We start from the raw sequence: 123,704 nt of genomic DNA on the forward strand, positions 1-123,704 counted from the left end.
GAGCCAATTCTGAATTTTGTGCACCCTGGTTACTGGAGCTCAAAAAGTATCAAGCTCATCAGTTTGAGTGACAGGAAAACTAACCAGGCACAAATGAATGAGATAAAAGAAACAAGTGATGCATGTCCATGTTAATCTGATAAATAGAATATTTTCAGTTGCTTGGTTTTGAATTTCTGTGGAGTCGCGTATTGGCACCCACAGTGGCTGTTTGTATCTTGATGTGCTGAATTTCTGGTTTTCTGTGGACCGACAAATTAATTCCCCTTGGAAACGTTCTGGTTAGGATGTGGTATTAGGGACATATAAAAAGCAGATAGATTTTCTTTTGAGCCAATGCAAATTACCCAACAAGAGGTGTGTGACTGGTGCGGGTCTCCCATTGTTGTCATCACAACCACAAAGCACGAATCTCCTCATTTTCTGTCAGCATTGCCTCCCTGTTCATGGCCAAAATTAATTCACGTGAGAGACTGGTTGATAAATTGCACTGGCATTGCCATGGGCGCATACGATCTCTCCCACTCCCTCGCTTAAATTGATTCTTCCTTCAGTGCACAATCCGTGACAGGGAATAGACTCGGTAGGATTAAAAATGGACATCCGTTCAGAGCCCCCCCATCAGGCATTTGGCAGTGTTTTGTGTTAGTGCGGCGTGGGAGGCCAAAAGTGCGTGGGTGCGCAGCAGAACGTGCGCGAACGGAGTCTCTGGATTCATCAGATATTAGCCGGCGTGCGTTTTGCCATGCTGTCGGGCTGCATTTCTGTATACAATAATCTCCTTATTAAATGAGCACTTAAATAGTCCCATTCCCATCCAATTACACTGTCATCCCCTCCATGCACTCGTTCTCTTACAAGCAAGTCGCAGCAAGAGAATGGAGAAGGAGTGGGTGGATTTTAGTGAACGGTGCTTGAATGGTTAACTCCACCCCTCCTCCCCCTCCTCCTTCCTGTTTGCTCTCCGCTGCCCAGTCTCATACTATGGCATTTTACATCAGAGTGCAGCTGCAGCCAATCAGATTCTCCGGGCTGCCGCTTGACTCCGCCCCTCCTTCTGGCCTCATATATAGCACTGCTCATTCTGTCTGCGCGTGTGTTCAACGTGCTGCTGCGGGGCTCGAGAGGCAGAGCACAGTGCCACTGACAAACACACACAGACGTTGTGAGAGGATCTTCACATCCAATAAATTGCGTTTCCTCTCTTGAGCGCATCCTTGTTGTTGTGTTTCCTGCATCCTGGCTTTAAGATGGGATGCACCCCTGGACACTTCACCTGCCAGCCGCAGACAACAACAGCCCCAACCCTGGAGGGACAGTCACAAGAAGGAGGACCCAAAGTCCCAGAGGTCCTTTCATCCCTAGAGAGGCTCTCGCAAGCCACTGGAGGGATGGAGAAGTCCTGGTACCGTTGCATCTTTCCCTTCGGGATCATCTCGTTGGTGATTGGAGTTGCCGGGACCGGGGTGACGTACACGTATAACGATCTCCCGCAGACCAAGGTGGTGTCCGTGTTCCTGCTGATCGCGGGGCTGATCCTGGTGCTGATGGCGACCGCTTGCTGGACGGCCCATAAGAAGAAGCGTAGGAAAAAGAAGGAAGGGGGTTCTTTCAGCTCTGAACAGTGTCCCCTGTGAGAGCATCCGAAAACACTGACGGGGAAAATAGACCTTTATTTTTATTTTTAACAAGATTCTTGTCCGCTCAGGTGGCCGAGGACAGGCCCTCTCAGAGTATCCCATGGAAAAGGCCGGAGGCATGAAGGTTCACCGGAGGCACGCACGCAGTTTACCGTCGCTCAGCAGGTGTCTGGTATCAAAACAACCCTGGAAGAGGACGCACATCCCCGCATGCACACACACACACACAGGACACTTAACACTAACTGCGAGCCATTCCTGGAGCCACTGCTGCCGTCAACGCCGCTGTCAGTCTCTCGCATTCCTGTGACGAGCGGAGAAGTGGGCCAGCGGTGGCAACCGGACACCGCGTCGAAAGAGGAGTTCACCTCCGTCACCGTCGCACGTCATTCGCCCGTCCAGTGACACCGTAGCAATGTGTAAGCTTTTTCACGGGGTGGAACTTGAACCTGCGTCTGCTGGCTAGAACGGGCAGCTGCGGATCAGGATAGGAAGAGAACGCGGACCGGAGAGGTCGAGAATGCGTCCGTCCGTCTGCATGTGTGTGTGTGTGTGTGTGTGTGTGGAATATGTGTGCAGGATGGACTACTAGAGGGACCAGACACCTGCTCGGCCTCTTTCGCTGTCAGCCCTCTGTCAATCGTAGCCGCTAATGATTTAGGACAAGGGTGCAGCGATTGATATTAAGGACACAAAGATCCGAGATTGATTTATTGGGATTTTTACAATGTGTTTGCATTGGATTGTGTATGTGTGTGTGTGTGATTCTATCTGGCAAATTCAGGACTCTTCATGGACCTCATATAGTCGGTATTCGGAAAAACAACCGCAGAGGAATTTTATAACGACACGGTTCAGAGAAAGGCAAGCAAGCCTAAGGCCCTTTTGTTCTGAGATAGCCTGAATATAAAATTCATTTCCTGTCAGACAGATGAGCAGGATTACTAGGGGAAAAAAAAAGATGCCACAAGGGTACACGAAAAGTGTGTGTAAAGTTTTTGTTCTTGTTCCAGTGCCTTGAGCAAGCGTTAGGACTAGCATGGTACAGTACCTTAGCTCTGTTTCACCCCTCGGTCTCTATTTTCCTCTTCCAGTGCCAGCTTTAAAACTCAGACTCAGCTGTTTTATCATGTTCTCCTCACTCCCAAAAACAACACGCATAAATATGTCGTCACCTTGACCTGGTCAGAGCCCACAAAGGCTGGAGCTTACATCCGTTTTCACAATGGGAATACCGCTTATTTACACTGCCTTGATCATTTGACACATTGTGGGTAACAGATAATGAATCAAAAATGAATATTCTTTCATCATTTACTCACCCTCATGTCCTTCCAAACCTGTATGACATCCTTTTTTTTTCTGTGGAAGACAAAAGAAGATATTTTGAAACTCAGTGGGGTCCAAAACAACAAATTTTTTTGTAAGAACAAATCAAAAAACTGACACATTTCTCAAAATATCTTCTTTTATGGTCCACAGCAGATGGAAAGTGATACCGATTTGGAACCACATGAGGGTGAGTAAATGATGACAGAATGTTCCTTTTTGGAAAGAGTTTACCCTTCAAAAGTCCTATAAATCATGGGGAAACTCTGTGTGAAGAATAACATTTGGAGACGGACAGAAATCCATACCAATTCAGAGGTTAATACCCCTTTCCTTTCACGGAAAGCGCATCGATTGAGATGTTTTGACCATGTCGAGGAGTTGATTTGAGAATCCTTGTGCGTAAGAGAAAGAAAAATAATTCGAGAAAGAGAGAGGATTAACAACCTTGAGTGCTTGGAAAAAGGCAGTTTTTGAAGCATTTGGCTGTTAGCACAAGTTCAGACTTGTTTGAGCCCAGAGGAAGATTTGATCACTCTTTCATAGCTCAGGGAGATTTAATGAATTCCTCGGTCGTGTTTAAGTATCAACCTTGGAGAAATAAAAGCTTTAGAGAAATAAAAATAGACACAAATTGAGACAATTGTTCACATACAGTAGGAGTTTAGAGCTATAAAATTAAACTGGATATCTGAACTAACTTGTTCTTGCATGAAAATGATTTGTGTTCATATTGTGAGCTCTGACTTTTAATGGCAAATCTGAGCACAGTTTTTTGAGACATTGTTGAGAAAACACGTGAGATTACTGTTTTTTTTCTTTCTCCATTTGCCCTCCGTTTAATCTCATCGCTAAAGACATTTTGAGATACGAACGAGATCTCGTTTGTGATTTAAATAGACATGTAAGTTTGAGGCTAAGCTTATTGTAACTAGAAACATACGTTTTTGGACTGAATGCGTGCGCATGGCATGCAACTCAGCGGTTGCACTTGGGGCACGTCCAGATGGGATTGATTTTTAACAGTGACGTCTGACCACATGGCTAGGGATAAACGCAGTGCCTTTTTGTTGACCGATGTACGTGCTTTAAAGCTGCCTTTGCCTCCTTTAGCTTTTTTACTAGCTTCACACCAGAATGTGGTTTTTGTCCCTTTACAAAAATATATTGCCGCCTTGTGTTTTTCTACAGCGTGCTAAAAGCAGCGAATGGAGTTTCCGACCGCATTTTAAACACTGTTCACAATGCTCTTAACTGCAGCACGGGAAAAAGCTGACTAGAATCAGGCTAAATCAGGGATGAAGTTGGTGTTTAAGTGGGAAAAGGACCAGATGAGATCTCTTGGGATATCTGTGACTGACCCTAATGGAGCGTCTGATTGTATCATGGAAAGCCAGTAATCCAAGATAGCTGTTTACATGATCAAATCAAGATCACCCCCCCCCCCCCCCCCCCCAACCCCACCCCACCCCTAGCCCTAAAAAAGGAATTCAATATCTTTTTTTGCTTTGTTTTTCTAGAAAATAATCTGATCATCCTTAAAACATCATTTTGCAAAAGCGCTGAAACAAGTGCGGAGCAGGTTGTGTTTTGATATCTGAAAATATACTCAAACGTAAAATGTTCTTTTTTTATATAATACAGATTTTTGGCCTGCCTATGTGATCATTTCCATGCATATCTGGAAGTAGTTGTTCGCTATGATTTCCTCCCGTTTTCAGATTTTCCTCAGCCCTTTACAAGAGCTGGAAAGGAGGGAGGTTTATAGAGGGTGAACACATTTACAGAGTTGTGCAATTCCATGGAAGAGACGTGAGCAGAATGTCACGGCTATCTGTGGAATGCACAATCAAACATATTGGGACCATATAGTAAGTATGTATACTTAGCTTCGTTATCGCCTTACAGTCTTCTGTTGTACTTAAATCCACAATCTGTACCCCCAATGTACTGACCTAGGCTGCGTTTCTCAAAAGCATTGTGAGTTAAGTTGATCGTAGAGACCATTGGTGGCAATTGTTCTACGATCTACTAAGGCTTACTAGAAACACAACCCTGTCCATGCGGTTTTGTTCTTGAAACTTGCTCTTGTTTCATGTTGAAAGTGGCAAAGTTGTTGTGAATGAGTGAGTCGTGAATGAAATAACTGTTCTAATGTTTCATATTTTTTGGAATGAGAAAGAGTAAATCTACCTCTCTTGTTCGAGAGCGTGTTTTCACCACCCTTGCATTCTCCAGAATGCTTTTTCTCTTAAGCTGGAGGCAACAAATGCCAAAATCTGTATTCTGTGTCAAACTATGTGATGTAAATATTAGTTATTTATATTTTTACATTTATATTCATATTAAAAAGACTTTTGAAAAATTCTATTAAAGAACTGTTATGTGAAATAGTTTATCACCGTGTCATTTACTTTGTCGTTACCTGTGGTGTCATGTAACTAAAAGTAAAAGTAGCACACTCTTAAAACCTTAAAAAATGAAGAACCTTAAATATCCGTGGAATCTTTCTATCCCACAAAAGGTTCTTTAGATTATTACAATGTTCTATCTATCATCTATCTATCTATCTATCTATCTATCTATCTATCCTATCTATCTATCTATCTATCTATCTATCTATCTATCTATCTATCTATTCTATCTATCTATCTATCTATCTATCTATCTATCTATCTATCTATCTATCTATCGTCTGTCTAATCTAGTAGTGTAACTAATTTTAGCTATACTTTAAATAATTTTGCCTGCATGTCATATGTATTTAGCTTCAATGTAGCTTTTTTAATACTTTGAGTAGCGGCTTAAGTTACAGATTTAAAGTATTTGAAGAAGAAAAATGAAATTCCTAGACATACAGAACATGCCTGGATGTTCAACCCTGAGGGATGTTTTTGTGAAAAGAAAATGTATAGCTCACCCTCTGGCTTTTGATTCTAGTAAATCTATATGGAACCATGGTCCCTGCGAGCAGATCTATAAATATCTTCAGAGAGACAGACAGAAAGTGTGTGAGTCACAAGGATTTTCTCTTTAAAGGCTGGCCTGCTCTCATCTCTCTCTCTCTCTCTCGCTCTCATCTCTCTCTCTCTCTCTCTTCTCATCTCTCTCTCTCTCTCTCTCTCTCTCTCTCTCTTCTCTCTCTCTCTCTCTCTCTCTCTCTTTCTCTCTGTCTGTCTCTCTCTCTCTCTCTCTCTCTCTCCAATGAATGGACGACCGTAGCACACGTGTGGTTTTATGTTTACAAATTTTGGTTCACTTGCAAAAAGAGCAGTGTGAAAGCCAACCGTACGAAAAATAAATAAATTTGAAAAAAAAAATACACCCTAAAGCACTATTACAGCATTTTTTTGGTGTTTAAAATGATGGTCAGGTTGGCTACAGTGTGTTTATCTCTCTCTCTCTCTCTCTCTCTCTCTCTCTCTCTCTCTCTCTCTCTCTCTCTCCTCTCTCTCTCTCTCTCTCTCTCTCTCTCTCCTACTCTCTCTCTCTCTCTCTCTCTCTCTCTGCATGTGTGCTCAAGTATTTGAAAAATCTTAATGAAATTTGAGCTTTGAAATTGGTTTTTGTTAGGCTATGGGTGTCCGCTTTTCATGAGGAAATAATACTGACGCTTTTGATGCTTTTACAAACTTACATTATTGTAGCCGACATCTTTTTTCCATATAATAATGTTTGACCAACCTAAACGCATGCACTGCTGTCGAGTTTAGCACTAATCAGCAGACAGAAATCTTGCTGGGTTTCTGCAGGCATCCCAGTCAAGAAGTGTTAAATCAGAGATAATTGATTTGGACGTCACAGCCATGGCCAATGGAAAAACAATCTCAATTTGTAAATCCGAAAGCATGTACTGAATAATCCCTCAAGTCAGCTGAAGGGCTTCAGTCAAGAGACTCCACCTACTGGAAGCATAATGCGGTGAATGTGTTGCATGTGTATTGAGATGGAAAATCTCATATAGGAACTTTCCAGAAACTTTGTTACAGTATATATATTATATTATATGTTTTTTTTTTTAATTATGAACTTTTTTTAAATTATGAACTATAAAAATGAACTTGATGAAATGACTGGCTGTATGGGCGCTATGTTCTCTAGTACATTTAGAAATTGTAGCCTTCAGATTAAAAAAAGATTAGAGAGACAAGTACTGCTCCATGGTTCAACAGTATTACTCATGCTCTCAAGAGAGAACTTGAAATCTAGAGCGCAAATGGAAACAAACTCATTTAGAGGTCTTTAGAATCACGTGGAAAGACAGTTTGTCCTGCTAAAAAGGCTTTAAAAGCAGCCAGGACCAAGCATCTCTGCAAACCCATAGAAAATAAGCAAAACAATCCAATGTTTTTATTTAGTACAGTGGCTAGATTAAAGGTAGGGTAGGCAGTTGCGGAGTGGCTAGCAATAGAAAGTTAGCTTTGAAAGCATGAGATCCCACCCTCCCTTCAGAGCACTCTTTAAAGCCACACCTCCTTCAAAACACAAATGCACAGAGCAGACAGAGTCTGCTAATTTTCACAAGAAGCTAGATTAATTTTAAATTACCTCATGTCTCAAAGCATAACTTAAACAACTTGCAGAGTTATTACTTGTACCGCCTGACTGTTGCAGATTAACTTCAGCGATGATAGTGTTGACATTACGCATAAATCCCAGTCTAAATCTGGGAACAGCTCCGGGTAGAAGGTCACAGGTTGCCATCTGGTAATTACGATATAACAAAAAGTGTTTATAAAACAAATTGCCTACCCTACCTTTAACATATAAACATTCATCACCTGCACTGAATATTCCATCACAGTTTAGTAGTAATGACTTTACGAATTTCTACTCTGAGAAAATTGAAAGCATCAGAAATACAATTGTAAATGTACAGCCTTTGATAGGATTTTATGATTTCGCCTCAATTATCATCCCTCAAGAACAATTGCTGTGCTTTACAGCTATGTTAAATAAACTCATCATTACAGCTAAACCAACAACATGGTTATTAGATCCAATACCCACTAAATTACTGAAAGAGTTGTTACCTGTAGGCTGTAGCAGAAGATTATGAACTCATCTTTATCTCGAGGTGATGTTCCAAGACCGTTCAAGCTGGCAGTTATTAAGCCTCTCATTAAGAAACCACAATTAGATCCGAATGAATTAGCAAATTAAAGACCCATTTCAAATATTCTATTTATGTCTAAAATAGAACAAATTGTGTCCGCTCAATCTTCCTGCAATAAAATGTTATCTACATTTTAGTCTGGATTCAGGTCCCATCATAGCACGGAAACTGTTAAAATTACAAATGACTTACTTCTAGCTTCTGACCAAGGCTGTATCTAAATTCTGTTTCACTTGATTTTAGTGCTGCGTTCGACACTACAGATCAAAGATACTCATAGATCGACTACAAAATTAGACTGGTATGCAGGCATTAAGGTGGTTTAGATCATACGTATCAGACTGTTGCCATTTTGTCTATTTAAACGGGGCAGTAGCCAAGTTAACGTCAGTAAATTATGGAGTGCCTCAAGGATCTGTGTTAGGCCCTCTGCTATTTTCCAAAATATACGCTGCCACTTGGTAATATTATAAGAAAACACTGAATAAGTTTCCACTGTTATGCTGATGACACTCAATTATATATTTAATCATGAGTTGACAGAGTGCACTCTAAACAATGTTGGGTTGTTTTTACCCAAATTTGGGTCAAATATGGACAAACCCAAATATTGGGTTAAAAATTTAATTAAAAATTTTAACCCAACTTCAACTTTCACTTTCAACTGTAAAAATTTTTATTACATTTTTAAGCCAACATTTGGGTTTGTCCATATTTGACCCAAATTTGGGTTGAAACAACCCAGCATTTTTTAGAGTGTGTGTTAAAGATATAAAATATTGGATGACCCGTCATTTTCTTTCCATTTTATTCAGATAAGATTGAGGTGGACCAAAACTGTACTGTTACTTCATCTTACAGTAAAAGACCAGGGCCCGTATTCCTAAAGAATCTAAGAATCCTTTTAGAAAACTCTTAATTTAGCTTAAAAACTTTTACGTAGGAGTCTTAGCTTAAGAGTGATTCGGGACCGATCTGAGAGCAACTCTGAGTAAGGAAAAGACAAAAACTCTCATCTTAGTGAGGAGGCGGGGCTGACCCTGTTGCTATATATGACACAATCTTTTGAAGACTGTGATTGGTTGGTTGTCCAAGAAGGAAAAAAAAGAGCCATTTTAAGTATAGAGTTTACTCACACACACACACACACATTATATTTATGTATATAAATCCTTTTTTTTTACCTTGCTGTTAATTTGATTGGCTTAGAATGATAAAAATTGTTCCACTCTTTCCAATTACACTGATTGCTGTCTATTTAAGTGGTGGTTTGAATGTTTGTTTTGAAAACATGGATTAAAAAACAAGAAAGACGAGAAAGCCTGACTGGTCAGAAGAACCGTGTTTACTGTTAGCCGAGTTAGTGGATGAACACTAGGCCGTCCTTAAAGGAAAATTCGGGCAGGGTGTCACAGCATGGAGCGAGAAGCGGACGTGGGCGCTTATAGCGCACATTATTAACGGTTCATTCCCCTGCTTGTGCGCACCAGGGAAGCCTGCTATATTCATAAATACAGTTTTTTGAGCCTGCAAGGTGGGAATGTCCAGTGGAAACTAAATGAACTGCGACACAATAAGAGGTTCTGAAAGTGCTGTAATGTTTGTGTGATCACTGCTTACAGAAGGTTGTCACAGACCCAAATCACTATTGCTTTATTGTATTTTCCCATTTGCCAAATATCTTAATGTAGTGATTACTTTCATTTCTGGCGTTATGGCATTCCTGCGCTGTGTCGGAGATATTAGCGTGTCTCTAATAAGATCAGTCACAAACATGATCACTGCACAATCTCATCTATAGCGTCTTATTAACTCACTGTCGTCATCTATTGTCTGCATCACATTTCTTCTCCCTCTTCATCGTTCTGTCATTTTCTCCTCTGCTAAAGAAACTCTTAAGCCTCTTAAAAGTCCTCATCCATACTCCTAACAATTTTGACCTTAAGACCTCTTTTAAGGGTTAAGATGCTTTCTGAATTACTTTTTTCTTTACTAGGATTTTTTCTTTAATTTTAAGAGTAAACGCCCACATTTCTAAGAATTTTCTTAGAATTTTGTCACTAGGAGCTACTTTTTACATTAAGATTCTTTAGGAATACGGGCCCTGGAAGTTATATTAGACAGCAACTTGTCGAAAATCACATTTCATATGTTCACATTTACAAAAACAGCCTTCTTCCACATCAAAAACATTGCTAAGCTACTCAACATGCTCTCTGTTTCTGATGTAGGAAAGCTAGTTCATGCATTCATGACCTCTAGACTAGATTACTGTAATGCATTACTAGCCGGTTGTTGTCCTGCATCCTCAATAAATAAGCTACAATTAGTCTTTCTAGAGTTCTTTCTACTGTAGGTCAAGAAAATATGATCACATAACACCAATTTTATCATCTCTACAGGCTACCTATTAAGTTCTGTATTAATTACAAAGTATTGCTACTGACCTATAAGGCCTTAAATGGTTTAGCTAATTGTATTTAACTGATCATCTATCGCCTTACAATCCATCACGGTCTTTACGATCACAAAACTCTGGGCTTCTGGTAGTATCCACTAAAGGAGGGAGAGTGTTTTCTCATTTGGCTCCTAAACTCTGGAATAGCCTTCCTGATAATGACGGCATCAGATGATGCCAACTCTGAATCAACATACACAACTGCCAAATTTTCTATATATTGTAATCATTATGATCACAACTTTAATGAGAATACATGAATACATGATGTTAGCTAACAGCATGATTTGTATCATCTTAGAACTGTACATTTCTGGACATATGGACATAACTTGTACACAGTCACATCTTGCTCTAAACTGAAATGTAGAAGCATGCCTTTTCTGTAAAGCTGCTTTGAAACGATTGTGTATCGTGAAAAGTGCTATACAAATAAATGTGAATTGAACTAAATGATGAAATCCAATCCTTTTGGGCCATGCATTTGAGCGATTCCTCATCACATATTTTGTACACCACAATGTGCAATTGCTGGTTATTATGCTCAACTTGCTGATTTTTGCTCCCACTTCTCCAATCTCAGCCTCTTTTTTCTTTTGGGGAAATTCCAAAAGTGCGATTAGCGTGAAATAAGCGTATAGGATAGTCAGCGAGACAAACAGCTTTAGTTCAGGATCAATATAGTGCTGTTCTTACTCTGCACTTCTTCCGTATGAGAAATCCATTAACAACCCGAGCACTTTCTTTCCATATCCTCGCTTTCCACTTCTCAAATGTGCTCAGGCACTACCTAACCACAGGTAATTTCCCACAAACCGAGCGTGCCGTGTGATACGTCCGTGCCCTTCCACCAGAGACTCTAAACTCTAGTTAGCGTGTGAATGTTTGAGCAGGAAACAGGTTGATTTAGGGAAAAGGGGAAAAGGCCACAGGAGGCGACTCTGGGCGTGTGATGGTCAGGGTAGATTACAGGAATCCTGGCACTGAAGCTTTTCCTCCCCGTTCCACCCAGTCTTGACTTTAGAGCCGGCCGGCGCTGACCTCTCCCGCTCCACTGAACTCTCCGATCAATTACACCAGCTCCCTTTCCTGCCTTCTCACATGCACACGGATTCAGCGCAACTTCAGCACGCCTGCTTCCTCTCTGAGCGCTGAGAAAAGTGAGCGGCTTTAAAAATAGGTCACGTTTCGTTGAACTTTAAGTTGTTAATTGAGTAGTGATAAAAGGCATAGCTTTTTGCTTTCCGTTTCTTTTTCTAAAAAATTTTTTTTAGAGTATTCCCTCAAGCTTCTTTTTCTCTAAGTGGCAGTAAAATACAAGGATGAAAAAAACTGGCATTTTATTTTATTGGCCAATATACAGTTTTTATTGGTCAAAGAATGTAAAAAACTTATTTTTTTAATTTTCTGTAAATGGAAATGTGAGCAGCTACCATGATAGTTTGTTATGGGTGGTTACCAGGGTGATGATATGCAGTATCTAGGGTGTTACTATGTGGTTGCTATAATGTTAGGATATTTTGTTTAGTTGCTTGCCATGGTTTTCTGGGTGGCTTCCAGGGCATTGTTATGTGGTTTCTAGGTTGTTCCTATCCTATTTATATCTGGGTGGTTGCTAGGGCATCACTATGGTGTTTGGCTGCTTGCCAGAGTGTTTCTATGTGGTTACTATGCTGTTAGGATGTTTTTTTGTTTCTAGGGTTTTCTGGGTGGTTGCCAGGAGATTACTATGTGGTTTTGTTGTTTCTATCTTCTGGGTGGTTATAGGGCATCACTAGGGTGATTGGCTGCTTGCCAGGGTGTTTCTAGATGGTTGATATGCTGTAAGGAGGTTTTGTTTGGTTGCTAGGCTTTTCTGGGTTGTTGCCAGCGCAGTGATTGTTTCTATCTTGTGTCTATGCTGTTTCCATATTCTAGGTGGTTGCTAGGGCATCATTAGGGTGTTTAGCAGCTAGCCAGGGTGTTTTTTTGTTGTTGCTATGGTTTTCTGAGTGGTTGCCAGGGCATTGCTATGTGGTTTTGTTTTTTCTACAGTATGCTGTTTCTATATTTTGGGTGGTTGCTAGGACATAACTAGGGTGTTTGGCTGCTTGCCAGGGTGTTGGGTGTTTCCAGATGGTTGTTATGCTGTAAGGAGGTTTTGTTTGGTTGCTTGGGTTTTCTGGGTGGTTTTAAGGGCATTGATATGTGGTTTCTAGGTGGTGTCTAATCTATTCTGTTTCTATATTCTGGGTGGTTGCTAGGGCATCACTAGGGTGTTTTGCTGCTTGTCAATGTGTTGCTAGGGTGTTTCTACATGGTTGCTATATGCTGTTAGGATGTTTTTTTTTTTTTTTTTTTTTTGCAATGGTGTTGGTGTTTTTGGGATGTTTTGGGTAGTTAGGTTGTTGCTCACTGACCCAAGTCAAAAGAGTCTGCATTCGGTTTGCAGTGTATTCTTCTTTAAGTATATACTATTATTAAGTATATACTATTATGCACCTTTTATTTTTATTTAAAATTATTTTTATACATGCGTCACACAAATCTGTAAAAAATGGAAAAGAATACTCTACATATAGCTCTGGTCCCTTCTTAAATGTCAGTCAGTGGGATTTTTTTTTTTTTTCACAAGCACAACTAAAAATACACCATATCCTACTTAATATAGAAATCAGTCCATAATCATCTTTCCAAAGCTGAAGAGGGGATGTGCATGTGATAATTGAATTAATGATCATGCTAAAACTGCAAAAAATGTCTCGCACTTAACATCTCTGTCCCAGAACGCAAAATGATAGCGCACAGAGGCAAACTGCAGTTTGATATAATCTTTCAAGGCAAATTAAATTACAACATCTTTAAGTCCTTGCATGGCTTTTAGACGTCCCATTTTTGTGCCATCAAACAGCCTTTTCCCGAGAGGGGGGTGAATTATCCCTGTGAGGAAAACTTGAGTAGGGTAAATGGAGGTGCTAAATTGACTGTTGCATCAGATGGCAGGGTGAACTCTACCAGATGTTCCACTGCATTTATCCACCAATTAAGCAGTGAGAGTTTCCTGGAAAATCGCCTGCTTGGGGTTCTTCAATTATCCTCAGATTCAGCTCACACAGGGAGAACTGCACGGCAGGAATGTCAAAATAAACAAGGATGATCCGTTTCCTGTTTCACCAGGACAAATATTTGGACTAATACGGTTCAGCGAGTTTAAAATAACAAGTTTTGGATCAATCGATGATTACTGAAATATGTAATTAGAAAGAGAATTTGGTCCTTAATCGAGAGAGCTGATGAGTGAATAAACACAAAGTCTCTCATGAACATGCTGATGGAAATGCAATGGAAATACAGCATTTATATTTTTAAAAGCGTTAGAACTGGTACACAAACTGATGGAAATGCTTGCGAATCGCAATGCAATAGTCGGTATAAAACGGAAGTTGCGATAGCCTTTTCTTCCCTATTGTGACACATAACTTCTCCAACAAGAAAAAATGTAGGGCGAGACTCGATTTTTTTTTCCATTGGGAATTCATTGGATCGTTTGCTATTGCTGCGATATCATGTGAGAGTTTTCAACCTGACTTTAATGTAATCTGTCTTTAACAGTTTTCTTAGGTGGAGCAGGGAAGAGGAGAGGCGAAGATCTAATTGCATTTTATTCAAATACAAACAAAGATAAAACGGGTGAAACTGCAAGGAAATCCAACAAACAGGGGAATTGTGACATTCCTATCGCGGTTGATCCACACTCCGGAACAGATGGTGGCGGTAATGGACCAATAAGATAGATGCCAACCACCGTTAAAAGAAGAAGAAGAAGAATTTTGGAGGGAAACTGACAGTTCAAAGTCCAGTGAGTATCAATAGATTTGATTAATTCTGTTATGTTTTGTGCTGTTAGATTGGGTTTGTCATGTTAAAGTCACCATGAAATCAAAATTGACTAATCTTTTATTTAAATGGAATTTCTATGGAATCACTCATTTATTGCAGTTTAAATGATATTCCCGTGCACGTCTTTTCATGTGCCCTCGTAATCTTGATCAAAATAACTTCCCCTCCCTCTTGCTGCATCTCTTCTCTGATGATGTTTAATGGCGCGAGGGCGGGGCAACCTGTCACTCACATGGGATCCACCAATAGCAAACCACAACCATCCAATCAAATCCACATGGACAAAATCAAGCCCCGCCCTACATTTGTTCGAGAATATTTTACTTAAACATCACAATAGGAAAGCAAAAGACATCTCAACTTCCATCTCACGCTGACTTTAAAACATTCAATCCTGTAGTTTGATTTGTCTTAAATCTGATTATCAATTATTTTCAAGTTGACGTCCTCATGTAAGCAAACCATCAGCCCCTCACTGATTTATTCCCATTCAGTTCATTTTCTCAGAATTGTGTAAATAACCAGAGTTATATTTACTGAAGTTTAAGTGCCTGATCTTGACCTGAACATATTTCTGAAAGTCTGTTTAACACAGAAATACTTAAACACAAGGATACTTGTGTATTTTTCTAATGGTTACAGAGTTCAGTAGGCTTGAACCCTTATTGTAAGCGGTCTGCTATATCTCACACTTATTTTACATGTCTTCCACTGAGCTCACGAGACGAGAGCCGATAAACACTGAAAAATCCTCTGAGAGACACGATCCGCCACACCTGGATTCCCAACTATAATATTGTTTCAGGTTGCCATGGAAACACATCCATGGTCAATTCAGCCCTCATTTGGACCCTTTCATTCTTCAACAGGTGCACACACTCCCATTTAATGCCCGTCATTTGGAAAGCATAATTCTGTTCCTTTGTATACTCTGTCAGTGGAGGCTGTTATCTCTGTGCCAGTTCAAAAACCTTCAGACCTTCATTAAGGTTTAAGTGAAGTCAAAACCTTGAGTATATATATATATATAAAAAAAACATCTTTCAATGTGAGAAAAACAATACAGATGAATATCATATCACATAAAGGTCTAGCATCTAAGCAAGCTTTATGTGTGCCTATAACTCAGTTAAATGCTATTTATATTCATTACTTGTTGCTGCCAATAATCTAATTCTCGATGAATGACTAAAGCACCTCTTGCTCTTCACACTGTCACCTGATTAGATCACTGGCTCAAATGCGTACACGATGCTTTCTTTAACAAGATGCAAAGCTTTAATGACTTGAATAGACACTTCAATCATGCATGCAGTTGATTAGTATCAATAGCTTTTTGCTACACTTTTAAAATCATGCAATATATGCACAAGCCTATTGATAAACAGTTAATATTGAGGAACGCATCATGTATAACCAAACAAAATGACATGAATTATGACTCGAATGAATAGTCATTCCATTATATGTGTGGCGTTTCCCCCTGTTCTCTTATACGCTGAAAGCCACTAATAATCACAGACGTGACAGGCTTGATGAAAGCTAATAGTCAGCACTTCGTGACGGTTTACCATGAGCACACAACCCTCATTCATGGCAAAATCTCAATGCACTCTTAAAAATAAAGCTTCCAAAATAGTTTTTTTTTTTTTTGCTGCAATGCCATGGAAGAACCATTTTAAGTTCCCTAAAGAATCTTTCAGTGAACCGAACATCATTTTAAAAATCTGAAGAACCCCTTTCCACTATTAAGAACCTTTTGTGCAATGCAAAGGAGTCATTAATGCCAATAAAGAACCTTTACTTTTAAGAGTGTGTGGTTGAAACCTCCATTAAGAGCCATCCAGACACTGATGTGAGAATGATTTAACTTTCCTGAACTGAAAGGCATTGTGTCAAAGCCTTATTTGTGAAATCCACAATATTTGATTCTGATTAATAGGTGACAGCATTTTGCTGTCGGTATTTGTAAAATGACTGCTGAACTGTATCGACCATTGACCCAAACAGTCAATAGCGATTCGTTTTATGCCTGTCCTTCTCACATAATAAAACTCTAATCAATATCTCATCACATTTATTTATTTGGCTTGTCTTCATAAAAAGACCCCAGTGAAGAATAAATACCAACATGTATTTGAAAAACATTTGTTTTATGCTAAGTGTAGGCTACAAATACATTTACATATTTATGTACTTAATATAAATATGCAATTGTACTTTTACTAAATTGAGGCTACTTGAAGTCTTTGTATATACTTTAGTTATCTGGAAATTTTGCTGAGGTTCAAGTAAAGATATACTTAAGTATATTTGACTGTGCTAAAGTGGAACTATTGCAAGTATACTTGAGGTAAACTTTAAATATCTTGCATTTACAGTATATTAGTAAGTCTCAAGTGATATGTCATATAGCCTATGTTAATGGATTTATACTTAGTATGAAATAAATGTATTTTAAATATGGTATAGTTTTCTTTTTTTTACTATAGGGATGAATTAAATTCATTAAATAATAGTTGTTTTTGTAATCGGTAAATATGGAACCATATTTTAAAAATCAAGGATCTTTATTTTAAAGGATTTTTAAAATGGTAAATAAGTGGGGTAATTTAAAAAGGTTGAAATGATTAATCAAAATAATTTGAATACGATGCATTATTTAATACATGTAGCCTAGTATATGATTATTTCATAATTGTGACAATATTTTTTTAACAGCATATGAGGTAATTTCTATCTATGCTTTAGCTGAAAGTATGTTTAGTTTATTAGATTACAGGCTCGTTTTGAGGGTTGTTTTGGACGTAAGACTTAAAAATTAATTTTATTTAATATATGAAAAAATACACATTTCTTCTGACTGATTTCGCTAATGTTATACAATGATATACTACATCCCCCAGAATTCCCCGAGCGAAACCCCTTAACCACTCCTGTCCCACAGCACTGGAAGCGCGTAATTCGAAATAGCATCTTTTCAGCCAATACATCGACGCCTTTTATCCGTTTAGGAAAACGGACCAATGGCGCTTCGAGGTTTACGCGAAAGCCAATCAGAACGCAGCAGCGACCGTGATGGGCGTATCCGTCTTCTGGCCAGTGAGCGTCCAGAGTTGATGTTTAAACTGTCCGCGCAGGCGTGGCTAAGCGATCGGGGGGGAGGGGCTTAATGGAAGTTGCATGGTTGGGTCAGAGGAGAGTTGTGTTTTAAACAGTCCAACACTATTAGTTAACAGGAATTTAGTAGGTTAATCAGTAAAACTGATTATATTAATTTAATCTAATACTCAAAGATTTAAGTATTAATTTCGGATCACTGTGAAGCATTATCGCTGCAAACTGACTTATCTAATCCTTCCTTGAAATGAAAGCGGGCGGTAAGTAACGTTAACTACTTTAATCTCATCTAATCATTATTTTTTCTGTTGTAAATTCCTATGTTCATATTTCATCAACATTGATGAACATTTATCTTTCGATTACATCATAATCAGCTGACGTTTTTTTTTTTTTTAAATGCTTACAAAGTTGAGACGTAACGTTACTGACCCGTTAACCTGTAAGTTATATAATTGAAGTAAACTTTCATCACTTCAATATAAATGTTCTTCCCATGTCCATAACTGTGTTATTGAATTGTCCTTAATACATTCTGAGGTAATATCTCCTAAAGATAGGTCAGTTGTCCTCTGTCCTATAACTGGTTTATGAATAAGGAGGGAAAACTTGCTACTGGTTGTGACTGTGAGCATGTCAAAACTGCCATTGCAAACTAACAAAACTAACCGTTATTAGTTAAAATTAGTGTATTATATTTGTGTTAATGTATCTTTAAGCTTTTAAATGAGTTTCGCAATGCAACATCTTTTTAGGATACAAAAATGTTTTAATGGGCTTGTAAGTTAGTGTGGTGAGTTAGTACCGTGATATTGTATTTGATTTGGCAATATTGTATTCACAGTCATGCCAATAAAGCAATTTTGAATGTGATATTCCTTGAAGTACATTGGTGTAACAAGTATACCATGGTATGCGTAGTAATATTGGCACCACACTTTTACTGTCTTTACTATACCATACTAGTAACGTTACCACTAAAGTACTTTTTACAGTGCTAAACCAATAAAGGTTTTTGTTTATTTAAATTGAATGGTCAGTTTCGATATCTAGCTGGCAGAGTGACCAATATAATGCAGATATTCTTTATTAAATACAGTTCAATGCCATAAAATAAGATGTAGCTTCATACAGGTGTATGAATACTTGTATTAGACTCTAAATAAACTAAAACATTTAAGAACAGAATATGTGCACTATTATTTGACCAAACTGTAGGTAGATTTTTGAACTTACAGATAATGAATAATTCTGTTAGTAGTTCAACCAAAATGAAAACTATTCACTCCCATTATAAGCGTGGAAGAGCCAGGATATTTTTTTAAATAGCTCCGATTGTGTTTGTCTGAAAGAAGAATGTCATATACACCTAGGATGGCTTGAGGGTGAGTAAATCATAGGGTAATTTTAATTTTTAGGTGAACCCTACCCTTTAATGGTCCAAACAAACTCCAGTTATTGATATCAATAATCTCAAAATGGCCAGTTAATCGACTAGTATAGGCCAGAATAACAGTGATGAACTGCAATTTCAAGAAGTTCCTGGCCGCACACTGATTGCCTGCAATTATACTCCAAATGTGATTCAGTGTTGTTGTTTAATTGTGATTTTCTTCATTCTCCGTTTCTAGTGCTCCACTGTCGATGTGCCAAATGTTTCTCTCTCCCTGTCCGGAAGCGTGTCCGAAAGCGTGCGTCTGCCGTCACGCTGCTGTCTCTTCCCGAGGAGCTGCTCCTGTGCGTCCTCCAATGCATCTCCGCTGAGGATCTCCTCTCCGTCAGAGCGGTTCGTCAAGATGGACGCCTCACTTACAACATCAGAAATTCTCGGTTAACTAAAAGTGCACTTGTGATGTTGAATGTCATGTGATCCCGCAGGTTCATTCTCATCTCCGTGACATTATTGATAGTAACTCAAGTGTCTGGGCACGAGTGAGCTTCAAAGACCGCTGGCCGGCCCTCAACACCGTTTGGCTCTTTGAGAGGTATGATATACAACAATGTTTTTGAGACTAAGTATCTAACTAAGTAAGAGTTTGAATATTCTCTCATCATTCACTCATTCCTATGTCTGTTCCAACCCCGTAAGACTTTCGTTCATCTTCGAAGCACAAATGAAGATGTTTTCAATGAAATCTGAGAGATTTCTGTCTCTCCATTGAAAGTCTGATGCTTCAAACCATTCGTGAAGAGATCGTATAATAAATCAATGTGAATCGAGCGGTTCATTCCAAGTCGATTGCTTTATATAATGAAGAGATTTAATTTAGGCTTTTATTCACATGATCAGCGAACAACATGCATATAACGCTCAAATATGGTAAACAGAATGACATAAAGGTGAATAATTGGTGACAGGATTTTCATATTTGGGTGAACTAACCCTTTACAAATTGATTCAGACTGATTCTCAAACGATTCTCTATTGATTCAGATCAGTTTGTGAACTATTAACTATATGTTATGGGTAGATGCATTCACTGTAGAAATGATTGAATTGAATAATTTTCATGCCTGAATTTTTTTTTATTTTTTTGAAAATGTCATGATATTTTCCTGGTAATGACTAAATCCCAAAGCATGCTAGTTCCTGTTTCATGTCCAGAATACCACATTTTAAATGAATTTTCTCATTAAATTCCTTCTCATCCTCGACAATATCTAGGGCTGCGGAGAAAGGAAACTTTGAAGCTGCTGTGAAACTAGGAATTGCGTATTTGTACAATGAAGGACGTAAGTTTCTACAGTCTTTTTTTTTTTTTTTGATTAAGTGATGTAATTGTCTGGGTGACTGACCAGAGCTGTAATGACGTGTGAACGTTCCTCAGCGTCGCTCAGCGAGGAGGGTCGTGCCGATCTGTGCGGCCGCATGGCGTCTCGATACTTCAGCCTGGCCGAGAGCCTCAGGTCCCCGCTGGCCGAGCCGTTCATCTGGCTGTTCATCCGCCCGCCCTGGTCCACGTCTGGAGGCTGCTGTAAGGCTGTGGTGTACGACCGGCTCCAAGCCGAGTGTGAGACCAACCTGGTGAGCCATTCCTGGATATCCCAGCATTCACTTCCACTGCAGTTCAACTCCTCAGGGCCCAGTACACAGTTTCTTTTTTTCTTCTTCTTCTTAGATTTTTATACGTTACAGCTCTTAATGCAAGTGTTCAGCTTTCAGAGTGAAACTAGGTATTTAATGAGACCAAATTCGGATTGGGAACTGAAAAGAGGGTTCTGAGTATTTTGTTTTTTTTTGGTAACACTTTACAATAAGGTTTCATTAGTAAACTACATGAGTTAACCTTGAATTTTTAATAACTAGCGTTCACAAATACTGTACAAATGCATTGCTCGTGGTTTAGGTTAGTTCATGTTAGTTAATACATTAATGTTAACAAATTAAACCTTATTGTAAAGTGTTAACAATACATTTTATTTGTATTTTTGTAATAAATGAGCTGGTTAATCTCCAATAATTATTTATCATATTTTCCATAGATTAATAATCAGAAATGTTTCTTGAGCATCAAATTGTCATATTAGAGTGATTTCTGAAGGATCATGTGACACTGAAGACTGGAGTAATGATGCTGAAAATTCAGCTTTGATCACAGGAATAAATTACATTTTACAATATATTCAAAGTGAAAGTTCTTCTAATCGGTAATAACATTATCACAATGTAGTTTTGATCAAATAAACCCAGTCTTAGTGAGCACGAGTGACTTTCAAATACATAAAAAAAACCACTGACCCCAAACATTTAATGGTAGTGTAGATAAATAAAATACACAATTGTTGATAAATATATTTTCCTTCCAAATATTCATTTGGTTTACATTTCTTTTTCTTCCTCAAAATATTGTCAGTATGGGATCGTGTTTTTTCTTTTCTTTATTCCTCTCTCTTGACAACAAAATTGACTGGAATCTATGTAATCATATATTTATCCAATTTATATTTGTCAATCATGACGCAGATGCCTTCGAGTTCTAAACGCATCCTAATGTCTTTCTTTCTTTCTTTCTTTCTTTCTTTCTTTCTTTCTTTCTTTCTTTCTTTCTTTCTTTCTTTCTTTCTTTCCTTCTTTCTTTCTTCTTGTCTTTACAGGAACGGAGAGGGACGTTATTTTACTGCTTGGCTAGAGTCCTCCAGCTGTTTGACGTGAGTTGGTTTTGTTCTGGAAAAGATGGCCTTCTAATCTAAGATTGATTGTGTAAACGGATGTACAATACTAACAGGTTTTAAAGATGGAGTCTCATTTGTAGCATCACAGAATGGTTTAATCTCGAAAACTAGAGCGTGAGATGTTACTAACTTCCGAAATCCACAGGATGTTCATCATTACCATGGTTAAGCTGGGTTTGGGCTGCTTATTTGATGTTTTCTGTGTATGGACGTTATCATTTGTGCTTCTCAGTCAATATGTCCCTGAGAAAGGCTTGTGTTAATGAGTGCAGCTCCGCTCTGGTTCTCCCGTAACCCCCCTCGAGTGGCAGGTGTTAAAACTCAATCTGTGACTCTGTATGTGTGTGTATCAGGATGAGGAGAAGCGTGAGGAGGCTACGTCCATGCTGAAGGAGTCGGCTCGTTGCGGGAGCGTGCAGAGCTCGTATCTGCTGTGGGAAATGAACCGCGGCACGTCGGTAAGAGCTTCTCTAGCTCTCGTGATAACGCCACTCCTGTGTCTCTGCTGACTGCGTGCTGACCGCTGGTTTATTTCCTGTCCTCAGACCGCTGACCCTGGCAGGTATCTGCAGTGCATGCGCACACTCAGGGACTACGCTGCTAAAGGATGCTGGGAAGCTCAGGTGACTGGAGAAATGACGTGTATAGAAAATTAAAGGATGTTCAGCTTTCTTTAGTGTGTAATGTTGCTGTTTGAGCATGAAAAAGGTCTGCAAAGTTACAAAGTCACTCCAGAGGGAGTTATTCTCTATATCAGTAACACTGTTTCTGAACTCCCTGAAACGCCTTCATTATAGTCTTGAGATATAGAGTTTCTTTAGGGAATAAACACGTCACAACATTTCTAATTTACATGATTCCTGGACAAGGCATATTCAAAAATACAGGGACTAAACCAGGGGCCGGTTGCATAAACAGCCATTATGTTAAGACAGTGTCTTAGGGGCTGTTTACACCTGGCCACTTCATGCGTTTCCTGTGATCGGATCGTGAAAAGACCAGGTGTAAATGCCCTCCGAAACGCATTCGAGACGGATTTGAATCCGGTCGTTCAAACCACTTCAGGAGGAGGTCTGGGCCGCATTCCAGAAACTGGACAAGTGTAAATGCATCTGGTTGTTAAAACCACATATGTAAATTTTACTTCTCCCGAAAATGCTAAAAAATAAACGTGTGAGAGCGTGTTATATAGGCTATATGCCATGTTATAGCCAGATATGACGGCGCTACTGCTGAAAGTAAGCCGCAGACGCTTAACACGCAATCATCATCATTGAAAGTAAAGAAACGAAATGATCTTACCAGGGCTGTTGCCGCTCTCTCTTATTGCGGTCTAACCTAACCCTAACCCTGATGATCAATAAAATGCAGCTCATATCTGTTGAGCCCCTTTCACACAGAGATTCCGGAAAATACACGGATAAAGCGACCCGGGATTTGACCCGGGTTCGTTTGATTTTGCTTCATTCACACTGCCAGTGATTTGCCGGAATCAGAGAGCGCGTTCACACACAACCCGTGTATGTTCCGGAAAGACACGTGACATGTAATGTCTCAGCAACGTGTATAGTTTGCTTATGAGCTGCGATTTCTCTCTGGAGAAACCACGCTTGTGCATTTTTTTCTCTGATTCGATCATAAACTAGAGCATTACGTACCGTTTCACTAGCCTGCTTTCACTTTACTTCAGCGTCATCATTACGACACGGCATTGGTTAGGGCTTTTGTTCACACAGCGCGCGTTCCGGGTCTGAACACGGCAATGTTACTAGGTCCCCAACCCGGCATCGATCCCGGCATCAGTCCCGGGTCGTGTTTGCGTTCACACAGAAGGCACTCTGGCAATTTGCCGGGTTCAAAGCGCTGTGTGAAAGGGGCTTTGCTTTCAGTGACGTGAACTCCATTAAATTTGCATATAGCGCGGGAATTGAAGATCAGATTTATATCCGTTTCACGAAAACACATTTATGTGACCAGGTGTAAATGGAATCGGTTTGATAAATTGGATAGCTATCCGATCTGAGAGAACGCATGAAGTGGCCAGGTGTAAACAGCCCCTAAAGTCCTATTATGACCCACTAGCAGTTGGTCAAGGGGCAGTCAGTCTTACTTTACCATATCAAATTAGGCCAATCTATGTTTCGATGTAACTGATTTAAAACCGTTTTAAAGAAAAATGTGATGTCTAGCTTGTAAGACTAGTCTTAGCGGTTTATCCAACCGGCCCCTGGTTGAGTCGAGTTATAGAAGTTCAAATGCTTATGTTGAGGTGGGTTTTTTTTTGTTTTGTTTTTGTCGATTTTTCCTTACCTATTTTTTTCTTAGCTAGCTGTCATATAACATGATAAACTGTAAACCATTTGTGCTTTATATTTGTAGTATTTTTTGTGCATCTTTTATTTACAACAAAAACAATTACTTGAAGAAGAAAAAAAAGAAAGCTGCATATAAAAACACATCTAAAATATGTTTACTTTTGTTCTTTGATAGCTCAGCCTTCAGTTTGTTCATTTTTTTTTTACCTTTGTTGTGTGAAAATGACGTCTGTGATGGGGTGCTTTTGATGAAGTCATTACCAATCATCCGTCTCCATTATTCCTCCATTCTCACAATGTCAGTGCTCTGAGCGCGCTCATAATGGAAGTGCACACCCTGGGAAAGATGCATCATATTTCCTGTTATCTCATCTGGACGTTTTCTCTGCCATTGTTGACATTGACTTGTAATAATCAGCAGCTGTGCCAGATTGAAAGCCACTCTGATGTGTGTAAATGGGTTTGGATGGGCCAGGGGCTTCAAATGAAGAGTGATGCTTTTTTATGTTAAAATCTGTTCATTTGTGATGCCATATTAAACACACACTCACACACACACACAGGGTTTGATGTTTGTCTAACTTGTCTGTTCTGATCTCCCAGCTGGCGTTTGCGAAGTCATGTGGCAGCGCTAACCCTCTGGGTCTGGAGCCGCGGGCCTGCGCTGAACTCGTGGCCCAGTTCTTCCACTCCGGGCCGTCACCCCTGCAGTACCCGCTGAGTCTGCAGGGACAGGACATTACCACTAAGAGGTATGAAATCAACACCCATGTCAAAATATTCTGAAAACCAGGAATATCAGGGAATTGTAAAGTTGTTGTTTCTTGGCTTGAATGTCAGTCACACATGATTTTGTCTAACTTAAAAAAATATATATTTCTATTTATTATCTAATTCAAATTGTTTTACTTTTTATTATTATTGTTGTTGTCATTATTATCATTTAACATGGGTTTCATAAAACGGTTAATAATAATGGTAACACTTTACAATAAGGTCTCATTAATGCATTGACTAATACAATGAGCAATACATTTGTTACAGTATTTATTAATGTTAGTTAACCGTTCATTGTTAACTCAGATCCATTAAATATAATATTAACACATACAATGTTTGATTTTAATAATTTATTATGAAATGTTGAAATTAATGTTTAATAAATGTATTTTTTCGTTGTTAGTGCACGTTTACTAGAGTAGTTAACAAATGAAACCTTATGTTAAAGCGTTACCAAATAATTTTCAGTGATAGAAATAAAGAACATTCAAATATTAGAGGGGGGATTTTTTTAATTTGTTTATTTTTACAAATGTTGCTTTGGTAACTAACTTAGTAATTTTAGTACTTCAAATTAAACTTATTTAAGTCTAAAATGGAAATAAATGATAGCTATAGAGAAATGTGTTTTTGTCATCTTTGTTAGTTTAATTATTAAAACTAAAATAAATAATAAAAATGTAAAAGCAAAGTAGTATTAATACATACTATAATAATATATTAAAATAACACTGAGTGTTGCATGCTTTTATATTTACATCAAATTCCCTGTGGATATATTGTAAATATTTAATACTTATCTCTAATACATAGTGGTGGCTAAGCAAATGCAGACTTTCTGCTGAATCTAATGACTAAGGCTGTATTCACACCTGCCTTGTTTGGTTCGATTGAATCGAACTCTAGTTCGTTTCCCCCCTTGGGGCGGACCTTTTGGGCAGGTGTGAATACAGCAATCGAACTCGGGTGCGGACCAAACAACCGAACCGAGACCCAGCTGAAGAGGTGGTCTCGGTACGGTTCCAAACGAACTCTGGTACGGTTTGTTTACGACCCAATTGCAAGAAAGCACTGCGCCTTTGAGTTAACAGGCTTCCGTAGTCGGAGATTTTGGCATAATGGTTTGTGTTATTGTTGTTCAAGTGCGAAAGAGAATTCCATTCCGGCTCGCTGTCTGGCCACACGATACTGTTGCGCGTCTTTCTGCGCGCCGTGTGTGCGTCATTGGAATGAATGAGTGTGTGCATCAGGACATTCACACACAGAGCGTTCTCTTTAGTGTAATTGCGCATAGATGCAAAAACAGCTTTTGCAGTTCATATAATGTAACGATAGTTACAATACAAGGATGATGCTGCGTTAAACTGGACAAACTTAATCGCAAGCGTTAACATTGACAGCACTTGTTAGCAGTATACAATAAGATTCTCATTATTTGAATGTGTGAGCATAGCCCCTCTCTATGAATGAAAACTTTATACCTTATCCGTCTTCTGCGCAGTTTCTTCATATTGCGTTTGTACAGAATAACACAAAATTAGTAAAATAACAAATATTGCCGTACGAAATATCTCCATGCTGAGCCTTTTTTGCACTTTCTGATTTCCCTACTTGAGAATCCTTGTCCAATGAATAGACGACCCTTAGCACACGTGTGGTTTTGTTTACAAATTTTGGTTCTCTTGCAAAAAGAGCAGTGTGAAAGCCAACCGTACGAAAAATAAATAAATTTGGTCCGGACCAAAGCAAGTGAACTATCGGACTTTCCTGGTGTGAACACACCCTAAAGCACTATTACAGCATTTTTTTGGTGTTAAAATGATGGTCAGGTTGGCTACAGTGTGTTTATTTCTCTCTCTCTCTCTCTCTCTCTCTCTCTCTCTCTCTCTCTCTCTCTCTCTCTCTCTCTCTCTCTCTCTCTCTCTCTCTCTCTCTCTCTCTCTCTCTCTCTCTCTCTCTCTCTCTCTCTCTCTCTCTCTCTCTCTATATATATATATATATATATATATATATATATATATATATATATATATATATTCATTGAATTACTGATTTATTGAACAAATTGTCCTTTACTTTTCAGCTTCATGTTTTACACTCATCATCACCCGTATGTTTTTGCAGGTATATTCTGGTGGACTGGCTGGTGGAGGTGACCACCATGAAAGACTTCTCCAGTCAAGTGCTGCATGTGACCATCGGCTGCGTGGACCGCTATCTGAGCCTGTGTTCAGTGCCCAAGGCCCAGCTGCAGCTCCTGGGCATCGCCTGCATGGTGATCTGCACTCGGTGAGCAACGAGACGCTCTGCTAATCGTGTATTTGTGCCAGACTAGAACTAGATCAGTAATACACTCGATAAGTTTGCCATGTTAATTCAACCACCCCGCGCAATCTGACAACGATTCGGCTATGTCTATTAAACCTTTGACAAGTTCGTTCACAGCGAACGTATTTGCCATTTAAATTATTCATTGAAGAGGTTCGTTCAAAAACGCTGATTCATCCAGTGATGAAACATGAAGTCTTTATGAGTGAGTCTAGATGTGTTTGAAATCACCCCCTATACCCTCGTTTACTGTTCCCTACATTACTCCACTAATATAGTCCACTTGAAGGAGTGAATGAAAACGAGTGAGTGAATTCGGACACCGAGTGCGCCAGAAGGGCTGCCGCTTTAGCGTAGTTTGTGCTGTTTAATAACTAAACAATTTATTAATCAATTAAGGAATGTATACCCGTATAATATTGTGCTGTACCCACATTGGACCAGCGGTTTGGAAAATGGATGGTTGATTCAGCTGCGGGCGCCATCTTCTGGTTCAGTGACTCTCACAGTGCATAATGGGTATTCTCTAGCCATTGAGTCTACATCAGTTGTACACTCATTGCAGTGCATTGTGGGATTGAATGAGTGCACATTACTTGATGAATCAAAGTCTTTGAGTGATTCATTGAATCATTCATTAAAACCGATTTCTCAACAACACAAATCTAATTAAATATTTTTTTAAATGGACTGGAGCAATTGACATTTTGTCAGAATCTCTTGTAAATGACATGTTATTTTGTTTAGTTGTCTATTTCGAATCATGGGAGAATCGTCATCTCGATTCTAAACAAAAAGATTTGATTCTCAGTTTCTCCAGAATCATGCAGCTTTATACTAGACTAAACAACTTTTTTTTTAATCTTCTGACTCAGGTACATCAGTAAAGAGATCCTGACCATCCGTGAGGCGGTGTGGCTCACTGACAACACCTATCAATATGAAGACCTGGTGCGCATGATGGGGGAGGTCATCTCCGTGCTGGACGGGAAGATACGGGTCAGTTCCTGAAGGACATAAGCGCCCTCTTGTCTTCATTCACTCCAGCACACAAAAACCTCATTATAGACTAGCAGCTCAGATTAATGTGTCTGAGGTTTAGAGCTCGACGCCAAAGCTGAGTGAGCTACCAGCCTAGATGGCATTTTAAGACCTCGCCTCTCAATGCAAAGGTTATTCCAGAAGGCATTTAATAAGAAAAAAAAAAAAAATTTGAGCAGAATGTTGACTTTTAAATGCATTTCATGACCAGCAATCTAATTAAAAATGCATTATTATTTTAATTTAGTATTTAAGTGTATTAAGCCATTATTAATAATAATTATTTTGGTCTATTTGTATTGGTTATTTTGCCCAGATCGGAAATAAGTAAAATTCCATAGTTTTCCAAATCTTTTTTGTATATTGATCGTTTGTTCGTATATACAGATGTTTTAGAAATAATGACACACATACATACTGTACATAATGTCTTGGAATTGTCTATGTATAGAAGTATAAGAAACTTAAAAAAAGAAAATCCCAATATTTTATTTTTTGATACTTGGAGTGCCATACAGCTTTCTTTGAAGCATGTGAGCATACAACTCTTTAGTTAATTGAGTCGATAAAGATAGAGATTGACTATATATATATATTTACTTTTTTTTTTTTTTTTTTTTTTACAGCTGATACTTGTTTAGGTTTCCAATAACTGATATGCAGAACCAATGCTTTCAGATTAATATTGCTTTGAATAATAAGTCTTTTTTTGTTATGTATGCAAACAAAACATTAAAATATGTTGCTTTAAATGTGGCTTTCTGTTGAATGCGCTTTAGTGTAATGACGAAGACGTACCAGATGACGAAAGATGGCATTTAATCAGTAAAACTGATATTTCAGAAAGTGTAATAAGTGAAAGTCAAACAATTATCATCTGTATCTTAAGATAGAATAGATAATTAAGATAGTATCACGGATGTTCATGTTTTTGAACCTTAAAAGGGTCCTTTGTTTTCATTTATATTACTTATTTGCTCTCAGCCCTCAATGCTGGGGAGTTTAATTTTAGTTTTTTTTTTTTTTCAGCAGCAGTAAAAAGTTGGGCAAGTAGTTCAAATTGTTACTTGACCTGCCCAAAATATTCACTGGCACTGCCACACAAAATTGGTCATGTTTTTGTGGGTTTTGACCCATGTAACATTTTTTTTTTTTTTTGATTATATTTGTATTCTATTAAATAAGGACAACCAAATTTTAGATATTAGGGAAATTTCACAATTCATTTCTCAAATTATGTTCGGCACAAGAAAGAATGTTATACAGGTTTGAAACAACATGAGGGAGAGCAAATGACAGTATTTACATTTTTGGGTGAACTAATAATTTGTTACATTTATATATAGCGCTTTACCTATGGAAGGGGGAATCTCCTCAACCACCACCACCAATGTGCAGCATCACCTGGACTATCCCTTTAATACCCATTAATCTCATGCCATTATTTACCCAATTGTAACTGCAGTGTAAATGCATTCATGCCACCTCTGAGCTGCGATAAACCGTCTGTAAATATATCTACACGCCAATTCAGATGCAGCTTCTGAAAAGCATCAAACCGACATTACAAAATGTAGCTTTAGGGGAAAAAAACTGTTACAAAGGCCATGATATATATTTTTTTCAGATTTAGCACAATAATGACTTGAAATGACCTTTTTGGGGTCATTTCTCAGCCAAATTTAATGTTTTATTAATTAGTCAGCATATCATGTAATTAATTAGATTAAAATGTTTAATCGCATGACGGCTCTAGTATAAAAATAACTGACTGCATTTACAAGGGTACTCTCCATAATTGTGTGTGTGTTCTTCTCGTGCTCAGTAATTGATTTCTGTGTTAATGTTGTGTTTCAGACCGTCACAGTGCTGGATTATGGGGAAGTGCTGCTGTCTCTGCTCCCCGCGGAGCGACGCAGTTCTCACCTCTTCAAATACATCTGTGAACTCTCTCTTCTCTGCTCGCCTCTCACCGTTCCCGGGCCGGCCCGACTCGCCAGCGCCATCCTGCTGCTCACCAGAGCGCTGCACAACTACGGTACTACCGCCATCCCACCAAAAATATCCATATAAACTGTTTCCAGTTAAATATGCATTTCTTGATTTTAATCGATTCTCGTTTCGATGAACCGATATCGATTTTTAAATCCGATCTTTTAGTTTGTGCAGGTTTCAGTTCATGCATGAACAACTTTTTCCTTAAAGAGTTTACATGTGCTGTACCGGATATATTTACATATGAATTGAAATTGAATCGTAATTGAATTGCAAGCTGATGAATCAAAATTAAATCGAATCATGAAATTCAATGCCCAGCCCTACAGTGATACAGTGATTTAATCTTAAAGACTCCCTGTAGTCAATAATTTTTATCCCTTTAAAACTCATCTTTCATCATTAAAATGACATATTTAAGCACTTTTTCCTTGGAAAAAAAAATGTCTCCATGCCTTAAAATAGCTTGAATGTAACTACAGCCTTTCTACAGTGGTTCTATGAATATGCAAATGAGCCCCGCCTCCACTCACTCACTCCACTCGTTGACGGTCACACGTTGATCTGATTGGTTACAAGGTCGTTTGTGACGTCAGAAACGCAGCGATTTCAAACCGTGTGTTTGAGACTGTCTTTGGTTTACTGCCGTTTTAAGGAGAAAATACTCAGCAATGGTGTCGACTTATGAATTTGCACATGGTTTGTCATAAAAGCATGTTAAAAACACCACATAGACTTATAAACAACATTAAAAAGTTGATTTTCACCACAGGGGGACTTTACAATACCTACTATATATATATATATATATATATTTTATATAAAAAAAAATTGTTATCGTTATCTGCCAGATAAGAAAATTTGGCCGATATATTAAAACCGATAAATAATGGATTATTTTTTTTCAGCTGAGACACTTCAAATGCGCAATGTAAAATTGCATATAATGTGATGTTAAACCAATTCACTATATAACTTAGTTAACCAATTAACAAGTTTTTGTAATTTTTACAGAAAAAAATACTGTTAAAATGCAAAGAAGGGGCCCTGCATCAACTGCAAACAAAAATCAAAAGTTGCTTTGAGAAAAGTTGTGACGCTCACTCTAGACTAGAGGAATAAACTTCAGCCATTCTCAAGGCCTTCGTCAGACATCTAACTGATAAAGCTCAATTTTATTCCTCTAGAGTGAGTGTTGCACCTTTTCTGTAAAAATTACAGTGTAGAACTGGGCTGAACCATTCCACTAACTTATACAAGCGTTATTGAAGTTGTTCCGGTCCGTTTCTCCACAGTTCCTGTGTGGCCCGTCCAGCTGGAGGAAAACACGGGCTTCTCCAAGCAGGATCTGGTCTCCTGTGCTTTATCGCTCTACGTCAAGTGGTGAGTGTCCACGTCAGTTATCCACACACCGCTGTCTAAGCTGCATGCATTTCTTCAAATGAAGTTTAGTGGTTGTTCTGACCCCGAGAGAAGTGTTTCCACGGAGCCGGGGATGTGCAGTCAGACAGGCGTTGTGTTAACACGTTATCTGTGTGTGTCACTCTTGCCCTTTATGAGGCGCATCTCCTCTGGGTTTGAGGAGTTTAGCTGGTGTTAGCATGTTGCTAAGCTAAAAATATTCTCTAATTGGCAAATAAAGAGAATTGGGGGAGATGATGCATTTTGTAAATGCGAAGCTATTTTCTATCAGTATTTTTCAATTCCTAATGGGATATATTTATTTTGACATTTCCTATTTCCTTCTAGCTTCTTTAATAAATGTTTTTATTGAGCTTGTCGCAATGCATTCTGGGTTTGCCTTCTAAATCAAGCACACATTAAAGGCCTTTGACTTTTCCTAAATAAGGTGTAACTCTCCTGCCTACATGTTGGAATAGACTTTGATGCCTTAAAATGCTCACTAGATTTTGGACAATCCGCTGTCTCGTCTTGTGGGCCTTTCGCATTTTCTCTGAGGAAACTGAAGCTTTGCTGTTCGAATAGCACAGAATGAGATGAGTTACAATAATTGTAAATGTAATATTTATTATCTGTGTTTATCTTAGTTACAAAATTTGTTTCCATATTAGTTATACAATTTTATTGTTTTGTATAAGAGTATTTATCTTTATTAATGTTATCATTATTAGTTGCATGTTGTTGCATTATGTTGTTTATATTAGTTATAATATTTCTTATCTATTAATTTAGTTATTGTTTTATAATATGTGAATGCGTCTTATATCAGTCCTTCCAGAAAAAGTTTTTTTGTGATTGTTGCAAGCAAAATCCTTGATTATGCGCCCTGTTTTCTTTAACAATGCGATGGAATATGCGTGATATTTATGCAATTTTATGCGATGACATTGCGGGAACTTGCAAAAAATTGCGGGAACTTGCAAAAACTGCGCTTTGATGAAAAAGAGAATAAAAAGTGATCCCCCCCCCCCAACACCCTGTTCTCACTAGGCTACTACCTTAATGTAAAGAGTAATAATTTCTTATTACTTCCTATGATAAGCAAGCATACTACATGACAGAAAGTGCTGGAATATTGAAGTTCTCATCTTGTGTTATTTCAGACCTTAATAAACACATCAAACTTACAAAACATTGAGTCAAACTAGTTCTGTAGCTTTACAAAAGGAATATGCTACAACTTCTGTAAAAATGAATAAAAAAAATAAAAATAAAGTGTGCTCCTGTTTTACAGCTTTTCGATGATGTTCACATCGCGTAATTACGTCACTTCATAACGTTCCCATGGCAACAGAGTGAAACGGCTGCTCTTGTGTGAAGCAAACGCAACATTTTTCAACTTTCTGCTAAGATATGTGACTTTTTTGCAACGAAAATGCGAGGATTATGAAATAATGCCAGCCCCGCATATTTTGCACGGAAATCGGCAATTTATGCGGCGAAAGTGCGGCGTATTTGGAAAAAAATGCGGCCCCCGCATAAATATGCGGACTTTGGCTGATTATGCACTAAATCATGCGATCGCATTATCACGTTTTTTTTCTGGAGGGACTGACTTATGCTGTTATTGTTATAATATTATTAATTGCTATGAGTTGCAATATATGAATGTGTTATATGCTGTTGTTAGTTTTTAAATTAATTATATGTATAAATTATAATTTTTTATATTATATATTTATATATATAATGTATGATTTAGTTTCAGTATGTATTATTTATTATTATTGCTATAGTTATTCTATAATTAATTGGTAAAATATACTATTTACGGACCAGTCTCTTTCACTCCATTCACAGTTTCGGTCAAGATGTGCCCAAAGATTACAGACACGTGTCTCTGACGGGGGTCAAGCAGAGGTTCGAGGATGATGCGTACCAGCAGATAAGCAGAGACCTGGTGAGTGTCTCAGAGTCTGCTCTCGTTGGGTCGATCATGTGAAGTGTGTCCTCTGAAGGGTGTGTGTATGTGTGTGTCAGGTGATGAGCTTTAAGGAGCTGTGTCAGGTGCTGGAGGTGCCAGAGGTGGAGCCGCAGGTGGAGGAGTCCAGCGCCAGCAGTCAGATCACAGAGATGCACACCTTCCTGTCCTCTCCCGCCAGCAACAGCAAGAGGTGTGTGAGCCAAACACTACATACTGGATGGAGAGGCAGGATGTATCGCCTTGTGTCAGTGTTTTAGCCATGATGTTTGACAGATCTAAAAAAAAACTCTTATTGCGTAGCCCTCTTGTGAGCGCAAATATCTAGGAATCACATGATTAGGACATGGACACCAAGACAGATACTTGTCAAATGTCATTCACTTCTGTTTCTAGGGGGCGCTATAAGTCTAGATAATCCTGTTAACTATGATAAAGAAAACTGACATTTGACAACTGTACACACCACATCTACACAACTCATTGTTCTATATTTGATCTGTTATTCTATTACACTCAAAAATATAAGGACATATCCTGATAATTTAAAAATAAAGTGTGTATAATTTCATATATATTCACTCACACACATATATATAAAAAATATATTTATATAGTTTTTCAATGATCAGTATCTGGCTATATGTCTGATATTTTTTAAAAAGTAATTAGTATATTATTATTCATATTTTATTTTATTATAAAAAGATACTGATCATTGAATATATCTGATATTTAGAGATATCTTTTTAATTAATTAGTATTTTTTTCCAACCGTATTTTTACCATATATATAAAATGTGTTTTATGTCTGATTTCATTTTAGCGTGAATGTCGTTAATAAATAAAACCGAAAAGATCAGCCGTCATACGTTACTATTCATCTAAACATTTTGACATCTGCAAATAGCTAAAAATAGTTATTAATGCATCTGTAATCCTTTTATGATTCTCACTGTTCTGCACCTCGAAGACCATGTTTTGTCAGGTGTGTGTGGAGAACAGACTCTTTAAATGCGTTGTTGTTGTTGTGTGTGTTGAGCAGGAGGCGGGAGGACAGCATGCAGGCGCACAGGGGCAGTTTCCTGGCCACTCCCACAGCCGAGCTGTCCAGTCAGGAGGAGATGCTGCTGGGAGACATGCTGGACTGGAGCCTCGACACCTCCTGCTCGGGGTACGAAGGAGACCGTGAGAGCGAGGGCGAGAAGGACGGAGAGGGTGAGATGCCTCATATGTCAACTACATCATATTCTGAATCATCTTACACTAAAACATTTGACAAAACCAATTGTCATTGATGCGTGACGAGTCACACTAGTGTCACAACATCGTTGTTATATCAGCTAGCATGCTCATTTACATTCAATCGTTTAGCAGACACGTGTGTGTGTGTGTGTGTGTGTGTGTGATTAGTTTTAAAGAACTATTTTACCGAGAAATGACCCTAATGTCATTCCAATCCTGTATTTCTTTAACTCCATAAAAAAATGTTGTTACAAACTTCATTGATTACAATAATACTTAAATAAATTAAAATACAAAAATAATAAATTATAACATAAATAAAATCAATGTCTTTTAAATTAAATTATTAAAACAAGTAAATATTTAATTCAGTTGTTAAATTAATTTAATAATAACAATTAATTAGCATCTCATTAATTGGAAAAAGATTAAAATTGAATTATTTAAATTATTATTTCACTGTTAAATTATTAATTTAATTATTTATAAAATCTATTTTACATATTAATAAAAATAATTTGATAATAACATTTAATTAGCAAAAATATTTAAATTGAATTATTTAAATGATTATTTCACTGTTCATTTATTAATTAAATTATTTATAAGATATGTTTTACATATTTCAATTGAAATTATAAATTGAAATTATTTCAAATTAACTTAAAAAAAAAAATCTAAAAATGCGACCGCATTTGAGAGTTGTGTTCCTCACATAAAGCTTCAGCTGATGTGAGCTGACTTGAAGCGCACAGATTGGGATATTTATGGTGCTGTTTTGGAGCTCGACTGTATTAAATCACCGCTCACTCTCGTTGTATTGAAAACAGGAGCTCAGACTTTCTGCCTGCAATCTCATTTTGTGCATCATGGAAGAAAGAATATAATACAATGGGTCAAAAAATGTCAATTTTCATGGCTATTCCTTTTAAATTTCATTGTTTGAGTCCCGTTCATAAAAGTTTGATGAGTAACTGTCTCTCGCTCTCTCTGCCCCAGTCTCGGTGATGGAGGTGGAGATGGAGCTGCCGGTGGAGAGCGCAGAGGGACATTGTTGCGCTCTCTCCAGTGACGACAGCCTCTGTGAGGAACCCAACGAGGAAGAGGAGGAGACCAGCAGTCGAAGCAGACCCTGGATACGCCACATATCCTCTTCCTCCTCTTCATCGAGCACCTTTTGCACAGACCGCCGCAGCTCGGGCTACTCCTCCATCCAAAGCGTTCCCAGTCCGTCGGTCTCCTCGTCTCTGGTCTCTCCTCAGAATCTCTCCGGTTTCCGTCTCCTGCTGCCGCCCGCGCCGAGGACCCGCCGGCAGGTGAAGAGGAAGAACACCGCGGCTCACAGCGGAGGAGAAGCGGAGCGCGACGAGGACGACAACAACCTGGCCTTCCTCAGCCTGTGATCGGCAGGAAGCTGCTGTCCCTTAACGCATCACTTCCTGGCCGCCCCGCCAGGAGCACTTTCGTTCACGGGTGGTTTTTATCTCAGAGGGACACGGGCGCGAGTTCGCGACCATTTCTGAGCTCTTTTTTTAAGTAAGAACAAAGGTCATGGTTTTTTCTTCCCATAATGCATTTCACCTCAGCTCCTGACTGTTGACAAGCAACGTGATGAGTGCCTCAAGTGTGTTGAAATCACTGGAACCGTCTCTGTTTTTGAAGTCTTGTGTACGTCGTGTTGCGTCCTCGTAAGTATTTAAAACTGGACTGTTTACAGAAACTGACTATTATAGTTGGTCAAATGTGCAAATATGGGCTTTTTTAACGAAGTTACATGCAGCTACAGAGGAAAGCGACTCGATCCATGAAGTTTCATGCCGATTAATGCACTGTCCGAACCGAACTGGTTTGTTTACGCGGATGTTTCTCGCCACGTATCTCGATTATTTATCTCCAACTCCGGTGTTTTTTGTATTCGCGCATCGCTTTGCGTTCGTCACATCTTCTGCCAAAGTTCCTACGTTAACGATTTTCATACCGTTTTCTCTTTCTGCTTGTGATACCACTGATGTTTTGACCTGTGAAACCTGCAAACGTACAGTACATCTGTATCAACTCTCCACGTGTATTTTTTTAACGACAGATCCGATGAATGTGATCGTTTGACATGCTTTTTCGTAATGACCTCGAGAGACGCCGAGCACTTTTTTACGACCAATGCTGGAAAGCAAAATGATGCTTCGTAACGAACGAGTCTCCATTGTTTTATCTTTGATATGCTTGAACAATCAACCATACGTATATATTTGTGAGTGTTCATCTGATTGAGGTTATGACACTAAAAGCATTAAGTTATTATATTTGTGCAGGTCTTGTTGGTACTGTATGTCGAACATCACTAAGGATTGCGACTGTAAATAATTGTTCCTTGTTTATAACTGTAAATAAATAAATGTATGAAGCTGTGAAAGGTCATGTGAACTTGAAAACAGACGTGTGTTTGTTATACTCTGAAAACCACAATAAAACAATGCAGTAGTTACATTTGCATGTCTACAGTGTTTCTTTTTCATACAGATGGGAACTTGTGGTTTGCATGCTTTCGTTGCACTGCCGATTTAACACCATTTTGATTTACTCTATAAACATCTCGCTTCAATTAGCACAGACCTGAAGATTTTTAACACTGGTTTGATGAGGAGCAATTGCTGGTCAAACAGTTGTTAAAAGATTAAAGATGTTATTTAATTATATATATAAAAAGTAAAGTAGTAAAGATACAAAACAAAAAAATTGACTACTTGATTTACATGTTTTTAAAACTGATAAAAATAAAGTTAGAATATGCAAATTGCTTAATGAGATATTGAGGTATTTTTTGTAGTTTTAAAACTTCAACTGAAGTCAATATATAAAATTGTATAATAGTAAGTTTGTTTATATATATAGATGTATACAGACACATACACACAAACATAATGTATATAAATATATATATATACACATATTATGTAAACAATTTTTAATGTTAGATAAGATTAATTGTTATTAATCGATTTGACAGCACCGTATAGATAGCACAGGTACATCTGCTAAAGATCTGTTAATCTGGAAAGCTTTTGCTGTGTAAAAACATCTTAGAAAAGCAGAACATTCTAAATCTTAAACGTCTTAAAGACATCTAACAGGAAACGTCCTAGAGATGTATTGCAGATTAGCAAACACTCTTAAAAAAATACATCTTGCAGATGTAAATGCAAACATTAAATACAGACGTCTCCGAGATGTAAGTTTGTGCTATCATACGTACGCACACACATATACACACAACACGCGCGCGTATTTTTGTGTGTATATAATAGCCATAACAATTAATAAAAACACGACATTGTAATTTTTTTCTGTTAATTTTAATTTCAAGTGTTATGCCCGGTGACGTTTTTGCTTCTGTTACATTGGTCACATGACCGCGTGCATCCGCCCAGCTGGCCGAGGTCACGTGACCGTATTTGTTGTGTCCACACGGCACGGCCGCTACGCTGCAATGTCATCATCTTCATCTTCCTGGTTATTATCGCCCTAATGAGTGATAATTCCTGATGGAATTCGTCCGTGACTGAGCCGAGCTGACTGCGAACATCAATTCAATGCTTTCCGACTGAAAGAGCCGATATATTGAGCCCTGTGCAGGACAAATAGACGAGTGTAAGGTGAGCTGTCCGCGAGCGCGCGCGCGTGCCTGCCTGACTGTTTTCTATTGTGTTTGTTATGCTGTGGGAATTGGGTTGATAAACAAGTTCTTGAATCAATCACAAGATCTTCGCAAGGATCAGACTAAAGAAATCGAATGCATAAAACAGAGAGAGAAACAGCGTGATGCAGGTTTGATGTAAAAACAGACTGCTGTTATTTCAAAGAAAGAAAATAAAAGCATACACTACTATAACTGAATAAACGCACGAGACAGACACCAAAGCTGTGTCATCAATATGATGTCACTGCCGCGTCAGTGATATTAACCCTGCTGTATGTTTAATAACGACAAGCATAAATACTACAAGTGCTAAATAGTCCCATGCATATCAATCAAATACCTGACTGACACATTTAAATACAAAGATGTATTTTATTTAAGGTCAAATTAGGGGATATTTTAATCTGAGTATTGATATGGGAGATGACGTCCCCCTCAGTGTCTATATGGTGGTTAAATGGCCTCCTTAGTTTAAAGTGCTGAACAACATGACATGTCTTCACACTTAAGTTACTTTCAGTAGTCCTTGTTTGATCGGACCACATTGTCTAGTCAAGTCACCTTAATTTATATAGCGCTTTTTACAATACAGATTGTTTTAAAGCAGCTTTACAGTGATAACAGGAAAATAATGCAACAAAGTTTGTTTCTGCTGTACAGCAGATCTAGAAGAAAATAGCCTCACAGTCCAGCCTTAAGTTCAGTGATGGTTCATTTTTATTGCAAAACAAGTTTTTATATATATATATATATATATATATATATATATATATATATATATATATATATATATATATATATATATATATATATATATACACACGCCCTGGAGAAAACTGTGATGTCATCCTTGTGCAATCAGAAATGAAATAGCAGTTAATTGTCTCAACTTCTTGTTTCTTATCTGAAACATGAATATTATAGTTATTCTGTTATCCCAGAATGTAGTTGCGAAACAGTGAAATTCCAGCAATAGCCCTGATATGGTTTTCTTTCCATTTCTTGAGCAGTGACCCTGATGTTCACTTTCTCTTGGTCCAGGTTGTGAAGTTCTGGGAGTCGAAAATGGCCGTGTTGCAGCAGTTTGGATTGCTTCTCTGGAAGAACTACATTCAGCAAGTGAGTGTTTGATTTATAAGTGCAATGTATGTGCTGATGTTCTTCTGTTTTATTGCTGGACACTACTTTTCAAAGGTTTGGCATCAGTAAGATATTTTGAGACTTTTTTTAAATTAGTTATTCTTTAACTTTTTTTATTCAGTTAAATTGCTCAAAAGTGACAGTAAAGACATTTATAATATTACAAATAAATTCTATTTCAAATAAAATGTGTCTTGAGCATCAAATCATCATATCAGAATGATTTCTGAAGGATCATGTGACACTGAAGACTGGAGTAATGATGCTGAAAATTCAGCTTTGATCACAGGAATAAATTATATTTTAATATATATTCGCATAGAAAACAGTTATTTAAAATTGTAATAATATTTCACAATTTTACTGTTTTTACTGTATTTTTTAAGCAAATAAATGCCGTCTTGATGAGCAGAAGAGACTTCTTTTAAAAATATTTGTAAAAATATTACCAACTTCAAACTTTTGAACGTTAGCATATAACATGTAGGGCAATACGGTTAATTTTGGGTTATAAAGCCCACAAATGATGGCGTCAGAGGTGCTCCGTGTGATAAATGCTGTTCTGGACAGTTGTGTAAGTTGTTTAGCACCAGGCAACCAATCATAAACTCCCTCCAAACTTGCCTTTATATTAAATATGAATGTGTTTGGTATATAAACGTTCACGCTGTGTTATGATTCCTAGCATGTTTTAGAAGAGTGTTTTGACAGCTGGTTAAATGGGTTGCATGCTTTTCTTGGCACGTTCTGCTCATCATATTGATGTTAATAAATCGTGCAAATAAGAATGTGAAGCCCTGGATGTACATTGTGAAATATTTCAACTACCTAAAATAAATCCTTCAGGCCAGGGTAAAGTATAACAATGTGAAACATGCAATGAGATCCGCTTGTTTGTAACAATGTTACAATGATTACAATGTTTGTAAAGCGCTTTGGGTGAACAGTAGTACATATGAAAGCACTATATAAATCATCCATCCATCCAACCCAGGATTATTTTAACCCAGGGTTAAAAATTACCCTAGGTTAACTCTTTCCACGCCAGCGTAAAAAAAGAAAGAAAGTTGTCAACCACCGCCAGCATTTTTGATTATTTTGATCAAAGTTTCATGGCCCCCAGAATATTTGTTGTATGAATATCTGAACATGCAATATATCAAAAGAAAAAACAGACCCTCTGCTAAAAATTCTAGCTTCATACATTTTTTTTTAATCAAAAATTGAATGTGGGTAAGTTTCATAAAAACAGCAACATTTTGACATTCGTTCAGTAACATTAGGCGGTTTTGATTTATATGCTGTTGAATGTGTAAGGGTTAATGCCCTCCGAGGTGTCCATTGTATGGTTTTAATGGACGACGGTGAGGTGTGAACCGGCCGACGCGCAGCGGATGCCTCCGCCGAAGTCCATTAAAACCTGACAATGGACACTAATGGCAATGACAATGGAGGGCATTAACCCGCTTATACCATGGTCACTTGCTAAATAAAATATTTTTAAAACTTTAGTTTATATTTTAATTAGGCTAAATCTAGTTTTTACAAATAATAACTTGCCTGACGGTTTATTTAGCAACCGGAGATATTTATAGTCCGCTCAGCTTGTAGAGAACCCTTCAGGTTCAAAAATGCATTTTTTTTTTCATGAAACACAAATGTAGGCATAGTTATTTTTTTATTACACATAAAACAATTAATCAAACAACAATCAAACAAAAAAAAAACAATTAGTTCTGCGCTCCAGCGATTTGCCCTTATAGAGGGCAATAAATTAATCAGATCAAAGAGAGGGTCATTTGCCTACATGCTCCCGGTGTTATCTCTTTGTGTCGTTTCTCCGTTTTCTTTACTTTTTTTCTTTCCTCAGCAGCATCCCAGTCGTCAAAGTGGTCATATTCTCCATAAATGTTAAAAGAAATAACGAAGTCGCTCATTGTTGTATTAGTAGGCTATGTAATATCTAACTAACGTTAGATGTTTGTTTTGATAGAGCAAATTGTTAACGGATACTTTGACTGCCTGTTGCTATGGTTACTCACAGCTGTTGTAGGCAGTGCATTTATTTATTAATTTCGAATGGTAAACAGTCAGTTTCACCAGAACTACTTTACTAGGTGTCCTCTATCACTTTTTAACGGACACCCTGCAGCCAATCAGAATCGAGTATTCACCCAGACTATGGAATAATGATATTCGCGTTATTTTCCATATGATTACATATGAGATTGCTTGTTTCTGCATCTTCTTCGCCTGTGTTTTGATCAGGAGATTCAGTTCTCTTTCAGAAGATGTGTAATAGCGCCCCCCTACCGTATAACACTGAAAACACAAAAAGCCAGAAAAAAAGCCAGAAAATTACATCATTGGCAGGGAAAGAGTTCATTATTAAAAGCCCACTAGAGTGAGTTTGGTCTGAAAATTGTAGAATACATCTATAAAGACTGATTCTTGAAACCTGATATTATAGATCAAATGCTACAGCAAGCAAATCTATTTTTGAAGAAACCAGGAAATGTTTCAACTAGTTTGCGGTGGATAAAAAGACACAAGCACAACCCTTGTGCTCCAATGTAATCATTACCCCCATTCACCTTATTTGCTGTAATGATATAACTCGCCGGCTCTTTTGCCCTGTTGAATAGCTTTTATGTCCCTTCCCGTATTTGGCCTCAGATTAGATTCCAGAGTTTCTTGTTCAGTTGTTTACCGTGGGTGCATGGCTTTGATCGAGTGTTCATGTGTGTATTATTATTTGTCGGACCTTTGCTCTGCACACTTGTGGAGATTTGCTGTCTTGTGTAAGATCATGTGAAGGTGAAGTGTATCAGAAATGAACTTTCCGAACAATCAATTGAGCTCGATGAAAGTGCTGCAAGAAGCGTCCCAATTCCTTGGTGATAGAGGGCTGTTTGCACACAGCGGTTGCTAGGAAACCCCAGTAAACACTGGTCCCTTCATGCCTCATTATAGCAGACATATATAGCAGATTATAGCTTTCCTGACCCAGATCGGAGGTCGAACGCTCTTCACCGACCCAGATCAAGCCTCGGGTGCTGTGTGGGCTCCTGCTTACTTACACATGACGCATTGACATGACACTTGCCCCCGGTTTCACAGACGAGGCTTAAACTAAAATGCATGTTTGAGCTGTTTTAACTGAATGTAACTTGCACTGAGATCTCTTAAAATATGTCAGTGCCATTGTTTCGTCTCAAGATGAAAATACTGTCCATACTGTCAATACAATTGCAACATTTGATTTTATTATTTTTATTTTATTATTTTTATTTATTTTATTGAATTGAATTGAATTGTTTTATTTGATTGAATGGTTTTATTTTATTGGATTTTTTATGTTTAATATTTTTTTAAATTTATTTATTTATTACATTTTATTGAGTTGAATTGAATTGAATTTTTAAATCAGCCTAAAAGTATAGAAGTGTATTCATAAAAATCCAACAAACACGTTTGTGTTCTAGTGGTTAGAGCATCTGCTGAGAAACAAATTTGGCTTGTAACATTGTCCCTTCTCGTTCCAACCTCTGTCAATAAAATGATAGCTATTTTATTTTATTTCATTTAATTTAATTTTATTTAATTTAATTTAATTTAATTTTATTTTATTTTATTTTATTTTATTTTATTTTATTTTATTTTATTTTATTTTATTTTATTTTATTATTTTATTTACAGCCATCCGTTCACCCTTATCTACTGTACATAACCATCCATCCATCCATCCATCCATCCGTGTTGTACTCATTGACCTCCTCTTTCTCTCGGTCTCCAGAAGCGTCAGATCCTGGTTATGCTGGTGGAGGTCGCACTGCCTCTGCTCTTCTCAGCCACCCTGATCATCCTGCGGCAGAACGTGTCCGTCACCACCTACCCGAATGCAACACGCTACGGCAGATTCGCTTTGAGTGACCTGCCGTCTGTCCTGTGCTACGAGCACCTGCAGCTGGCCTACGTGCCCTCCAACGCCAGCGTGGTGCGGGGAATCACAGAGGACGTCCAGCGGAGCCTGGGAAGCTGCATCAGAACCAGTAAGAGCTTCAGCTTCTGCGTATTCATATCAGTGTATTCACAAAAACGCATCATAGCTGTGGACAAGAGCATCTGATCAGACACAAGTTTGGCTTGTATCATTGGCTAATCTTGTTCCCTATACATCAGACTTTTATTATATTATATTTTAAAATATTTTATTTTATTTTATTAATACTGCCAAAAATAATAAAAAGAAAAAAGATTTCCGTACATTATTAATGCAATAAATGGGTCACATTGAAAACCTGCTAAAAGCAGGACTTTTATTTTAATATTTATTTAATGACTTTATTGCAAATGTATGCTACAAATTGACAACATGGAAAACCTGGAATTAACAGAGATTTTTATTATTATTATAATTTTATTAATACTGTTAGAAAATGACAAAAATAATTTTTTTATTTTATTATTATATATATTTTTTAAAATGTTCATGCCCGGGCAACTTTTAAAAAGTTATAGAATTTTTTTGTTTTGTTATGCTCTTTTCTAAAATGTTTAATTGTATAGATATTGCTCCTCTTTAGTGCAAATGTTTTTAAATCAATTTTCTTTGTCATGAAAGCATTAACAGTCAAAACTAATACAAACTTTGAAATAAACAAAAAATCATGGGAATTCCATGTTGTTATCGCCTAGATATTGCATCTCATGACAGCAATATCTTTCAAATATATTTATTGATATTCCAAGTCTATCCGGAAATCATCATCGAGTTTGTTGGTCCAAAAGTGTGTGAGGATCTTTAGTAACTTCAATGTGAGCGAGTTTACAGTTGACATATAAGCATCTCTTGAGTTTTGTGAATGAATAGCATCATGACCTCACCAAAAACCTTAATGGCAGGTTTCCCTGGCGAAATAGCTTCAGTCCGGCCCTTGAAATCTCCTGGTACTCGTGTTTATGAGCCGTCATAAAGTCTTGCAGCTGATGAGTCACATAATAGACGTTTCTCTGGCCTGCGTCCTGATAATGGAGGAGGACGTCCATAATCTGATGCCTCAACTTTGACTGTAAAATGAACTAATGGTGGTAAAGTGCTGTGTAATATTCACAACTGACTGTCTTCAGTTGTGCTCAGGCAATGGAAGTCTGTGATTTTGACATTTTGTGGGATAGCTGAGAAGAGGAAGTTTCAGGCAAATGCATAATTTATATGAAATTGCAGAGCTATGAGTAGAGGTTTATTTATATATATGGACATGACAAAAGTGATGACTTAGGATAAATGAGTGAGTCACAAGTTATTGATTCAGTGGGTCATTTGACCGGATTATTTTGACTGATTTGTGAATCTTTTGGACTGTTTCATTTAAAACAACAGTTCATAAGTTATTTGTTCATGAGCAACATTGCTCACACTGACCGTATGTTTGCTGTTGTGTACAACTATCAAAGACAACACAATAGAAATATATTCTGTCTGTTGTCTTTATATTATTATGCAGACCAGACTGCAAATTAAGGGCACGTTTACACGACAACGATATGCTTAAAGCGGAGAAGTTTTTCCTTTGAGTTTTCTGCGTACATACAACACCATTGTCAAAACGATCCCCATTCACACAGATCCGCTAAAACGACTAAAAACTCTGTATTCTGCTGCCAGGCCATTAGATGGCCATGAAACACTATAGACTGAACATGTAATACGCACATGCATGACGTCATCGCGCTTTTGCTGTTTACACAGAGACCATTTTCAAAACGTGTACTTTGAATCCCGTTTTTTTTTCTGCAAAGTTTGCGTTTTCAGGCACCCAAAACGCCATTTCAACGTAAATGAACGGCCAAAATGCATAAAAAGTTTTACGTTTTTATAATAAGATAAAAATAAGATAATAGATTTTGCCTTGACGGTGTAGATTCAGTAACATTAGTGTCGCAGGATTATTTTAGCACAGAAATAATGCGGAAGCTCCAGAACCACTGACCAGAGTTATTTTAGTATTATTTTTATACTCTTGAAGTATAAAATATAGTATTTAGTAGTATATATTACATACTAATTTAGTATAAAGTTAGAGATGCCACAGATATGAGAATTTTGGCTGATACTGATAATTCTTTTATAATTGAAAGCCGATAACTGATATATTGGTTGATAAACCCAATGATGGTTGACTTGACAAGTCCAAATTTGTATATAATTTTTGAGAGCCTGGTTACAAAATCAAAAGTCTCACTATTAAAAGCCATGTACCAAGCTCACAATTATTATGTTCTCATCCTCATTTTATGTAGCCTGTATGACAGACTTGCTCTGCACATTTAACTGTGTTTTCCTTTTTGAAGCTATTCAAAAGCATCATGGCGAACAGTGCGCGCCATGAATTATTCATCGGCTGTAATATATCGGCCAAATTTTCTTATCAGGCCGATAACGATAACATTAAAAATGAACATATATCGGCCGATACCGATATGGTGGCCGATATATCGTACATCCCTATATAAAATGCTAAATTTAGTATTATTTTTATACTATTAATATTTTGAATATGCTTTTAGTTTTATATTTTTAGTTTGCATTTTTTTTGCAGTGTTTAAAAAAAAATTCTATTTAGCTTTAATTTATTCTTATTTTATTTTGAGTAATTTAGTATTTATTTAATTTCAGTTAGTTGCCAGTCTTTTAAGTAAGTGTAAGTTTTTCATCTAATATTTATATATATATTTTATTTATTTATTTATATACATTTTATTTATATTTTTTTGTGTGTAATTTTAGTTAACAATATCAACACCACCACTTACGAAATCTGTTTTTGGTAGTTTTTAAAAACTGCAAACGGTTCAGAGCTAGAACTGGTTTCCGATGTCCAGCCGTAAATGAATTTGAGCAGGACTTCAAAAATGACTTAATTTCTGGTTCATCTTTATTCATTTTGCTGGTAACTTTACAGTAAGCTTCCATACAGTATGTCAACATTTGTTAAATACACACAAATCAAAAGTAGGATCTGTTGATATTATTTAGCTCACATGAGCCAACATGAACTAACATTGAACAGTTGTATTTGAATAGTTAATGTTAACAAAGATTAAAAATACTGTAACGCGTGAGTTGCTCATTGTTAGTTAATGATGAACTATCATTAGCTAATTAGTTAACGTTTACATTGGCACATGTAGCACAGATGCTTCCCGGTTGTGTCGACTGGATTTGCTTGTTGATCCTGGTTTAACCGGCTCAACCGTCGTCTCTTGTTTATATATAGGCAGACACTGTATCTCACAAAAAAAAGTAATGTGAGAACATGTGTTTACATGTTAGATGAACGTTTGACCTAGAAATGAATGCTATTATGTATTCGCCCTCATGTCTTTCAAACCCATATGTGTTGTTACATGTTTCTCTGCAACAATAAAGGAGTAATAGTGGCATATCTTCATTCAGATCTCTCCATATAGAGACCACGTCTGTCAAGCTCCGGAAAGGACCATTAAAAGTAGGATTTAATAGAGTGGTGCGTGGATGACGTCAAAACTTGGAAGACTAATTCGCCACTGGTTCTCTCTTGGGTGGTGATGGCGCAGTGGATAAGACACATGCCTTTGGTGTGAGAGACCTGGGTTCGAATCCACTGTGAGACACCAATGTGTCCCTGAGCAAGACACTTAACCCCTAGTTGCTCCAGAGGCGTGCGACCTGACATATATAGCAATTGTAAGTCGCTTTGGATAAAAAGCGTCAACCAAGTGAATAAATGTGTTCTCTTGAGATTTTCCTATGGGGGTTTTATGAGGAAAATAAGGTGGTGAACACAACTGACGATTTATGTTTACAATATTCTGCAGTGTAAATTACACACACCCCACACACCACAGACGTTCTTATCTAGTTGCTTAGAAACATACATTTTTAAAAAATAAAAACAGCATTGTGGAGTAAAACATTCAAGCATGGTCAAGACGTGTTTACCACAGACCTTATTTTACTCATAAATTCAAAAATCTCTATGGTTTTAAAACCCCATAGGGAAATCTTGAAGGAACCAGCCGCAAATTAGTCTTCCTGGTTTTGAAGTCATGCCTGCTATATCCAAAGAATAAGACGTTAACGGGAGCTTCTTAAATGTATCTAATTTATTGTTGCACAAAAAACAAACAGACGTTGTATTGGTTTATAACAACATGAAGATGAGTAAATAATGGCACGCTTTGCATTTTTGGTCAAATATTCTTTTAAAGAGCATCACTAACCTGTGTGCGAGTGTGTGTGTGTGTGTATCTCTTTGTGTGTGTGTGTCTTTCTCTCTCTCTCTCTGTGTCTCTCTCTCTCTCTCTCTCTCTCTCTCTCTCTCTCTCCTCTCTCTCTCTCTCTCTCTCTCTCTCTCTCCTCTCTCTCTCTCTCTCTCTCTCTCTCTCTCTCTCTCTCTCTCTCTCTCTCTCTCTCTCTCTCTCTCTCTCTCTCTCTCTCTCTCTCTCTCTCTGTGTGGGTGTGTATGTGAGAGAGAGAGACTGTCTGTGGGTCTGTTTGTGTGTGTGTGTCTTTGTTTCTCTGTGTGTGTGTGTGTGAGAGAGAGAGAGAGAGAGAGAGAGAGAGAGAGAGAGACTGTCTGTGGGTTTGTGTGTGTGTGTCTTTGTTTCTCTATGTGTCATTGAGACAATGCGGTCCGGGTCCGAGCGCACCCAAACCGGTCCTCACAAAGATAGTTGTGCAAGTACACACACACACACTCACACAACTATCTTTGTGAGGACCGGTTTGGGTGCGCTCGGACCCGGACCGCAGCAAACGTACCCAGTGTGAAAACTAAGTTGTGATGGGTTAGGGTAAGGAGCTAGAGATTGCATTGTGTCAATGTATCTCCTCACAAATGTAGGTGTGTGTGTGTGTGTGATGATTGGATTTTCCAATAAATCCCAGTCGTGACCTGGCTGAAATCCCAGTTTTGCCGAGTGTCTCATTAGCTTTTCCTTTTAACAACATTTTCTGTGGAAAAAAATACCTAGGGGTCATGATATCATTAACATGTTTACAGTAGGCTGACAAATCCTAAAATCAATTATTTTAAAGGTCAAACGGTGAGCCAGTGTCCACACAGCTCCTTTAAAGGTCATGATTGCTTAAATGGCAAAATTTCACATCGATTAATCTATTTTTATCAGTTTAACCCTCAAACTTCCTACGCACTGAATTGATCGCATATAACGATATGAACAACTTGCATTTGTTTGAAAAATGTTTTCTTTGCTTAAGTGGGTGGTTGCCTAGGTGTTGCCAAGGTGATTTACTAGATGGTTCTGGCGTGGAAAGAGTCCTCCCTCGAGTCTTCGATGTTTAAGTATGAGCTGTAGTAACAGTAATAGTGATGTATGTGGTACTAATGATGTGTCGTCTTGTTTTCCAGTCCGTGGCTTTGAAACCGAGGAGCAGTTCGAGGAGTTTGTGAAAACTGACCCAGAGTCAGGCAAGATCTTGGCAGCCATTGTGTTTGAGCATCCTTTCAGCCACGACGATGAGCCTCTTCCTCTGCAGGTGAGACTCTCAGACCCGACGGACATTAGCATTCCTCTGACCTGACAATCAATCACAGTCTTCCTGTCAGCCGAGATCAACCGGTACAACTGCATACTGAACGCTTTGAATCACTGTGTGTGGATGAATCTCATGAAGAAATGTTCATGCATTTCACTTCAACATCAGAGGGGAAAAAAAATACATTACAACATTTATTATTATTTAAATACAAATAATTTAATTATAAATTATAATATATAATTATTGTATTGCATAAAAATGAAAATTATATTTTGCATAAAGAAAATGAAGCTAAATTTTTTTGCATTGTAAAAATATTTGCACGAATTTGCATAATTAAACACATTTTTCCCTCAAATTCTCATTAATGCAAAAACATTAATGCCACGGAATGAAAAATAAAAAGGTAATTGTGCCTTTTTATCACACAATTAAGAAATTTGCATAAAATAAAGTCAGAATTGTGAGAAATAGTCAAAATTGCTAGAAATAAAGTCAGAATTGCGAGACAAAGTAAGAATTGCGAGATATATAAAGTCAGAACTTTTTCCCTTAAAATTAGAATATCTCGCAATTCTGACTTTATATTGCAATTCTGACTTAATATCTCGCAATTCTGACTTTTTAACTCGCAATTCTGACTTTATTTCTCACAATTCTGACATATCTCACAATTTTTACTTTATATCGCGTAATTCTGAGAAAAAAGTCAGAATTGTGAGATAAAAAGTCGCAATTATTTTTTCAATTGTTTTATTCTGTGGCGGAAACAAGCTCCCATAATAATACAAACATGTTATATATTTATAATAATTCCAAGTAATGAAATCTATTTAAAAAGTTTTTATTTTTTTAAATTAAAAAACAGCCTTAATTGTATTTACATTTCATTTGCATCATTATTTTTTATATACTTGTGTATTGTATATATTAAATGTATATATAGTATATGTATACTTGATTTTAGTGCTGAAAATTGCGGGAAAATAATTGACAAAATGATAGTGATCCAAAAATGGGATTAGTTTTACATATGCAAAACCATTTTCTTTTGATTTTGGTGTGAGATATAGCGCGTTCTTGTCAGTTTTTGTGAGAGTCTCGCCTTTAACGATGATTGCTGTTACTAAGAAAGGAAATGTTCTTTTCTGAGCATTTGAGGACAAAATAACCGTTTTTTCACAGCAGTGAAAAGTGCAGAGTGCAAATCTAGCTGGAGGAATCAGGCTAAAGTGCTCTAGCCGCAATTGCCCTCAAACCATATTTGTTCATGTCTCGGGCGCCTGCTCGAGTGTTTATGAACCACTGATTCCTCCAGCTGATGCGGTTTCAGCCATTTTGAGATGCACTTCTTGAGTTTCCTCCATGTGTCTAATGTAAAGATGAGGTCTGGTCTCTTCTCATAAGGACATGAGTGAATCATCTCTCATGATGAAAGCTTGCGAGTCCTTCGCTGAGGGTTTAATGAGTTTACCACACATTTGCATTGATGGTGAGGGCGTTTCTGTGTATCATAAAATGTATGTTTTTATAACACTTAACTTAAGAATGGTTTTACGAATGATTTACACAGAAATTTGTTTTCCTCTTGTTAAATGAAACCCAAAATGTCACAGTGTTTACAGATTTACGTATATTTCCAGTAGACTGAAAGGTGCGTTTTTGTCCGTGACTAATTGAATGTTTTGTCAGATGAACTGTTGTCACCCTGGGAGTAGATGCCCAGTTGAATTTTATTCAGATAAAAACGAGGCTGTGTGTACGCTATTGTGTGTCTGTCACTCACATGACGAAACATTGGAGATACAATTTTCAGTGGATAAAAAGACTAGTGAACAATTAGGGCTGCATCTATTCATCAAAATAATAATTTAATAATTAAATACTCAGTATCTTTATTTTACAGTAACATTTTACAACGCTATAATATTTCTTATTTTGTTTAACATTTTTTGTTTAATAATAATAACACAGTTTGTTTTTAATTTTACAGGTAAATTATAACAGGAAGATTTCTTATTGTGATATTTAGTAGTAGTAACAATAATAATACTAATAATAATTAGTATTAAATACTATTTTTCTTTATTTTACAGTGAAATATTACAACAGTCCTATTACAACAATATTTTTATTTAGTAATACTAATAATACTATTATTAATATTGTTATTATTAAATCTATTAAATAATATATATATTAGTCTTTTTTCCAGTTAAATATTATTATAGAAATGTTTCTTTTTAAAATATTTTTTATATAATAATAATAACAATACTTATTGTTGTTGTTCATAAAATAAATACTAAATATCCTTATTTTACAGTGCCAAATTGTTTAGCCCCGCAAACATGTTTTTTTTTTTTAAATATCATATTTAAAATCACAATCTGAATATTTATCACAAAAATCACAATTAGCAGCCCTAAAAATAATTGTCATTGAAGTACAAGACACATTGAACTTCAACCCCTCACAGCTTTGTTAATGTCAAATTAACTGTTACATGTGCTCTGAAGTATATATTGAGCAATATTCAATATTATCTGATGTGGTAACCTTAAGGTTGCAGGTTCAAACCCTGTAAGAGTTGCTTGATGTGCATGTGATCCAGAGGAGTAATAGATGAACTCTTTAGCCACATTGTACAAAACTCGTATGCTAAATAACCCTCGATCTCATGTGTGGCAGGTCAGCTATCATCTGCGCTTCACGTACAGCCCCAGAAACGCTCCGGCCCGAGAGAAGTCCGAGTTCAACCCCAACAATGACCTGGACTGGCACACGCTCAGCCTGTTCCCGCTGTTCCAGCTGCCCGGGCCCAGAGAGCAACACGAGCCGCGCGGCGGCACGCCAGGTCAGTCAGCACTCATGCATTGTGGGAAATGTTGGTGGTAAGGTAACACGAAACCAAGTCAAGTCAAGTCAAGTCAAGTCAAGTCAAGTCAAGTCAAGTCAAGTCAAGTCAAGTCAAGTCAAGTCAAGTCAAGTCAAGTCAAGTCAAGTCAAGTCACCTTCATTTATATAGCGCTTTTAACAATACAGATAGTTTCAAAGCAGCTTTACAGTGATAGGAAATTAAAGTTTTTGGCTTTACAGAAGCTCTAGAAAAAAGTTATTGTCCAGCTAAAGTAAGTTTTTTGATTGATTCACTTCCGTTCCATTAGTTATTAACTTAGGGGGAGCTTACACGACACAGTTTTAACTGAAAACAGACAACTTGTAATGCGTTCTGGCCGTTCATTTGCACGACAATGGTGTTTGACGGCTCGAGAACACAAACTTTGAAATGGGTGAAAGTTTTGAAACATTTTGTAAAACGTTATCATCTCCGTGTAAACTTCAAAACCGTGAATCTGGGAAAACGCTGACGGCGTGCACATGCATATTACGTGTTCAGTCTACAGGTAAGCACGTTTGAATATATATGTGAGCAGGAGCGTAGCCTTTCTTCACAAAGGGACATCGCCAAATTACTTGTCTGGCCTTAATAATACAGAATTTTTCGCCGTTTCTGTGGATAAGCAACTTACAGGTCATCGATTTCATGTTAAACTAAAAATTGCATGCAAAATGAGTCAATACATGCCTTTTCCTGCAAGGGTAAATCTGTAAATGTATGTGCACTTCTGCTAAATGTTTATTTTTTTATGCATTAAAATATGTTTCAAAGCTAACAGCCACACAACTACATTACATTAAAACTACATTAAAAAGCTCTGTAATCAAGAATCGCCCATCAACTTGCACGTTAATTAGACCCGGAAACTTCTTAATGTGTGATTGAATTCTTCCTTGAACAGACTTGATACCATCTTTACTGTCAGTTACCGTTAACAGATGAGATAAAGCGGCCTGTTCTCTCTTCTCTGCTTCTTTAACGATCTCTTCCTGTATCCGAGGCTTCCCGTGATGGCGCTAGCTATTGATTAGGAAGTGATTTGGTTGGTTAGCATTCCCTTTGCCTGACGGCCTACGGTGTTGCCGACAGCTTCAAAACGCCAGCAGCGTGTCTGTTATTAATCATGAGCGCTGCGTTAGCGTCCTGTCTGATCTTTGATGACTGTCAACCTCTCTTTTTGGTACAGTGCCTCCAAATTACAGCTTGATCTCTTCACGCTTCAACGTCGTCCTTTCATCTGCATTTAATTGCGTTGAGTTGCTTTATACTGGAAGTGCAAAAGACCTCAGAGCTGGTGTTTTGATCTTCAAGTATGGCTTGGAAAGCCATTAGGAGCAGCGAGGACTTTTGAATGAATGTCTAAAGCTTTGAGAAATAGGGACTATATGAAGCTCAAAATAAATATTATAGGTGTTTTTTATAAGTTGAATGCCTTCATTGCTATGTTTTTTTTTGGCTGTGTGGCTGATTTGTAGATTGTACCCCAAAAAAATAGGTGTGTCTTTTATATTTCCCATTCATTTCCTATTGCTGGTCCTTTTTGACCGATAAGAACACAAGAGTGGCTATTTCTTTTAAGAGCATTTAGCATTTTTGAATCGTGTCTTTGTGTGTGTGTGTGTGTTTGCATAGCTAGTGTGATAAAAGTCACAAAGTTGTGAAGTAGTAGTAGGGGTGTAACGGTACATGTATTCATCCCGAACCTTCACGGTTGAAGAAGAGACGATCCACGCACCAACCCAAAACAATAGTTCAGATGGCACGCAAGAGCTTGCTAGTGGCTTATACGCTGAGTTTCAATTCATTTTTGTGACGCGCTCCACAAACTTCATGGAAAGAAAACCGGGATGGCAGAAAGCGGCATCCTGTTTGTTTTCTTTATTTTACAAAAGCACAATGTTTTGTTTTTATTGTGCGTTTCGAATGATGCTTATCTATCTATATGACCATAAATGACGAAGTATTTAAGGTTGTTTCTGCTGTTATAATGAGACGAAAGCTTTAGACATTGTGCCGATTTGTGTCGTGGAAGTCCAGGGATGAAATATACGTGTCTAGGAAATGTGACTCAGGTGCCGCTTCACTCGCCGTCACTTTGTGGAAAGGTGAAGTGTAGATGGCACTTTTTGCATTGATCTTTGTGTATCCGCCATTGTCACCGCATGTTAATGAACTCTCACCCGCAAAGAAAATGACAGCTTAGCGCAACACGTAAATCAAACCAATAAGTTTGAAAACAGCCGTTGAATTTTACCGTGCAGCATTGGTCAATCTATCGATTAGAGGAACAAATCAACAATTCCTTTATTTTTTTATTTTAATCAATCAGGAATCTGTCGGGGCCGGACATGTAGGCTAAAAATGTACCAAACTCGTATCGAACCGTGAAAACCAAAACGGAGGTACGTACCAAACTGTGACTTCTGTGCACCGTTACACCCCTAATATATAGCATTTACATTAATCGTTCTGTTAAAACTTCTCTATTTTTCAAGCTGAAAGCTGTTTAAATCATCATGTTTACAGCCATTTTTGAGTTATTGTTTGTGGTGTTGTGTTCTGTAAAATTGGATCAAATTTGTACAAAAAAGAAGGTTAGTGAGAGTACATTTGTTTCACTCTGAAATAGTTTTAACATGCATATTGTTTACGTCGTATGACTTTGCAATAGAAACAGTGGATATTTGGTAACACTTTATAATAACTGCATGCTATTAATCATTTGTTAAGCATGAGTAAACAGTTAATTCATCATTTCTAAAGCATTAATAGACATTAATAAGCAGTTTATAAATACAGCTATAAATGCTTTTTTCTTGATTTATAAGCATATCTATAATGCGTTTAATAATTGTATTTTCATACTTTGTTAATGATCAATTAATAATTTCTAAATGAAGTATAGCATTATTTATAAACCAGTTATTTAAGAGTTGTCAGTCATTCATAAGAGCACTTAGAAAGTGTAAGTAAATGTAGTAAATGCTGGTAGTTATAAAGCATTTAGTAGTGGTCAGTTAACTATTTTGTGAGCTAATCTAAAGTGAGGACTATTCATGCCTTGTAAAGCATTTATAAAGGAGATTTAAAGGCGCATCAATCTTCTAAACAGTAAAATGTAACAAACACAACACAGTGATACAGAACATAGAAATATTTAACAGCCTTTAAATCTCCTTTATAAATGCTTTACAAGGCATGAATAGTCCTCACTTTAGATGAGCTCACAAACATAGTTAACTGACCACTACTAAATGCTTTATAACTACCCGAATTAACCCTGAATTACAGCATAAATACATGTTGATAAAGCATTTATTAACACACTAAGTAACCATCACTATATGTCTGAATAATAAGATGTATGAATGTACATTTAAATAGTTTATTAATCATTTACTTACACGTTCTAAGTAATCTTATGAACCACTGAAAACTCTTAAATAACTGGTTTATAAAAAATGCAATTATTCATTTAGAAATAATAAATTGATCATTGATAAAGGATAAAAATACAATTATTAAATAAATTGTAGATATGCTTGTAAATCAAGAAGAAAGCATTTATAGCTGTATTTATAAACTGCTTATTAATGTCTATCAATGCTTTATGAATGATGAATTAACTGTTTACTCATGCTTAACTAATGATTATTAGTGTGTAGTTATAATAAAGTGTTACCGGATAGGTTAATGTTTACAGATTGGCCACATTGTAAGTGTCTCACTGTAAACCAAATTTTGGCTTTTGTTTGTTGGTAGATTGTACCAAAATATCTTTAAATCAAATCCAATTTGTGTGTGTTCACATAGCAAGTGTGACAAAAGTCACCAAGTTTCATACCCTTCAGATTAATTAAAACATAAAAAATAAAATAAAATGTGGTAATCAACATTATGCTATCAACAAATGCTGTCAATTGAGCTTAACTTTAACAGAGCTCAGAATATCCCGTTAAAAAGAAATCTCCTCCATTCATTTGATTCAATCCTGGACCCTTCTAAGTACCGTATCTTTCTCTTCGACGCCTCTTGACAGGTTATTTCCGCGAGGGTTTCCTGCAGGTGCAGCACGCGGTGGACCGAGCCATCATGAAGGCCTACAACAGCACGACTGCGGCGGCCCTCTTCAAGCAAACGCAAGTGCTGCTTTCCCGTTTCCCTTACCCAGCGTTCATCTACGACGTCTTCATCCTGGCCATCCAGAACCAGCTGCCCCTGCTGCTGGTGCTCAGCTTCACTTACACGTCTCTGAATATCGTCCGCGCGGTGGTCCAGGAGAAGGAGAGGAAACTAAAGGTGAGGAACTTGTTGTGTTGAAAGAAACTATATCGTGTTGTTTTTGATGCAAGAGAACTAACACTATAATCGTCTTGTGTTTATTGCAGGAGTACATGCGCATGATGGGTCTCAGTAACTGGTTGCACTGGGGCGCCTGGTTCCTCATGTTTTTCCTCTTCCTTTCCATCTCCGTCTTCTTTGTCACTGTGCTCATCTGTGTCAAGGTAAACAGAGGCACATTGGTGATACAACCTGTTCTTTGAAAAGTACCTCTTGCTTCTAGAAATATAATGTTTGCATTTCTTTGTTTGTTTTTTAACTCCTTGACAAGTAAACTTTAGGGTTGAGAATTGAGAACCAGTTTATATTCAGAACAAGTTCTACTTGTTCCACAAAAACACTGGAACCACATTCCCTCTACTTAAAGAAGATACAGTACGCATTCAGTTTTGCCCCCAGAATTGTATTTTATTTATTTAAACACACATATATATATATATATATATATATATGTATATATATATATATATATACACTATCCGTGTACACCTGTCCAACTGCTCGTTAACACTTAATTTCTAAGCAGCCAATCACATGGCGGCAACTCAGTGCATTTAGGCATGTAGACATGGTCAAGACAATCTCCTGCAGTTCAAACCGAGCATCAGTATGGGGAAGAAAGTTGATTTGAGTGACTTTGAACGTGGCATGATTGTTGGTGCCAGAAGGGCTGGTCTGAGTATTTCAGAAACTGCTAATCTACTGGGATTTTCACGCACAACCATCTCTAGGGTTTACAGAGAATGGTCCGAAAAAGAAAAAACATCCAGTGAGCGGCAGTTCTGTGGGCGGAAATGCCTTGTTGATGCCAGAGGTCAGAGGAGAATGGCCAGACTGGTTCGAGCTGATAGAAGGGCAACAGTGACTGAAATAACCACTCGTTACAACCGAGGTATGCAGCAAAGCATTTGTGAAGCCACAACACGCACAACCTTGAGGCGGATGGGCTACAACAGCAGAAGACTCCACCGGGTACCACTCATCTCCACTACAAATAGGAAAAAGAGGCTACAATTTGCAAGAGCTCACCAAAATTGAACAGTTGAAGACTGGAAAAATGTTGCCTGGTCTGATGAGTCTCGATTTCTGTTGAGACATTCAGATGTTAGAGTCAGAATTTGGCGTAAACAGAATGAGAACATGGAACCATCATGCCTTGTTACCACTGTGCAGGCTGGTGGTGGTGGTGTAATGGTGTGGGGGATGTTTTCCTGGCACACTTTAGGCCCCTTAGTGCCAATTGGGCATCGTTTAAATGCCACGGCCTACCTGAGCATTGTTTCTGACCATGTCCATCCCTTTATGGCCACCATGTACCCATCCTCTGATGGCTACTTCCACCATGTCACAAAGCTCTAATCATTTCAAATTGGTTTCTTGAACATGACAATGAGTTCACTGTACTAAAATGGCCTCCACAGTCACCAGATCTCAACCCAATAGAGCATCTTTGGGATGTGGTGGAACGGGAGATTCGCATCATGGATGTGCAGCCGACAAATCTGCGGCAACTGTGTGATGCCATCATGTCAATATGGACCAAACTCCCTGAGGAATGCTTCCAGCACCTTGTTGAATCTATGCCACGAAGAATTGAGGCAGTTCTGAAGGCAAAAGGGGGTCCAACCCGTTACTAGCATGGGGTACCTAATAAAGTGGCCGGTGAGTGTATATATATATACATATACACTCACCTAAAGGATTATTAGGAACACCATACTAATACTGTGTTTGACCCCCTTTCACCTTCAGAACTGCCTTAATTATATGTGGCATTGATTCAACAAGGTGCTGAAAGCATTCTTTAGAAATGTTGGCCCATATTGATAGGATAGCATCTTGCAGTTGATGGAGATTTGTGGGATGCACATCCAGGGCACGAAGCTCCCGTTCCACCACATCCCAAAGATGCTCTATTGGGTTGAGATCTGGTGACTGTGGGGGCCATTTTAGTACAGTGAACTCATTGTCATGTTCAAGAAACCAATTTGAAATGATTCGAGCTTTGTGACAGGGTGCATTATCCTGCTGGAAGTAGCCATCAGAGGATGGGTACATGGTGGCCATAAAGGGATGGACATGGTCAGAAACAATGCTCAGGTAGGCCGTGGCATTTAAACGATGCCCAATTGGCACTAAGGGGCCTAAAGTGTGCCAAGAAAACATCCCCCACACCATTACACCACCACCACCAGCCTGCACAGTGGTAACAAGGCATGATGGATCCATGTTCTCAGTCTGTTTACGCCAAATTCTGACTCGACCATCTGAATGTCTCAACAGAAATCGAGACTCATCAGACCAGGCAACATTTTTCCAGTCTTCAACTGTCCAATTTTGGTGAGCTTTTGCAAATTGTTGCCTCTTTTTCCTATTTGTAGTGGAGATGAGTGGGACCCGGTGGGGTCTTCTGCTGGTTGTGCGTGTTGTGGCTTCACAAATGCTTTGCTGCATACCTCGGTTGTAACGAGTGGTTATTTCAGTCAAAGTTGCTCTTCTATCAGCTTGAATCAGTCGGCCCATTCTCCTCTGACCTCTAGCATCAACAAGGCATTTTCGCCCACAGGACTGCCGCATACTGGATGTTTTTCCCTTTTCACACCATTCTTTGTAAACCCTAGAAATGGTTGTGCGTAAAAAAATCCCAGTAACTGAGCAGATTGTGAAATACTCAGACCGGCCCGTCTGGCACCAACAACCACGCCATCTTTGGGATGTGGTGGAACGGGAGCTTCGTGCCCTGGATGTGCATCCCACAAATCTCCATCAACTGCAAGATGCTATCCTATCAATATGGGCCAACATTTCTAAAGAATGCTTTCAGCACCTTGTTGAATCAATGCCACATAGAATTAAGGCAGTTCTGAAGGCGAAAGGGGGTCAAACACAGTATTAGTATGGTGTTCCTAATAATCCTTTAGGTGAGTGTATATACATATATACCTTTCTTAAGGTATTATTGTGGTATAAAGCTAAGACAAGTTAATTGTCTCCTCAAAAATACAAGAATCGCTAATGAAATCGTTTACAATAAGGTCCTATTAGTTAACATTGCATTAACTAACAATGAGCAAAACATTTGTTACAATATTTATTAATCTTTGTGAACATAAGCTAATAAAAACTGTCTGTCGTAAGATCATGTCAACAGAGGTCCATTAAATAATATTAGCAGATACAACTTTTGATTTTAATAATGTTTTAGTAAATATTGAGATTAAACATGAACTAAGATTAATTAATGCTTTAGAATTATATTTCATTGTTAGTTCATGTTAACTAACGTTGTTAACTAAATTTACAGAAAAGGAAAATTAAAAATCTGTTAAATTAACAGATAAGAAATGGGAATAATTAATACAAGATTTAACACTAACACAACGCTTAATACAAAGCTAATTATGTACATTTATAATTCAAATAAATGCTTGTATAAAACTCAAAAATATAATGTTAGACAATAAAGTTGTTTTCTTTAATTAGTAATTTGCATGTATTATATCAAATTTGGCCATAATAATAATCATAATACAATTCTCTGAAGCAAAAAATAAATAAAAACTTCGCAGCAGAAAGATCTTGAATATTTTCATTGACATGTTTCTGTACACCTCATTGTTACTGAAGGAGTGCACTGCACTGCTAATAGATTCACTAAATCAAGAAAAGCGGGCATCAGAATCAGAATTGATTCCCATCTTTAGTGTTCCTTTCTATTTGCTAGTTTTGCCGATCAATCGTATGTAGGTAACGTGTACGTCTTGTTTTCTATCAGGCGAGTCCTAACGGATCAGTGCTGACCTACAGTGACCCCACGCTGGTGTTTTTCTTCCTGCTGGTTTTTGCCGTATCTACCATTAACTTCAGCTTCATGATCAGTGTGTTCTTCTCCAGGGGTGAGTTCTCCATCTACTCTTATTATCGCAGAACGTAGTAGTCATTATGCTGTATTCTCTGTAGGACAATGATAGTGTACATTTATAGTGCTCATCTGCACACACACACACACACACACAGAGGTTTTTAAATCGAGCAGTGTAATAGACAAAGCCTCATAATCAAAGGAAAGAGATAGTAGAACGTGAACGAAGAGCAAGAAAAGGTGGCCAAAGGAATAAAGGCACTTGGGACTTGTTCGGTATATCTTTGTCTAAATACGTGCACAAACATAATCAAAGTTACTCATTGTTACATTTACACTTCGCGTGAATAAAGCTTTTGAAAATCAGCTCTCCATTGTCCGTAAACTACTTTACTTCTTTCTTTTCTCTGCAAAACGACACCGCAAGCAGTGTAAAAGCAGGTGGAAAATGTTCAGGGTGCAGTTATTGACCCTTTTTGATGCTTGAAATGCTTTTAGTGAGTAAAGGCTGGACTTCATCGCATTCGATTGGTGCTTGTGTGCACGGCGGCTCTCAGTTGAGCTAATAATAATAAGATATGTATACCTGCTTTAAGAGGAGATCCATATAGATTCATCAAGCTTCAACCTTTCATCCCGATGAGAAGAAAGAATTTAAAATCAAATTGCTGTTGGTGTACAGAGTAGACCTGCCGCTTTAATCAGTTTTAAGGTGGTATTTTGTTCACAACTTACTCATTATGGAAACCACACTGATTTGAGAATAGGTCTTTACTTGCAAAGGCCGTTATGTGTAGCTTAATGGAGAGTTTTTGCATTAAAGTGGATCTGTTTTGCACTAGAATAGGTGCGTTGGGATCTTCTAGAATAGGTTTTCATGCTTGAATGTTTAAAAAACACATGTTTTTTCATGCATTTAACATTGTTGCAGCACCTCTCTTCTCAGTCTGTCAGTAACGCTCTGTTTAGTTTCTGTCTCTATAAAGCCCCTCCTTCTGAATAGTTTGGTGTGCTCTGATTGGTCGGCTGGATCAGTGTGTTGTGATTGGTTCAAGCGTGTTTCGTAAATGTCACGCCCCTTACCATAATAGTGAGTTTCAACACACTACTAACTAACTCAACCAGGTCTCGCCCCCTTATGCCTTGGGCGGGAATTATTTAAATGAGGAATATTGTGACGTGTTTGTTCATCAGCAGAGTTATGTGTTCATTAATCTGCTGCACACTCAGTGCTTTTAAGAGAAAGAGTTTCTTGTTTAGACTCGCATTGACTCGAGGCAAATGCTTTTGTTGACAGTAGCATTTTAGATGTTCGTAGTAGATTTACCTATTCATAACGTTCATGTTTCATGGTTCTGCTTTCCTGTAGCTCAAGCGGTAGAGCATTGGCGCTTGCAACGTCAAGGTCCTGGGTTCGATTCCCAGGGAAAGCAAGTGTCTGCCAGATGCATAAATGTAAATGTGCCTAATGGATCTTTAAGTAGCTTGTCATGTTCAAAATTCAGTCCAACCATTTCTGAAATAAATTGAATGTAAGATATCATTCATACTTTATTAATTTCACCACAGAATGAAAATGGAAAACTAATTTCGGTCTGCTCAAGTCCTGCTTGCAAAGTTGCTTCCGATCGATCGACGCTCGAAGTGAAACCGACCAAATTATTAACTGTGTGTTTACTATTGCTCAAAGCCTTGGAAGCTGAAGCTCGCGATTATGATATGGGTGTTACATTTCCAACACACGCTTGAGGTGGACCAATCACAATGCACTGGGTCAGCTGGCCAATCAGAGCACTCTGAGCTTTTCAAAAAGAAGGGGGTTTGGGTACAGTATGCGAAAAGTTATGTTTTTTGCACATTAAAGCATGTTAACCTAGTACACCCAATAATCAAAATAATGAACTTTTAAAATGGCATCATATGACCCCTTTAATCTCACTCTTTTTTTTGTTTTGTTTTGTTTTTGTTGCAAATTTCAAATGTTATCATGAAATTTATAATTGTCATGAAAATAATATCAAAATAATGCAAAAACTCCCAATAATCCGTATACAATGTCTTGTTTTATTTTAAAGGTTAATTAAATGTGAGCATTTTGTTGTTTCATTATAACACTCTTTATCATGCAGTCACGATCTGAAAAGGTTTTATTGTTGAGCTTTTCTACAGCTGATATATGTGATGTAGAACCAGGTTGGCTGTTTTTTTCTTTTGAAATCGAATCCATGCGGTTCAACGACCTCCTTCATTCAAAAGCATATAAAGACTTGTCTTCTTTTGGGTTTAGAGAGGCTGAAAATGGACCTTAATCAACACGTCCTGCTCTCCCTGTCCGTCCCATTCAAACCCCAAATGACATAATGTTGAGTCTGAAGAGGCTCTATGCGTCCCTTTGAGATGTGAATGTAAAAATAGCCCGGTGTGTCATTTTCTTCCATTTGTTGAACAGCAGTGCCACTCTTTTCTCCCATCACCCCTCTCTCTCTCTCTCTCTCTTTCACTCTTTTTTGTGGCTGGTTGAGGGTCGGAGGAAAGGATGTTCAAGGCCGGGGTTTGAACTCATTCACATCACATGTCCATCCTTCACTGAAACTCACGTATGTGAGGGAGAATGTCCAGGTCACATTCACCCAAAAAATATTATCATAAAAGACATTTATAATGTTACAAAAGATTTCTATTTCAAATAAAATCTGTTCTTTTGAACTTTCCCTTCATCAAAAAATCCTGAAAAAAATGCATCATGGTTTCCACAAAGCATATGTATGAAAATAAGAAATGTTTCTTGAGCATCAAATCAGCATATTTGAGTGATTTCTAGAAAAAGATTTTTACAGGCTTCCATACATTTCTCTCTGAACTTACATTCATATAATGTGAAAAAAGAATGAAATGCTATTTCATTTGTTTTGAAAATAGATCAAACCATAAAATAAGTACTATCTAAATATTAAAGTATTTATAAATAATAGTAGTATTTTTTTGTTGCCTTTATTTTAAATGACCATCAATTATTATATTACAGTAATTTTATTTAGATAATCAAAATTGTGAATAACTGAAAGAAGTTAAATGCTTTACGGTACGAGAATTTTTATGGTGGGAAATGTGCTTTAAAATGTATTAAATGTACATTTTAAAGATCTTAAAAAAGCCATCTTAAAGTAAAATATAATTTCTTATATATTTATTTTTCAGTGCATGTGACTTGAACATGTTCTTGTGATGTTTTCATATAATTCTAAGCAAAACCTCATTTCGGTGTTATTCTCTCCCATAGCGAATGTGGCGGCAGCCGCAGGAGGCTTCCTCTACTTCCTGAGCTACCTGCCGTACGTCTTCCTGTGGCCTCACTACGACCTGCTGTCGCACGCCCAGAAAGTCTCCGCCTGCCTCATCTCCAATGTGGCCATGGCCATGGGAGCCCAGCTGATCGGCATGTTTGAGGGCAAAGGTCAGGGGGTCGAGCTAAAACTGACACTATAGTTGCTCTAATAATGCTGCCGTGCACTTAAAGCTGATGCTCATGTCTTATGTTGTCCTCAGGGACGGGCATCCAGTGGCATAACCTGTTTGATCCAGTAACGGTGGACGATGACTTCTCCATGGCCCAGGTGATCGGACTGCTGCTGCTGGACGCTGTGCTGTACGGTCTGGTCACCTGGTACGTGGAAGCGGTGTTTCCGGGAGAGTATGGAGTCCCTCTTCCATGGTACTTCTTCATACTGGTACGTATTTCATATACGCAGATTGTCTGTAGCCATATTGTTGGTCACTATAAGCTGCATTGAAGACCTTGGGCTGGATTCACAAAAATCTTCTTCTAAAAGAATTTTTCAGGGACAGTTCACCCAAAAAAGGAACATTCAGTCATCATTTACTCACCTTCATGTCATTCCAAACCCATAAGACTTTGGTTCATTTTAAAAACACAAATTAAGATGTTTAATAAAAGAGGTTTCTCTCTCTTCATTGAAAGTCCTTGTAAGTTTCATTTTTGGGCAAACTATCCCTTTAAGAAGGAATTTCGGATCAAATCTGATCGTTCATAAAAAAATAATTGAGAACATAAATTTCATCCCAAAAGCTGGGAACAAATCAGGCTTTATAATGGACAAAACTAACACCATTGATCTGAAGAACATTTAAAAAAAAATCTCTATAAAGAATATTTTGTGGAATGGAAAGGTTCAATGGATGTTAAAGGTTCTTCACTGGAACCATCGATGCCAATAAAGCACTTCCATTTTTAAGAATGTAGTCAAAAGTCTAGCTATTCTCAGTGCTCGGAGTGCATTGATTATTTCCTCAATCCTCAAACTTCCTCGCGCTCATCACATGAGTAGGCGTTCTTGCGAAACTATGGTCAAAACAGTCTTACTTTGGCCTTGTGAACTTGTCTCAGTAGTTAGCGGTTCACCCATGCATAGGCGGAAATCCCGGGGGGGGGTCAGTATCTGAGGATTGTCCCCTCCCAAAAATATCATTAAAATATATGTATTGTAAATAATATAATGATATATACTTAAAATAATTATGTAAGTAGTAAAACAATACAAATGCAAACGGGGCAAAAAAAACAACAAACTTTTTAACATTTTGGGTCCCCCCCCCCCCTCCCTTGGCTCACAGTGCTTTGGTCCACTTCCTGTTCCCCTTTTACATCACCACCACCTACACACAAAGTCCAGTGGGAGAGAATAAAGTTTTTCAGTAGTTGTGGAACTCTAGTAAGTAAATGTATTCACTTTAAACATTAGATGACCTGATTGTTTTCTCTTTAATATAGATGATGCTGCGTCATTAATAAATCATGACAAAAAATGTCTTTATGATAACCAATGTAGTTTTGTCACCGATGTAGTCCGCCTCGCTATGTTAGCGATTATAACGTTTACCCTTGTTTTATGCAGCCTATGCGTTTACCTAGCTTGTTTAAAACCGTTCCCTCACACACACCCAAAGAGTAAGCATACACGACTACGTTATGTAGACTTGTAGATTAACGATAGGGTGCGCATTTAGATTGTCCACGCTTTCACTGTGTGATTTTATATCATTTAATATAATATATCACACGAAGAGTGCAGTTTTTCCTCCAGATATTAGCATGATAACAAGTGTGATTTTGAATATTTTGGTCAATTTAGTCAGCTTTTTCATTGAACCAGAGAGAAACTTTGACAAGAAGGATAATGGCACGGTCTCCATGCTACACTAATAATAGTAGTAAGGCTTTCCTATGTGTACACATTTGCTTAGAAAGTAGAATTTTGCCTGTATTATTGGTGTCCCCTTCAAAAATTGCTCTTGAGAAATGTTATGTTTACTGTCCCCCCCCCCCCCCCCCCCCCCCCCCCATTTAGATGAAATTTACGCCCCTGGCCTGCACCCATGGGAAGTTTTTAAAGTCTGAGTGAGTGAGAAGAACCAGCATGTGCTCAACTGGAGTGCCTTGAACAGAGGCCCTTAAAAGACAGGAAGCATTTGGTCTAGGCAGGAAAACCTTGCTTATGTCATCAAGACGGCTAGGAAGTGCGTGCACAACCATTTCTCCTGACGTACAGGATTTACTATAGGGTGTGAAGAGGGAGGGTACGAAGAGCAGCGACTCAGTTTTGCGCAGAGCGATTGTTTATGTAGGACAACCGCAGCATCAGTGCTTGTGTTTGCAGACTGGCTTATCAACGGGCCGGTAATAAAGACCCAGCCGGAGTGAAAGTGATATGGAACAATGGCCTCCTGGGTCACACCTATGACTCGGTGGTGTCTGGATGTCAAGCACGTTTAGACACAAATGACTTCGTGTAACGCAGTTCGTGGGTCTCTATTACTGTTGTTCATGCTAGGGATTTGAACTTTGACACTTTTGAACTCCCACACAGTTCATTCTACAGACATGACGAATGTCTCCTCAAATTTGTACCTTGTAGAAGAGATGTGAATTTTTTAAACATCTTAAACCAGTCTTTTCTGGTCTTAGCTGGTCTCCCACCTGGTCTGTTGGTTGGTTTTAGAGCAGTGGTTATCAAGCCTTCCGAATGATTTGATACAAGACAAAACAAGCATTAACATAAGATAAAACCACTAAAAAGCAAGATATTTCTTGTTTAAGCAGGGTTTTTCCACTTTCTAGGAAAAGAATTGGGTTTCCACTGGGGGTTTCCAGGACATTGATATATGAGTGAATGATTTTTAGTCATGTCATTTGTATATTTTATCAGGTATAATTTGTGAGAAAATAAAATATATATATATATATATAAAAAAAAAACTTATCCAGTAAATCACGAACAACTGGAAAAGTTTTAAATATTGTTTATGGCGGTCCTAGTAGTCTAAAAAGGTTGAGAACCACTGGTTTAGAGGAGTTTTGGGTACTTTTCAACCAGCTTAAGGCTACCTTTAAAGGCTAGGAGAACATCGTAAACCAATTAAGACCAGTTAAGCATGTTTTGCAGCAGGGCAGATTTACAATTTTCAATCTATTTTCAAATTGACTAAATTTTAGTGAATTTTTATGGACAGAATCCAGTAATTTCAGTAGGAATCCTAGCATTTCACACGAGTCTGAGAGATTTTCCCATGCAGATTTCACAGGCCACATGAATTTGCCACATTGTCTGAAAGAAAGCTTCATGTTTAAAAGCGACTTCTGTGTGAGCTGTGCTTCATACATCGCTACAGTATTGATGATAGATAATGGACCTTTTTTGCCATGTTTAGCCAAAATGTTGCTAATATGACCACACCTTTGGACATATGATCATTTTAACATTTCCTCTTGTTAATGAGAGAAAACATTATGTGAAGAAACTTGTAGCCATCATCAGGGCTCAACAGTTTGAGCGTTTTACTCGCATTAGGTGTGTGCGAACTGTAAAATGTATTTAGGAGCATGTGTGTTAAATAGAAGAAAAAAAAACTATTTTATGAAATTTAAGGTATTAAAAAAAAGGGTTGTCAAATATTTCACCTCCTCATCTGCCCTCAGCCCTCGTACTGGTGCAGCAGCCCTCGTGTGGCCTTTCTGAAGGAGAAGGAGGATGACGAGGAAGCCGAGAAGGCGACGAAGGGGGAATTTATCGAAGAGGAGCCAGCTGGACTGGTCTCGGGGGTCAAGATCAAACATTTGGCTAAGGTATCGGATGCACCGTGGTTTGCATTAATATTATTAGATTCACAGGGGACAGATGGCAGACTCTGTGTGTGTGTGCACAAGGTCAGTGTGACAGAGACATGGATTTCCTCCTGAAACGGTTGGAGAAGGTAAACATGTGGATCATTCTGTCGCAGGTTTTCAAAGTGGGCAACAAGACCAAGGAGGCGGTGAGGGATTTAACGCTCAACATGTTCGAAGGCCAGATCACTGTCCTGCTGGGTCACAACGGAGCGGGCAAGACAACTACACTATCAATGCTGACAGGTGAGAATTTAGTTTTCATTTACTTTAGCTACGTTTTTAAGTTATGTGACTGTCCCTCTCAAATTGCTTTAGGAAATGTGATTCTTTTTAGTGAGTCAGTTCATTTGAATGGTTAATTTGAATGAACTGGTTCAATAAATGATTCATTTGAATCATATCTATATTGTGTTCTGTGAACATCCTGCTAGACATTGTTCATAATCTGTTTTGTAGTGGGATAAATGTTTACTTAAAACATGCTATTTAGCATTATTTTTATGATTTAGTTGAGTTAAGGAGTTGTATTATAGGTTTAATAGTGTTTAGTGTAAATCTTAGTACAGATAAAACAGCTCTTTTTTTAACTGAATCATATAATGATAATACATATAATGATAATACATTACAAGCTACTAAGTACTTTTTCAAAACAGTAGCTTGACTGTTTAACTACTTTAGCTTCTAGATTAGATTAGCTAGATTAGCTTTGCAACTGTATATAAACTGATTATACATTTTTTAAATATATCACAGTTTAGCTCATTTTTGTTAGCAGCTTACATAGCTACAAGTTAGTCTAGCTTTTAATTTACCTTGGAAGTATGAGAAGCTTGTAGCTAGCTAAAAAATTGTTTCACAACACTGTATGATCTGATTATAAGTTATCTTTTTAAAAATATATTGATACCCTAACAATTTAACTACTCTTGTTACTCTTATAGGCTACAAGCAAGTGTATCTTTTTGTATTTTTTCTTAATCCATAACAACTTACAGAAGTCTTTACATCCACATATAAAGCTAAATAAAACCCTCAGATCACACACATTGATTCATGCTTAGTCAAGCTAAGCATTATCTCTTTACATTTATGTAACCCTGTATAATTTTGCTAATGAATTATAAAAAGGAATTAATTAGAGAATTGTTAAAATAATAAACTAATCAGAATTAGTAAAAAAGTGTAAGAAAAAATATAAAATCAAAAAGAAATGCATGTCAGTGTGATGATTGACATTTTATTGATTTGTCCAATTACGTGAGGTTTATGTTGAAGTCCCGCCCCACCACGTTAGTGCTGTATGGGCGAATCCATTTTCTTTTCTCTGCGTGACTGTGAGACGAGCAGCAGCATAACTTTGTGTACAATTTAAAATCGTCAGAGAGGACTGAATAGAAGACATTTATATGATCTATTTTCTTTGGATTTGGTGAGTACACATTTTGAAATGTGTAAACTTTCATAAATGTGATTAATTGTGTATTGATGTGTTAAATTGAGAGAGAGAGTGAAAACGTATTTTTTTCGTCAGTATGAAATGCTGATAAGATCTGATGTTTAACGAGCAAAAAGTGATGTAATGTTTAAAATATGTGTATATGAGTTTGTGATGTTCATGTTCGTTATTGAACGAGTGATTTTATGATGTTTAAGTTGCATAATGTTATCTAAGCTGTCGAATTTCGATGGACATGTAGCTGTTATATGCTGAACAGGATAACAAGTGTTACTATTTAATCTAATTTACTGCTGTTAAACTAAAAGCTGTGAATTTAATGTGCTGTGAACTAATTGCTGCCTGTTGCACATGCAGGTCAGGTTTTTTGTGCTACGCTGGAACTGCGTTCTTTTCAGCATTACGACCTAAGATGGCGAGCCTTCCCAGCGAGATGAACGTTAATGCTTGATGCGAGATTTGAGTTAATCCAACACCTGTGGAATTGGGTAGGAATGTTCTGATTGCCTGCTAGTTTTTTCCTAAACGGGACTGAGTTTTATTTTTTGAAAGACTGCTCAGAGTATTTTGTTTCTCTGTGCAAAAAGATCTTCTCTGGAACTGTTGAATCACTTTTCCGCGATTCTAACGAACTGTGGATTTTCTGAACTGAGTCTTTTGAATCGGATCTTTTGAATCGGATCTTTTGAATCGGATCCTCTAACGAATTTGAAGTGAACTTTTCCAACTCAACCTTTTGAACTGAACAGTTCAAATGAGTCTTTTGAACTGACCTATGTGAATTGTTTTCTTCTGAACTGTTGTTTTTGCATTTTGTACATTTTATTTTATGTTTGAACTTGATTTAGTGAACGGTCAAACTTTTCAATTGTGAACATTTATCAATGTTTATGGGGTTCTATTTTATATTGAAAGTGTAGTATTCTAGGAATCTGTATAGCCTAGAGGGTGAACCCAAACTGATTGAACAAACAAAAGAGTCAAGTGAAATTGTTCACTTATTGTGAATTGAAGTGAATCACTATAACTGTGGTTTTACATTGAACAAAAATAACTGACAATTTGTTTTGTTTGTTTTTCCTTTCTTTTGAATATCAACAATTACTCCAGTCATTCATTTAAATATAAAGATTTACTTTATTATTTAACCAGTTTTGTCTTTATTACACCTCCATAGTCGAACCTACTGGCCTATGGTTAATACTAGTAACAAGTGCAATATTATATGACCCGTGTACTACATACTAAGTGGCGAGCCAGCCAGGAGGTGTAATTAATAGCTTTATTTATACTTTACATCCAAAAAGAAAAATCGACAAAAGAGACATTCAAATCAGTTTATTAGTGTGGCAAGTAAATTGACTTTGAAAACATGGAAATAGTACAGAAGGAAAGTGTCAAAATTTTAAATGCTCTTCTAGTTAGTGGGCCAATTAACACTCTTGAGGATGAAGAGGTCCTTGATCTTCTAAAACGTCATGGTACCATCGCAAGAGTCCTTCCCATTAACGATCCTGAGTCCAAGTATCATGACCACACCATTGTAGAGTACAACTTTGGATCAGCTATTGAATCAATAAGTCACTTGCTACCTCTTAACTACACAGATAAAGACGACCCAAGCTTAACTTACCAGATAAGAGCCCTGAGCAGTGTCTACTCTTGTGAGGAGAGTTTTGGTGCCACAACCTCTTACTTATCCACCCTGAAAACCATTGCTAAGCAAAGTGGAAAATCCTTCAATGCTTTGCTACGAGAGGAACTCTCGCAGATCTCAAGCTCCTTAATTCCAGATGAGGTGGATGCAGATGAGCCTGCGCTTGATGAGCTCAATTCCATTAAAGAGCAGAATGCATCCAAGAGGAATGTCCAGAGTCCTTGTTCCATTCACAATGAGCCAACATTTGATCAAGATGACTTACCAAGGTCTGAAAAACAGCTGTCAGGCACCATGAGTCACGTTCAGCTCAATCCTGCCGAGGTGCAGAAAGTTATTGTGGAGCATATAGTAAAGAGTGAAGTCGCTGCAGCAATTCCATCCACTGCTGTAGTTAGGCTCCGTCCTTTTTCAGGGAGAATTCCCCAGCCCAATCATGAATCTGATTACGACACTTGGCGTTGTAATGTTGAATTACTCTTTGATGACCCTTCTGTGTCTGACTTACAAAGGGTAAGGAGAATTATGGAGAGTCTCTTACCTCCTGCCACTGATATTGTCAAGTCTTTAGGGCCCCGTGTTTCTCCCAGAGCTTACCTTAATGTGCTTGATGCAGCTTATGGTGCGATCGATGATGGTGATGAGTTGTTCTCAAAATTCATGAACACATTTCAGAATGATGGAGAGAAAGCATCTAGCTATCTCCAAAGGCTTCAAGTTGCTTTGAGCAAGGCAGTCAGAGGAGGTGGGATTAAATCGTCTGAGGCCAACCATCATCTCCTACGGCAGTTTTGCAGAGGCTGCTGGGATGACATCCTTATTTCTGAGCTTCGTCTCGAAACTCGTAGAGATGACCCTATCGATTTCCAAGACTTACTGCGTTCCCTTAGAACCAGAGAAGACAAGAGTGCACAGAAATGGTTGCGCATGAGAACCCACATCAGTGCTTCTAAGCAGAAACCGCAGCCATCCCCTAGATCTGCTCATGCTTATAGCCAAGATGCTGCCATTTCAAACAAACTTCCTCATGAGTCAAAGTTGTTGTCTGAGACCGCTGAATTGAAGAAGCAAATTGCTGAGCTAAAGGAACAGTTAACTTCACTGACCCTCCCGAAGTCCAGAAAGACTGTCAAACCCAAGCATAAGACTTCACCCTCTCCTAGCACTCCTGAGTTTATTGCTAAACAACCGTCTAAGTCAACCGGTGGTCCTGTCACGAAATCCAGACCACGCCCTGGTTACTGTTTCAGATGTGGTGAAGATGGCCACATCTCTGTTACCTGCGAAAATTCTCCGAACCCCAGGCTAGTTGAAAAGAAAAGGAACGAACTGCGGTTGAAGCAACAAGAGTGGGATCAAGAGAACAGTCACGTTGGTGCAGCTTCTTTAAACGCCTAACAGTTCCAGTTGCGGGACAAACTGGAGCTAGTGAACTTAAAAGTTGTCCCCCCAGAATAAATTCAGGCCCACACCACAAATTCCGTATTCAGCGTCTGGTCGGATCCAAGTGTACAGCGCAAGTAAAAATCTCAGGAACTGAATGTCATTGCTTACTTGACACAGGGTCGCAGGTGACCACAGTTCCTTGGTCCGTTTACCAAGCTTGCTTGATTAATCATCCCATCAAGCCCCTGAATCTTCTGCTTGAGGTCAGTGGAGCAAATGGTCAGCCAGTTCCATACAAAGGATATGTCGAAATTCCAATAACTTTTCCAGAGGACATGGTCGGATCTGAGGTTGAAATTTCCACACTGGCACTAGTCGTTCCTGACTTCAAACCAGAAAAACAATCTCAAGTCTTAATCGGGATGAATACGCTTGATTCTTTGTATGCTGAATGTTCTAACTTGAATATCCTTGAACACCATTCTCCACGATACGGGTACAGTGCTGTGCTCAAAACTCTGCAATTACGGCATAAACAGAATGCCAATGGATGCCTTGGATTGGTGAGACTACAAAGCAAGGAGCCCGTAGTGATTCCAGCACAGCAGACCGTTGCTCTCTGTGGAAAAACAAATGTGAATTGCTTATCCACTAAAGAATGTGTTCTTCTGGAGCCCCCATCAAACTCCTTCCTCCCTGGAGGTATTCTTTTTTCAAGAGGTGTAGTTCAAGCGCCACCATTCCCCACGCAAAAGTTGACTGTCCAGCTACGGAATGAGTCGCATCGGGATGTAGTACTGCAGCCAAATGCTGTGGTTGCTGAAGTGCATGCCATCGAGAGTATCATCCCTCAAGAACGCAAGGTGGGATCTGTACCTGCTGGTCAAAGCTGTTCCGAAGCAGGGATTACCTTTGACTTTGGGGACTCACCGTTGCCCAAAGAGTGGAAGGATAGAATCAGTAAGAAGCTCAGTGATATGTCTGATGTCTTTGCGCAACATGACCTTGATTTTGGTCGAACATCCAAGGTCAAGCATCACATCAAGCTGTTTGACGAAACCCCTTGTAAGCAAAGGGCACGCCCTATCCACCCTCATGACCTGGCTGCTGTCAGACGGCATTTGCAAGAGTTAAAAGAGTCAGGAGTGATCCGGGAATCTGAGTCTCCGTTTGCGTCCCCAATCGTAGTCGTACGAAAGAAGAATGGCGACGTGAGACTATGTGTGGACTACAGGAAGCTAAATTCACAAACTGTGAAAGATTCCTATGCTTTGCCTAACCTCGAAGAGTCTTTCTCTGCCTTAACGGGTTCTCGATGGTTCTCAGTTCTGGACTTGAAGTCTGGTTATTACCAGATAGAAATGGAGGAGTCTGACAAATACAAAACCGCTTTCTCTTGTCCCTTAGGATTTTGGGAATTTAATCGGATGCCTCAAGGAATTACCAATGCACCAAGTACCTTCCAACGCTTGATGGAAAGGTGCATGGAGGATCTACATCTCACCGAGGTCTTGGTGTTCCTTGATGATTTAATAGTGTTTTCCCAGACCCCTGAGGAACATGAAGAACGGCTTCTAAAAGTACTGCGAAGACTAAGAGAGTATGGGTTGAAATTATCCCCAGAAAAATGCAAATTCTTCCAGACTTCAGTCCGGTACCTAGGCCATATCATATCGGAGACAGGAGTCTCGACGGATCCTGAAAAGATCAGTGCTCTTAAGACCTGGCCAAAACCAAAGAACTTAAAAGAGCTAAGATCATTCTTGGGATTTTCGGGATACTATCGACGGTTCATCCGCGATTATTCCAAGATAGTGAAACCCCTAAATGAATTAACTGCTGGTTATGCCCCACTGAATCGTAAGACCATGAACAGTGAGCTGAAAGGAAGCTATTTTAACCCAAAAGAGTCATTTGGGAGCCGATGGACAACGGCTTGTGATGAAGCATTCAACACCATTATCTCCAAACTTACCAGTGCTCCTGTGCTTGGTTTTGCAGACCCGACCTTACCTTACATCCTACACACAGACGCGAGCACCATAGGCCTTGGCGCTGCGTTATATCAGGAGCAAGATGGAGAAAAAAAAGCCATAGCTTTCGCCAGTAGAGGTCTTTCTAGAAGTGAGTCTCGATACCCTGCCCATAAGTTGGAGTTTCTTGCTTTAAAGTGGGCAGTGACCGAGAAATTCTCTGACTACTTGTATGGCAATCACTTCTCTGTCATAACCGACAGTAATCCACTTACTTACATTCTAACTTCCGCGAAGCTTGATGCCATAAGTTATCGTTGGCTATCAGCATTAGCCACATTCTCCTTCGATCTGACCTATAGAGCAGGAAAGCAAAACCAAGATGCTGATGGATTATCAAGACGTCCCCATGGTGAGCTGATCAATGACATGGTATCACAAAAGGAACTGGAACGGATACAGCAATTCGCCGACAAGCATCTGGGTGGAGATAAATGTGTTGTCATGGACTGTGCTGTTGTACAAGCTGTGTGGGACAAGCATCTGGTTCAGCAAGGATGTGGAACTTCTGTTGCTCTAGTGGAGTCCTTGGCAATGGAACAGGAGGTTATTCCTAATTGTTTTGCTCAAGACCTGACTGAAGATGAGTCTGCAGTCCCCTGTTTAACTGGTATAGACCTGCAACGTGAACAAAGGGAAGATGTTGTCCTGAACCAAGTCATTAGCCACTTAGAAGAAGGCCAGATGCCATGCCGGACGGTGAGGTATGAATGTCCAGACTTTTCCTTGTTGTTGAGGGAGTGGAACCGCTTGGAATTGAGGGATGGAGTTCTGTACAGACGACGACAGTTGGACGATCAAACAACTTACCAGTTGGTGTTACCTGTTAAGTTCCGTGCAATGGTGCTGGAGAGCCTGCACGATCAGATGGGCCACATGGGAGTAGATCGCACTCTCGACCTTGTCCGTTCTCGCTTTTATTGGCCAAAGATGAGTGCTGATGTTGAGAGGAAGGTTAAGACCTGCGAACGGTGCGTGAAGCGGAAAGCTTTGCCAGAGAAATCTGCCCCCTTGGTCAACATCCAGGTTACACGGGCCCTTGAGTTGCTCTGTATAGACTTTCTTTCCATTGAGCCAGACCGAAGTAATGTCCAGAATGTACTTGTCATGACGGATCATTACACCAAGTATGCAGTTGCCATACCCACCAACAACCAGAAAGCCAGGACTGTGGCTAAGTGCCTCTGGGATGGATTCATTGTCCACTACGGTTTCCCGGAGAGGATACTAAGCGATCAAGGAGCCGACTTTGAATCTAAACTTATCAAAGAGCTTTGCGAGATGGCAAAAATTCACAAAGTACGGACAACTCCCTATCATCCTCGCGGTAATCCCGTAGAGCGCTTCAATAGGACGCTTCTAAACATGTTGGGTACCTTGAAGGAACAGGATAAGTCGCATTGGCATGACTTTGTGAAACCGTTAGTGCATGCCTACAATTGCACGAAAAATGAGACAACGGGATTCACGCCCTATGAGCTCATGTTTGGGAGGCGACCCAGACTACCGGTGGATTTAGCCTTTGGGCTGCCCGTGGAAAAACCTGTCCATGAGTCACATTCCAAATATGTCCAAAGTCTCAAAGCCCGACTTGAAGAGAGTTACCGAATTGCCACTCAAAACGCTTCAAAGTCTGCAATGAGGAATAAAAACAGATTCGACAAACGAGTGAAAGAGTCAACTCTTGAAGTGGGAGATAAAGTTCTAGTGAGGAACGTCCGAATCAGGGGAAAACATAAACTCGCAGACAAGTGGGAGTCTACTATCCATATAGTAGTGGAACGAGTAGGAGACCTGCCAGTTTATAAAGTTCGTCCACAAGATAAGGATGTTCCTCTACGAGTGTTGCACAGGGATCTACTATTACCTTGTGGTTTCCTTACTTCTTCTGAGGAGAGTGTTTCTGAGGAGAGTGTTCCTGATCAAGTAAACATCTCCAAGCCTAAGACACGAAGCCAAAGACAGAGAGAACTGTTAAATGAGGAACAATCGGATTCAGAGGATGAAATTTGCATATTCAGTAGAATTCCTACTGGAAAAACAAAGATTACCTATGCATATGACACCACAAAGTCAAAAGTGGCTGATGGAAAAGAAAAAGACTTGCCTCTGAGATCTGACTTACCTCAGGAACCAGATTTACCTCATGAAACAGAATTACCCCAGCCTGTGAACGGTCCAGCTTACATTCTTCCATTGGATGAGAGTTTAGGAGAGGTGACAGAAATGTATGAACCTACAGATCCTGAAGTACCAGAAACTGTACCAACAGGAAATGGAATTGAAGGAGGATACTTACCATCATCCGATCCAGCTGGTGATGAGGAGGAAAAAGATATGTCCCCGGATGCTCATGATCTGGAAGAAGAAACAGAACAAGTTAATGCATATGCAAGATCAAGTGCAGATCAAAACCTAAGAAGATCAAACAGGGTCCCAAAACCTCCAAAGAAATTCCATTACCCACAGTTGGGTAATCCCCTTACCTCAGTAGTCCAAAACTTGTTCCAGTCATTGAGTGAGGCAGTCGTTAATTCAATGAATCTTGCTGATTTACCTAAAACTGACTTAGTGCTGCCTAAAAGTTACTGAAGGGTCAAGTAAAGGACAAAACGCAAAGAGACTTGCTTACCTTTAAGAGGGGAGAATGTAACCCTGTATAATTTTGCTAATGAATTATAAAAAGGAATTAATTAGAGAATTGTTAAAATAATAAACTAATCAGAATTAGTAAAAAAGTGTAAGAAAAAATATAAAATCAAAAAGAAATGCATGTCAGTGTGATGATTGACATTTTATTGATTTGTCCAATTACGTGAGGTTTATGTTGAAGTCCCGCCCCACCACGTTAGTGCTGTATGGGCGAATCCATTTTCTTTTCTCTGCGTGACTGTGAGACGAGCAGCAGCATAACTTTGTGTACAATTTAAAATCGTCAGAGAGGACTGAATAGAAGACATTTATATGATCTATTTTCTTTGGATTTGGTGAGTACACATTTTGAAATGTGTAAACTTTCATAAATGTGATTAATTGTGTATTGATGTGTTAAATTGAGAGAGAGAGTGAAAACGTATTTTTTTTCGTCAGTATGAAATGCTGATAAGATCTGATGTTTAACGAGCAAAAAGTGATGTAATGTTTAAAATATGTGTATATGAGTTTGTGATGTTCATGTTCGTTATTGAACGAGTGATTTTATGATGTTTAAGTTGCATAATGTTATCTAAGCTGTCGAATTTCGATGGACATGTAGCTGTTATATGCTGAACAGGATAACAAGTGTTACTATTTAATCTAATTTACTGCTGTTAAACTAAAAGCTGTGAATTTAATGTGCTGTGAACTAATTGCTGCCTGTTGCACATGCAGGTCAGGTTTTTTGTGCTACGCTGGAACTGCGTTCTTTTCAGCATTACGACCTAAGATGGCGAGCCTTCCCAGCGAGATGAACGTTAATGCTTGATGCGAGATTTGAGTTAATCCAACACCTGTGGAATTGGGTAGGAATGTTCTGATTGCCTGCTAGTTTTTTCCTAAACGGGACTGAGTTTTATTTTTTGAAAGACTGCTCAGAGTATTTTGTTTCTCTGTGCAAAAAGATCTTCTCTGGAACTGTTGAATCACTTTTCCGCGATTCTAACGAACTGTGGATTTTCTGAACTGAGTCTTTTGAATCGGATCTTTTGAATCGGATCTTTTGAATCGGATCCTCTAACGAATTTGAAGTGAACTTTTCCAACTCAACCTTTTGAACTGAACAGTTCAAATGAGTCTTTTGAACTGACCTATGTGAATTGTTTTCTTCTGAACTGTTGTTTTTGCATTTTGTACATTTTATTTTATGTTTGAACTTGATTTAGTGAACGGTCAAACTTTTCAATTGTGAACATTTATCAATGTTTATGGGGTTCTATTTTATATTGAAAGTGTAGTATTCTAGGAATCTGTATAGCCTAGAGGGTGAACCCAAACTGATTGAACAAACAAAAGAGTCAAGTGAAATTGTTCACTTATTGTGAATTGAAGTGAATCACTATAACTGTGGTTTTACATTGAACAAAAATAACTGACAATTTGTTTTGTTTGTTTTTCCTTTCTTTTGAATATCAACAATTACTCCAGTCATTCATTTAAATATAAAGATTTACTTTATTATTTAACCAGTTTTGTCTTTATTACACCTCCATAGTCGAACCTACTGGCCTATGGTTAATACTAGTAACAAGTGCAATATTATATGACCCGTGTACTACATTTACATTTATGCATTTGGCAGACACTTTTATCCAAAGCGACTTGCATTGCATTTCAAGGTACACATTTACATTCTTATCAATTCTTCAGTTCTTATCAATCTCTTAGCAGCTCCTAGCTGTAAACAGTGATAACGGAGGTCAGTCAGAGTAGATCACTTCTTTACATCGTTCAAATTCCCTTTCTTTCTTCATTCCCAGGCCTTTTCCCACCCAGCAGCGGCCGTGCGTACATTAACGGTTATGACATATGTCAGGATATGGCTCTGATCCGCCGCAGCCTGGGTCTTTGTCCGCAGCACGACGTGCTCTTCGACAACCTCACCGTCCGAGAACACCTGCTCTTCTACACACAGGTAGACACAGAGTAATCGAGGATGTCTATAAGATGCCTAACTCTGCGATCATCCATTTATGTTATCCATTTTTCCTGTTCAAATGTCCTACATGCTCTTTTTTTTTTTTACTTAAATACTAACTGTCACGAACCAAACCAAAATCTATAAAGCTGTTAATTTAATACATTATGTGTATTGCAAAATATACATATATACACACATATTTAAGTGGTTTGAAAGCGTCGGGAGACTGACTCGTTTACGTCATGAGAGCAGTGCTTCATGGTAGGGGGCGGGGCTCTTTTAGAGTGATTTTGCTTGTGGCTAATCTCTGACTGGTGGATTTCTTTACAGAATTATGGGTAATGTCGTTTTTGACAGGAATTCCGCTCCTAACTGGAAACTGCAACCGACTTTTCTCCAGTGTTGTGACGCATTTCCAAGTGAAGGGGTTTTACTTTAGCGCTCCTCCTCTCCATCCCTCGCTCGTAGCAGACTGACGGTTAGGCCGTGTGTCCACCAAAACGATTTTAGCCAGCTGAAAATGCTAGATCCTCTGCTGAAATCGCCTAGCTTTGGGCGCTTGAGAGCGTTTTGGCAGCGCAGCGTTTTTTCAGTTGAGACGTTTCGTTGCTATGATACAGAATATCCGCAGCACAGTTTACTTGTAACTGATTTCGCAGATAATTTGTTTCATACTAAATGTATTTTTCATCCATTTTGTTCGGTTAGCTCTGCTGGTTGATGTCGTTGTACAGAAGAATGTTGTGACAGTTGGTCGGTGTGGTATTAGTCCCGCCCCTCCTCCACTGTGATTGGACGGCTGGGTAAAAAGTGACAGTGATGAGCGCTGCGTTTAACGCAAAGTTGAACATTTTTCAACTCTCGGCGACCAGTAAAAAACGCCGGGCGCTCGACGCTTCAGAGTGAAATAAAACGCTCAACGCCTCATTACGCTCATGGCGTTTAAAAAACGCGGCGCTCCCATTGAAAACAATTGAAAACAAACGCCAGGCGCGTGAAAAACCCCCCGCTTTGGTGGACACACGGCCTTAGGGGGGAGTGGTTAAGGATATTCAACCCAAGCCGTCAAACTGACTTCATCAGAGAATAAACACCATTTTAGAGCGGAAGCAAATGTTCAGATTTTGATCAAAGATTACGACGACAAACACACTTTTTTCTGTGTATTAACTTACACACGGATTTGTTCACCACAAGACTAATGATGTCCGCTAACAAAGTAAATAGAGTAAATTTTGATTTCATGACGACTTAGAACATGATTAGTTAAAAGATAAGCTGATAGTTGATGGCTTTAGACAAAAGCATATACCATTGATTCATTGCTCACATTAGGCCTGTTTTTAACAGTTTATAAATGATCGTCCAAATGGAGAAAATGAATGGGATTTTAAGACTGTGAGATGGATCTTTACATAGCTTGTTTCTTCTCTTCAGCTGAAGGGTTACCCTCGCGAAAAGATCCCCGATGAGGTCGACCGCATCCTTCGGATCCTTAATTTGGAGGATAAGCGTAATGCGCCATCCAAGACCCTCTCTGGTGGGATGAAGAGGAAGCTTTCCATCGGCATTGCTTTAATCGGAGACTCGAAGGTCAGGCAACGGCAACTTTGTTTAAAGCTGTATTTCACAGACATTTTATGTTTAGCAAATACTTTTGTTATGTTGCATTTGCTTTCATTTTTTAAAAACATCTCCATGTTTATCCAGGTTGGTTTATGCTACTTAGCATGGCAATGCTGGTTGTATAAGTGAAATGAGGAAAGGTTTCCTGTTAGCATAGCATTAGCCACTCAAATCCTAACGAAACCCATTGTTTCCCTGTAGGTGGTGATGTTGGACGAGCCCACCTCAGGGATGGACCCCTCAGCCCGGCGGGCCACCCGGGACCTGCTGCAGGGTGAGAAACGGGGACGTACCATCCTGCTCACCACACACTTCATGGACGAGGCCGACCTGCTGGGAGATCGCATCGCCATCATGGCTAGCGGGGAGCTCCAGTGCTGCGGCTCGCCGCTCTTCCTCAAGAACAAATACGGTGAGACTGCGGCAAGATCATGAGAGGAACACAAGATGTTTATGCATAAGATTGTCATTTTAATGTTGTTGAGCATAAATTTTAGCTCTCGACTGCTAGAGGAGATGGTAGGAAGAGATGGGCTGCTTGAGGAAAATGATTGACATACTGTACATTTGCAAAGTTCAATATGGTGCTGTAGTAAATGTATAGTAAAGTCGTGTTTTCAAGATGGCAATCACACGAACCAACTTGCTCCAGTAAGGACTTTGCTTCCATCTAGAGAAGTCCCAGGCCGTTTTCAGACCTGTAGATCGTTTGCTTTGTTCTGAAACAAGGGACTTAATTTGTTACAATGTTGCATTTCCTTTTTGCTTTGGTTCGCTTTCACAAGGCAACATTTCAAAGCGTACCAAAATGTGTTTATGCAAGTCACATGTGAGTAAAAGCTGTCCACTTAATGGTTGGCGTTTCCTCTGCCTCACCCATCAAGATGATTGACAAGTTCGCTCCGTGAGCTTATTGTGGCTTTATGTGTAGCTGTTGAGACAACTAAAATCTAAGAAACTCAAACACAAACTCAAATCTAAACCTATCCTCTTGTACTTCTCTCAGGTGCTGGTTACCACATGGTTATCGTAAAAGACGCATTTTGTAACGTGTCTGAGATCACCCGTCTAGTCCACATGTATGTGCCTGATGCCACTCTAGAGAGCAGTGCAGGCGCTGAACTCTCCTACATACTGCCCAAAGAGAGCACCAGCCGGTAAGACAACACTCAGACACAGCACATATTAGATGTCTATTTTTTTTTTTTTTTAAATGGTAAATGGACTGCATTTATATAGCGCTTTCACAGACGCAGTGGCCACCAAAGCGCTTTACATTTGCCTCGCATTCACCCATTCACTCACTCATTCATACACCGACGGCGGTGTCAGCCATACAAGGCGCCATCCAGCTCGTCGGGAGCAGCTGGGGTTAGGTGTCTTGCTCATGGACACCTCGACACTTGGTCAGGTGGAACTGGGGATTGAACCACCAACCTTCCGGTTTGTAGACAATCTACATGAACCACTGAGCCAGTGCCACTGCCACCCCATTACAGTAGTGTGTGAAACCGTATGTTGCTTGCAATGCATTTCAAACACTAGCTTGCTACATTGTCATCTCATGACCTCATTACTTTGCATGTTTAATGTAGCGAGTGGCGTGCCATTATTATTTTAGACGATCCAGTTTAGCTTCTATTTGAATGAGTCAAGTATATTGCATTGTGGGATATGGTATATTGCATGTGGTATGATCTGGTTGTGTACTACAGATTTTGGCAAAAGTAGAAATAGAATTTGCATACGTTGAACTGCATACTACAAAAAAAAGCATGCGCAGTATGTTAGTATGCTTTTTGCAAATGCACTGTTGTTTAAAATCCTGTGCTCCAGTTGAGTCCTGCTGAAATCATCCTAGCATCTGATTTTGAAGAGGTTGTGTTATTTAACATCAAGGTCCTCATCATCATTGCCTTTAATCAATAGCCTTGACTGCACAAACTCAGCTGGTACTTATACGAGACAATGAATTATGAAAACAAAGTAGTTTGGTGTATACAGATGAATGAAGCATATGAGGCTTGAGTGTTGGGTCTGATTCTTGTGAGCTGCCGTAGCAACATATGGACTAAATTTACCCATTGATCTGTTTTTTAGTGAAGGTCTTGAAGCAACTTTCTTCTCTGTTCATGACACACACACACACACACACACACACACACACACACACACACACACACACACACACACACACACACACACACACACACACACACACACACACACACACACACACCTTTCTCCATAGAGACTCTTTAAATCACCTCAATGAGAGAAAAACATCATAAAAGCACTTCGTAAAAGAAATGCCTCACCCCGAAAGGAAAATTATATCATTTTTAATCCTCAATGCTCCTGAATCTGTCCTAAATGTTTGTTTTTTCGCGGAACCAAGGTTATTATCGTAAAGTAGTTCAGCTAGTTGTCAACATTTTTCATTTTTTTTAGTTTAAGTTAAAGTACTAAAATAACTCAAATGGAGACTATGGACATATTTTAAACATTTAAAAAAGACAAACTTTAAGTAAAACAAGAACAGAAAATATAAAAATAAAATTTAATTCAAAATATTAACAAAAACTATTATAGCATCTCAATTATACTAAAATAATATTATACTAAAATTAAATAATACAGAATTTGGATGATGACCAGTAGCTTCAAGCGCCAAAAAGGAGATATATTTGAGAGCTCAATTATTGTTTACATTTCTACGTACATACTATATATATATATATATATATATATATATATATATATATATATATATATATATATATATAAAATCTATTTTTGTGGTACATCATACATGTTTTGAGTGACATGACATTTGCATTTTTGTTGAACTGATAGAAATGAATGGATATGGATGTAATCACTGAATTTCTTTCTCTCCACTCACTCAGTAGTTTCAGCAGTTCTGGATTGTCCTGTGTGTTGAGCTTTGAGTTTGCACTGCGCTCTCTCATCTGGTGTTTCTCTGCAGATTTGAGCTGCTGTTTGCTGAGCTGGAGATGAATCGAGACGAGCTGGGCATCGCCAGCTACGGGGCGTCCGTTACCACCATGGAGGAGGTTTTTCTCAGGTATTTGACCGCAAGAAAAGTCTCCTATTGATAAAAGCTCCAATTTTATTCAGTAACATTTTTAAAGTTGTGACATAATGTTGATCCCCATCTTTTTCATGTTATATTATTTTCCGTTTTTCCACACTGAATTAGAGCTCTGTGAGAAACTCTTGACATATTTTTCCCCTACCTGCTCCTGACAGTGTTATTTTAGTATTATTTATTTATTTACTATTATATAACTTATTAACATTTTGAATTGGTTTATAATTGTATATTTTCTGTTTTATATTTAAATTTTAGTTGCATTTTTTAGTAATTTTATTATGTGCTTTTTTGTCCTTTTTGTTTATTTTTAAATATTTGAATATAGCTTTAATTTATTTGAATTTCAGTTTAAGTACTTCAACTTATTAATTGAAAACTTCGTTTTCAAGGCAACATTTCAAATTGTTCATCTGAACAAAAACAATTATTAATAGTTTTAGTTTTAATGAACAATAACACTGGGCTCCTCTTCATTTGTTTTCACAGCACAGATAACAGCTTTTCATGTTTACGTTGTCTTATAATAAACTACATGAACATGTTTTCCTGAGATGTAAACATTAAACGGATGTGGAAAAAAATGTATTGTTTAAATTACCATTTTGTAAACAGTATGTTCCCTGATTTTAACACTTTGAAATCATGCCACGTATTCGGAATGCTTTTAAAAAAGAGAAAGGATCTCTGTAAACACGTTAGCAACCAAAAAAAAATCGCTTAATTGTATATAGGAACTGATTCTTTTAAAATAATTGATTTGCAGCGTTCTTAACCATACAGGGAACTGTGTTATTGCAGGACTAAATTACAGCCCTCTCTAAACACACCCTGTGGAAACATGCTCAATTTCTGGTGTGTCTTTCAGAGAAGATTTTTTAATCAATTCTCCTTCACATTCACAAAACCTTTTTCATGATGGATTTGGAGAGCTTAAACGCAGTCCTGAATCTTCAGCCATTAGCTGTAGGACAGGGTTCGGAGTGACGGGTTACAGTGACATCATTGCTTTCTCTCCCTCAGCATCATTTCTCTGAGCCCTTCAACGTTTTATATAACCAGTTTTTGTGTAGGCAGATTGAATGGCTCTCCAGCTTTGTTCCAGTAACAGCCACTTTCATGCAGATCCTCATGTTTGTTCCGTGTTTTTATGTAACCGTGTGTGTTTGCGTGCGCTCAAACTCTCAGGGTCGGGAAGCTTGTGGACTCCAGTCTGGATATTCAGGCCATCCAGCTCCCTGCTCTGCAGTACCAGCACGAGCGGAGGTCACATGACTGGACCATGGACGACTCCAGCAGCATCAGCGGCATGACTGACGCGACGGATTTCACTGACAGCGGCACTATGATCTCAGAGGACTGCTCCAACATCAAACTCAACACCGGGGTCAGTGCTTTTAGCTTCGCAAACTAACTGTGCTTTTATAAATGAGGTGATATTACTTTTCTAAACAGACATTTAATCCTATAAATTAACTTTGAAGGACAAACTCAAGCCAGAATATTATAGAGACGTAAAACTAAAGCATTAACCAAGTAAAATAGTTATAAAAATCTATAATTTAATTATTTTAAACACTGTAAAAAAGAAAAAACTTGGTTGTGGATTTAGTCTAAGTAAGATATTTCTCAGTAGGGATTAGCTGGTTTGTATTTATTGATAAACTTAAATTTCCCATAAATTTCCAAATGTTACATTTGATCCAAATAATGTTACTTCCTTGGGGTGTGAGACTTTTGTGCAGTATTTTTTTTTTAATGACTGTTTTCTATTGTAATCATTGTTGTCAAATCGATTAATCGTATCTAACATAAAAGTTTGTGTTTACATAATATATACACTACCGTTCAAAAGTTTGGGGTCAGTGAGAATTTTATTTTTATTTTTTGGAGGAAAGAAATCAATACTTAATTTGATCGAAAGTGACAGTAATGATATTTATAATGTTACAAAATATTCTATTTCAAACAAATGCTGTTCTTTTGAACTTCCTATTCATCAAAGAATCCAAAAAACAAAACAAAAAACTGTACAACTGACAGACCAACAACTGTTTCAACATTGATAATAATAATAAATGTTTCTTGTGCATCAAATCCTCATATTATACTGATTTGTGAAGGATCATTTGACACTGAAGACACTGACACTGGTGATGCTGAAAATTCAGCTTTGATCACAGGAATAAATTACACTTTGCTATATATTCACACAGAAAACAGCTGATTTACACTGGAATAATATTTAATACTATAACTGATTTTTGTTGTATTTTTAATCAAATAAGCGCAGCCATGGTTAGCAGAAGAGAATTATTTTTAAAGTATTTAAAATCGTACCGACCCCAAACTTTTGAACGGTAGTGTGTATATATATATATATATATATATATATATGTGTGTGTGTATACAGTATATATGCACACACACAGACATATATGAATATCATAACATATATATATATATATATATATATATATATATATATATACACACATTATGCAATATTATGACAGCTCTAATTGTAATAAATTTAATAAATGTAATTTATTCCTGTGATCAAAGCTGAATTTTCAGCATCATTACTCCAGTCTTCAGTGTCACATGATCCTTCAGAAATCATTCTAATATGAAAATGTGCTGCTCAGGAAACAAATTAATAGAACAGCATTTCATTTATTTGAAATATAAATCTTTTGTAACATACATTTAATGTGTCTTTGCTGAATAAAGGTATTAATTAATTTATAAAAGGATGAAACTGGATAGATGGATGGATAGATAGATAGTGCTTCTCTCTTTTTTTGCGTTTATTGTTTTTGTAAACATTATTTTCTGCATGTTTTTATCCTCAGGCCAGACTCTATATGCAGCAGTTCTATGCTATGTTCCTGAAGAGGGCGCTCTACAGCTGGCGCAACTGGAAAGTGATGGTGGCTCAGTTCCTGGTGCCGCTTATCTTCACAGTGGTGGCTCTAGTGGTGGCCCGTACCGCCCCCAGGAGCCATAACTCGCCCCAGCTCCGCCTGGCACTAAAGCAATACGGCCCTACCCACGTGCCCGTGGCCTTAGATGCCCACGCTGTGCCGTTGGCTGCAGCTCTGGCTGAGATCTACGCCACACAGCTGCCTTCCCAGAGTGCCACGGCTGACACTAATATAACAGGTAACGCTGCTCTTAATACGCTAGCGTGATGCGCGGTCGCTCCCTTGACAACATCCTAACATCCTAACGTTTGTCTGAACAGATTTCTCAGAGTACGTGCTATACAACGCCATGCAGGAGGGCGGAGCTTTCAACGAGCACTGTGTGGTGGGCGCCGCTTTCAGAAACAGACCCAGGAAGTACACTAAGGTCATCGGCTACTTCAACAACCAGGGCTACCACACCTCTGCTACGGCGCTCATGCTGGTTGACAACGCTCTCTACAAGCTACTAGCAGGACCCAACGCCTCTATCCGCACTGGAAACTACCCCATGCCCCGCAACATGTCCGAGGCGGCGCAGAGCCAGCTGTCTGAGTACGTGTCAGCTTTTGGACTCCCTTTCATGGTTTCCTAAATTCCACCTTATCTTTTCCCGAATTCTGCGTTTTTCTGGATTCTGTTTTAATGGTTTAAGTAGATTTTATGTGTGTAATCAATTGAAATCATTAAACTTTATTAGCTTGTTAACATTTTAACAATAACAGGGCCCTAAGAAATGCCTTTTATTTTATTTTATTTTTTTTATTTATTTTTTTTAGAAATTCTGTGTTCTCTGTTTTAATTTTCCTGTCGCTAAAAAATGTCGCTAATCAAATGAAGGCATAAAACTTTAACAATTTAAATTAATTTTTTACAATGTAATTTTAAACAATATGCATTGTCAAAAGCGCTATACAAATAAATGTGAATTGAATTGAATTGAATGTAATCAAATGAAAACATAACACATCCTTTCATTTTTAGAAAACAGGGTTGAAAAACAGAGTTACTGTTTAAATTAAAACACGGTTGAAAAATTGTGTGATATTCCTTAAGTTATGTTTGAATAAATTGTACTATTATTATTATTAATTGTTATTAAGTATTTGTAGTAGACAAATATGTAGCTGAAACACATTGCATAACATGCAGACTTCATTTTTAAATAGCAGACTTTTTGCGGTTAAATATCGTGATTTGAACAAACCCAGAACCCTAAGTTAACTTGGGAAATTTAGCTTTCATCGATCTTCCATTTTTGTCTCTACAGGGGCCAGACAGGCTTCGCCATCGCCATAAACCTCATGTACGGCATGGCGTCTTTAGCCAGCACCTTCGCCCTGCTCCTCGTCTCCGAGCGGTCAGTGAAGTCCAAGCACTTGCAGCAGGTCAGCGGGGTCTACCTCTCCAACTTCTGGTTCTCTGCCCTGCTGTGGGACCTCATCAACTTCCTGTTGCCCTGCCTGCTCATGCTGGTCAGTATGAACACACCGCTCAAAATGGCTCAAAATGATTTAAAATAAGACAAAATGTGATTTGAAATACATTAAAACAGCTAAAATTGTAAGCTTATGTCATATTTCTTATTTTATTTCATTCACTTATTTTATTTATCAACCAAGGTTACCACAGTCTTTTAAAAGTGCTATTTCTGGACGTGAGAAAGTCATCAAAGCAGCTTTGTCTTTACAGCAGACGGACTAGAAATATCTTGGAGGGCCTATTTAACATTTAGACATATTTAACATTTGACATGCAAGAAGAACGTATTGTCCCAGAAGTTCATAGACATTAGTCCCAGCAGATGGCATTGAAAACGAGCCTGTGAGGGACAAAAGTATAGTCTGTGGAAACACGAATCGTTAACGCAACTGAACATCGTTCTGTTCTGGGATTGAATTAGAACAGGTTCTCAACTCTGCCGTCTGCTCTGACTGAATGTCTATTTTCAACTAAGCTCAACATGCTTGACGTGTTTTTTTTTGTTTTGTTTTTTTCTCTCAGGTGGTCTTCCGAGTGTTTTCAGTAAAAGCGTTCGTGGCTGAAAACCACCTGGTGGATGTTCTACTGTTGCTGCTTCTGTACGGCTGGGCGGTGATTCCCCTCATGTACCTGCTCAGCTTCCTGTTCTCCACGGCAGCCACAGCCTACACGTGCCTCACCATCTTCAACATCATCAGCGGCACCGCAACCTTCCTCGCGGTCACCATCATGACCATACCTGGTGAGAAACGCATGTCCACACTCGTACCCTCAGAATGCTTTTCATTTCTTGCAAGAACTTGTATTCACACACCTCGTGTTCCTGTGGTCCAGATCTGAATCTACTAGACCTCTCCTATATCCTGGATAAAGTCTTCCTGATCTTCCCGAATTACTGTCTGGGCATGTCCTTCAGCGAGTTCTACCAGAACTACGAGAAAATCACCTTCTGCACCTCCAGCTTCTTAGCCAGCATAATCTGCAAGCACTACAGTGAGTGATCGGTTCTGTTTCTGGCGTTGCTCTGGGTAGCCCCGCCCATAGTGAATTGTCCAAAATGTATAAATATGATGGATGGATGATTAGATATGATAAATGGATGTTAGAAATGATGGTTAGTTAGATATGAAGAGTTAATGTATGGCTAGAATTGATGGATGTATGGTTATATATGATGGATGGATGTTAGATATGAAGAATGGAAGGTTAGATATTAAGAATGAATGGTTAGATATGATGGATGGTTAGATATGACGGATTATGGTTACATATAATGGATGGATGGATAGTTAGATATGATGAATGGATAGTTAGGTGGGTGGATGGTTAGATATGATAGATGGATGGTTATATATGATGGATGGATGGATATGATGGATAGATGGATGGATGATTAGACATGATGGATGGATAGATTATATTATGGATTACGGATGGATGGTTAGAAATGACGGATGGATGGTTAGAAATGACGGATGGATGGTTAGAAATGACGGATGGATGGTTAGAAATGACGGATGGATGGTTAGATATGATGGATGGTTAGAAATTACGGATGAATGGTTAGATATGATGGATGAATGGATGATGGATGGATGGATGGATGGTTAGATATGATGGATGGATGGATGGATGGATGGTTAGATATGATGGATTGATGGATGGATGGTTAGATATGATGGATTGATGGATGGATGGTTAGATATGATGGATGGATGGATGGTTAGATATGATGGATTGATGGATGGTTAGATATGATGGATGGATGGATGGATGGATGGTTAGATATGATGGATGGATGGTTAGATATGATGGATTGATGGATGGATGGTTAGATATGATGGATGGATGGATGGTTAGATATGATGGATGGATGGATGGATGGTTAGATATGATGGATGGATGGATGGTAAGATATGATGGTTTGATGGATGGTTAGATATGATGGATGGATGGTTAGATGTGATGGATGGATGGATGGTTAGATATGATGGTTTGATGGATGGTTAGATATGATGGATGGATGGTTAGATATGATGGATGGATGGATGGTTAGATATGATGGATTGATGGATGGTTAGATATGATGGATGGATGGTTAGATATGATGGATGGATGGATGGTTAGATATGATGGATGGATGGATGGTTAGATATGATGGATGGATGGATGGATGGTTAGATATGATGGATTGATGGATGGTTAGATATGATGGATTGATGGATGGTTAGATATGATGGATGGATGGTTAGATATGATGGATGGATGGATGGTTAGATATGATGGATGGATGGATGGTTAGATATGATGGATGGATGGATGGATGGTTAGATATGATGGATGGATGGATGGATGGTTAGATATGATGGATTGATGGATGGATGGTTAGATATGATGGATGGATGGTTAGATATGATGGATGGATGGTTAGATATGATGGATGATGGTTAGATATGATGGATGATGGTTATATATGATACATGGATGGTTGGAAATGATGGCTTGTATATGAAAACTTGTAAATATTTTTTTTTTATTTTCCTGTCGTTTAGTTGCGTTGTATTTGATGTCGACTCATCTTTGGAATTAGAAATGTGCTTTCACTTGGCTAATGTAAATGTGTAGCTGTGGACACTGAATTTTCTGTTCGGCCTGTTTTCTGTAGCATCTTAGCCTGTGTGTGTCCACGCTAATTAAATCATCTGCCGTGTTTGTTGTCTTGAATGAGCTACAAGATTGAAAATCCTGATTTTATTTGATTTAAGTTGGTAAACCTTTTGAATCTTAGCATCATCTGGCGCTCTTAATGGGGGACTGTGTTGTCATTCTCATTCTCATTGTCGTCTGTAGACATCACGTATCAAGTGAACTACTTTTCCATGGACGAGCCGGGGGTGGGCCGCTTCCTGGTGGCCATGTCCCTGCAGGGTGTCGTCTTCATCGCCCTGGTCTTCTTCATCGAGCTCCGGTGCATCCGCACGCTACTCAACCTCTGCAGGAGACGCAAGAAGGTGGGAGAGGAGTGAAAATGTGCTGCCATATTACTGTCTTGTATGCTATCAGTCACAATCACGGGTGTGTGTGTTTTTGTCAGGCTCTGCTGTTGGCAGAAGAAGCTCTTCAACCTGAGGATAGAGATGTTGCCGAGGAGAGGAAGAGAGTTTTGGATTGCCAGCCAGTGGTTGAGTCCATGGTGGGCAGCCCGCTCATTCTACAGGAGATCAGCAAGGTACGCTATCACATTGTATTATTTGGCTCCAAACTAAGTATTGTCAACATACTATATGTACCACAAGGTTTTAATTTCCACTGGTCTATATTCTCCCACATTTTAAGGTTTGTTAATGGATTAAATTTTCCTACAGATTCCATCAGTGAGAAAGTATTTTTGCAATGTTTTAATCTGTACACAACCAGTTGGATGGCACCGCCGCCACCTATTGGCCAAAGTGTATAAACATACAGAAAATCCATTAATCAGGAGTGTGACCTTAGGCCAAATTATTCCCAAGCGATTTTGAGATTAACTAAGAATAACAATTTCCAAGGTCCTTTCTATGGCTTTCTGCCAAATGTGTCCAGTCTTTGCCAAAATAAGCTGTTGTCGTATTCAAAGGAAGCCTCACAATATTGGTGTACTACTTGAGTTGCTGGAAAATATGCTAAACAGTAAGTCATGTATGGTTTTGTATATTTTCACAAAGCAAATATCATTGCCACAATGCCCTGAAAACACCGTGCCATGTTTATTTAGTCACAGCATCATCTACTTATTTAGTTTACTGTTAATGTCCCTTTCTCCTCTTTTGCCTAAGATCTGTGGTTGTGTTTCACTAGGTATATTCAGGTGGGCAGACGCTGTTAGCAGTGGACCGTTTGTCCCTGGCCGTTGGGAAGGGTGAGTGCTTTGGTTTGCTGGGATTTAATGGAGCAGGGAAGACTACGACATTCAAAATGCTGACGGGAGATGAAAGCGTAACTTCAGGGGATGCCTTTATTGACGGCTACAGCATCCTCCGAGATGTGAAAAAGGTTGGGATTTGCATTTTGTTATCTCATATTTGACATTTCACATGAAAGACGAAGTTCCTGAGAACACTGGAAATTTACATTTGATATTTAGACATTTTTTGATAATAGTTGGCATATGTGAATGGTATATTCAACACAGTGTTAAATATGACTTCGCTTCAGGTGCAACAGAGAATCGGCTACTGTCCCCAGTTTGACGCGGTGCTGGATCACATGACTGGGCGGGAAACCCTGAGCATGTATGCCAGACTGAGGGGCATCCCAGAGAAGTATACCACCGGCTGTGTAGAAAACGTCCTGCGCTCGCTGCTGCTCGAACCTCACGCTGACAAACTCGTCCGCAGCTACAGGTATGAGCGTGAGACCTGAGAGAAAGAGGATGGGTGGTTAGATATGATAAATGGAAGATTAGATATGATGCATGCAGTGCTGTCAAACGATTAAAATATTTAATCACATTAATGTCACAGTTAACTCACGATTAATCGCTCATTTTTATCTATTCTAAATGTCTCTTGATTTCTTTTTGCCCCATTCTTTTTTCTAATTTTAATTCTCTTATCAACATGGAAAAGTGGATCGGCTTGCTTTGTGCAAATGGTTTTTTTATTTTTATTGAAAACAACATTGACAATACTGTGTTCAATTTCACACTAACATTCTCACTTGGAGCAAATAATCTCTCACACAATGTAACACTGTCCATCAATAAAAGGGTGAAAGAAATACTGATGAGGTCCTGATATTGACGAGGGGGCGGAGAATTCGCATCAGCTGTGTGTGTGTGTGTGTGTGTGTGTGTGCTTGGCCATCATCAAGTGGTATTTCAGACTAGACGTGCTGTGATCGCGATGATGATAGCTCAGTTCACAACGACAAAACACACAGATCACTTTGGTCTTGTCAATGGAACCATTTGGCAACTTTTTAAAAGTCAACTTTCCATTCAGAACCTTATTGGCATCCATTTCGGCGTCTCGCGCTCGTCATCCACTCAAAACGTAACGTTAACCTACTATTTGGCCGGCTCGCAAGCCTAAACAAGTGTGTGCGGCGTGCCTATTGTTTTGTTTCCGGTCTAGCTAGATCCGCTTGCGCTTTCAAAACGTCCTCGCGCGGCGCAAGCCATTGAAATGAATGGGTTTCATAGCACAGCGCAGCACATGCCGCGTCCTGTTGCAAAAGCATGTGTGAAAAACTACAAAGTTTGCCAGGCCAAAAAGACCGTTAATCGCGCGATAAAAAAAATGAACGGAGTTAAAATGGGTTTGCGTTAACGCCGTTAATAACGCGTTTAACTGACAGCCCTAGATGCATGTATGGGTGGTTGGATGATGGATTATTATGTTTGATGATTAAATGGTGAATAGATGATCACATATAATATGGATGATTAGATATTATAGATGGATGGATGGTTAGATATTATGGATGATTAGGTTTGATGATGGTTAGATATTATGGATGATTAGGTTAGATGATGGTTTGAGATTATGGATGATAGTTAGATATGAGAAATGGATGGTTAGATGTGATGGATGGAGGTTAGATATGATGAATGTATGGTTAGGTAAAATGGATGGAGGGTTGGATGGATGGATGGTTAGATGTGACAGATACTGTAGTGCAGTGGTTCCCAACCTTTTTTTGTCTGAGACCCCCTTTGTCCCAAGAAAATATTTTAGGGCCCCCCTTCACATTTAATGATATTATCGCTCTTGTAAGCTTGCAGCAAGGATGACAAAATATGTTGTTTTCAAACAAACGGTATGTTTACTATAACCAGATATATTTATGCACAAATAATAGCCTAATATTGAAAATACAATAACAAAAACATCAGTAGGCCCTTTGAAATTTAAAAACGTAAGCCTAGGAGAAGCCTATAAATTGGTCCTACTTGAAATGCAAAAACAAAAATATTCACACTGGTGTGTAGGTAAAAAAATAAATAAATAAATAAATATATATATATATAGGCTATTACTAAATGACTGTTGTCTGGGGCCTCAATACTTGCATGTTATTTGTGAGGCTTTATCAATGTGAGGCTTTATTTTTTACACTTTTGGCGCTTTAGCGAGCGATAATAAACTTGCGTTTATTAACAGAATAATGCGTCTTTCGGAAGAACATTGTAGCCGGAACTACATCTCTCAGTGTACGTCTATGACGAGTCACGCGGGTACTGGGCTACTCCGCAGCGGCAGCGATCCGAACCAGTGTAAAATAGTCCCAATGTAAACACTTATTACAGGTGTACCATAGTGGTTCAGGATAAGACAAAAACACGGATTGGAAAATGGATTCATGATGAACTCGCTCATTATATAAATTTAGTAAATTTTGAACAGAAAAAAGTTAAGGACTTTTATTTAATGCTCATTGCTCAAACCTTTCAAAATATGACGCGACCCCCCACAGAGCTCGCTGAGGCCCCCTTGTGGGCCGCGACCCCCCTGTTGGGAACTGATGCTGTAGTGGATAGATATGGTGATTATGTGTTGGATGGGTGGTTGGAAAATTTGATTAGATATGATGATTATGGTTACATATGATGAATAGATGGTTAGATGTGATGAATGGATGATTAGATATGTTATAAGGATGCATTATTAGATATTAGGGGGGGTAAGTTGGGTGTATCGATATGATGAATGAATGGTTAGTTGTGATGAATGGATATGATCTAGATATAATGAACGGATGGTTAGATACAATGAATGATAGATTGGTGGTTAGATGATGGATAGAAGGTGGAAATTGAATGAGTAGTTGAGATTGAAGTGTAGAGAAAAAGATGAAGCAGGAAGACTGAACGTCAGAAGTAAAATCATTTGTTTGTGAAATGTATTCTAAGTTGTCTATTGGTTCTTCTGCACAGTGGCGGCAACAAGAGGAAGTTGAGTGCAGGCATGGCTCTGATCGGTGGGCCACCCGTGATCTTTCTGGACGAGCCCTCCACTGGCATGGACCCCGTGGCCAGACGGCTGCTTTGGGACGCGATCACACGAACCAGAGAGTCTGGCAAAGCCATCATTATAACATCACACAGGTAAGTCACACACCGCCTGACTAACACAGATATGAACTGGAAATGAAAAGAGCATGTTGCAGCAGAACACACCCCGTCTCATTGTCTCTCTGCAGTATGGAGGAGTGTGAGGCGCTGTGCACTCGGCTGGCTGTCATGGTGAACGGCCAGTTCAAATGTCTGGGCAGCCCACAGCACCTGAAGAGCAAGTTTGGGAGCGGTTACACGCTGCTGGCCAAAGTCCGCGTGGAGACGGAGTTAGAGGAGATGGACCTTCAGCTCTTCAAAGAATTCATTGAAAACACCTTTCCAGGTATTTAAATAACATGCTTTGTATTTCCGCTGGACAGTTGGACAGTTTTTGAAACCTTTCACCTCATGGCTTTCATAGGAAGTTCACTGAAGGATGAACACCAGGGGATGGTCCACTATCACCTGACTGACAAAACCCTTACCTGGGCACAGGTACGTCTCAATGCTTACCCAGACTTCCCAGAATGTGCAGTTTCCCACAATGCAATGCTCTGTACTTGACCTTCCATTTCTAGTTTGATCTCAGCTGCATTTAAAATTTACATAAAAAAAAAAAAAATATATATATATATATATATATATATATATATATATAATTAAATTCACTGAATTTTAAACAGAATTAAACAAAGATTGCAACATAATTTCCACTAAATTATGGGTAACTAACTGGTTGCCACTCTCTAAACATTTATTGTTACATAGCCTACTTTTTCATATGATAATTTTTTTTGTGATCAACTTTTTATTCAATTTTAAAATGTACCAAAAACAACACTTAACACAAACTATATAAAATTTCCAAAGCCTTAGAGAAGAAATTATATATATATATATATATATATATATATATATATATATATATATATATATACAGTGCTTAGCATAAGTGAACACACCCATGCTAAAGTTAACTGAAAAGAGGAATACAAAAATCCTCTTTTGGAAATTGATCTTAATGCCTTAATTAAAAAAATGAGGAAAAATCCAACCTTTAAGGACACCGATTTTATTTGTGAATGAATAATGTATCGTAAATAAATAAATGTTCTTCCTCAAAATACAGGGTGCATAAGTCAGGACACCTCTATGTCACGGTAAATTCCCATAGAGGCTGGCAGATTTTTTTTTATTTAAGAGGCCATTACATGAAATATTTTTATCACAAAATATATATGTTTCTGTATAAACAAGTATTAAATATTGTATTGATTTTTAAGAATTCAGGGAATTACCTCGAGATACTGTTGTAGAAGTCAGATTTCGTTGAGGATTTCCATGACTATACACACACACACACACATACACATATATATATATATATATATATACACACACACACACACATACACATACAGTATACTGTATATAGAATGCAGTATGCTAGTTGTCTATTTCAAACATAAGCAGTATTAACACAAAAACCTCTCTTTCTTGACTCTTTATTTTGATTGGCCCAAAAGTACATTTTGTTTTTACGCAAAAAACCATAAAAAATGCAAACGAGTAAGCATTATGCTAATATTTAATTCCATCGACCTTTAGTTGAATGAGTTTAATGAAGAAGACATGTTTATCGTGTACTTGCATACAGATTTCCCTGCATAATGCCCGCTCGATAGACAAGACCTCCACGAGAGCGCGCAGTTCGCACCGCGTAAACACACTGATCGGACACATTTTTAACATGTCATTTTGTCTCAGGTGTTCGGGGTGTTAGAAACAGCCAAAGAGAAGTACAGCATCGAGGACTACTGCGTCAGCCAGATCTCACTGGAACAGGTGTTTCTCGGCTTCGCCCAGTTCCAGCTCTGCGCTGAGGCCTGCAGGAAATGACACGCTGAAGCACCGAGGGGCCGGCGCTCCTCGAGTCGATCTTCACCTGCTGAGTAGGAGGTTAATCCTTGGCTGACTGACTCTCCATCAGACAATGGACATTGCTCAGGTGTCTCTCTTCACACACTTCTGACATGATCATACATGCATAACACTTCCAGACTCGAGCACTGTGTGTGTCGCTCAGAGGCAGGACCACTAACTCAAGATCTTGGCCAGTAGGGTAACCGTATACGGTGTTTATTTAAAGTCTGTCTGTGCGTTCGCGAGCGGTTTGAGTTTCAACGGGAAGTTCGTCACACTCTGAAACACTCTGAATTTTAATCTGTGGGTCTTGCCTGAAAGGAAGTGGTGTTTGTTCATCATCTGTAAGCGTGACAGATGCGTGTAAGCATCTCATTGTGTACGATTACTGTGTTATTTATGAATGACTTTTTTTTTTTTTTTTTTTTTTCTCTTCACCCTTTTTCCACTGTGGTCTGAAGGCTGAAGCTGCGTACACTCGCCCCCCTCCCTTTCTGATAAAATACGCGAAAAGGGGCGGAAATATTGAAAAATGCGATGTCCAAAACAAAAAAGTCTAAGCAAAAAATGCTGCTTCTTTGGGTTTGCAATAAGAATAGAAAATCAAATTTACAGGAAAAGTTAGTGAATATAAAATGTACAATTTTATAGAGTAGCTTTAGGTCATTTATAGAATTTATACAAAAGCTTTATTCCCCGTATCTAGGCATTTATAGTCAGTTATTTGTGATATATCAATTCATCTTCCAAAAAAAAAAAAAATAGGAAATCATTCTAGTAATAGACGGTTTGTGTTATGTATGTCAAAATAAGTCACTTTTTAAAAAACAAATTTCGCTGCTAAAAGTAACTCCTGATTCCTTAATTTTTCAGTCAAAACATGCACTTGTTTTTGAAAGAGACCACAAATGTTTTAACGCTTTTTCTCTCCACATTTCCAGGTATGATTTTTACCAGATTGTGAATTATTATTATTATTATTTTGAATAGTGTAACATGGGCTGTGTGTAATTCCGCAGATGAACACTAGAGGACGTACAGTGCACCTTTTTAACGTATGCATCAAACTGAATGTCTTAAGAGACACACTAATGTTGGCTTGTATGATGAGAGTCTGTCACACAGAGCAAAAACCACAACATTTATAGAAACTTTTGCTTGTTACTGTGGTTTTGGATTCATCCTGCTGTGTTTTGTTGCACTACTGATGTGGACCAATTCATTCGCTGTCAGAAAGATCCATAAAAGAGCTCACAGAAACATGAAGTATCGTAAAGCCAAGGATTTAATGTAAGAAGAATCATTTTGTGCAATAGTTTGTAAAATCATTCTTATTACGTTGAAGGTTTTTATATAACTACGAGACATTTGTTCTGCTTGTACTTCGTGCTGCTTGGCTAATTTCTCCAATGCATTGCAACATTGTTATGCTCTTGATTGATTCTACAATCAGTTTAACCTGCGTCAGTCCACATTTCAGTCCAGATTCATGTTAACTGAATGTACTTAATTCATCATAGCGAAGGAAAGAAAAAACGCTGGCTCATTCGTCACCTTAACCTCGTACACACTGACATACTAAAGATAAAATAGGGCTTTAAGGTGACTGACCACAAATAGCTTATTTTCTATGTGTATTGGTCTGTTTGCACAGTGCTCTGGCTGTCGTGTCTGAACTGCTTGTTTGAAACTGAAATATTGCATTTTGAGAATCGAGAAAGCAAACTTGACAATGTTAATGATGACAATGTTGATTAAAAATGGTCAAAAAATATACCATAATGCAAAAAGGGAATTTACATAATTGTAATCTTGTGTACTGTAGGCTATCACTCAATTAACCTGTGAGAAATGTAAGTATTGTCATTTTTCCTTTTTTTTTATTAAATCAGCCTTATGCAAAGGAATTGTGTTCAACGGTTGTTTTCTCATTGATATCCTATGGACCCTTTCACAGTTTGATGACTCATTTCTGCAATTATTAACATCTAAATCTAATTAACCCCTTTTCACTATAAATAAGCCTTTTATTTTTTTGCAATGGAAAGGTTCCATGGATGTTAAAGATTCTTCATGGAACCATCAATGCCAAAAGTTTAAAACCCGTGTTAGCATTGTTCTGGAAATAGAAGGCTAGAGTTCATTTCGTTGACCTTTACTAGTAAATGGGTTGAAGATGAAGACATTCCGTATCTTAAACTGAAATTCCTTTATTTTATGCAATCATTCACCTTTTATGTTCTCAGACCTGCTTGCACAAGTGCGCAAGAATCAAAACAGCCTCCGTTTTCCTGTCTACCCCTGACACAGTTAGCAATAAGAGCTGATCATCCTCAGACAGGTGAAGGTTCAGCCATGGGAAAGGAGGACGAATGCCAACTGTCTTTCAGTACAGCGGCACAATTTAGGTATTTAGACTCACTTGTAATGTGTAAACATCATTGCATTTGATTAAATGCAGCAGGATCTTTTCTCTTCACTAACTTTACTTTTTGTCATCATTTTTGCTCAATGTCTTTTGAATCAGCTGGTGTTATGGTGATTATTAATGAATGTATAAAGTCAGTTCTTCTCAAGTTCACATAGCAGAGGAATCACATGAGAAGTTCATCAGATTAACTATCAACATGATACATTATTGTTTTGACATATTGCAGTAGAGAGATGTTGCCTAGGTTTAAAAGTGTATTGCACAATTTTTAATAATCTTTGGTCTGATCTGATCTATTGCATGTGTGTTAAAACAGCTGTGTAATAGTGATGCAACCTTACTCTTGACACAGTTGGCCATCAATATATCAGGTCAAATAAACAGTAAAACTGGACAGAGGAAAAATGTTGCTCTTTCTGCTGAGAATGAACCATTTAGAGTAGTTTTTTATTGGCATTTATTTTTCATTGCCATTTATATAGTACCTAAGGGTAGTTAGTTACTGTTTGTTTAAAGACAATAGCTGAACATCAGACCAGTGCAAAATGATTAACATCACAGGGTGAATAGGAAAAGTGTTACAATAGCTATTTCCATCCATCTATTTTTATGCTAATTTTGGGGTATCGTATTAAAAATGCTGGATGGAAATGCCAAGATGCGCATAAATAAAAAAAAAAAAAAGTGTTTTTATCTTCAAGGTCTGAGCCACAATGGCTTCCCCGATTGCAGCAATTTACATTTTTATTACTGATATTTTGCATGGAATAGAAACACTACTTTATTCAATTATTCCAATTTTGCGCACAAGTTAAATTCAATTAACTTTGGATGGACTCATAGTTATTGTCTACAGTTTGAGTATTTGGTAGCTTATAGTCTTTAATTAATATTAATTATTAATTCACTGCACATTGTGGTTGATTATAAAAACACTGTTTATTTTTGTTACAAGTGAACCGTTATTCAAATGTTGTTTTGGTCATATTTTGTTGTACCTTGTTTAGTTTAGTTCCTGGGTTTTAAGATTGAGCGTGACACAATCTGTCCATATTGACTTCTGACCTGTAATGCAGCCTGAATCATAATGACACGGTGTTGTTCATTCATTGGCCAGAGGAGAACTGGCCCCCAAAATGAGCCTGGTTTCTCCCAGGTTTTTTTTTCTCCATTCTGTCATGATGAAGTTTGGGTTCCTTGCCACTGTTTCCTCTGGCTTGCTTAGTTGGGGACACTTCATATTCAGTGATATTATTGACTTGACTGCACTGACACTTTTTGAGAGCTGATTTGATTGACAGGGACAGTTAGTGTTCATGACACATGGTTTTACATCCTAAACTCTCTGACGAAACATTGCATTGCTCAATCAGGTCTGTGAAAGTAGGTCTGAAGTCACTCCAGGTTAAAGTGTGACAGAGGTGAGAGATGCACTCAACTTTGTGTGTGTGTGTCTGATTTAATGTATTATAGTAAGCTTTTAATATATAAAATACAAACAAGAGAGCTTATAATGGCATTTAAAGTCAAGTGTATAAATGTAAAGTGTTGAAATATATACTATATATGTTTTAGTTCTGGATTGATGTCAAGATGTATGCATAGAAAATAATTTGTATTACAGTTCATTCCAAAAAATTGTATTTCTAACACAAACATGTCTTGCAAATTTTAAATCAATATCTTTTTGTTTTATGTGAATGAGAAGGGCAGGATGATTTTCAAATACTTTTGAAGAAAAAAATCAAGGCTACAAAATCAACCCTACTAAGTTCTAGAAAAAAAATTATTCAGTATGGGTTTTATAGCCTTGTTTCAGTGACTTAAAAAAAGTTTGTTAGTTCACTAACTAAATGTCAAAGCATGTCAGAACACCTCCAGGGCCCAGGAAACACCTCAGACCCCAGATGTTTAAGAGCAAACATGTTGAAGATTAGCTGATGGGCTGTCGATTCATCAAACGCCATTAAGCTATTTCCACACAAAAACGGTTTATTCAGCGTAGTGAAGCCTCTCCTCCATTTACATCCATTTAAAAAACAGCCTCTTGTCTCCTTCCCTGTGTGCTGCAGTGTAAGCAGACATTACGCTTTTTTCGGCTGAGGTTACAGGCTTGCCTTCCAGTGGCGTTGATCCCATTCATTTTCAGTGGAGGGTTGGCGACTTCCAGCGACACGAACGACAGTGACAGGCATGTCAAGCGATGCGAGTCACGTGACAAAAGTTCAGAAAAGTTTACCTTTATGCAAATAAAGTGGAGCTCTCAGTGGAGCTCATGTTACTGCCTCGAGTCCAGGGAAGACAGGAGTTCTGGTCAAACTTCACAGTTTTATATGATTAGACTGTAACTACATACATGGATGTAATAAAATGATATTGTGTTTGCATTATCCCGCTGAAACGGCGACGTAGATGGCGGAGGGAAAGGAGGCAAAAGCGGTGAAAGGGAGAGGATCTTCTTGATCAAGCTAATCCACACAAGCCAACTCTACCGAACCTCTTTCTTGCCAACTCACTTTGATGGTAAAGTGTAGACTGTTGTTCATACCTAGAGAGCTTACTGTCATTATTATCATGGCTGTATACATAACACCACAAGCAAACGTTAAAGTCGCACTGGAGAAACTATATACGGCTATCAGCAACCAGCAGAATGCATTTCCAGAGGGGGCAGTGATTGAGGCAGTGATTGTGCAGACCATAATTTGGTCCTGAACACCAAAAAACCAAAGAGATCATCATAGACTTCAGGAGGTCTAGGAAGATTACCCTTTTCCCCTATGTATCAATGGAGAGGAAGTGGAGGAGGGTAAATGACATCAAGTTCCTTGGAGTTCACATAACGAAAGACCTCTCTTGGTCCATCAATACTTCTCATTTGGTGAAGAAAGCACAACAATCACAGCGGATCATAGTCCCTGAGCTCCCGAGCTTGGATAAAGTGTATGCTAGTCGGTTACACACAAAGACCAGCAGCATCATTATGCTGCCTTACAAAGGCAAAAGACCTTAACTCGCTAGAGTGTGGAACTGAGAAAAATTACTTTAAAGATTGTTAGTTGTCTGGCCAAATTTATTATAGGTAGGACATTGGATTTCTGGCAATTAGATATTTTAGTAATGGTAATTTAGTAATTATCTACATAAAAAAAAAACCTTGAGCTCAAACTTGACTTTTGATCGTATTGCTATCCAGTGCTTTGGTTGCATTCTGATGGCATTGTTAATACATTAGACATGGCACAATACCTCCATTGGAGTAAAGAGCATCTTTAAGTCCCTTTGAGACTCAGTGGGGAGCGCGTTCTGGACTACCTCGACGACTAATGCATTCATGGCAAAACCTCTGTGTTCTGCATCTTTTCAGTATGCGGTGGTTTCAGCTGGTTTGATGTTGTATGCACCAATACACTTGTTGCAGAAATCTTCATTAAGCTTTTTAACGGAAACACAGTTATTTCATATATTTATATATATATATATATATATTTACTGAATTTGTATTAAAAAACATAATCACTGTAAAAAGTAAATATCTTGCTATAAACTACATGCATGATTTACTGTGATTATATGTCATCAGCAACTACACAGTTACTGTCTGTTAAATAAAGCAACATGCAGCATTTCATCAGTGTCACTCTGCTCATCCTGGACTGAAGCTCAGGCTCTACTCTTCAACACAATGGTGACAGACGCAAAACACACCATACAGAAACACTTTACATCCCAACAGAACATTAAACACTAACAGATCTCTCAAGATCTCAGCATCTTCACTTATTACAATCCAGACTTCTTTCATACTAACATTCTTATTGAGAAATAACAGAGGTTTAGAAGTTGATATTTTATTGAAAATAATAAAGTTTGATGTCACCATGATAGAGATTAGTGCTGGCTTTAGTTGGGCTCTTGACCCTTCAGATTTTAACATTAGTTTTTTTCTGGCTGCTTTAACTGTGTGTCTCTGATACATATTTGTTAATGTAGGAAACTGAGAGAAACTCAGATCAGATGATGTTGGTCACTTATTAGTGATAATAAACATCAAGCAGTTGTCTGCTTTATTGATACCACTTGATTGGTATGACTTATTACTAACTACATAAGTTGTAAAATATTATTTGTTAATTTAGAATGCCAGTATTCCTATAGAAGATCCGGCAATGCTGTGATATTAAGATTTTATATTATTAACCCTTTGATGCGCAAGCTATGGATACCCCCTCTAATGCACAACATGGGTCTAAAAAGACCCGTATTCATTTCCTATGTTATTTCATGCATGGCTTGGCATTTTTTTGTTTCACCTTTTGAAATCACTTTATTTGAGCATTTTATATTTCATGATCTATAAATTTCATGATTTATGAATATTAAAAATATCTTGTTTTCAATTATTACAAATTCATATTTTAATATTTCCTAGGTTTTGTGTAAATACATCAAGTTTACACACATGGGTCTAAAATGACCCATCTATGCAAGCGTGATAAAACAAAAGAATAAAGAAAACTTTTTGTTAAAATAACCATTGTCACAGTTGTTTAGATCAACACATTTACTGTAACACTTGAAATATGTTTATTGGCCACTTTGTCACGCATAACACACATATAACCGATAACACTGAAATTGAACTGTAGTGTAGTGCAACTGTAGGGGGATCTCCCCACCACCAATGTGCAGCATCCACCCGGATGATGTGACAGCAGCCATAGTGCACCAGAACGCCACCACACAACGGCTTATGTGACCGATAGCATTGATTTATGACCACAAATAAAAATTATTATATGGAGGTACTGCCCAGGTAAGGTTTCTGCCCAACAGCGCCAATATATACTTGTATATACAACTTTCTATTGCAACTTTTATTTTGTTGACCTAGCTAACATTAGATAAAATAAAATATGTCGACCGCAAGCTAGCTAATAGTATTGGACATGTTTCTCTTTTGCACTAGTAATGGATTTCAAGGTCAAGGTAACCTTAGCCTAAACGTTCAAATTTTAGGCTATATCTAGATGTTTTTCACAAAATATCAAATATTTTCTGTGACAAAAATGTATTAAATAAAACTTACATGCATGAAATATACAAAAGCAGCCGTGTTGAATTGTGAAATGAGTGGCAGGCGAATAGTTTTGTGCAGTAAATATATTTATACTATTTATAAATATCAAAGGTTCCTATATGGGTCATTTTTGACCCATGTGTGTAAAAATGATGTAGAAATACAAAAACCGTGTTTGTTTATAAAGTAAGAAAGGAAAAATAAAAATAATGATTTGTGCAAATCAAAAACAAGATATTTAATGAATATCTGGATTAATAAATGATAAAATACATTTCTTTCAAATATTCAGCAAAGAAACATGAATACGGGTCTTTTTAGACCCATGTTGCGCATTAGAAGGGTAGTGAAACAAAAACGATTTTTATTCGAAAAGTAAGAAAGGAAAAATTTAAATAAGGATTTGTAATGATCTAAAACAAGTTAATTGAGGAATACCTGGAATACTGAATGATGAAATTAATTTCTTGCAAAGATATAGAAAATGAAAACTCAGTCGGGTCTATTTAGACCCATGTTGTGCATCAAAGGGTTAAGATTTTAAGTTATTATGCAGAAAATGTTTTGACAGGATCTTATAGACTCACTCAGACATCAAGAATTAGCGTGTTAATCTCAACAATGGTGACAATGAAAAAAATTCTGACCTATTATAAAGTCACAAAAAGGCTTTGTTGATTGTCACCATTGTTGAGATTCATATGTTGATTCTTGATGTCTCTCTACTACTAACAAAATAAACCAACTAAAACATTTTATGTAGAATATATTTTTTTTAATTTGAGATTGCTATAATACTGATGCCACAATATTTCAAAAATCATGTGAATAAAGTATGATGCCTTTGTATAACACTAAAGTCCATCTATATATAATTTATTCACAGCTAATAGAGATTTGACTGTCATATCAGTGAATCAGATCATCATATGATGACTATAAAATCATCAATAAATGACCAAGATCATCTGATATTTTCTCTTGCAATTATTGCCATAATAAATGTGCATCAAAACACAGTTAAAGCAGCCAGAGAAAAAGTCATATTAAAACTCAAGAGTCATGAGCCCAAATAAAGCAAACACTGATCTCAATCATGGTGACATCACATTTCTGTTAAAGTTTTTTACACTTTATTTAAATTAGGATATTTTACTTTAATTGTATGGTTTTTGTTTGGCAGCCGTAGCTGCCAGTCATTTGACCCTTTTTTTACGATTTTTTAAAAATGAAGGTATATGATCATAATAATGCAGGAAATACCTGTGAAATAACAGGGGTTTTTTTTGTTTTATTTGAATTAGGATATTTTACTTTAATTTTATGGTTTTTGTTTGGCAGCCGTAGCTGCCAGTCATTTGACCCTTTTTTTACGATTTTTTTTCAATGAAGGTATATGATTGTTATTTTACAGGTATATCCTGAATTATCACAGTGTTTTTCAGTTTATTTAATTTAGGATGTTTTACTTTAATGTTACAGTTTTTTGGGGGCTGCCAGTCATTTGACCGTTTTATCATTTAACTGTTTTGTTACTGTTTAATTACAGATTCTATTTGTAATTTTACATACATTTTTATGTAATTTAAGAAAACAGAAAAAATACTGTATGAAAAATACAATCAGTTTCCTGTATAAAAAATGTGAATTACTGCAATTTGTCATTAATGTCGCAATACCTAAAATAACAGCTGAATTTTTATTTTACAGATATAACTTGTAATTTTACAGTGTTTTGAGTACAATTTAAAATGAAAGAAAATGATCGTCAAAAAATCACAGTTATTTTCTGTAAAATTAGGATTTTTTTTTACAGTGTAGCACTACCCGTGTGACATAAATCTGCATCGGCTCGACCGTGGGCGGTGCTGAAGGCGCCGGCGCAGTTTTGGCACTCTGCCAGCTAGATGCATGAGTGTTTTAACCAGGTCCGGTACCCGACCTGGGTGAGGCGGGGCGCTAGTTCTTTGTTGTTTTCACCTGCTACGGCATGAGTAACATTTTTCTGTCAACTCTGCATATATCCTTCGAGATCGATATCGCACGTTTGTCGATGGAGCGGGCTCAGACCATACTAATGTTTTGACCATGTTTGTGCAGGACAAAGCTGTCCGTGTGAGGACATTTCAGAGGTTACAGGGACTGATGGCAGCTGTACACAGGCTACACCGTAATTTAAATGCGTCAAATTTTAATGGACAGTAAAACAAAGGAAGAAAACAGTACAATCTGATATTATTTATTTGATAGAACACCGGCACAGTAACTTCATATTGACACAAGGCTAAACAAAGGCAAAGGCTTAACTCAATTTGAGCGTTCTAAAACAAAGCCAAAGAGTGGCAAGCGCCGTTAGCTTAGCTTAGCATAGCTTAGCATAATCAATGGCATCCTTTGTTGCTGGATAGCATGTCGTGAGTAAAAGTGATCCAAAAAATATATAATAATTTATTCTTGTGGCCTGCGTATTCACAACTAGTACAAATAGCAATGCAGATAAAGACTAGGCGATTTCCTAGGCAGATATTGCCTATATTTGTCACGGTTCTTGAATTCACTGTCTCTTCCTCGTTTCGTGTGTTTGTCTGGATTTGACAACCTGTGAGTTTCCAATAAATACATTTTTACCTGCATTATTGCATCCTCCTTTTCTAGTCGTCACAGAATGATCTGACCTTTCATGGATGCAGCAGGTAGATCTACATTCTCTCTGGACGAATTTATATCTCGCAGCATCACGAGAATGGATGCACAGGAAGAGAGTCTCACGAACACAGGGCGGGCGCTGCAGGCTTTAGTGGCGCAGGTGTCCGAGCTCACCCAGCAACTCCAACATCTGAGAGGTCCCGCTGTGCCATCCACACCGCCGGTCCAACCCACACCACCGGAACCGCCCCTCCAGTCAGAACCTCACCTACCTGTTCCTGAGGCATTTTCAGGGGAACCCAACTACTGCAGAGCCTTCCTGATCAGATGTTCCATGCACTTTTCTCTGCAACCCAGGTCATTCAACAATGAACAATTGAAGGTGGCATTTGTCCTGATGCTGCTGACTGGAAGACCGGTGTTATGGGGAACGGCGGTGTGGGAGAACCAGGATCCATGCTGTGCCTCGTTCCAGGCATTCTCCGAGGAGATGAGGCGAGTATTTGACCGGGCGGTGGCCCTGAGGGTGGATGCCTATTCTGGGGGAGAGGGCCATTTCCTACACGCCTGTCCGGTAAAAGGACAAGCCCGATAGTAACAGTGAGGCTACTATCGGGTGGGATCTTCGCCAGAAAGACCTCATCATCATCCACACTCCTCCCGGTAAGACTGAGATGGGCAACCCCTTACGAAACAAAAATATATTGCAATATACTAGAATTTATATTGCAATACATTAGAAAATATATTTCAATATATCAGAAACTGCCTCATATATTTGAAAATATATAACAATATATGGATGGACAACCTATTGCTATATATTGATTCATATATTAAAATACATTGATATACAAACAAAACTGTATTACATTATTGCATGTATGTTTATTGAAACAAAGTATTTTTTTTATGAGTTAAGTAAGCTCATGCATAGGTTTACAGAAAGGTTGATTAACAATAGTCCAAATCAAATTTTTGCATGACATTCATTATATTTTACATTATATAGCCATATGGATGGACCATATATGGCTATGTATTGATTCTAGGGCCGGGACTTTAACGCGTTAATTAATTACACAAATTATTTTAATCACACTTAGTTTTGCGCCGCGGAACGTTTCTCACTGGATGAGTTTCGGCGGACCGATTATACTGGCGCACCAACTAGCGTTTATGATGAAGAAGCTGACGAGATCGCTTGCTTCATAGATCGCCTAGATCGCTTTGGTTGGCCGGTGGATGGGAATTTTTGTTATAAAAAGCGAATGGATGGAAGCGTCGATAAGAGCATGGTTGTGTGCAAGCTATGCAACAAGGAATTCGCTATTGCTATTAGTTTAGTGTAGCAATATGCTACTACACTTAATGGCAAAAATTGTACTGGTCTGCTGGACACTTAATGGCAAAAATTGCACTGGTCTGCTGGACTTGGTTGAAGAAAAATAAACTATGTTGTTGATTAAGCTTATGTATTCAGTCATTATTCAATAGTATACTGAAAATCCATGTGAAAAAAATTACTTCTCACTGTTCTCAGGTCAAATATTTATGCAATTAAAATGCGATTAATTTCGATTAATTAATTACAAAGCCTCTAATTAATTAGATTAATTTTTTTAATCGAGTCCCGGGCCTAATTGATTCATATATTGTAAAATGTAGATGAGAGTATAAATTAAATTACCATTAACAGCAACAATTACAACATTTTTTAGTCCACTTTTTATTCCCCCACATGGTAAATTATTGTATACAATATATAATATGATAATTATATATAATATATTATGTAATATAAATCAATATATTTTTCAACATATTTAAGACATGTTTGCATATATATCTGATTATATTATCTGGTACATTGAGGTATATTAGCTCATATAATTTTACATATATATTTTCACATATATACAATGCCTCTTCCAATATATAATTTCATATAATATGGGACATATTTCAATATACCTAACAATATATTAAATAGTATAATAATATGTATTTATTCAATATATGAAAACGGCAATAATTGCAGTATTGTCCCATATATTGCAATATATTATTGCATATATATAATATATTATTATATAATATATCATATGATATATTACGACGTAAATTTCACAATATATGGAGACACATGAAATATATTGTCACATAATATATTGAGAAATATATTTTTGTTGCGTAAGGGACACGCACGCACAACTGCCAAGGCCTGTTGGACTCCGTAGCTGAGGGTAATTTCATGGACCCCAACCTCGCTCACAAACTTTAGATCCCGATCACACCCCTCACCCACAAGATAGCAGTCAACGCCCTTAATGGTCAGGAACTCCCTAACATCTCATTCACCACCGGACCTATCACACTCACCACATCAGGCAACCATACCGAAACATTGTCTTTTTTCCTCATGGATTCCCCACTTGCACCTGTTGTTCTTGATCACCCCTGGTTAACCCAACACAATCCCAGAGTGGACTGGTGTCAGAGTTCCATTTCTACATGGAGAAATTAGTGTCATGTGTCCTGTCTAGTGTCTGCTTGTTCGTCTGTGTCTGTGTCTGTGTTTCAGGAGGAGGCAGTGGATTGATCTAACTTGCCCGCGGAGTATCTCGACCTGAAGGAAGTGTTCAGTAAGTCCCGTGCTGCTTCTTTTCCTCCGCATCATCCCTGTGACTGTGCCATAAATTTACTGTCAGGTAAGTCTCCGCCTAAGGGCAAGTTATATTCGCTTTCTGCTCCAGAAAGGGAGGCCATGGAGAAATATATTTCTGATTCTCTAGCATCAGGATTCATCCGTCCTTCCTCTTCTCCAGCGGGGGCGGGGTTCTTTTTTGTGGGGAAGAAGGATGGTTCTCTGCGACCTTGTATTGATTACCGGGGGTTGAATAACACCACGGTAAAGAATACTTATCCTTTTCCGTTGATGTCTTCAGCCTTCGAGAGGTTGCAGGGAGCATCGGTCTTCACGAAATTGGATTCACGTAATGCCTATCATTTGGTTCGCATAAGGAAGGGGTATTAATGGAAGACCGCGTTTAACACCCCCAGGGGGCACTTTGAAAATTTGGTCATGCCTTTTGGGCTGTCCAACTCCCCAGCGGTCTTCCAGGCTCTCGTCAATGACGTACTGCGAGATATGGTTGATCAGTTCATATATGTCTACCTGGACGACATATTGATTTTTTCATCATCTCTCCGGCGAGCAAAGATTGCTAGAGAATGGGCATTTTGTCAAGGCGGAGAAATACGCTTTTCATGCACAGTCTGTTCCTTTCTTAGGTTACATCATCTCATCTGAGGGCAGGGCCGGCCCGTGGCATAGGCGGCATAGGCAAATGCTAGGGGCGTCACCACTTAATAGGGGCGCCAAAATGAGTGAACGAGTGAATTTTTATTTTATTTTATTTTTTTACTAATACTATTTTAAAACCATTAATTCGAAATACTACAAAATAAAGCAAAACAACTCCACAAAAACTTAAAGGGGTCATAGAATGGTACATGCACTTTTACAAGTTGATTGTACTGAAATGTGTGTTGGCAGTGCCTGTACACAACCATCATATAATGATAAAAATCCATCCAGTGTTTTTGTTTTAATCTCCTTATATGTTTTCCCCTGTCTCAAATCAAGCCGTTCGACCGTGTGACGTCACACGGTCGGACGCCCCTCCCACGCTTGTTGATTGACAGCCGCGTTTCAACACAGACCCGCCCTCGCTCGTGAGGGAGCTGTCAATCATAGTCTGCGCGGACCGGCGCGGTCATTGTTGATATGCTGGAGCACTGTCTATGAGCAGAATGGCGTCTAAGCGATTGTGGTGTTCTGTTCTTGGGTGCAATAAGGAACACAGCAGTCATTTTAAAGTGTTCCTAAATCCGAACCGCTGAAGACGCAGTGGCTGAGTTTTGTTTTCAAAGGGAATATTCCCCACGAGCAACGTCAATGCTTTCATGTTTGCGCAAATCATTTCTCACCAGACTGCTTTATAAACGAGGGTCAGAAGCTGGTTTTGCTAAGAAGCTGCACCTGAATAAAGGATCGGTACCAACTATTCGTGTTCCTACTGAACCTCTAGAAGAACTGAAGTGAGTGTAACGTTTTATTAAACTTTATATTAATATTTATATTAATCTTTGCAAATCGCTTGCACGCTTCACGATGAATGCGGCTAAGGTTTACACTCAGGGTACATTACGGCATGTTTTCTATGTACGACGTTCTCAATATAATTCATAATCCCACGTTTATAATGAACAACGCGTTATGGTTATTGTGTTACAAACGGTGTACGCACAGAACAGAGAGGCGGGGTGAGCAAAGCTCATTATCATTTAAAGTCATATGCACTGAAACAGCGTGCTGAAAACAGAGCTGTTTTTGACCAGCTAAAATTAATTTAGACCCTAAAGAATCATATTAGCTTGTACAAAAATGGCATTATATGACCCCTTTAACTAAGTCCCCAGACTCCGGTCCGGCGCATCAATCTTCCCCCGCCCAGCGAGTGCTTGAAGTGCGTCAGAAACAGAGCGCGCACGATCAGTTTACTGTTGGTCATTTGTTGTGTAGCGTCGCCCCTCGACGCATCCAATATAGACAGCATTGCTTTCGTTTGAGGGCGCTTAACACACTCAAGCACTCCCGTAGAAACGGGCCTGGCAGCTCGCGCCAGGTCTAGACACGGTGAAAGTTACCTCATTGTGATGGATGGCCGAATTTTCATGACACATTTAAATTAGCATTATAGTCTGCGATAGATACAGTGCCAAAAAGAAGAGAAGAGGATACAAGGGGATAAAGACAGAGGTAAAGTGATGTAATGAATGAACAGTTTATCTAATTGCATAGTAGTAAGATACTATCATTTAATGGCAGTTATTTTTACCTTATAACTTTATGCTAACAGTAGTTCTGAGTTCTTCAGAGCCCCCACACAATGCTATTTGTAACAATCATTACAGTCTTTTTTAGACGCATTTACAATCACTTTTATTATTTAATGTTTTACTATACAGTTGTGCAGTTTTTAGGGGGATATATGGCTCTTTTTTTCCCCCCAAATTATTAACGATAGGCTATTTATAGGCTATACAGGTTTATTAAAAGTACCAATGTTTTATATAAAATTCACATTAAAGAAGACATTTCGCAGTTTCATTCATGTTGAAAACATGAAACGTGCCATAATTTAGTGGAAGATTGCTGCCATCAACTCCCAAACAAACACTTTTGCTAGTGCTCAATGAATAGTTTGTGCATGAATGACATTTGGACGATGACATCACTGTTTTATCCAGAGCGGCTATATATAAATTAAATAAATTAATATTTTTTTTACAACAAAATAAACCATCACTGAACATACTTAAGCTTGATTATGACACTATTTTCTTCTAGATCTGCTGTACAGGAGAAGCAAACTTTGTTGTATTATTTTCCTGTTATCACTGTAAAGCTGCCTTGAAATAAGCTGTATTGTAGGCTAAAAAGCGCTATATAAAAATAAAGGGGACTTGACTTGAATGCTAGATAATGCTCTTGCTATATATATATATACTGTAATGCATGGGGCACCAGGTAAAATCTTGCCTAGGGCAGCAAATTGGTCAGGGCCGGCCCTGTCTGAGGGAGTACGTATGGATCCTGAGAAGATTAAGGCTGTGGTAGATTGGCCATGTCCAGATTCCTGTAAAGCCCTACAGAGGTTTCTGGGGTTCGCCAATTTCTATCGGCGTTTCATTTGCAATTTCAGCCAACTAGCCGCTCCTCTGACTGCCTTGACCTCCCCAGAACTACGTTCAGGTGGTCGGATACAGCTGAGGCTGTATTCACCAAATTGAAAGGCTGCTTTGTTTCAGCTCCCATCTTGATAGCCCATAAATCCATCACATCAGTTTGTGGTGGAGGTCGACGCGTCAGAGATGGGGATAGGCGCAGTACTTTCCCAACGTTCGTTCACAGATGACAAGATGCATCCTTGCGCGTTTTTGTCCCATCGTTTATCACCTGCCGAACGTAACTATGACATTGGTAACAGAGAGTTGTTGGCAGTCAAGTTAGCATTGGAGGAATGGCGTAATTGGTTAGAAGGGTCGGGGGTACCTTTTATCTTCTCGACCAACCATAAGAACTTGGAATATACCAGAACCGCCAAAAGACTCAACTCCAGGCAGGCTCGGTGGGCACTTTTTTTCGGTCGTTTTGATTTTTCTCCCTCGTACCGCCCGGGTTCCAAAAATATCAAACCCAATTCTTTATCGCGCATTTTTGACCATTCCTAACGCCCGTCCACTCCCGAGTGCATTTTACCCGAGACCCTATTTGTCTCCACACTCACATGGGAGGTCGAATCGAAGGTCAAGACGGCCTTAGTAGGGGTAACGCCTCCGCCCGGTTGCCCACCGAATCAAATGTTTGTGCCGGAGGGATTATGGTCTGACGTTATTCAGTGGGGGCATTGTTCTAATGTGGCTTGTCATCCAGGAGTTAACCGCACCAGTTTTTTGGTCAAGCAACGATTCTGTTGGCCATTAATGGCTCGCGACATTCGCAGTTTTGTTTTGGCTTGCTCGATTTGTGCCACTGCTAAGACTTCCAATCGACCCCCAGATGGGTTACTCCAACCGCTGTCTGTCCCTTCGAGACCCTGGTCCCACATAGCGCTAGATTTTATCACTGCCCTCCCGCTCTCCCAGGGCAAGACGGTCATTTTGACCGTAGTGGACCGGTTCTCGAGGCCACCCATTTTATTCCCTTGCCTAAATTACCCTTCGCCAAGGAGACACCGGTGACGGTTGTGGATCACATCTTTCGTTTACATGGCCTCCCGATGGACGTGGTTTCTGACAGGGGGCCCCAGTTTGTGTCCAAATTTTGGCGAGACTCGAGAGTTTTGTAAATTACTTGGAGTGAGTGTCAGTCTATCTTCAGGGTTGCATCCCCAAAGCAATGGCCAAAGCGAGAGAGCCAACCAAGATTTGGAAAGGATGTTGCGATGTTTGGTATCTAATGGCTCGTTTCCACTGAGTGGTACGGTACGGTACATTTCGGTACGCAATTATTTGCGTTTCCACTGTCAAAAGTTGTGAATGGTACCAAAAAGCCGAACCGTACCATACCACTTTTTGGGTACCCTTCCGTTGGGGTACCTAGCACAGTGGTACGGTACTAAAAGGTGGAGCTAGACTCACTGCAGAACGGTGATTGGTTGACAGAGTATCGTCACTTGCGCGTGCTACAAGGGCATTAGAAGCATACAGTTGAAATATAATACTACTGTTATTGTGTCACGAAATGTAGTTTTAAGAGTTGTTCAGGCGAGAAAGTAGTTTTTTAAAGCTCAAATCTGTGGTTTATTTATAGATTTATGATAATTTGAAGATCCATTCCAAGCAATCACCGGACGCTCGGCGCTCGTGCACCCCACCTGGAGCAGCCTTTCCCCGGCTAGTCATTCTGATGTTTTCCGCTGACTCTGACGTCTCTGTAGTGGTTAAACATGAGATATAATTCGTCTTGTACAGACCTAACAGGCGATCTTTGGTCTCGTGAACCTATAATTCGTTCCCTGGCCATTAAGGCTAAGTGAAGTTTCATATATTTGAGCGCTGAATTTGTATATTTGACTGAATTGTTTGCTTTGTTATTAAAGCTTTACTTTATATCTTTTTGTACCTTTTACTTTTATAATGGCTATTATTGATAAAACTGAAATTCAACAAAAATAGATAGTTTTGTCATTTTTTTATTTTATTACAAGATCATCTGTAATGTTGTTTATTGCAACATTTGTACCAATGCAATATGCAATACATTGCCTGGAATACGTTTAATATTTTTACATTTAAACGAAAAGAGGCAGGGTTGTGTTTTATATTTAGTTTTGTTATAAATATAACGTTACATACATGCAGTGAATATAATCAATAGGCTATGCGTTGCCTGAACCACATTTGTGTGCTTATAATGTTTAAAATGTATTTAAATTAAATCGAAAAGAAGCAGAGTGGTGTTTTATAACATATTTCGTTTTATTGTTGCCTAAAATGTACATAACCGGAGTAGCAGAGCGAGCTGAGTGGCGCTTTCAAGAACGCGCTGTTCCATCAGCAGAATTACTGGACTCGCGTCCTCGGGATCATTCTCCTGAGTCGGACTTTGCGTGGCTACTTGGTATTGAGAAACGCCTAATGCCGGCGCTTGTTTCTTGTGACAAACATGCTCAATGAAGCCCCCCCTGATCGGATTTCATCAAAAATATTGTAACAACCGCACAGTATTCGGGAGAGGCAGAGACCAGCACACTAGGATGGCAGTTAACACACAACTCTTTATTAATGGTTAAAACAATGTCAGCTCATAAAACACATTACCCCCCTTGCTCAGTATATTGATCCACAAGCAGACGAGCTCACGTCCTGGCGAGAAGGATACACAGGAAATCTCCGTTCAGTCCATTGGTCAGCAGGCAGACTCAAGAGGATCCAAGAGGTCCAGCAAAGAGGATACCCAGGAGCCTTTCGGTCGCGTCACTCGGCTGACCGTATCAGGTTCTCCAAACTCTCTATTGTTTGCAATTATCACACAGAGTAGGAGCTCTCCTAGCCCGAAGTCGCGTCCCTAACTATCTGTCACATTTACCCCCCACTGACCGTCTATCTTCACCGCCGGAGACACTAATCATCCCGAGCGGCCGTCTGGCGTTTCCCCACAAGTGAGAGCTCCCCCGAATCTCTCTCGAGCAGTACTCACAACATCCTTAAATAATCATCAACTCCTCCCACATCAGCTGTACCCTTTAAGTTAATTACGCAACACTCATTCGTTTAGATTAAGAGGGGCGTGTACATTAATCCCACCTAAATTCCAATCATTTCCTTATTCATCACACTACCCCCCTCCCGGGCGAAAAGGACTCGTCCTCGAGTCAAGCCGATAAATCATAGTCCAACAACCGTCCAATAGTCCAATAGTCCAATAGTCCAATAGTCCATAGTCCAATAGTCCATAGTACCTTCCTAGCCCGCGACAACCGTCCTTCAGCAAATCCATTATTTGTCCCATAACACGACTCGCGGCCTACAGATTCCATAGGTACAGCCACACAAGAGCTGTCACCAGAAAGGGCTGCAGGCACATCCACTATAGGGGCAGGCAACAGGGTGGAAACAGAAGGCATCACAGCATCCAGCGCAGGGTCAGGAGACAGCGCAGCGTCCGAAAGTAGTGCAGGGTCAGGGTGCAGTGTGGAATCAGCCAGTAGTGCAGGGTCAGGGTGCAGTGTAGAATCAGCCAGTAGTGCAGGGTCAGGGTGCAGCATACTCCTTTCCCCATCCACAGCCGACATTCGACCCCCCCCAACACTCTGCAATTCCGGCCTTCCTGCAGGTAAAGTAGAAACATACGGTTTAAGACGATTAAAATGCACAACTCGCTCAAACCCCTTTCCTTTTGGGGCTATTCGATACAGGACCTCCGTAACCCGCTCAATGACTACAAACGGCCCGACAAAATGCCTTTGTAACTTCGGACACAGCCCCCGCTTACGCACCTTATTTTTCACCCACACCAATTCTCCTTCTGTATAAAACTGATGGGAAACTTTTACATCAAAATATCGTTTCTGCCTTCCTGATGCTTTCAGTTGATGAGCTTTTACAGCCTCTACTACCGAAGACAAGCTTTCAGCCACTTTCTCCACATACTCATTTGCCGAATCAAAACGTTCTGTCTCCCCTACTCCCAACACAACATCCACTGGCAAAACAATCTCTCGTCCAAACAGAACCTTATATGGCGAAAACCCTGTAGTAGCATGTGTACTGCTCCTATAAGCCATCATAACATATGGCAGGAGTGTGTCCCAATTCTGCTGGTTACTATCCACAAACAAAGATAGCATGGAAAGCAAAGTACGATTAAACCGCTCCACCATCCCGTTCGACTGCGGATGATAAGCTGTAGTTCTTGTTTTATGCATCTGCAGCAAACCACACAACTCTGTAAATAACTTTGATTCAAAGTTTCGACCTTGGTCCGAATGAATACTGCGTGGGACCCCAAATCTACACACCCACTCCTGTACCAAAACCTTCGCTATGGACACTGCTTCCTGATTTGGAAGCGCGACCGCTTCTGTCCACTTCGAGAAATAATCCCCAATTACCAGGATATACTTATTTTTCTCTCCAGTTAAGGGCAAAGGGCCCAAGATGTCTACCGCAACACGTTCAAAAGGCCGAGAAACAAAAGAAGGCTGCAAAGGGGCACGAACGTTCAGCGTTGAAGATTTACGAGATGCACATTCTGCACATTCCCTACACCACTTCTTTACATCCTCAAACCACCCAGGCCAATAGAACCGGTCTTTCACTTTCGCCTGCAATTTTTGCACCCCTAGATGACCGCCCGTAGCAGAATTATGCAACATTTTCAAAACCTCCGGGACCATCACCTTCGGAAGGACCACCTGAATTTTTGATGCAGCATCTGTATTAAGGGGCGGTTTACGCACTAACCGCCCCTGCTCAATCTCCAACTGATCCCACACCGGCAAAAACCCTCTCACTTCCGCTTTGGTCTGTGCTTCAGCACACCCCTCCTCCCCCCGTGACAACAGTTGTTCTACAATCTGTAAAACGGCATCCTTCTTCTGCGCCCCCACCAACTCATCCTCAATCTCCCCTGAAGGAGCAATTTCACATACAGCACAGACCGAAGCACTAACCTCCGAACGTGGATCTGACAACCCTTCGCACTTGGCGCCGAATGATGGCAAGCGTGAAAGCGCATCCGCATTAACATGCTTTTTCCCGGGGCGGTGCACAATTTTATACTGAAAACTGGCCAGCTGTTCGATCCATCTAGCCAGCTGTCCTTCCAGCCCCTGAAAATTATGAAGCCACCTTAAGGAGCTGTGGTCAGTACGTAATATAAATTCTTTCCCAAGCAAATAATGCTTGAAGTACTTAGTAAATACCACTAAACTAAGCAACTCCTTTTTCGTGGTGGCATACCTACGTTCCTGTTTCGTTAAAGCTCGACTAGCATACGCCACAACCCGCTCCAAGCCATCCACCTCTTGTGACAAAACTGCACCAATGCCCATATCACTTGCATCAGTGTCTAAAATAAATGCCTTGTGCGGGTCGGGGTACGCAAGAACTGGCGTTGTCACCAGGGCTGTTTTAAGCTGTAAAAACGCCCGCTGGCACTCACCATCCCATTTAAATTTCCGTCCTTTCTCCGTGAGGCGATGTAATGGTCGTGCAATTTCAGCAAACCCCTCAATAAATCGCCGATAATAAGATGCCAGCCCCACAAAACTCCGAACTTCAGTTTGATTCTTTGGTACAGGCCATTGTCTCACCGCATCTATTTTAACTGCACTGTAAAAAAAAATCCTAATTTTACAGAAAATAACTGTGATTTTTTGACGATCATTTTCTTTCATTTTAAATTGTACTCAAAACACTGTAAAATTACAAATAATATCTGTCAAATAAAAATTCAGCTGTTATTTTAGGTATTGTGACATTAATGACAAATTGCAGTAATTCACATTTTTTATACAGGAAATTGATTGTATTTTTCATACAGTTTTTTTCTGTTTTCTTAAATTACATAAAAATGTATGTAAAATTACAAATATAATCTGTAATTAAACAGTAACAAAACAGTTAAATGATAAAACGGTCAAATGACTGGCAGCCCCCAAAAAACTGTAACATTAAAGTAAAAAATCCTAAATTAAATAAACTGAAAAACACTGTGATAATTCAGGATATACCTGTAAAATAACAATCATATACCTTCCTTAAAAAAATCGTAAAAAAAGGGTCAAATGACTGGCAGCTACGGCTGCCAAACAAAAACCATAAAATTAAAGTAAAATCTTCTAATTCAAATAAAACAAAAAAAACACTGTTATTTCACAGGTATTTCCTGCATTATTATGATCATATCCCTTTATTGTAAAAAAATCGTAAAAAAAGGGTCAAATGACTGGCAGCTATGGCTGCCAAACAAAAACCATAAAATTAAAGTAAAATCTTCTAATTCAAATAAAACAAAAAAAAAAACACTGTTATTTCACAGGTATTTCCTGCATTATTATGATCATATACCTTCATTGTAAAAAAATCGTAAAAAAAGGGTCAAATGACTGGCAGCTACGGCTGCCAAACAAAAACCATATAATTAAAGTAAAATATCCTAATTTAAATAAAGTGTAAACTTTAAAAAACTTTAATAGAAATGTGATGTCACCATGATTGAGATCAGTGTTTGCTTTAGTTGGGCTCATGACTCTTAAGTTTCAACATGACTTTTTCTCTGGTTGCTTTAACTGTGTTTTGATGCACATTTATTATGGCAATAATTGCAAGAGAAAATATAAAATGATCTTGGTCATTTATTGATGATTTTATAGTCATCATATGATGATCTGATTCATTGATATGACAGTCAAATCTCTATTGGCTGTGAATACATTATATATAGATGGACTTTAGTGTTATACAAAGTTATACTTTTTTTCACATGATTTGTTGAAATATTGTGGGATCAGTATTAATGCAATCTCAAATTAAATGTATATATATATTCTACATACATTTTTTTTGAGTTGGCTTATTTTGTTAGGAGTATGGAGACATCAAGAATCAACATATGAATCTCAACAATGGTGACTATTAACAAAGCCTTTTTGTGACTTTATAATAGGTCAGAATTTTTTTCATTGTCACCATTGTTGAGATTCATACGCTAATTCTTGATGCCTGAGTGAGTCTGTATGACCCTGTCAAAATTTTTTTGCATAATGACTTCATAAAATCTTATATCAAAGCATTGTAGGATCTTCTATAGCAATACTGGCATTCTAAATTAACAATTAACATTTTACAACTTATTCAGTCATTAAAAAGTCATACCAATCAGGTGGTATCAATACAGCAGACAACTGCTTGATGAATATTATCACTATTAAGTGACCAACATCATCTGATCTGAGTTTCTCTCGATTTCCTACAATAAGAAATATGCATCAAAGACATGCACAGTTAAGAGAAAAACTAATGTTAATATATGAAGGGTCAAGAGCCCAACTAAAGCAAACACTGACCTTTATCATGGTGACATCAAACTTTATTATTTTCAATAAAATATCTACTTCTAAACCTCTGTTATTTCTCAATAGGAATGTTAGTATGAAATAAGTCTGGATTGTAATAAGTGAAGATGCTGAGATCTTGAGAGATCTGTTAGTGTTTAACCCTCTGGGGACCAGAAACGCGCCCGCGCGTTTTGCCGTTTTTTTTTCACATAGCAGAAAAATAGACTTAAAATACTCTGTTGATTTTGATCGTACATATAAGTGTTATACATCAATCGATCCTGTTAATTGTCTATTATTTTTCTGTATACTCACAATAAAAACAAAGTTTTGTGCTTTTTGTCAAATAAAGAAAAATAAACATGATGCGAGTTTTGCCTTCTCTCTGTCAGTGCAGTCCATTCTGAAACACGTCCGAAAAATTAACTCTAACTCTGCAAATACTTGTCATACAGGCACGAGAGATTTTTCTTTATGAAGCTTGAATTCTCTTCTTTTCAATGATGTAATTTATATAAAAAACAAATATTCTCAGTTTATGTAATCTGTATGAAAAGAGAGTGCTGTCAGATTTTTTTTCCCCAGCTCATTACACTTCATTACGCGTTAATCTGACACGCCCACGGAGGACGCGCGCTGTTCAAACGCAAATGTTGAGGCAAGCCATGACAACGCCCACATCAGCCGTTCCACCGCGGCGGTAAAATGTGGGGTGTATTTTCTGCCTTTTACCGCCAAGAGGCGCTACAATCATAGACTCTGAAAAGTGTTTGTTTATTCTCTCTAATGCGTAATCTGCTGCCGCACCGCACTGATTCAGAGCGATTGAAAGCTGGTAGCAGATGAATTCAACAAGTGAAACGTAGTTAAAATAATTCATAATCACAATACTGAAATTAGGCTACTGAAATGAAATTGAATAAATAATGAAAAAGTAAAACATTGCAATAAAAACATTTACAGACGTACAGACGATAGCTCAGTGGTTAACGCAACAACACGAGCTTCGAGGAGCTTCAATCGACTCGAGATCGAATCTCAATGTAGCATACATGTTGTTAACCGATGTTGGCCAACAGCGTTTATATTTAACCTTCTTGATGCTTAAATAGCTAACTGTTTATAACTGTTTACTTATTTAAAGTCAAGAGTTTTGTTTAATTATTATTACAACATAAATTTGCTACATTCCTGGAACCGCAGCGCTGCACAAAGGACATAAACTGATGAAGGAAGATTGTCAGCCGATTGCATCTGAAAATGAAGAAGCACGTCTTTAGTCTGCTAAATTATTGTGTAATGTAAAAGAACACTAAAATTACTTAAGTTTGAAACCAAGTTCGAACATTTCAAGGTTTAAATAAAGTGTCGGGACAGTTTTTTTAATTTAAAACAGGGTTGCATCGGGTTTAGAGTTTATTTCTTTTGCGATGCAAAATAAGAAACACTAGGCTAATCTTATTCTTGCGACATTTTAAATTTGTATTGCCAAAGAAATGACAGCTATATTAAACAATTAAAACAGTAGGCCTACAAAACGAAAATTGTCCAAAGCAACATAATTAAATTAAAACATGCGTTTTTCTTTGCCTCTCTCGCGCTGAATCTCTTTTTAACAAGTTTATTTAGTCTCCCTCGCTCTCCATATGAAAGAGGAACATTAACACCTATGCCTATTGTCCTGCGCGCTTGATACAGCACTGAACTGTCCCTCCAACCCCCCACCGGCTATCGGAGTCTGAGGCTGATTTAACACAAAGAGAAGTCGCAATTCACACTTAAATCGCTATTCTAGACAGTGTTGATAATGAAGGAATTAAATGATTTAAGTTACATGTAGCCTAGTGATATTTCTGTCATAAAAGTTTATTACTAAATATTTCATTATTTCAGTAATTGATGAAATAAAACTGGTTTGGGCCAGCTTTTTCCAAGCAAAACTAAATATAATCTGAAAAAACGCATGTTAATTTGTTTTCATGAACAAAATGTTCAACTCAATATTAAAGTCTACATGGATCTTTGGATCCTTTCAACCAGGCATGCAATTTGTGAATTAAGTTTTTTTATTTTTTTTTTTTTATTCAAATAAATATCAAACCACGGTGCTTCGTGGTAATGCTGCTAAATTAAATAACATGTATTGAATAATTATGAACTTAAATGAAACAATATCGCAACATTTCAACAAATACATTATTTGATCTGTTTTTACATTTTAATTCAGGGCGATTTAGCCTGCTACATTTAATTAGAGCGAGATTTTCACCCTTGTCATTTTCTCATTGGGAAGCGCTTACAGGCTACATGTTTGAGTACATCCTCTGTACCTCTCGTTTTCATATGGATTACATAATCAGATAACATTTATTAGCCAGAATATTTAGACATTTAAAGGCTTTAGACACAGCCGATTTCTTATAGTGACTGAGCTGAAGTGGCTTTCGGTTCATTTTTGTGACGCGCAGTTCCCGGAGACAGAGACGACAGATAAACTGTTTTTGTCGTTAGCAAAAGTTCGAATAAAACCCGACTTTAGAAAAATGCATAGGGCCACTCGGCGTGGTCTGCCAAAACACTTAATTATAAACTTCAATATTTCATTCAAAATAATCTCAAAACGCTTTGTGAAATTTTGAAAAGCCGTGCATGCATTAAGGCCACTTGAACTAATGAACAACTGAAACGCTGGTTTTGATTTTATTGTTTGTCGTTGTTTAAACGTGCTTGTTGCATATCTCTATTTTATATTTGATATGGTCTATTGGTGAAGTAGCCTATAGCATTGATTACTGTGGAGGGAGGGGTGTGGGGATTCAAATAATTCAGCAGAAGCAGGGATGTTTAGACCAGAAGGAAATCCCCGTCCCTCCTGGCAAATCACACTTTACTTAAAACCATGTTTTTAAAAACTCTAGGTTGTAGGGAATCAAAATAATAATAATAATAGGCCTAATAAAAAATATATATATATATACTGTATATAGGCTATATATGTAAAATTACTTTTTTTACAGAACTGCTTTTAAAATTACGATTGGTAGCCTCGTACGATTGGTACAGATGCAACGTCGTTCTGTTCGATACTATTGTTCCTAGTGTAAAATGGAAATGCATGGTAATTTTATTTTATAAATATAACCAAAAAACTGTATGGTGTAACAGAGTTTTAGAGCTAGACAAATCTCTCTGCATTAATAAATATAAAATTTGCAGTAGACCATGTTTGATCGGGATTTGAACCCGTGTCATCTTGATGATCGAACCGTCAGTTCTACCGCTCGGCTATGAATTTTCTCACTGAGAAATGCCCAAACGTTTGTTTCTCACATGAGCGAGAAAACGTTTTGTCGTTAGCCTGTGTGAGTGTAGGCCTACTTTAGCCTACCTACATGAATAAAAGTAGACCTTTTACAGTTTTAAAAGATGATATCTTATCTGTATGACCAACAATTACGCAGTAAGTTCTTTTAGCTGTTATGAGAAAAATAAATCCAAATGAACGCGCCGCCGCGTTTGTCAAACTCTAATTGAACATGCCAGAATAAAGCCAGATTTTAGAATAATGCATAGCCACTCGGCGTGGTGTGCCAAAATACCCTAATTATAAACTTCAATATTTCATTCAAAACCATCTCAAAAC

The 123,704-nt window shown here is 38.4% G+C and overlaps 2 protein-coding genes across 2 annotated transcripts; both read left to right on the forward strand.

The window, feature by feature from the left end:
* Positions 1 to 17,515: 17,515 nt before the first annotated feature.
* On the forward strand, positions 17,516 to 37,285 carry ccnf (cyclin F). The gene is made up of 17 exons (XM_056261751.1): positions 17,516 to 17,802; positions 19,174 to 19,328; positions 19,421 to 19,527; positions 20,208 to 20,275; positions 20,371 to 20,567; positions 21,638 to 21,691; positions 22,069 to 22,173; positions 22,261 to 22,338; positions 24,634 to 24,782; positions 26,935 to 27,099; positions 28,014 to 28,137; positions 30,037 to 30,217; positions 31,470 to 31,557; positions 33,436 to 33,535; positions 33,616 to 33,749; positions 34,602 to 34,774; positions 35,801 to 37,285. Exons 1-17 carry the CDS (start codon positions 17,790 to 17,792, stop codon positions 36,202 to 36,204), a joined length of 2,295 nt encoding a protein of 764 aa, XP_056117726.1. The 5' UTR covers positions 17,516 to 17,789; the 3' UTR covers positions 36,205 to 37,285.
* Positions 37,286 to 38,226: 941 nt separating this feature from the next.
* abca3b (ATP-binding cassette, sub-family A (ABC1), member 3b) lies at positions 38,227 to 97,123 on the forward strand. The gene is made up of 31 exons (XM_056261750.1): positions 38,227 to 38,451; positions 39,537 to 39,614; positions 43,432 to 43,687; positions 49,052 to 49,179; positions 51,874 to 52,039; positions 56,124 to 56,383; positions 56,473 to 56,589; positions 60,201 to 60,321; positions 63,568 to 63,741; positions 63,834 to 64,015; positions 67,282 to 67,428; positions 67,584 to 67,713; positions 78,463 to 78,617; positions 80,061 to 80,216; positions 80,451 to 80,661; positions 81,256 to 81,406; positions 83,239 to 83,337; positions 84,553 to 84,751; positions 86,220 to 86,529; positions 86,612 to 86,885; positions 87,601 to 87,805; positions 88,335 to 88,554; positions 88,647 to 88,805; positions 90,663 to 90,823; positions 90,907 to 91,041; positions 91,650 to 91,844; positions 92,007 to 92,194; positions 94,729 to 94,899; positions 94,995 to 95,191; positions 95,270 to 95,343; positions 96,616 to 97,123. Exons 2-31 carry the CDS (start codon positions 39,561 to 39,563, stop codon positions 96,745 to 96,747), a joined length of 5,127 nt encoding a protein of 1,708 aa, XP_056117725.1. The 5' UTR covers positions 38,227 to 38,451; positions 39,537 to 39,560; the 3' UTR covers positions 96,748 to 97,123.
* The last annotated feature ends 26,581 nt before the right edge of the window (positions 97,124 to 123,704 follow it).

Source organism: Rhinichthys klamathensis, unplaced genomic scaffold (genome assembly GCF_029890125.1).
Source record: "Rhinichthys klamathensis goyatoka isolate OS25496 unplaced genomic scaffold, OSU_Roscu_1.1 h1tg000185l_1, whole genome shotgun sequence".
NCBI classification, from domain to species: Eukaryota; Metazoa; Chordata; class Actinopteri; order Cypriniformes; family Leuciscidae; genus Rhinichthys; species Rhinichthys klamathensis.

Coding starts and splice junctions, on each gene's coding strand:
- ccnf (XM_056261751.1), top strand. Junction 20,568..21,637: donor CCGAGTGTGAGACCAACCTG/GTGAGCCATTCC, acceptor TTGTCTTTACAG/GAACGGAGAGGGACGTTATT. Junction 31,558..33,435: donor TTATCGCTCTACGTCAAGTG/GTGAGTGTCCAC, acceptor CTCCATTCACAG/TTTCGGTCAAGATGTGCCCA.
- abca3b (XM_056261750.1), top strand. CDS start 39,561: ATGGCCGTGTTGCAGCAGTTTGGATTGCTTCTCTGGAAGAACTACATT. Junction 52,040..56,123: donor GCCGCGCGGCGGCACGCCAG/GTCAGTCAGCAC, acceptor GCCTCTTGACAG/GTTATTTCCGCGAGGGTTTC. Junction 86,530..86,611: donor GGCTGACACTAATATAACAG/GTAACGCTGCTC, acceptor TTGTCTGAACAG/ATTTCTCAGAGTACGTGCTA.